The following is a 127,998-nucleotide window of genomic DNA, read 5'->3' as shown; positions in this document are numbered from 1 at the left end:
CTCCCTGCTTGATGCTGTAATGTAGAAAAACCTTCCTATTTTCGGGTTGTTGCACCACCTCTGCAGTGTGATGCACTAACCTCCAAACAAGTGTACTCACAGACAGCGGTGGAAGGATTCAGATCCTCTACTTTCCTAAAAAAATATATATGTAAAAGTAGTCATACAAGTGAATTATAAATAGTTATGAAGGAGATGTGACATAGTGAGGCACTATATTTTGCTTAAGTGAAGGAAGCAATACTGCAGTGTACAAATATAGTTGTTCTGAATTCAAAAATTCTACTTTATACACAGTTTGGTAGTTGAATCTAGAGTTTCCCGAAAGGTTGAGCCCCCACTTCAAGGGATCACAAAATAAAGCTTTTAGTTGAGATCACCAACCAAAAATGATGAATCACTAGCTTAATAGAAACTGATAAAACTAGTTTTAAAAATATTACATCTTAGATGTGAAAAGTAACAGGAATGGAATTGTAGCTGTCAAATAAATGTAGTGGAGTAAAAAGTACAATACTCCCCTTTGAAATACAGTAAGTATATGTAAGTGAGTATGGAAATACTCAAGTAAAACACAAGTACCTCAAAACTGTATTTCACTGCAGTACTTGCTACTCACTGCTGATGTAGCTTTAGTAGGATACATTTTAAAACATAATACTGTGTGGTTACATTCTCTTATTAGATTACTGATTTGCACAGTTTAAATTTTGTAGATGTAATATCATAGTATAACATCATATTTTTTAGATTATTGTGTTTAGTTTGTAAAATCTGCAGAGTAATATAGTTGTCATGTAAACATAACAGTGTAGAAAGTGCTTTTTTCCACCTTTGAAATATAGAAGAGAACAAGTATGAAGTATGGAAATGCTGAAATGTAGCACCAAAACCATACATTATAAACTTTAGTCCAGTGTCATTATTACCAGAAGGGGGGGCTGTTGTCTACTAATGTCCTCTCCATCATATCCATTGCCTCACACAGCCACTAATGCAACATGATTCTCCCCCCCCCATGCAAAAGACTGCAATGCCTTTCATGGTCACTAGAGGGCGCAAAGTTGAAGGCAGAGACGTGAGGGATTAGAATAATAACAATAATTTGGATAATAATGAAGCAAATATAAAATCCATGATGCAGCCCTAATTGAATTTAATGATAATAAAGTAATAAAATAATGGTAATAAAAATCAAGTTTTGTAAGCCAGTACGGACTTATTATGGAGACCACAATAACCTGGTCTTAATTTTCCCCACAACTCAACAAGACTACGTAAGAGATTAATATCTGCCATATAGATAATTATACGTGATTAAAAATTCAAAGAAGAAGTCATATTGTGATTTAGCAGTGTGACAGAAAACATTGAGGAAATTATATATGTTCAACGCTTTTATTACTATTACTAATAGACACTTCTCTAATAGCTGAAGCAGTGTGGGCTTCTAAAAAAAAAAGTGTATATATTAATAGCAAATTTATAACATACGAGTGTTCTGTGGGAATCTCTACCCGAGAGCAACTAACTCTCTCTCTCTCTCTCTTTCTCTCTCTCTCTCTCTCTCCCTCTCTCTCTCTGAGTGTTGGCGTGGTTCCCGGCCCATCTGCGGCCTGGCCCGTGGATTACTGTTTGTTAATGTTTCAATCAGCTGTGTGTTGAGGAATGTGAAGCTATTTAACCTGAACTTCCCCAGGTGTGCCGAGGCGCCGCTCAGTCTGGGCCCCGCCGCCCTCCCCTGCCCTTGGCACAAAGCTATCACACAAACACAATCACACACTGGCCACGCCGGGGCTGCAGCTGTGCGCATCGCACCGCAGGGAAATGGGAAAAACATTGCACCAGGGAGACAGAATAAATCTTATAACGAATCGCCTCGCCAAAGCAATTTTAACCCCTGCAGTGCCGGCGGAGACTGAACAAAAAAAAATAAATAAAAATGTTGATTTACACCATAACATATTGAAACACCACATTTAAATGGATGTTTTATGAAGTGAAACAAACTTCAAAAATCTTTTTTTTTCTTCATTTTTCATTCCTACTAAACCTCCTTACATCACTTTATCTTTATTGGCGTATATGTTAAATACAAATACAACCTGAAATCCTCTTTAAGAGTCATTTTAAAAAAAGAAAAAGAAAGAAAAAACTTTATTTCAAACTCTGCCTCTATTGACTTGACGATTTAAAGTGAGACTTCCTCTTGTAATGTGATACGTTAATGACCCACAGAGAGGTAAATTACCAATTTAACTGGCCCTGAGCCATTATGTTGACCACCAGGCTTTGGTTTTACGTTACTTGAATGACTTAACAGTTTCTTGTAGGTGTAGTGCCGTTTCTAGTGACAAGCACTTTACACTCCCTCAGTACTCAGCTACAAGATAAGCTATTCAGGTGAATGTGAGAAGGCCTGAGATTAATCACAATGTTAATAAGGCAATGACAGCCCATAATAACCACCCAAGTGTTACCTTACAAGACCATGTCCCAGCTGTGGTGTTTGTAAAGAAATCAATACTGAACACCCCTCCCCCCCCCAGGTACATGATGTGATACTCACTCACTTTATATCAGACTCTTTCACTCCCTCTCTCTTCTCTCTCTCTCTCTCTCATACACAAACACAGTGACACAGTAAAAAAAATTCTTGTTCAAAAATAATTGTCTTGTTTTAATAAAAACACCAATAAGGTACATTGTAAGAAAACAATATCTTCACGTAATGAGGCATTGTAATATACAATACAGTTTGTCGCTCAGGAATCTGAGAAAATTAACTTTTTTTTTCTTTTACAAAATGAATGAATTCTCTACATGGTTTACACAAGATACAAAGAGCGTAACAGAAACATTAGCTTTTCTTTAGAAACTCTACAAGCAACAAGCGATGCTGGCTGCGCTGAACTCTGTCTTGGTCCTCCCGGGCTAACCCAGTCTATTATCTGGACACTACCGGTCTTCTTCTTCTTCTTCTTCTTCTTCTTCTCTGTCTCAGGACCCTCTGATGAATCGAGAGCCGTGAGTGGCAGGGATTCTCGCCGCCGGAGGATGTCCACGCACGCACACACATAACGTTTATTTATTCTTTTTTTTTCCTAGCTTTGGGAGTTTGAAACGTCCCTACACAGTTCAAGGTTATTTTATCGATGTGGTCGAGAAGTCCACATCAGGTAGCCTTGTTCGTTCTTGGCGGTGCTCGCTGTGGGGTCACGGTGCGATGCTCCACGAGCTCTTAGCGACACATAATCCTGTCATCTGAGCAGCCATTCTGCGGGGAAAAGATAAGAGGAGGGTGATTAGTTCATCTGATTCAAAAGGAAATACAACGGTCACGAGTAAGCCTGTGCGCAAAAGGAACTTGTGCGCACGGACTTGTCAACTTTACGCACGCGTAGTGACATTAGAGGGGAAAAAAAAACACGTTTCAAGGGCTTATGTACCCATGTAGTATAAAGACACGTACTCTGAGACACATGCAGCAGCAGCAGCAGCAGCGTATATGAAAAGATATTTACCTCCACTGTGATGCTGGCGAGCTCTGCGTTCAGCGTGGTCAGCGGCGTGCGGGTGACGCTGCCGGCGGAGTGCTGGCGGCTCTTCTCCGGCTCGTCCAGCTCGACCTGCAGGTCCCAGATATAATCGATGACGTGCTGCAGGATCTCCACTTTGCTGGCTTTCTTGTTGGTGGGCAGGGTGGGCACGAGCTCCTTCAGCTTGCTGTAGCAGCTGTTCATGTCCTGCAGGAAGACGCTCATCTGCTCGTCCAGCAGCGGGATCTTGCACTTGGAGATGGTAAGGCTCTGATCGGACAGGCAGCGCACCACGTCCTCGCCACCGACTTTGCTCTTGAGGGCGCAGGTAGATCCGACAACCTTCATCTTGAGTAGCGTACGAGGTGTAGTTTCCAAGGTGGATGAGGAAGTAGAGGAAAAAAAAAATATATAGTTGAGCAACGAGGCTTCTCCTCCTCTTGGAGATGTGAGTAAGGTAATGTTGACAGTTTGCAACATCCACATGGGCGAACCTCCTCCGGTTTATAGCAGTGCAGGGTCCGGGGGCGGGCCCGAATCCTCCTGTTTGAAGGCGGTGAGCCAATGAGGCGGCTGCGTTTGTATTGATGGGTCGGTCCACAACAGCGCTCTCAGCCAATGCCCGCTCTCGCCTGGTTATCGGGATTTACAATCTGTTTGAGGGATGGCGTTACAAATGGAAACAAATGTGTGTCTTTTATGGGTAATATGTGGGAATCCAGCTGTCCATGGCTTGGGGACTCTGCAGGTGTAGATTGCCTGGGGACAGTCAAGGGGTGGTGAATGCCTGGGTATGCGCTGTGAGAATGTGTGTGGGATGGGACAGGATGAATGGGATGAATGGCTAATGATAATTAGGCTACCACAGTGCCCTAGATTCGCCTCTCACTCAATTGTTGATGGCGCTGCAGATGTGGATGACGATAGTACAGTGAAGTTGGACAAGTGATCGCACAGAGTGGCCAAACAATTCTGGGAAAAGATTCACTTTTTTTTTTTATTAACTTAGATTAGTTCAAGATGACGAAGTTTGTTAAGAATAAACTTTTTTGTGGACTGCGTGGAATGCAGCTACATAAGAGATTAGCAGTTTATTCAATTTATCAGATCATTAGTTTAATATCATTTCCATCTGAGAGCAGACTGTTGATTGTCTCAGAAAATATGCTGCGCAGTCATTCCCACACCGCTGCTCCCTGGACAAAATCTCTAGTTTAAAACTCAGAGCTTTCTTTATGCTCGCAAACCGAATTTCTCTCGGAGCACAGACTTTCTTTTTTTTTTTTCCTGCGTCTCTGTGCTGAAGGAAGCCCAGTGTGTGCAGCAGCAACAGCTTCACGGATTCCTTCACATGTTTCTGCAGTGTGTGCTCAGCCTTGTGTGTGTGTGTGTGTGTGTGAGTGAGTGAGTGTGTGCGCACTCAGATCGCATCGCTCTGTTCTGAATCTTCCCCCCAGATTGTCCAAACAAGCCCGAGCAGACTGGCAGGCGCCAGCGCGGTGACGTCACCCATTCATCCGAGCCTTGACGCCTGTCAGCCTGGCGCCGCTCGGGCGGTCTCCATGGAGACGTCAAACAAGAGAGCTCGCACTCCGCCGCTCCTCCATTCACCTGCGTGGCGCGCGGAGCCCTGAGAACAAACTGGCTCCGGAGCTTTGTCGTTCATTTATCACCTTAAAGCAGCGGGATGGGATTACCGCCCAGCGCACCTGCAGAGCAAACGCTGTCAGCCGGTTAACAGCGGAGAGACGGAGGAGGAGGAGGAGGAAGGCTCGGCATTATGTCCTGACTAAATAACTGCTGCATTCCTACACACAGCCTACATTCACAACTGTATAGCCCTGTTTTCACTATAAAAGGAATTCACTTAACCTTCTCGTTGTAATGACAGTTTATGTTAGTATTGGCTAATCATGAATCAAACTAAGTTAGGTTCTCGCCAACAGATACTATTTTAAGAAATAACAGAACAGATATTTTAAAAAGCATTTCCAAAAGATGTTTTAAAAATGTATTTGCTGACTACGATTTAATTTGCCCCCAAACAAAACAATTTTCCACTATAATATTGCAGCAACACTGCAGTAGTATAATACTTATAATATAAACTATCATAATATTGTGGAAGAAGTAAATACTAAAGTAAAAGTAGCAACACTGATATAATAAGTAGCCTACAACTCCTGCATTCAAAAGCCTGCTCAAGTAAAAGTACTAATATCCTAATGTATAAAAGTAAAAGTACTCATTATGCAAGACAATGGCTCCCCTGGGCTTTTTATGATCATGTATTACTGTTATTATTGTATTACTGATTTTTTAATTGTGAATTTATTTTTCCTATTCTGTATACCATTTCATTTATAACAATGCATCAACTTTTATAAACCAGTTATATACTTAAAATCAGAGTATGAGGTAAACAGTAAACAGTAGTATGTTAGCAAAAAGTACATTATTTTCCCTTTGAAGAGCAATGAAATAGAATGATAAAGTACCATAAGATAGAAATAAATAAGTAAAGCAAAAGTTGCTGGAAGTTGTATTTGAGTAAGTTTACTTTTTACCACAGTGTAATACCATATATTATGCTTATAATTGCTTTTACTGACAGGCATCTGCAGCATCTAATTGTTTATAGCTGTATTTTATAATGTTCTGGTATTTGCACAGATTGACACAAGTTTTTCATCTAATTTTAAGTTCTCTGCGTCATCTTGAAAGAATAAAAACAGCTTGTTCTCTTCAGTTTTTAATATAAATGCAGCTTAGAGTCACTGCTAATATGTGCACAGATGTTATACCAGACCAAAGATAACGTCAGTACTGCTGTCTTGTAACAAAGTTAACTACCACCGGGACTGTTTCTTCGAGCTGTTGCAGTAGCCTGTAAAAACTTTTTAAAAAACTTTCTTTTTTTCCCCCTTTTCTTTTTTTGCCCTCTGTCCTAGGTCGCAGCTGACAGGGCGGAGGGAGGGCCGGGTGGGCAGAACAATGGGAGTGCGGTGCAGGGATTGTGGGAGAGAATCTAGGCTGGAGCCACAGTGTCTGGAGCGCCCCTCCACTCCCCTCATCCAGCTTTTGTTCAGCTGCAAAAGCTATCAGCACTTCCTACTGACACCAACAATAACTCCACACAGCTGGGCCCTTTTTAGCCTGTTTACAGCACATCAAGGCGAGGGGAGAGAGAAGACAGAGGGATGAGGCAGAGGAGGGGAAAGAAAAGTGAAACATATTAGCTCCTGATTTTAACTGACAGAATGGCAGTGCCCTCTCCCAGCTCCCCTTCCCACCCTCATCGCTGACACAGAATTCATTTCCCAGCGGACTCTTTATGTGTGAGCCGATTATCATGTAGTATTTTATTTCTACGACGGGCTACTGTTTCTGTCAGTGCTGTCGCAACATCCTGCATCCATCAAACAGCAGAAAAGCAACACTTGTCTTTCTTTTTTCTTTTTTTTTTTTTTTCAGGACATTGTGTATCTTGGCTATATTTGTGCCAGCACACAAACCGTTTCCCAGTAGCATTTTTCAGGATAAATTGTTCCATTTGGTGGAGGGGAAACGTATTAGCTAATACGCCCTCTTTATCGCTACAGCAAATAGATCTACAAAAGCACACTACAGGAAGCCATGAGGGGAAAAGTTGGTGCAGGAATCCATTCAGAGGAAATAGGACATTCCAGCAATGCTTTCACACTTTTGCTGCTGTTATTATTGCTGCGGGGACAATAAGAAATGCTCATACTACTTCCTGAAACATGAAAGTGACCAAAGCACAATGACGGAGAGGAGAATAAATGGTTTCTTAGACAGAGGGTTTTACTTGAGTATGATTATTGAGATACAATGTTGAAATGAAATGGGGAGGAATTTGATAATGAGCGGAGAGCATCACATGCAAGTTTTCAACAATTTTTACTCTCTCTCTCTCTCACACACACACACACACACACATACACACACATGCATAGGCCATCTCCTCGCAGCTGTGGGATTAGTTTCCAGTTCCCAGTCAGGCTCTTCCTGTTTGTTTGATAATGATCACACCTGTGTGCAGGTGTGTCGAGAGGCTCATATGGGACTGGGAGGGGTGTGTGTGTGTGCGTGTGTGTGGTGTCAGATACAAAAACTTAAACCACACCACAATGTCACATCTGTCCTCAACCGTGAGTGATGATTGACTTGGGGCACTCAAGGCTCATCAGTCACAGATACAGAAGTGGAGGAAGCTTGTGCTGAATGCCAGAGTTTGTAATGATGTGTGTCACTGCTTCTGTGGGTGTGTGTTATGTATGATTCCGCCTGGATTCCTGGTGTGCCCCGGCGTGGCCTGGCACCTCCCTGGGCAGCCCAGCCTCTGTAATGACTGAGGACCCGTGGTTGGGAGTCACTTCCTGTGGGAGTCCTGGTTCAGAGATGTGTCATCAGCAGCGCAGACCGACTGGAGCCTTGCCGCCTGTTGGGTGTTTTTCCTGTGTGCAGGCAGCAGACTGGGTGGGTAGATGGATGCCCTTCTGTGAGAGCCAGGGGCAGGTTACAGGAACACTATCTCCATCTGATAGTTTGTGTGCGGCGAAGCCTCACAGAGATCCTTGAAACCCCACAGGTGTCCTCTGCTCTGTGTCCTTGGCCCCAGGAGGACTCGCAGGAACAGCTTGGTCTCGTATCTTTTTCTCTCACTTGTGTACATGCATATGTGTGTGTGTGTGCATTCACTGGACCCAAAGCTCACCCCTCCTTTTACGCCCCTGTGGCCATCTCCCTCCGCCTGGTTCCCACACACACTATCAAAGCCCTTTAATGGCTTCTAATTAGCTCCCCATCTGCTGGTGACAGCGCACTGGTGGCATGCTAAAGCACCCATTGAGAGCATAGGCATTGTGCTCTGGAATACTTTCCACTCCAGTGGCAATTGCCTGGTGAGAGAGCTTTAGTTGGGGGTGTGGGGGGGAGGGTGCTGGGGTGGGGCTGGGTGAGGAGGGGGTGAGAAGGAGGAGGAGGTGGAGGGGATGCTGGGTAGAGTTTTCTACGGTCAGGGGCTTGGGGGAGGGCAGGGGTGGAGGGATACACAATGGGAGACAGTGTTACGGCTTGTTGCAAATCTAATAACGCCTGAGTTCCTTTTCCGTCCGCTCATCAACCCCCCCAACACCACCAGCAACTATCTCACCCCTCCTTCTACTTCTTTCACTTTAGCAACAGTTTGAAGCTGACATCACACAGCGGACGCTCGGGTGAGCTAACACTGACTTTGCGCCGAGGCTACGGTGAAACCGGCAACACAACCTGATGAGGTGCTCCATTGTCCTGAGGAGCCCCATTGCTCTAGCCCCCCCCCCCCCCCCGACACACACACACACACACACACACTCTGAACAACTGACTGAACAATGGACGCACCTCTATAGAAACTGTAAATGTTGCCTAATGAGGCCTCTTCATTAGCAGAACCTGTCTGTGTGTGAGTGATGCCTGTTTGTCACATCCTATAAGGCCTTCTCCTTTCCAGGACTTCCAGCAGGGCCCAGGTCCACTGGTAGCAGAAGGGGAGACCAGCTGTTCCCAGCTGGTAGCCAGTGGATGCCTATGGGGGACAGGCCTGATTGCTGCTGGCCAGCTGCCCCCTGCTGCAGGAGGGAGATGGAGAACAAACAAATGCTTCTGGGAAACCATCAGATCAGCTCCTGTATTGTCCTCATTCTATGTCTATTTACCCCTCAAACAGTATTATTGGACTGGATGGGGCGGAACTGTGGAAAAATACATATATACTGAATGTATATTTTAATTTAGCTGAATCAATAAGAGAGGGAATCAAACTCTGAGTCATCATCAGGAAAAAAAATTGCTTTGAGAATATTCCTGTGATTTTGGAAGATCAACAAGAGCAATGAAATTAAGAGCTGTATAAGTGGGACATTTATTGTGTATTTCTAATGACATAGTAATACAATAGAACAATGCATTCCCATGATGAAGCTCCAACAAGAAACCAAGCTAATGTGTTAAACACAGGAGCTCATTCTGGTGTTTTTAAGATTCCATGGCAACTGAATGCACCACTTTGAAATGACAAGTAAGACCCTATGTAAAGCCACCTATTTGTGTGTGTTTCTGTGTGTGTGAGACGAATGGTCTGTCACCTGACCTCTCTCTCTGTCCCACACACACACACACACACACACACACACAAACCCCGCACATCCCCACAGCTGCACGGAGGCGTCCAGTCAGCACGGCCAGGGGACATGGGAGCCAAAGCCCAAAGATGGAGCATGGACAGTGGCAGCTGGGGAGCTGACAAAGCCCCATTCAGAGGGCCCAGGCCTGGGGACAATGGCTGGGCCAGGCTGAGCCCTCTCCTCCACTCTTCCACCCAAAGATTAATACTTCAGATGGGCTTCCCAGTGGCAGGCAGGGCTAAAAGGAGAGCCCTCCTGTTTGTCACTGGGCATTGTGCGAGTCGCCTGAGAACCAACCTCTTGGATGGGCTTGACAAATGAGAGCCGCCATTGACAGTGAACAGATTGGGCCTGCCACTTTTGTTTTGATTGTGGAGCGGGTATAATCAAGTTATTTGGACCTTGGGGAGTTTTTGTTCTTCCCTCCTGATGCTCTTGACACTAAAGTCCCACCTTAACAGTCTCCGCTGGCTCAGCTGTGATGTGAGCCTGCTCAAGTTTCTTGTTTGTTGTTTCTATTTATCAAAGCTGTATGGAGGGTGCAACAGCAAGAGGAAGTTAATTTACGTGGGTGTGGGAATCTGGCTGTCTATTCATGTGGGCCACAGAAGGCAGTGCAGGTGCAACAGGTGTAGGTGTGTGTGTATTCTTGTCACAGTCAATAGAGCTACAGTGTGGTGTTATTGTAATGTTTTCTATGCAGATGTCCCCGGTACACCTGACCTGAATAATGTGTTAAAAGAAACAGCTCAGCCAGGGGACTACAGTAACCAGAGACCTTGTTAGGTAAGGGTGAGGGGGGGGTTAAACGCAGGCAGCTCGGGTGTACCCCCCATCCCCCCATTCCACCCTCCCTTCCCTTTTCTCTGTAAGTGCAGTGCAGGTGTTTAGCCCCCAGCAAGGTAGCATTTCTGGTTAAACTGTAGGAACGCTGCCCCGCCCTCGCACCGGGAACTAGAAGTGGCCGCAGAGTACACAGCGTCACAGCTGCACACCTGTGCTCCCAGGGAGTGTGTTTTGCCACTGTGATCACATCACATGATTTCACAACAGGAAATATTCTACCACAGATTCTTGTCAGAGAAGAAGGTACACATTATGTCAACATTTTATTTTCAAATACCATTTTAAGCCCCGTAGCAAAATTAAACTGACCTAGACTTCACTTTGACTGTTTGACAAAGCAACAAGCAAAGATTGGACCTTTGTTTTCATGCGCTGTGGCTACAGTGAGGGAGGCCATGGGGCCATCTGCCCTGTCTGTCCTGGTGTTATTGCTATGCATCGACCAGCCATTCTCACGATAAAGGAATGTGCCCTTCTTGTAAACATACATCGACCCCCCGCAAGTGCCGCAAGCTTCATTCCCTTTCCCCTGCTCCCCTCTCATCCCTCCTCTCACGCCCGGGTGTCCCTTCATCCACCCCAAGCTTCATCACCCTCTCATCCACTCCCACTGCCAGTCTCCCAGTCTCCCTGCCCAGGGAAGATCCTCCTCCAGTTCCCACGTAGAACTGAGAGACTCACAGCGAGGAAGACAAGCGCCCTGCTTTTCTACCCAGGGCCCTCTTCCAGGAATATGCTTGTGTGAAACTTTCGTTGCAGCAGAAGGTGCCCTACTTTTAAACTTCATTCTTCTCCCTGGGATTGTTTCAGGGGGTTTAACAAAAGGGGAAAGAGACTGTGTGCGGGTCAGCAGGGGTGTGTGTGTGTGTGTGTGTGTGTATGTGCATCTAGGTTATACTCGTGTGCATGTGTTCGCGTGCACGCCCGTGTCTATGCAACAGTGTGTATGTGTGTGTGTGCACGTGAGGGGAGGGCTAGAGGATTATAAAGAGGAAGTGAATGGGAAGTACACACTCAGTGACAAAATAAGAGGGAGACATTCCTTTGCTGCCCCTCCCCTCCTCCTCCCCTGCTCCCTCTTTCTCTCCTCTCCCTCCGCTGTGGCAAGGCCCTGGGAAAATCAAACAGGTGGTTTGGGCCTGGCAGGAAAGCTGGCTGGGCCCGGGGTGGGCAGGCCTACAGGCTGCTGGGGGCTATCAAAAGCTCTTAGGCCCAGCTTTAGGCCAGCACTCTGAATGGCCCCGGGCTTCATTATCATGTGAATTCTGGGAACTGCCCCGGGCCCCCAGTAACACCAGTAAGCTGCCCATATGGCGTTCGCTTGGCAACTAGGGAGACCCAGCACCCCCACCGCACCCGCCTCCCTCCCTTCCAGTGCTACTCCACCATTCCAGCACTCCTGATATCAAAGGAGGACAGGGAGGAGAGAGGGAGGCAGAGGCCCAAAGCCCCCCCAGCCCCAGCCCTCTCCTGGGGGGGCTGGACCACACAGAGCAGCACTGGACAGTCCTTAGGGACCCAGGATAACACCGCTGCCCTATAGGATACTACAGATACCCTGGCTCTGGGTGGATTTAGCCTTTGAATTAGCATTAAAGACACATTCTAAAGCTGTCAATTTAGCATCAGAGCCAAAGCTCTGACAGATAAAGATGTCGACAGCCTCTCCACTTCTCGAGGGTGCTCCTAATCAGCTGCCCCCCTCCCCATCGTCACATTATTCACTGAGGAATTTAGAGGCTGATTTCCATCTGATTGATCAGTTCTGCGGCTCGATCACAACACAAAATGACATTTGGTGATGTGGTGACTACTCTCAGGGCTAGTTGGTGAGTCAGCACAAACTCTTCCAGCTTCTTCCTTTCCATTTTTGTTTTTCTGTACTGTGCTGATTACTCACCTCTGACACTTGTCCAAATGTTGCACATCATTTGATGCAATAAAGCAAGTTGAAGGGAGAGTTTTTAAATGCTGGTTTGAGCTGTAGCAGCCGAAATTTCCACAATAAAATTTCCTCTTATCACTGTCTATGATACATCTGCAGTAATATGGTGCGGTGTCCAAGCAGCCCCCCAGTAAGAATTCCAGTTACATTAGCAGTGACACATTTGAAGTAAATAACCTTGTGAGTCATCTGATTTTCCTGGATGAGGGTGAGGACACTTCTACAGAGGAGATGTCACTTAACAACAGATGCAGGAATGCTGCTCCGGCTGCTGCAGTCGGCCACCTGTGTTCTGGTGCAGCGGGGGTAGAAGGAGGAGGAAGTGTGTGTGAGCGATGTGTGTTATACGTGCCACATGATCTCATGCTGATGAGGAGACTTTGGATGGCTTCAGCATTGTTCATTGTGATTACTGATGTGTGTGTGTGTGTGTGTGTATGTGTGTGTGTGTGTGTATTTATATCTCTCCACATGTGTGCGTATGTGCTTGTGTGTGCGACTGGAGAGTGATCTTATATGGCATATGTGGATAATCTAGTCAGCTTACTTCACCGCTTGCACCTGTGATAAGAAGGTGCGGTATGGAAAACAGAGGAGAGCAAAACAAGGAGGGAGGGAGGGAGGAGTGTAAGAGAGGGAGAGAGAGAGGTAGAGTGACTGAGAGAGAGAGAGAGAGCTGAAAGTGTGATCTGACTTCTGAGGAACTCTACTGGTGATTCATTCTGTTACACATGGAGCGATTCACTCCCTCTGCAGCTGTGCGGGCCACATGCGCAATATGATTTCACAACATCTTCCCTGTCCTTGGAAATTCCTTTTTTTCATGCAGCCCTCTCACCCCCTTCCCTCCTGTCAATGTGCTGGCGGTGCTATTCTGACAGAGAGGCAGGTGCACGACTTAGTCATTCCTCTCTTCCCCGAATGGCTCTGTGCTTCACTGAGGTTTTAGTCAGCTATAAGGGCTTGACTAAAAAGCCCTTTCAGAGTCATGTGTTTATCATACAGTAGGCTTCACAGTGGTGCTGGTGATGGTGGTGTTGTTATCACTCAGCCCATCGCTGCTCCCCGTAGGTGTCAACAGCCAGCTGGGAGCAGAACAGTGATGTCTCAGTCACAGGAACTCAAATGACTCAGCATTTCTAGCTCTCGGTTTCTGCTTTTTGTCCCGCGGTGTGTTTGTTTATCTTTACAGTATCACTGTCTCTCTTTCTAGGATTCAACACACTTCAAGTCCAGTTGTGACCCAGGGGAGCGTCTGTGGGATCCCACCCAGGATGACGTGTCTGTGTTGGGGCTGTGAATCATCCCACAGCTGCCCCCCTCCTTACCGGCTCCAGCTCTGTTGGAGCAATGCAGCCGACGTTCAGTCTGCTCTGTTTACAACAAACCCGACCTCACGGCAGTGAGGAAACTAAACTCTCTTTTGCACTTAGAAGCCACAATGATACCATGTTCAATTATCTAGGTAACGTGATTGTTCCAAATGGATTAGGCTGCACTCACGTGAGACTTGGCATCTGCAAGGTTTGATTTTGTTGATACTTTGTTATCATTGTATGGCCATGACTTCAGTGCAGGAGCTAACTGTTATACACTGGAGACTGGAGAAACAATTCTGCTGCTGAGACATCACCTAAACAAGGTTCCATAACATTTTTAATTCAAGGCGCTGATAAATTGACATTATTTCTGCCTAACGCACCACACTGGTATCAACAGCAACACTGATCTTATTAAGTTGCTCTGGTATCATCCATGGCATGACCAAATACAATTCTTTTGTCAGTGTCATTAATACAATTCAGAGTTCCTGATAGCAGTTACACTCATTCAGACAAAATTGGCCATAAAGTCAGTTTGCAGTGTCACAGCAATCCCTGGACTCATGTAACCTCAAATGAAAATTATTCTATTGTCTTCCTTGCAGTGCAGTGTGTAGAAAAAAAAAAGATCAGTACTTAGAATGATCAGATATCCTGTGTTGAAGCATTAGAATCAGTATTAAGAGAAAGTGAGATCTGTGCATTCCTAGAATAAAATGCTGCTCTAGAGCTGTCTCATAAGTCTCGAACATTAGCTTCACACCAACACGAGAAGCTTTTCAGTTTCAGAGCGGCTCACAAAACATTCTGTTAAATAAGACTGGAACGTTTTAGTGTTTTTAAAAGAAGAGCATTGTTGCTTATGGTTTGAGAAATATTATAGTATATTTACCTGAGAATCAACCCTGACTCCTTTGACCACCTGACACACACTGAGAACTGACACAAGAATGCCACTGACCCACACATCATGTAAAGAAGAAGAAGAAGGTTAACAGGCATGGTGTGTGTGCACTCCGTAGCACCAAATTTGTGATAGCTATGATTCTTAACCTTATGTTGTTTTCCTTATACATTCTTTGTTTATTATTTTGGTATTGGTGTCAGATCTCAAATCAGTATCATATGGCTCAAATGCTGGTCAGCTATAGTCATAACATTACTTTTGATGTAAAATATAATTTACAGTAATGTTTGAGTAACATCTGCAGGTAAGCTCACATTCTCTTCTCTTGGTTATGTCAGTCAGGTGTGTGTGTGTTGGGGGGGGGGGGGGGGGGGGGGGGGGTGTTTAATGATGGATACCAGCCTTTAATGAATATAATGTGTTTGATATATTTATAGAGTATCAGTTAAGAGCTATACTCATTGTTTCATGAAGCATTTCAATTCCTAATCCCCCTCTTCCCACCCCCCACACACACACATACATCTCTTATCCCTCTTCGCGCCCAAAGAGCCAGCAGGAGAAACTGAAAGAAAAGAGAATGGGCCTTCGAATGGTGAGGAATGAGAGTTGAGTTGAGGAACAAGCGAGTGAGTTAGAGAATGAGAAAATGAGAGGGAGAGACAGCATGGATTCTTTTCTTTGGGGCCTTAAAGACATGTTTCCCTCAGATGTTGGCTCTTCTTCAGATGCTAATGGTTCACTCTTATTCCCAAGCTGGGCCTTAGCATAACAATGCAGTGGAAGTGAAAGAGCTAAACCTCTGCTTTCTTTAAGAAGCCAAAGCTGGGCTTTTCTTGTGGACTAATGCCCTTCTCTCTCTTTGTGCTCCCAGTGAAAGGCCTGTGGAACGCAAAGGCAAGGTGATCACAGAGTTTACTGAAAATGAGACTGAAACAACACATGGGCCCGGGCTAAAATTGCGTCGGTGAAGTCATTGTACGCCGGGAGAAATAACCAAATATAGAGCAGCGAGCACTCTGGCCCATAGCCAGAGTACTCACTCTCTTGAGTATGATGACAGCAGTCATTTTGAATATTATCAGCTTTTGCTTTTAAAGCTGTGCTGAATTATGTCTGTTGGAAGACTCCAACCCAAATGTTATGACTGTGTGTCCCGTGCTGACTCCAAGACGCCAGAGTCCCATCTGAAAAGCAGTTGTGAGCCTGAAGGGTTTTTGGATGAACTGCGGCCTGACCTTGACAGGGCCCTTGTAGATACTGCTGTGAGGCCCTGATAGCCTCTGATAGCGAAACTGAGAGCATATGGTTTTCAGCTTTATCATTTATCAGGGAAGAATGAACAGGATCGGAGGTAAAGGACATGCAGGGAGGACACAAAGTTACTGTACGGGTCACACTGGCTGTGCCGAGACATGATGACTTCAACTTATCCGTGTTTGTGCAAAAGTCAAACTGTTTCTTCTTATTACATGTCATTCAATTTTCTGCCTTTCTGCAAAAGTGGTTCCTTAAAATTTGGAGCGTTCTCAAAGGGCACATTTTGAGATGTGGTTTCAGGGCTGGCTGGCATTTTATGACTGCATGTTTATGACATAGACACACAGAAAAATATTGCATACTGAAAATATATGTTACAGTTTTACAGTTTTAAAGAAGCAGCCTGCAAATTTGAACACAATTAATGCTATAATAGAAACATATAATAAAAGGAGAGATTATTGATCCCATGCAGGGAGATGACAGTGTCAGAGTAAATAAGAGAAATGAACTAAAACGCAGAATATTATATACAATATGAAGCACCAAATAGAGAGTTACTACACACACCATGAGTGTATAGTGTTCTAAAAACAAAAGAAGTTGGGATGAAGAGGAAAAAGAGAAACAGTTGCACAAGAACTCATATAAGTTCAAAAGGCATCACTGCTGTAAGTGACATATGAACTCTAAGAAATCCAAATGAGGCTTCATCTGTTGTCCCTCAGGCCTGACGATGACAATAGGCGACTAAGTACCCCCCAATTACCAGGTTTAAACCCATTAACACCTCTTCCTCTCTGTGCTTGTAGCTCTCCTTCACTGCCCTCCCTCCCTCCCTCTCTCCTCATGCAGATGAGCAGTCAGTCCAGGTGCAACGCAGAGGAAGTTAGCACCTCCTCACCACAGCAACACATTCTATTTACATGCAAAACGCTGGGCTTAGTCAGAAAATGTGTGAACACAGGTGTGTGTGTGAGTGGGACGTGGTGGGGATGTTGTCACCGGAGCCGCTAATCTGTTTGTCCTGACGTACCCCTGTGTTTGCTCTGATACTGCTGAATCGCGGTATTGTGTAATTAGATGTTTTGTGGATACATGTTTCGGCTTTCTATTGTGAGAGATTGCAGGAGGAAAGCAGCTGAAAATATGCCTCTCACAAACACAAGCCTGCATTTACTTGTGCTGAATTGAGCTTTTTGTGCTCTTTCATTTGTGTGCATATATGTGTGTGTGTGTGTGTGTAGGTTGAGAGGAAGTCAGTGGTGGCACCCAATGTCATTTGAAGCGGAGCGCCTGGCGCCACAGCATCAGGAACATCACTCACTGGTGCCAGGCTCATTTTTATAAGAGCTCACTAAATGACACACAGCTGGCGGCATGGAGACAGCTGTCACTGCCGTCACTACGCCCTAATCTGTCTCTCCCTCCCTCCTCTATGTGTATTTCCCTCTTTTTTCCTCCTCTCTCACACTCTGGTGTTCAGCTGGGCTGCCTCCCTTCCTCCTCCCTCCTCCCTCCCATCAGGATCCAGACTTCGTGGAGCCGAAGCTGCAAAAACTCACTTCCTGGAGCTGGTGTTCACTTCCTTTCCTCTTTGTGGGACTTCCTGTGCTGCCTCTGTGATCAGACCGGTCAGAGCTGACTCTCTGGGAGAGACTTCCTGATGCACAGACAGCTGGGGAGATAATTCTCTCTTTCTGCCTTTGTCAGGAGTTTTTTTTTTTTTTTCAATCTCTCTTTCAGTGTCTCCAGAGGTCTTCTTTTTCCCCTGTACTGTTTTTCCATTTACTCTGCTAAGCTGCAGGTTTATTTTGATACGATGCAAAGCAAATCTGATCCCCCAGAGACAGATCATCTTCTGAGAGTGCAGACCTATGAAACACAACATCACAGGAAAATGAGCCTAACAGATATCATGCAGTCCAATGATATCAAACCAAGGCACAAAGCACAGTTCATATCTGCTGGTCTGGAGAGAATATCTTGCAATATTGCGCCAGGCTGTCCCATCCGTCAGTACTGATGTTCACCTCGCCCTCCCCTCTGGCTGCAAGTAGAGGAATGTAGTGGGTGTGGGTGTGTGGGCCCTGGTAGCGAGCAGAGACTGGCTCTAGTCGGTACGCCAAGCCCGTGAACAGGCCGCTGTGATGGGGCAGGCAGGACAGAGCACAGACAGCTTGCGAGAAGGAGGCCTCAGTGGGTGAGCAAACACAGCCCTACAGAGAGAAACAGAGAGCGATAGAGGGAGTGTAGGAGGTGTAGGAGAAAATATAGTTTGATTTCAGACGCCTCTCTGTCTGAGCTCTTGGTGTATCCCATCCTGCAACACTTCACCCGTCATCCATAAATGTTATTTTATCGCTGCGCATACTGTAACAGTTTTTCTTTTCTCTCTCATATCATGAGTGTCACTAAAAAAGTTCATGGCAAAAGCATCTGCCTCTTTTTCACCAGCATATGTTCACCTTATGCCACTTCCTCTCTTAATGTCCATCTGGCCACCTGGGCCACTGGTGTCAGCAGGGTGGCAGGTCCAGGGTCAGGCCAGAGGAGAGAGAGGACGGCAGGGAGCAGGACTACCCTGGGGGCAGAGGTATAGGGTCCTGGGTTGCTGGCCAGCATAGCCTGAGGAGAGGCTATGGGCTACTGAGAGCCAGTATGCCACCTCAACCCCCCCCACCCCCACCAACACAGAGGCCAAACTGTGAGAGGCTCTTTTGAACCGAAAGGATGTGGCTCACACATGGACTCCTTACAGACAGAACACGTTGTGTGTCAGCGGGCTCTATGCTTTGTACAACGGACAAATGGGTTTAGTGTGTTACTCCACTGTTTGCACGGCTGCTCTCACATGTTTGAGGTTCTCTGAGGGGAATGACCTGGCGGGGGCAATAAATAGTTGGACTGGATAACTAGTGTTGTTTCACCTGAAGACTCTCTCTCTCTCTCTTTCACCTATAGACTCAAGAGTCTATAGTCAAACAAGCCTAAGGTACACCTATTGAAGTGTACCAGTGCTTCAGGTTTATATTACCTCAGTTAACATCTACACAGATAATATCAAGGTGTTTAGAATCTGAACTATGCAAACAGAGGTGAAAACTGGTGGTACAACTGAAGGCGCCTTAGAGAGATAGCAGTGTTTCGTAGCAACCTCGGGCAGTTTCACTTTCCTTACACAACAAAAATAACAATGGCGATACAATCTCATTCTCAATCCATCATAATTAAGGTGTAGTGTAGTTTTTGGGACTCATCCTCAGAGATGGAGGTTTGAGAAGGAGGGAGGACAAGGCCTGTGCTCTGGGCATGTTCTGACGGAATCCCCCATCGCTGCCGTGCTCTGGCCCCGGTCCGCCTGGCTCGGCCTGGCTGGCTGTTCCCTGGAGTGCTGAGTGACAGGAGTACACTGTGGCCCTCTAGACACGTCCCCCACTTCCTGAGCTACTGCTGGGCTCGGCAGCCCTCGGGAGCTCCACATGGCTACAGGCTAAGTACACACACAGGAAGAGGTGACATCTGAAACAGCAAATGCTGCAACAGTTTGTTTGTCATCTCTTCAAACTGGTGAAAGTTTTGAGTGTGTCCATTGTATCCCAGGGCCATCTGGAGTGTCTGCCAAATAACAATATCCAACAGTCAAATTAAGCATAAATATTTTAATCTGATTAAATTCCAGTTTGTTTTTAATATCTTTGCATTACATGAAAGACAATGTCAAATTTTATTTTCCAGCTGGCCCAATTATCTAAAAAAAAAATAATAATTAAAAAAAAACATCAAAGACTTGCACATTTTCAGCTGGGAAAACAAATATGTCAACAAATGTGCTCTAATACCCTGGTACATTTATCACAACAGCACAAAAACAGTTGCAAAACTTTAATGTTTTTATTCAAATCATGCAAACATGTTTGATAAGTACATAAAAAAAAAATCTAATAATTAATTAAAACACTTCCAAGGTATTAACCAGCTTAGCCCAGAATGTTTTTTTCATATAAAAGGAGATGCTTTAGGAGAGCTCAGGGATGAATGTGTAATGAGCTCGAAATAACCCAAAGCCCTTTTTTCTCTCTTTTTCTCTTCTCTGTGTCCTCCCTCCCTCCTCCCCTCTCTGTCTTTTTTTTTCTCCTCTTTTGGGAAACATGCCTTTCCCAGCTGCACAGCCCCCACAGCGCGAGGCCAGGCCAGGAGCACAGCTGGCCAGACTTGGTGGAGCCAGTCGACAGGCGCATGGAGCGCAGCCCGCCCAGGGCCCGCTTCCTCCGCAAACATGCCCAGGTGTGGGGCCTCTGAGCTGGGCTTCTGATCTCCACCAAACAGCACTGTGTGTGTGTGTGTGTGTGTGAGTGTGTGTGTGTGTGTGTGTGTGTGTAGGGAGGGACGGTGGGATGAGGGATCAAGAAGGCAAGGGGGGGGGGGTGTCATGGTGTAGAAGGGAGGGGGGGGGGGTGTCCCTGCTGAAGCTGTGTCAACATTGTGTGTTAATGTGTGTGAGTATGTGTATCTGTATCTGCATGTGTTTGTGTTTCGGGAAGTGAGGGGTCACCCCTGGGGGAGACAGTGGGCAACAACAATTACTGCAGCATTGTAGCTAAATTGTGTCTGAATTGTTCGTCCCTGCCCACAGTCATTCTGTGCCAGCAGAGAAAAGCTTAGAGTGGGTACGTAATTACTGTGCAGTGGTTCATTTGAAAGATGCAACACTGCTTGTTAGCATATAATAGAAAATAAATGATCACCTGCAGGATGAGCACACACTCATGCAGGGCTTAGAGGGCTGTTTGAAGAATGTAATTCTATGGAGATTACTGATTACCTTCCACATATAACCATAGCTGACTACTTTCTAGATTTCGGCTGTTCTCCTTGAGCTCTGGTCTTAACACACTTAAACAAAAACACACTTGTGAATGTATCCAGCTCAGGCCACAGAGCTCGCCTGAGTAACTTTCCCATAAACCACTTCATAAATCACTGCACAAATGTACACTTAAATGATTTCAGATTGCTTCGTAACAGTGACATTACCTGTGGCTGATTTGATATGCACACCCCCAACCCCCATCCCCTATTTTTTTTATTGTGTTACAACTGATGGTGACCTCACACTGGCCTGGTTGATATCCAATCCAAGCATTAACATTATAACCAGATTCCAACGCATACATGAGCTTTCAAATGCACGCACACACACACACACACACACACAGGAACAACTTCCAAACGATGCACCAGATGAAACATAGTGTAACAGGAGGCGTATGAGCTGGGGTCAGATCAGATAAGGTGAGGCCAGACAGCCTCAGATAAGCTCTTTGAACAGCTCTATCTGCAGCGTCAGGGAGACGTTCTCCCCTCCAGCCGTTTCACATGATGACTGCTGGCCAGGCGGCTGGCACTGGCCTGTTTGTGGCCTGGCCCTGCTACTAATTAACTGGGAGAGCCCAGGGCCCTCTGACTGACTGCCTTGTCTCTCACAATCCCCCCCACTCAGGATTGCTCATGCATGCATACTAACAGACACTCATGTAAATGCACACATAGACACACAGATTCCTATCTGTTGTGGACCCCAGGAGGATCTTAGATGGTGCAGGTGGCCCTCTTGTGGTACAAAATGGAGGCTGTGGGGGATAGTAAGAGATACTCATGTGTTCTTCTTAATGTTGAGCCTTTCTCTCCCTCTCTCTCTATAAACCCTAAACTCGTCCTAAACCCCCAAAAGTAAATAGTTGAAGACCACATGTAGGATCAAACATGCGTAGTGCTACATATTGAAACTTCTACCTGGGTTTGAAACTAGCACCAAATACATTATCGAATAATCTATCAATTACGATTAAGCTATTCATCCTTTAGTCTGAGCCTCGGGTACTTGTACCCCAGGAGTTACTTCTGTTGTTTCCAGGGGTCTGTGGAAAGAATTGAAAGGATGATAAATGATTTCTTTTAAAATATATGCATTGCCATACCAGTCAGTGAGTGAGCTGATAAGTCTGAACAGTTCGCTAAAATATGGCATGATTCAAATGTATAGCTAAAATATAACAGTCAAAATAATTAGCTAAAAATAAAACAGTCCAGAAAGCTAGCTAAAAACAAAACAGCTGAAATAGTTAGCTGGAGGTATGGATAAATGAAAAAGCTAATGGTTTAGTTTGTTAAAAGTGAAGGATAGGTTGGTTGGTTCAAACATTTAGCTTCTGCCACTCTAAATGGTAGCAGAATAAACCCAAACCAAACACTGACAGTTGTATGAAAAAAATAAAGTAACCATAACCACTATTATGTCAATAGTGTTAAATAACTCCCAGCTTAACAATAAATGTAAAGACACACATTTTGATTTAAGGGTGAGATCAATGAAGCAGTACTTGACAGGACCACAGGGACACATCATGCAGACAAAAGAGACAGGGAACCCCAAGTTTAGCCCGTCACTATTTCCTAAAGCCTGAGGTGACGTCTTCAAATTGTTTTTTGTGCTCACTCAGCCCAATACCCAAAATATTCAGTTTGCAGCCATACAGAGAACAGCAAATTCTCATATTGGAGAGGCTACAATCACTGAATGTTGACATATTTTTCTCAATTTGACATAAGAATAATTTTTTTTCCATTAATCAGTTCATAATTTTTCATCGTCATCATGTCAAGACGTACTGTAAGTCCTAACTAAAGAACACTGACAATAATTTTCTGTGTTTGTGTTGTTGAGTCTTGTGCACTTCACTGTCTAATGTAAGCTTCTGATTACAGTCCAGTCAGAGGTCTGTGCTGTGTTTCAGCAGTGCTCCCCTCCCACGATGCAGAGGTTAAAGACCAGTTAACCTCATATGTCCAGGAGCATACCAGAGACTGTCAGCTGTTTTTTTTCCCTAAGAGTCCCATCGAGGGTATGGGCCTTGACTCTGGGAAACCCTCCATTTGTATCCCTGAGACAAGGAACAACACAATCAAGGTGTTTGAACAAAGTGCATGCACACACACACGCACACACACATACACACACACATACACATATGGAGAAGGAGGCTGTGTGAGGACTGCTGTTAGTGGAATCTCACCATGAATAAGCACAGGTATATTTAGGAGGCTCAGCAAGGATTTGTGTGTGTGAGAGTGTGTGTGAATAGGTGTATTTGTGTGTTTCAGTTACTGTGTTTGCGTCTACTGGTTGGACCAAAAATGGTGGCTTGCTCACCTGTTCACACAGTAGACAGAAGGGGAATCAGCCTGTTTTCACAGAGCCACAGTCACGGCTGACTGTACACACACACACACACACACACACACACACTGACCTCCACATTTTTTTCCCTGCGCTCACCTGTTTGTTCAGAGGATGTCTGCAGCCTGATCAACTTAAACACAGCTCCGATGTTTCCACGCTACCTGTTTGAACAGCTGAGTGAAGCGTTGACTTTAGCACTTTGCGCAATAGCACAGGATTGGTTTGGAAACACACACAGGCCTCCTCCTCCTGTGCTCCCTCTGCTCGCATGGACTTGGATGTGTTAAACGCTGCCCAGTGACCCACTGAAAGACTCCCCCCCCCCCTCCCCTCTTCAAAATAGCTCACTCTGGTCTTGATGGAGTACAATAAGAAATCTGGTTTTAAGTGCATGTTTGTGGTCTGCATTGCTTACTATATATGGGCCGTGCCTCCCAGTCCAACATCTAATTATGTGTTGAGCGCTGATGGGAAAGGATTACACACACACACACTCACATCCAGCAGGAATCTGTAATTGTGTGAATTCACTCTGTGGATGTTGGAGTGGATATGAAGTATGGGAAGCAGTGTGCTATTGAAGGAATGCCCTGGTGCCAGTGAGACTAGGGAGCAGAGCAGCAGACAAGCTGTGGTGGATCGAAAACAGGAGAGACGGCAGTGTTTATGGTCCCAAGCTGCATTCCTCTCTGATGTATAGACAGTTGTGCAGTGGTTGGCATCGTGTGCATTTAGAGCAACACCTACACGTGCATGCAAACAGGCACTTAAAAAACAAGAGGCAAAAAGGTATACATGGAAAAGGGTGGTAACTTTCAAAAGTTGGACATTTCTGTCTTGTACAGGCAGTGAGGGAGACTATTACAGGCGTAACGCGGCACAGCGGGCTCATCGGCGTCCGTCTGTCGCTGGCCAGCCCGTTTTGGGGGTCCGGGCGGAGGGGTTTTGTGGCTGCGGTGCTGCCTGAGGCCTTGGCTGGGCTGATTTACAGGCGGCGTGGGGACATGTGCTGGGGATACTCCCAGAGCAGCCTGGTGGGGGCCAAAACAGCCACACTGCTGCTGCCTGCACATCTGGAGTCTAGACTGAGTGGCTCTGCCGAGCGCCTCACTCCCTCCCTTCTTCCCTCTCCACATCCACATCCATCCATCCATCCCTCTGCCTCAGCTGCTCTGCCCCCCCCCCACACACCCGGTCCTCCCACCTTCGTCCACTGTTTGTGTAGCTGCCGGGGCTCAGTTGAAATTTAAGATCGGCTCTCACTTTTTCCTCTCTCCCACTCACTTTCCTTCACCCTTGTCTCTCTCTCTCTTCTCTCTCTTTCTTACCCAACACATCTGATGAAGGGCAAAATAAGTCAGGAAAAAAATTAGTGCGCGTCATGGAGCGCATGTGGAAGACATCATAGAGGGGATTGTTATTCCTCTCCCTCTGAAAGCCCGAGCCTAAGTGTTCACAGGGGGACCCTCCAGTGATCTTTCAAGGAACTGAAGATCAGGCTCCTGAGCCAAAAAGCGGTCATATAAACATATCGACATAATAAACAGCAGTGTGATAAACATGATACCTCGCGTACTCACACTCTCTCACACACACTGCCTTGTTTTAACAGTGGCTCCTGTTGGTTCCTGTCAGGACAAATGTTCCTTGCTCTGCTGAAGACCTTGTAAAGATGAAGACCGCTGTCTGATCTGACACTGCACTTTATCTTCCCTCCCTCTACCTCCTTACTTCCAACACAAACATATACACATATACACCCTCTCTTGCCATTCCTTCCTAAGATCCTTCTCATCTTCTCACCCACACAAAAAGATAAAGCTTCTTATGCTGATGTTTTCTCTCCATTTTGTCCCATATAGATCACCCATGGGAGCACTCATTAGCTTTGCCTGGGAGCCTTAATGTGTGAACAGAGACATATGTGTTATCACCAACATGATGGATGAAGCACTCAGCTTCATAAGATGAATATGTTTTGGTAGGTCAGACGGTCTTAGGAGGCAGTTAGGAACTTCTGTGTTCTAGCTGAGACATGAATTGTTATGCAAATTATCCACTGTGCCTGACAGTGGCTGTTTTAAATTTTATAACTGCTTCATGCATCAGGGTTTCCCCTTGGCACATGAGTACAATCACAATAGTGTCTCCCTTTTAAACAGCGGAAAGTTGTAGCAGAAACAACTTCTGTCAGTGGATCCAGAGAGGCAGGCGTCGGTGTAATTTACTGCAGACAAACAGCGACCTCTCTTTCTTTCCATGTAGCCTGATTTCCACTCCCAGTAATGAACATGAGATTTTTTTTTTTTTTTTTTTTTTTTTTTACTGCTGTGTTCACCCAATCGCATTCACACCGTGTCATACACTGCGGGATAAATGGCTGCGTTCAACTCTCTGGTGTTAAACAGGTCGTAAAAGCGGCTACGTGATACTCTCCAACAAGGCCTGAACCTGTGCGGCTGCTCGCCTGACTGTCGCCTGCCTGCCTCCCCCTCCCCTCAAATGGAACAAATTATCCAGCTACTTGGGTAAAACAAGGTAATATTCATTTTAGGACGAAGTAAAGAAAGAGAGAAAACATCTGGATAGCACTGGTTGATGTTTGCCTTCTCTGGAAGCCATTAGAACAAACAGTGTTCCTACTTTAAATGGTCTTCTCGCACTCTCACGTTTCACTCGAGTTGAACCTTGCACATCCTCTCGCCACCTGTGTCAGCTCTGGTTCCACCCTACTTTTTTTTGGTCACAGCATAGATATGGAGGGTGAGAGAAAGGAGAAAGACATCAGATACAACAGGAGGGAGTTAGGGTGAAAGACAAAGGGAACAAGTACTCCCAAGTGCTAGAGGTGACCTCAGCTCTTCGGATTACAGGTGCAAACCGTCAGCATGGCTCTCACCTGCGTCAAAGCTGCAGGGGCTTGAGTATCACACAAGACAAAGGTTGAGGAGACAGGTTTGCTGCTCTGTGAGAGCCACACAGCTAAAGAGTTCTTCATAACTGCTTCAAGTGCCAAGATGACCCTGGGTGATGTGAGAAACAAAAGGTGCTCTCCACTGACTGTGCTGAAACACCTTCTATTGGTCAGTGTTCAAAAGCTGAAACTAAAGCTTTATTCAGTGGAGAATCATAAAACCAGTTTTTTCCTTTCTAAACAATGCATTAGTAGTCAAAATGCTGCTGACATACCTATTCTTGCCCCACTGACAGCCACAAAGACCTTAATGCCAAGTGATTTGCTGTAAACCAGACTCAGAGGCAGCTGAATGGATTTTGTTATTTCTAGACTAAGTGCTGAATCATATTGTCCAAGTGAGACCCATATATTGCACAATAAATGTGTGTGCTCCCGAGAGAGAGAGAGAGAGAGTGTTTTGCACTCATGATTCTGCACAGCTAAAGTTTTTTTGGTCTCCTGTTGTTGCACAATAAGCCACCAGCTGGCTGGCTAGGCGTGTGCAACCGTTGGTGTGTGTTGAGACCCGCAGATTGGCACAACACTGAGTGTGAATCATCAGGCTTACTGGGGCAACACCACTGTCAACCTAGACCTGCCCAACGCCCCACTGGGAGAGGCTCAACAGCAGTGGTGGTGCAGCCAGACTTGTATTAGCTGTGTTTGTACTCAGAGAGTTAGGCAAACAAGGGCTTAACGTGTTATCCAGTAGCTTAGACAACATTCTGCCTGGTGATAAAGTCAGGTATGAAGAAAAGGAGTCAGGCTGCTGCAGTAGGTGAGAAGTGCTGTGTATATGATCTGACTGCTGATAAAGTGGTGATAAAGTCATAAATGTAGGTGTGAAAAGAAGCAGTTACACAGCAATAGTGGGTGAGAATTGCTCTTTGTATCATCTGCCTGGTTGGATAAAACAACAAAGACTGTTTAATGTTAATGCTTTCTTAGCTAACTTTCCTAATGTTTCCATCAGTGCCTCTAAACTTTTGGGCCAAAGGAAATCCCCACAAACTTTTGAAATGGGGTTATTCTGCTCTCTGGTCCCATTCCACTCTCTGTCAAGTCAAATTCTAAAATATTTAAAGCAACATTATGCAACTATTTACCTTACATCCTGAAAATCATTTTATGAATGATGTGTCTTTCATTTATTCTCTGCACCCCAAACGCCTGTTCTTAAACTATCCAACTTTTGGTGAGTGGGTACGATCTCCCATCAGAAGTGCGTCACACTTTAAAGCACTACGTCACAAACATCCAACTATGGGTCTTAAACTAGCCATGACAGGAGGCTAGCTTGGTAGTTTGTTCTTTCTATCTGTCAACCATTTCGATTAATTTTTTTGTTTGTTGCCTGACCAACTAATTTGCTTTGTTTTCTGTACACAAGCTGTGCAGGTATGCTGCTTCCAGTTCCCTGAACCACTTAATCAGACTTGAATTCCCCCAACAGAACTTGTGGGGTTAAAACTATTTGACACATTTACATTTTGGGATTTGTATGTGAGAGTTATATGACAATGAAAGAGTGATATCAGTGTTCATGCCTTGTCAGGTAGAACCAGACCAGAACAGTCTCAATGACAGGTGACAGAAGACTTGTTATTATAGTACTGACTCAGTTAGATCATATCAAAGCAAAGATCTTTGTTCTAAAAATCTCTGTGAGTATGTGAGCCTGTGTGTGCATGTGAGGTAGTATATGCCAAACCAGTCTGTCACAGTGACTGTGTAAAGTGCTTTACTACACATCAGCTCCAGCTGTAAAGTACTCCACTGTGTTAACCTGATTTGTAACAAACTGCCTTAAGAGCGTTTTTTACGGCTGTGTTATGGCGTCCTGACCGGGCCGCTGTCTGCAGGTGGCACTTAACCTTTCACTCAACTTCTTCTCTTTCTGACTGTATCTCCCTCCTTCTCTTTCACTCATGGTTAATCTCATCTTACTTTTGATTCAGAACCAAAATGATCCTTCTTTCTATATATGTATCATCTATCATCCACCTATTGTTGCCATCTGTGATCTCACTTTGCCTGTGACAGGGAACCAAATGTTTGCCAGGGGATACATGTCAAATTCACTGTAATGCCTGTAATAGCAGCTCTATTATTGGTAGTCACAACAGCAATTGTCAGAGACGTATTTAAAAAAGATTATGGGCTCCTCTCCCTGGGTGTAGGCTGTTGTTTTGTGTGCAAAGACGCCACCATCACCTCGAGAAAACGTGCAAACATAAAGGGTGAAGCTGTCATTTGGTCTTCATGGTTACAGTGGTTTTCAGGACTAAAAATAGGACTGTTAAGGTAGAACATGTAGTTTGGATGAGACACTGTTCACGTGTATGAGGCCTCTCTTCCAGGAGTTCAGTGCCTTTGGGAAATAATGAAAAATAAACACAGAGCCTCGATGTTGACTCAGGGATAAGTGAGCCACAGGTTATTACTGCACTCCTCTCTCTCCTGCTCTCCCATGGCTCATGGATGAGTTTATGTAATTGAAGCAGATACCCTAACACCCCCCACTCCCACCCTGCCCTCCTCCTTGCACAACCCCCCCCCCCCCCTCCAGGGCAAAAGATGTCCGATGCCACTGACATGTCTCATTATAGCTATAAGCATAGCTATGATGCTTATGACAGCAGCTGTAATGGATAGATAGAGGGTGTTTATAATACTAATCTTCATGAGCTGAGGTTACCAAAGGTTAGGGTCAATTCAATTAATCTGATCAATACAAATCATAAATAGAATCAGCAGTTTATTCTCCAATGATGCAGCATCCATTACTGGCTATTTGGACCTATAGCTATAAATGTGGTGTTTCTGTCATCTGCAAATATATGGTACATAGAGAGATGTGATTAAAAATCTATTTATGCTATTACTTGAAAAGCCCCTAAAGCTTTTACACCAATTTTGACTAATTCTCTTCAGTCTGCTCTTATGATTAAGGTGTTAAACCACTTACTTCAATATATATTTTTGTGCCCTGCCCCCCATAATACAAACACTTAGTTTGAAACATTAAATGCAGAAGTTTAACAGAGTTTACATTTAGTAGTGTGTGCAGATTGAGTAATTATACACGCATTTTTAAAATCTTTATCCCAAGTGTACATAAAACCACAGATAATTTCAAGGAAAGACCCTTTTCCAGTCAAAAAAGACACCCTTGAATAATATATGGATACCTTATGAAGTTTGTAATTAGGGCTTTCATAGACTTACAGAGAATGGAGGATGGGAAGGCGGATGACAAGGAAAATCCACTAAGAGTTCCTGACTGATGTAAAGGGATTAAGTTATTATGACAGATTAGCCTACACTCCTCAAATCCATAAATTCACCCACCCAGTCAACTACAGCCCAAACAAGCTTTCATGGTGTTGAGAAATACTTTTCTGGAAATGTAGATAAATTTACACATTTTCCTCTGTTCTGCCAGCTGAATCTAATCCAGAACCAGTCCTGTCTTCCTGCCTTGACTTGTGCACCTCTTGTGAAAATAATCCAAGCTGGTGGCGCCCTCTTGTGTGTGAAATTGGTCAATGAAAAAAATCATTTTTAAAAGGATGTTTTTGTTTTTTGAATGGTCGACTAAATACTGTGGTCTACATTATTTGAAATAGCAAAGCATAAATGATCTTTTTCGTAAATCATCAGGTAAAGCACGGGTATATTTTATAACTATTAACTTTTATACTATCATCCATTTATGGTTGACGTTCTGGTCTCGTAAATGTTGACTTGTACTGGTACACAATTACAATTTCTAATTTCAGTTTTGTTTTTGTTTTTTAAACTAAACAATTCAATTAATTTAATCATTTCTAAGGTTATCACCTGCTCAAAATGTCTGATGGAAACACCCAGTGCTGATTGACTGCTGTAAAATCACTTAATCAAAGTACACCTGTGACCGAATAACAGCTCAGATATCAATGCGCTGCCTTTAACCGTTAGCATTATTATTTATTTATTTTTTTTTGCTCGACTACCTCACCTTTGAAATGAGCTAAACAATAGACTTTTTTCTCGGAAAACAGTTGCTAAACTTGTGAAAAATCGTTATGAACATGTTAGTGCAGTTTTACTGACAAATGGAAGTAGACAAGGACGTCGTTAATGATCGGTAGAGGTCGCTGCGGAACAATGCTGGACAGAGAGGTTTGACACAAACGCACATCAGGTAGGAAACGGCAACGGTGTGTGAATTTATCTCTACTCTTTGTTAAAGATTTACAGAGGACCAGGTGTGAAAATGTTTTTGTTGAAAAAAAAAAACAGTCATAGCTTACAATAAAGTAGCCAGCTGTGTCTTGACTGATTTACTTGCTACTTGTGCAATTATAAAGGGTAAGGTCGGAAGAAAATTAAGATACACTGCGGCCAGGTGCACATTTATAACATTAGTCTAAACGTGGTGCAAGCGGTTTGTTTTAGTGACAATAAGACCAAGTGTCTGTGTCTGTCGATGTGCCATTCATGCAGAGGAACACTTTCATCAGACTGTGGGTCTGTGAAGTTGATATTAATAGACTGTGAGTGATGTTTGGTGATTCAATAGACTAAATGAATTATAGATGATATGTCCTGGAAAATATTACTCTAATCTCAGAACAAAACATCAGAGACCTTTGGAGCGTTTTTAGCCTTCTTCCAGTCTGTCTGCCTCAAGACATCCAGTTGAAGAGAGAGAGACAGATTGGTGTCTGTCATAAAATACTCCCACTGTTTCTCTTATCCTTTCTCTGTCTGTCTGTCTGTCTGTCTGTCTCACACACAGACATACAGAGGTCAGTTGTATGGCTTGGCCACTTATTTGGTATAATTAGGATGTTGTGTTACAATAAGGTCATTTGCTCACTGCATTATACAATGTGCTTTTTTTTTATATAGATATCCTGTAGAACACTGTAATATAAAAGCTCTGCCTGATGCAGGTCTCAACCAGAGAGCAAGTGAGCTGAGCTGTGAAGTCATGCATGCACAAGGTAGGAGAGATTACTGATTTTAAGTGCTTGAGGAAGCTTTGAGATCTTTTATTTAAGAAACAATTGCAACTCTACAATATAAAAAACTACTTTCAACATAATCAGCAATTTAACTTGAAAAATAAAATGTAAAAGTCTATATCAGCAAATTGAACCTCGAACAGTCAAATAAATTTTCCTAGAAACAAATAAAAGAGACTTTTAAAAATGCACAAGCAAAAAAACTCTCATTTGAGGTATTCCACTTATTCTGACCATGTGTGTAAAATCAGAATCTGCAATGTCACTCATGTGGAAGCTCTACTACATACAAATTCTATGCAGTATGTAATACATACTAGTCACAGTCTGTTACCATACTCTACCACTTAATACTAACAGGAAATAATACAACCAATGCAATATTTAAATGTTTTTTTCAGGATACTGTCACATTGGTACACGTAAATAGAGTAGAGCCATCCTTACCGAACAAATAACACCTGTGCTATTCCCAAGTGTTTGCTGTGAAAGGGGCCATTATCATTTATTATAATTGTTATTATTATTATTATTATTATTACAAGTTAAATTCTGATATTGTAGAAAGTGTAGACTTTTCTTTGCCTACAAATGTCAAATGCCTAAATGCCATATTGAAATATCTTTTATTAAATTCCAAAAAATATCTTTGATATGATAATTTCTTCACGGAAAAGTTGTTATAAGCGAACAGAGTGTTGTTGTAGGTAGTACAAATTATAACCAGATTACTATAATCCTAATTGTGCGTAACACATCGCTCCTCAGCCTCCTCACAAGGAGGATTATTATAAATTCACCTCATCTCAGCAGTAGATTTTTCTTGTGCACCCTGAGCTCACTGTGTGTTGAACACAGGGTTGCTTCTTCTCTGTTGGTGTGCCTTTGTCTCCCCTCCCCACGTCCCTCCTATCCATCCATCTGTGCTCCTCACTCTCTGACTTTGTCTCTCCTCTGAGTGTGTTCCAGCCATATTGTGGTTTGAAGTGTTTCTGCTTCTAATGAGCCAATTGTTCTTGTGTTTTGTTCCCCTCGGGGAGCGTTGTGTAGCTAACAACATTCTGCTCACAACCATTTTAAAACATATTCACTGCACCAGGGAGGGATTGAGGCCAACAAAACAATAATGCCTTGGAGCATGTACAAAATGAAAAATGTGTTAATGACAGTCGCTCTAGCGAAATGACAGCGCATTCTTTTCCTGTCAATTAGACCTTGGTTATTCAAAAGCAATTTGCAACTCCCTGCAGAGTAAAATGTGTGCCATCTCCCAGGCCTTACCCCGTGATTGTGTAAGTGATGTATTCATTCCGTTTCTCTGTGTGCGTCCTAGTTTGAGACATCGAAATAATATTAAGGTTAGACACAGTACTTCATCCACATAGTGTTGCTCCCATGAAAACAGAGAAAAGTATAGGTCTATTTTGAGATGTGTATGTGTGTGTAGGATTTTTTTTTCTGTGTGCACAAGTGCGCCCATGACCGTGTACAAGGGGTATTGATACAGCTGGCATTCAAAGCCCTGATTAATTGCCATGGCATTTGGCTGTTCTCGGTAAATGCCATATCCCATGCTGAGTGCTCGGTTAATGGATGTCTGCCCATTGCAGCCCCAGCACCGGCCCTTTCTCCTCGTATTTTTCCTCTCCTCTCCCCTCTTCCTTCTGCTCCTTCTCTGCTTCATGAAAGGTTAGCCTTGCTTTATCAGCAGGAATAGACACATGAGTGGAGTGATCCCATGCAGCTCAGATGTCCATGCTCTTGACAGTTTTGTCCAGAGTGGGCTTGCCATACAAAGGCTCAGCCTCCTCTCTATTTCTGTCAGCACCAGTTCAACGGTAGCTTAAGGTTACGTCCTCTTCCCTTCTTCTCTTTAATCTACAGTAAATGTGGTATGATAAGAGCTGGGAAAGAGCTCTACCTTCAAGTGTGTATACCCCTAAGACCCAATTTCAGTTTGTCTCTATATCTCTAAGAGGAGAAAAAAAGATATGAAGAATTAGCTTTCGTCCTCAAGTGAATTAGTTTGCTCTATCTTAATGAGGTTTGCCATGTCAGAGGGAACAGTTCAGAGCCTGCATGCTAAACAGACTGAAATTGGAATGGAGTATTAGCTCCTTAACTGCAAAAATACCTTCTCTCCCTAGCTCTAATTCCAACACTGCCACGCAATTACCCTTATATACAATTTTATCTTGTCACTTCCAAATGGGAATAGAAGACCAAGCAGAGGGGAAATCATCTTGTTTTTTTTTTTTTCTTTCTTTTTTCTTTTTGGAAAACTAATTCCAAAATCTAATTAACTGCAGAAAAACATGTCACCAGTTTGGCTGAAAACATCCAACGCAGTTATGCAAATGGGCCCAAGGATTGTAGTATGTGATTTGACAGAATCTCATTCTGGATGGTGTGAGGCCAGATAGAGAGATTACTCAGCCGTATCTGAGTGGAGGCAAACAGGAAGAGATGAGCTTGGTAATTTATTGTGTTGGTATTTCTCCTGTTTGACTTCAGACAGCTCATTAAGGGGCGAGGTGTCACCCAGCCGGACAGAAAGACAGACAGGAGCATTTCTCTAATGGGCCCTCCTCTGCTCTGTCTGCATCAGCTCTTTCCTGCCTTTTGCGTTGCTGGCTTAATCTCTGAATTTTTTAATATGAGGTGCCAAATAAGATTTTACACAATTCATCATTTTGCTCCTCACGGGGGAGAGGGAGATGCTATTTCATCCTCCCACTTGTCCTTAGTCTGCTTACAGGGCTGTTTCAGGGCAGCCATTGAGAGATGGCCAGAGGGCCGAGATAGGGAGCAGAGGTCTGTCTTACATTTTATTACGACACGTTGGAGAGACAGTGAATGCTGCTGTGTTGTGACAGTCTGCTGTACAAGTGTCATTCTGCTGTAACTGGCTGGTGATGCTGTTGGCAGGGAGTGGTCCATATGCTGTGAGAGTGCAGAAGCGTAATTAACATTTGTCTCTGCTGGAGGGTACATGCTCAGATGTACACACACAGCAAGGATGTTAGACTGACTGTTGTAACTATACCCCTCTAAACTCCATGACTAACCTAAATCTAATACTAACCTTAAACCATAAATCTAATGTCACAACCCAAACTAGCCTCTTGAAGAGGCAAGAGACAAGTAAAACATCTTTACTCTTTTTGTCAAAAGTATAAAAATAAACATCTTCACACATTATGAGAATGCCCCCAGTCAGCGATGACCTTTGGTTGCGATGTCAGTCCCTACACCAGGCTCTTCAGGAGCCCTCCTCACACCCTGACGGCTCCTGATTACATGCCAGTGAGCATTTGTTTGCAGACACAAAAAGCCATACAAAAAAAGAAGCGAGGTCCACTCAAGTACAAACAAGTAATTAATTATTGAGTACACCAAACACGACTGCTTGCTAATCTACGCAGCCGTTTAAAACCCCTTGATTTATAATTCAGGCCATTTTTCTCACTCTAGTGAGCGCCCGAGATTGGAAGGCTACACTGGAGGGCACTTGAAATTTCACTGGTGCAAGGTGTGTCTTTTCACTGAGGGTCCTGTGTGTCTCTGTACACGCATTGCTGTGTGATGCAATACGTGAGTGAGAACTGAAAAGCATGTGCTGATCAGTATTGCAATAAACAAAAAGTTGAGCGCCAGGCAAGTTCACACAAATGTTCATTTAATTATATTGTAAAATTCACCCCTGTTCCTGAATTCAGCTCCTCTGTGTTGCCTCCCTCACAATGTTTAAAAGTGATTACAAATGTATTTGTGCTAAAAACACTGGGGTGCCTTGTTAGACAAACCCACAAGCGCTTCTTATTTAATATGTGTGGCAGATATTACACTGAGTGCTGTACATTAGGAATGCAAATAACATGGCGTCAAAGGGGTTTTAGTTAATTAGCCTGAGATGTGATGCTGGCTCTGGCCCATAGCGGCTTGTGTTCCTCGGGACCGCAGACCTCAACGGGGGGCCATGCTTTGATCTGCGGATCCCACGGTCTGTTAACAGTTCCCCAACCTCTGTAATGCTGCCGCACATGGACAGATGGGAAGGATGTTTGCATGTGCATGTTTGTGCATGTAACTGATCCAATCCCTTTTTTTTTTTAAAACCATAACCTCCTTTGCCTTGAGTTTATGAACAGGCATTCTTGATTAATCTTTTCAAGTTTGACCATTGATAGCTCATGTTTCTGTAGCAGGTATTTCGATTTTTCTTCTCTTTCTCAACATAGAGAAAGATGTATGCCTGCTCTATACTGGGGAAAATCCAGCAGCGTTTCAAGTTGACTTCAGTTCTTTCACCAAATAATTTTGTACATCCAAAAGTATAACAGCCTTAATAATGTGAATCGTAGGTGACTGAGATTTTGTCAGCAATAACTAAATACACGCAAACATTCCAACGAAGCACAATTTCTAGTGATGACATTTATTTCCAAAGCTAAACTATGACTTCAGAAGACAACGTTTCATGAGGGAATAGAAACACTTCACAGTGGGCAGGCAGTTTTCAACATTACTATTTAAGTGAAAAGAATGAGATATTAATCAGCTTTTCAAATTAATGCAGTTGTCTCTTTGGCCTAAAAGTGATGTATCATTATTTTTTTACACTCCTGATGCACAGTAGATGATTTAATCCTACTAGACCAGAGTACACCTCCCCCTGCTGGCTGACGATCAAACAACACGGGCTCCCTCAGTGAGACTGGCGGGGTGTCCCAATTCTAATTACTATGTGCTAATACACCATGTACTAATGTTGACAGCACACTGTTTTGGCAGATAGAGTACACAAGAAATCAATGTAGTGTACTGTTTTTGTACTAACAAGGAATGATACAAGCCATCTGGGACATCAGTCAAGCTGCAGCTTGGGAACAGAAAAAATAAAAACTTGAACTTTCTGGGTGAAAGTTTTGTGTTTTCATTGATATTTTGGCTTGCTAAATACAGGTGTGGTAAATAATATTGCTAATGGCTGTGTTTCACTCAGGTATTTAAGTTTCATGGTTCTGATATTGGGCTCACTGCCCAGTATCAGATATATCAGTATAATGGGCTTTGAGTTTTTCAGACATTGTGGATAGAGCTGCTAACACAGATGACATCAGTTGAGTAGGTGTTCTTTCAGTGTGGCCAAGGACACATTTGTGTAAATTTCTGTTTTCCTAGTTCTTGTACAGAACTCTGTACAAGATTCTGAATGCGTCTCACTTATGTGCTAAGTGTAGCCAGACCACCTCTGAATGTGATCTGAGCAATCATATCTCAGTACGTCCTCAATGCACCTTGGGTGCATCCACACCTGCACTTAGGTTAGTTGTCCACTTGTGATCGGATCATCCAAGATGCATGGTTAATGTCAGGTGGGAATAAGGTCAAAGCTACAAGGACACCTCCATGAAACTGAGCCATGATTAATGTTACTGGTAAGACCTGAGCTTATCCTTCTCTGACAGCTGAAATGTATGCAGTGTGAAAGGTTTATATTTTCACTTTACTCCAGCTGTCATCAGGTCTTTCATTTCTGTTGCTCACTGCATTGTGGGACAACAGCAGCCAACATCATTGCACTTAAGATTTTATTATGCATGGTGGCATTTTTGTGTATACTCAAGTTTGGCATTTTTCCGCTGTGAATGCACTACATACTCAAAGCACGGTGTAAGATGTGGAATATCTAGATATATACAACTGGGACACCATATTGGCCCTTCTTATTTTTCCTTAGCTTTGTGTCTGCCTGCATACTTCTCTTTTGTTTTTATTTGTCCTTATCATTTTCAGAGTTGCTGTGTAAAAACTAGGAAAACTTCCACACTCTGCAAACTGTCTCAGGAAGGTGCTGGAGGAAAATCTTCAGTCTGTGGTACAATTAAAAAGAATAAAGACTTTCGCTTTCTTTTATGTTTGATTGCAAAGCTTTTTGTCTCAGACTTATTCAGACTTTGTTCAGTCTGAAAAATGTCTTCGCAATTAAATTTGAAATCTGCGATGGAGGAGACTGCTGAAGCCTCTATTCCTTTTAATTGTACCATTCAGAGTGGTGGGACACTAATGAATGAATTATAACATCACCTCAGGATATGAAACCAACTGCTGGAAAATGATGGTCGCTCATAACTGACTTATTAACTATTTATATTTTCAGTGGGAGTGTGTGATGTGACAGTGACAGGAGGGATGAGATAAATAAGAGGAGAATGCATTAGACTTGACAGGACAATGTGTGGCGTGCATGATGTTGGGGTATTCAGCATCCATGCCTGGCATTCTGATGACTCTCTGTACCATGGGAACTCGAGTGGATGAAACATAGTCCAGGAGCAATGAGCACAGCTGCAGAATGAAACTGATTCAACTATTTGCATTTGTAATTAGCCAAGAAAGCTCTCCTCTGGACATATGTTTAATCCTCTGGTGCTTGTGTGTGTTGTTTGTGTACAGGAATTGTATTGTAACACACACTGGAGGCATGTTTATAGAATGTTTTAACCTGTACAAGTGGAGCAGGAGGACAGGGTAGTTGTGATGTGGCTGTTTGCCTCTAAAGCGACTTGCTCAGAGGTTAGATGGCCCTTTTACTATTCTACCTGCAGTACCTGCTGTGCTATTTTGAGGAGAATTGTTTCACAACGCGCGGACTTCTCTCATCTTCAGTTCTGTCAATCCTGTGTCCTTGAGTCCCCTCATTGTTAGCTCCTGGGTTCTTCTCCTCTCTTCCTCCCTCAGTTCTTCTCTCTACCTCAGTTTTTCCTCATAATGTAGCCATGGTGATGTAGAGCCGACTGATGCAGAACTGTCTCAATGCACATTCGCCTGCACATGCACACGCACACACATACACACGCGCACGCACACACACACACACACACACACACACACACACACACACACACATTCAACCAGGGATTCACAGAATGGATAGAGGGCAGGGTGTGGGGGATGTGTGTGTGCATGTGCGGTGGTGCTACTGAAGGGAAGTCAGCCTTGAACCAACTAGCCCAAACCAAGGGAATAATAGGAAGAGTGCTCTCAGAGATAGAGCTGGCGAGGAGGAGAAGACAGTGAGGGGGTCTGCCTCATTTGCACTGAGTCCTCCCCTCTTCACGCAGCCAGCTGACAGGGGATATTTTTATCAGCACTGGCACACACAGTGCAGAATAGGAACAAATTCATTTGTAACAGCACACTCCCAGCCAAGGACAAGATCTCAGCAGGATAGAACATAGCTGTCTTTCTGTGCTATCAGAATAGAAATCATTCATTCTTATTTATGCACCTGCCTCAGCACAATTATGCAGAGGTGGTGGACAAGGCCTTGTCCATTTTGTAGCCAATGAAGCAGAAAACAGAAAAGCAGAATGTGTACCCCAAGGTCTGGACCCTCTCTGTCGTTTTAAAGTGCAGGATATTTCTCTTTGCTGACACACAGACATTATATTCTTCTTTGTTTTGTTTTTTTGTTTTTTTCTTAATTTGTCCTTCCATGTCTGTCCTGAGACTTTTCTTCCTGACCTTCTTTGGGAATTTCTCCAGAGGTATTTGAGGTTGGAAGATATCAAACTGTGGTTCACATAAGAAGAGTTTACCCTGTTCATACACACTGGTTTGTTGTAGGACACATCTGTTGATCTAAGCCCAATTAGATGTCAGTAGGATGACACAGCTTAAGTGTGCGTGAGAGAGAGGGAGAGAGAGAGAGAGAGAGAGTGGAAGCATGAATAAACCATGTGCTAAAGTGGTGTCGCTGGGCTGTTGTGTTGGCATGTCGGCACCGCTCAGGAAAAACATGTCCGTCTCTTGGGCATTGTCTGTAATCCAGCGTGTTAGAGCAGCTAGATGGCTCCTTTATGTAAGCAGTCCCAGAGTCTCAGACATCATCTGATATGCATACAGTGGAGAAATAAATAATTTTCCAGCAGTATATTTTGTTTTAAGATGATTATGAATAGTATTAGAACAGCTAATCCACTCTTACAAAGGACTCATGGTTCCAATTGGCTTGAATGACAATGCTTTTTTTAAAAAAAAACAGGATTAGTGTTGAATACACCTGAAGTTTAAGCAGAAAATATAATTTTTTTATCCTCAAATGCCATGCAAATCCCCTGCTCTGAATAGTTTGTTTTGCATCTGCAAGGGACAGTCATGGCCAAAAAAATACAGTTTGATTTTCTCAAAGCAGCATGGTTTCATCTCTTTGCAGTGACACAAATACCGTAGTGTGCCAGGCTGACAGACAGATGATCCATTGCAGGCGTTGTAATTGAAAACACTGAGAGGGGGTGGACAATTAATCTCTCTTTCTTTCTTTGCTTCAAATTTCCATGGAGAAATACCCTGAAATGCAGATAATAGATAAGAGTGTTATTGATTAGATGGGGTGGGAGGAGAGGCGAGTAGGTGCAGAGGTTCTCCATCACTAATCTCTCTGGCTGTGACTGCATCTAAATAACCTGCAGAGAGGGATAAACAGGCGCATCCATCATGGGACGGCTGCTGCAGACAGTGATGGATGCCTCCACCCTCTGCCACCCTCCGCCGCGCCTCTCCCTCCTGGTCAGGGACAGGAAGTGACACCTGCACTCAGGAGAAATACCTGGCTTAAACCAGGCAGGAAAATGCCTACTTTAACTCTGCTGTGATGGAAGGATTCAGGGCAGGCTTTGTGTGTGCGTTTGTGTGGGTTTGTAGAATTGTCCCCTGTCCCCTTGTCTCTTTGAGTTTGTAGGATTATTTGTCTTGATAGATCCTGTTTGTTTTGTCAAAGAGGAAATTGGTTTTGTGGATCTGTGTGAGAGTGTGTGGTGTGAACTTGCCCACATATATATATATGTGTGTGTGTGTGTGTGTGTTTGTGTGCTTCTGTGTGCATGTGTATAAATTGATTTGGGTGTACGTTTCTTTTCTATCTGCATGCCCATGGACTGTGAGCCAAATCCCCTGTGCTGCCTGGACCCAGTGAGCAGGCGTGCCCACGCCAGCTCGCCTCAGAGGTGCCAGCCTGATAGATATGGTGTGTGTGCCAGGCTTTGCCTTCCCTCCCCACCCCTGCAGCATTAAGATTGATCCTTCATTCCCTCCCATTCCTTTCTCTCTCACTCCTCTGTGTGCCTCTGCCTTTATGAGACTGTGAATAGGTGAAGCTCACAGGCTCCAACAGATGGCCAGAGCTGCCCTGTTTCACTGTCTCACACGCGTGCACACACACACACACACCACACCACTGCCCCATGAATGAGAGCCGAGAGAAAGCGAAAGGAAGAGGCAGAGGAAAATGAAGGAGAAAAAGAAGAAACAGGAAGCAACACAGGAGAAGAAAGGCTAAAACTCATGGAAACAGAGCGAGCCAGTGAGGAATAACACGCAGGGAGGAAGATGGAAAAGGAGAGGAGAGAATATGCTAAAAGAAGACAAAAAAAAGAGGAAGATAGAAACGCTGCCGAAAAAGGGAGTGAGAGCAAAATTGAATTGTAGATTGAGGGAGCCTCTCTCCTCCCTCGTTCCCTCCCTCTTTTATTTATCTCATGTGAAACCACGCCTCCCTCCTTTCACTTGTCAGTGCATCTATAACAGTGAGCTGTCTGCACCGGGCTGTGTGGGGGGTGAGACAAGCTCCTCGCTCTGCCAGCACAAGGGACCGGATCTGAACGGACCGGACAGGACTGGATGCTACTGGACTGATCAGAACAGGTGTGTGAATTTGTGTTTGTGCATGTGATAGATGACAACATGTATGCCCCTTGGTGTGTGATTGCTTGCTCCTCCACAAGACTTGCTTCCAGAGTAGTGTATCTAGAAGGTACAGTGCTGGAGCTTTGCCCTAGTTTACACTTGAATGCTCTGATCCGTTCTGTTCGCCTCTGAGATTTATGCATGGAGTCGCTAACGGCGCTGCTCATCAGGGTAAGAGAGATGAGACCTCTCGCTCATCAGATGCACTGGACTCCTTTCACAGAGTATCTGGCTTTGAGACAGAGCAGCATGGATACGAGCTGTTGTTTATCTGGTGGAAAAAGTTGGTAGTTTTTAGGCTGGACTTTGCTGCCTTGTGTTATGTTTTTATTAGGTTTTGAAGTGAGTGTCTTAAGAGATTTTCACTTTTCTATATATCTTATAGTATGCTGTTATAGGACAATAATTAGAATACAGCTGTGTTGAATCTGTAAGAATCCACTTTCTACAGTGAAACAAGTCACTACAGCTTTCATAGCTCTTGGCTCTGTGTTGAATCCAATTTGTGATTAGTTCTCTTTGTCCTCCTGTTTCACACTCTGTGTTTTTTTTTTTTTTTTTTGGAAATATGGAGCATTCATTGTCTCAGCATTGCTTTGTATTTACTCAGCCAGATATAATCCTGACTGTTGCTGAATGTGTGCGGGGATTTAAAAATAAGGCAAAAACAACAACTACAACGGTGAAAATATTACTTTTTCCAAAAGCAGGACTAGTTCAGTTTTGGATTGTTTATCTTGTGGGGACATTTTTTTTTAGAAACCAACTGCTCAGCATTCATTCAAGACTTGCCATTTCAACAGTTGCAGCCATTGCCACTCCTATAGAAGCCTGTATGGCCTTTAGTCTACAAGCTGGTCCTGGTGAATGTACTCACTATCAGTGTTTTGTCAATATCTTTATGGGTCAAAAGGCTGTGTCATCACCAAGTGGCGGCGGTTAAGAGCAGCGGAACAGTTGGGGGGGTTGGGGTGGGGGGTATGTGAGCACTGACCTAGAGGTTAAAATATTTATGATAGAGACAGCTGAACGCCCCGTGCTGTTTGTAGTAATACGGATGGAAGGAGGAACGAATGCAAGGATGGAGGGATGGATGGAAAGTAAAGAAGCTTCAGAGATCTGTTCTTTAAGCATTCATTATTTATCACAACACACTCTGCCATGGAAGCTCTAACCCCCACATCAACTGGCCTCTTTTCTCACTGAGATGCCAGTGGACGGAAGGAGGATGCTCCTGCTTAGTCTACCTGTCAGCTAGTCCCCAGGCACGTTAAAACTGCAGCCGCACGCCACACTATTTGCTCACACAGACACACACAAATTCGCATGCACACCCTCATACACGCACCCAGATGTACGTAACATTTTGTTCAGATTTATATTCACACACTAAGCAGCAATTGCATGGTTACACTCACTTATTCGCACTGCATTACCCCAAACACACATTCATTACATCTTTAACTGAATTTTTTTTCTCACGTATTTCTTCAGTTCCTTCAGTTGTTCACACACTCTTTCTGGGACACATGAACGCCACACACACACACACACACAAAGACACACACACACACAATCAGTGGGAGTGACGACCTTGAGACCTGTTGATGTTTTTTGCAGCGGCCGTGCAGTGAATACATAAAGGGCCATGTGGGACTCCCGGCGAAAATGGGGCGCTTGACATGCCGTTTGTAAAAATGGCTGGAAAATGTGCAGGAGGGCTGGCGATGCAGTTGAAGGGAGACACGGCATGAATATGTATTGTATGCTAATGCAGCACGCCGAAGCTGTTGACTCAAGCTGTTGATGAAAGCAGAGGACATGTTCCCCATCGCCACTCTCGGGAGGAAGTGCTATCGACAAACCCATTGTCAGCGCAGCCACATCCCTGGCCATGGGGGCAGCGTGGTGACAGGTGGCAGATATCAGTGTCTGCAGCCAAGGTGACACTGCTCGATGGTCTCTGCGGACCCGAAGGTGACCGGGGCAGCACTGGTGTCTGCTCATTTTACCACCGCCGTGACCTTATGTGGTTAGACACAGAGAGGTTAGATTAGAGGGTCCGAAAGCTTATGTCGCTCATTAGGTTTCATTCAGCCCTTTCAGAACTACAGCTTCCTCCAGCTGCTCCACTTGTAGTCTTTCTACATGTTAAGAGGAACATGTCTATAGCTACACCAGTTGGTACATTCGTTTTTTTGTGTTTGTTTGTTTTTTGTTTTTTTGCATGATTTGAATTTGCACATACTTAAAAATCCACATCAAAAATCAGCAGGAAAACACAACAACAGACAACAGAATTTGGAAATGATGCTATATTATTGCGAAAAAGTTTGAAGCTGGCCTGCGATGGAAAAGGTCATATTGTGGAGAGGAGAGGATGCAATAAAAGCTGATAGAAACACATTTTTTCAGTATAGGTTGATGTGACTGTACCTGCTTTATCATCCTCTGTAAATAAAACATTCATGTCAATCTGCCATGCGCTGTTAGATGGCCTCACTCCACCAGAAAGACCTAAAAAATAAACAAAAATTACATCTAAGCTGAGAAGCAGCAAATTAAAAGTCATGGTATATCGGAGTTACCAGTGCTTGATTAATTGTGTAATCTTGCTGCTTGGATAAACAAATATCTATATTGGTTATAGCGAATATATTAGCATACATTTAGTAAAAGGAGACCTACTTCACATTTCACCCAACAGAATTTTCAGCTTAAAATTTGGAAACATAACTAGTGTGTCATTAACCATTCACTCACACACAGCTCCTTTAGCAGACATTAAAAGTACCCTGACAGTAAGTAGCACTCACATGTTCCCTCTCTGGGTCCCTGTTCATCTGTATGTATGAGCTGCTGTTAACAGGTCCTGCAATGAGGCAGCATCAAGAGATCAGTGTGTAAATCTCTGTGCTGCCGCTCCTCTCAGCTATAATGATAGAGAGGCAGAGGGGCTCTTTGACGATGCCTCTCAAACGCTCCACTCTCAGCAGCGTGTAGAGAGTATTCCATGGCTGATAGGAGCAAGTAAGGAGAAGCACACTGGTGTGTGTTTGAAAGTGAATCTATGTGTGTTTTGATTCTCTCTGTTTGTGCCTGTGCCATATCAGCTCCACATGCACAGTGTGCATACGTGTGAATCCCAGTGTTCACTTGCGGACAGACATTCGACTGGTGTGCGCGAGTGCAATCAGATTTCAATCTCTTCCCTGTATATGGCTGAGCTGCTGCGGCGGAGGTGCCCCACGGGGAAATGTAATTACACCCTGCTGGCCACAGAATACAGGCTTCACTGCCCTATCTGTCTCAGGAGAGACAGCGGCTAGAGGCCCCTTCTCACTTGCAATATCAAACAGCAGAGATGTCACTAAAGGCCTGCTGTATCCCCGAATTTTGTGTTAAATCCTTGCTCCAATCTCCTCCTCTAATCGGCTTTTAGATCCTGGGGTTATCAGTGGCCTTTTGCTACAGTTACAGTTTTGTTACACTTGTGAATAATTTATGACAGAATTAACTGCGGTTGCTAAGAGCAGTGATTGGGAGATTTTGGAACACAGCCAAAATCTGGCTCAAGTTCAAAGCCATTTTTTCTCAACAGTTTTTCTGTCTGATAAGCAGAATCTCATCACCATGGTTGTAATTATTACCATAATTATTCTCATCTACGTTTCCACTACCTGGGTCCCTCACGTATGGATTTAAAGATTTTTTGTTGATCAACCTGCCGTTGTTTACCATTCTTTCTTTTATGCCCCCGTCTGCTTGCACTGCTTGCTATTGGCTCCACTCTCACTGAGGTGTGTACTGAGATGGTGTCCATTAGTAAGGCAAAACAAACAGGCAACTCCCCACTCCCCTGGTTTTAGGCAAACAATCAATGAGAGCACTCAAATAACGGCAGTCTAAGTGGCCCATTGATGTTACGATTAAATGAATACAGCATGCGGCGGTGATGGTAGGACACGCTAAGCCAAACCAACTGAAATACTTTTTATTTTGAAATTCAGTTCCATTCATATGCTGGTGTATAAAACATCATCCAGACCCTTCTGCCCTCTTCAGGCTTTTAAGGAAAAGAAGGGATTATGTGGTAAATAAAGGAAAAATAAAAGGAAACAAAAAGGGAAGAGCTGTGACAAATTTAAGACATTACAACATAATGTGAGACTTAGGTGAAACAAGGACAACGACTTCAGCAGCAGTGAGGACATCGACTGTAAACACTTAGTGGCAAGTTGAAAATTTTACCCTGTGAATCTTAGCGTGTCACCCGTTTCATCATGTTGTACCTAGTCATGGTAACTTACGAGAAGTGCGGCCGTGCCAGAGCACTTCTGTCTTTTTCATTTCCCTGATTTGCTACACTCCAGCTCTACCTTAATCTCCCTTTCTGTGTTCATCACCCTCTCTCTGTCCCTGTGTTTAGCCTGGTCACAACTTCAGCTCCAACCCTTCACACCCCCACCCCTCCCTCATGCCTCTCCCTTAGGGTGTAGCAGCCATTGTTGTGCCTAATAAGGTTTATGGAATTACAGATCTCTGAAATTGGATTTTCTCACTCCACCAAAGCAGTGGGATTATGGGTTTAGGGCTGGGGTGCATCGGGGCACGACTGACCTGTGACTGCACTGCATTTTCTGACGGCACCCTCAAGGTGGGCAGATCAAGAGATTGACACGCCAACAACTCTGGAGAAAGACAAAGAGGCAGGCAGATCCCTTGTATCTGTATGTACCTGACAATTAAGCTTATTCTGAGTCAGACAACTTTTTTTTTTTTTTTTTTTTTTTTTTTTTTGCTCCTACGTCTGGATTTCTTCTTCTCTCTTGTCGACCACTCTCACACACTCCTCCTCTCTCTGTCCTCTCAAGTTTTGACTGTGTTTGATCTAATTCTAATCTAATGAATCTTTTGATCTTCTTCGCCTGACACCCAGACACATCCCAGATTTCTACATCCAAAGTAGCTCAATTCGTTCTAATCCTTAAAATCTGGCCGCTGGTGAAGAACTTGATTCCCAGTGATGTTAAAGAGATTTGGACTGTCTACCCCACGCTTATGTTTAATGAACTGTGGGACTCCTTTGCTTACCTTGATCCCACCACCCGAAAGCTACCTCATCACAAATCCAGATCAATTCCACTCGTATTGTTCTGATGTGACTGAACATTAGCAACAGCTGAAGTGGAGGAGTAGCAGACAAAAGTGAGAAATGAAGTGAGAAAGGAGCAGAGACAGGCAGCGTAGTGAATGCAACATTGAGATGTTGGCAGTAAGGTGGTATTCATTAGGAGAGGTCCATAGTCGCAGCTTTAGTGAACTCTTAATTGGGGAAGAGACAGAGCTGGGGATGAGGGATCAATAGGGGCAGAGCCAGGGTTCCAGCTCACTGAAATCAATCAGCCTCCCGCTCGACGGGGAGAACGCAGCCAATCAAAGAAAAACACGGCCTCAGGCTCCCGCTCATTTACCCTCCTGGTCAAACTTCATCAGGATCAGCCTGAACTGACAGACCGCTCATTCCAGGACGGAGTTGCTCAATTGCTTGTATTTCTTAATGTGGGCATTTGATCTTGTTGCTTTAGAATGTCATTACATTTTGAGTGTATCTCTGCACAAGATTATTGTAACTAATAAAGCATGATTCATTGACACAGGAGCACTGTGTGGAGAGGAATATTAGATGAAACCCTGCCATATTTTTACTCCACTCCTAAAAATAGTTTCTTCCTCCTCCTCTTCCTCTTCCTCTTCGCCTGGGTAATAGCCATCTTTCTGCCCCGTCACTTTTTGATGTATCATCCTCTTATTCACATCAAGGACAAGGCCAGGTGTCGAATTTTCTCTCAGCTGCCACGCTTGTCACACCGCCTTGTCACCTGCAGCCTGTTCCAATCCCCTCCCTTCTTCCTCCCCCTCTCTGCTTATTTATATTAAATCTGTCACTCCTTTATTTTAGCAAGAGAAAAAGAAAGTAAATCACTTTTGCCATTTGCAGCCTGCAGTGTCTGCTGAATGCTGCAACTTTATGGGGATGTCATCTTTGGCCAAATACAATCCTGTCAAAATAAATGATGTCTCTGCTGTTTTGTATTGTTGTCGCACCAGTGAAATTCCTCCTCTTTGTTGTGTCCTTGCTTGGCTTCAAATGTCTCTGTCAGTTATGTGGTAAGCTATCTAGGAATATGCTTCACAGTGAGAAGCAAGCCTTGACAGAGGTCTTAGGCTGTTTTTTATTGCTCCAGACAGACAGACAGATAGACAGGCACAGGTGTCCAGTCTCACCTCTCTTTGATGCCCATGAGTGGATGGCAGAGCTGGCTCAGGCAGAGAGCAGCTGGGGTCAGAGACGTGCCTTGGCAGTGAGATACATGTGGGCTTATAAGGTTCTCCGGCGTATTCTTAGCCTTGGCGCACATACCAAAGGGGTGCACGTGTGTGCATCACCACATTGTTGTGTGCAAAGCATTTCATCAAAGACTGCGTGTGAAACATTAGATTCTCACAGTGCGCTTATGGAGGCGTCTGACTCAGTTCAGATGTTTACATGCCGGACACTGACACCTGTCCAATCAGAGCATGGATCAGAAAGCTACACTCCTGTCAACATGCCTGCACAGGCAGACACAGAACAAGGCATTGTGGCTTACGCGATCACAACTAGAGGCTGTTGGAGACGTGAAGACAGCGTTAGATGGCAGCTTGATGGAACGAGCTGGGTTAAAACAACTATTTTTCTGTACCTCAGCTGCTTCTGACACCTAGTTTGAAGCAGTGTAAGGATTTACTTGTCTGCCTGACAGAAAATAAGCAGTGTTTACATAGCATTACAAACAGATGCTGATTATTATCACAATCACTAAAAATGTCCTAGAGGGTGAGAGGTAATTATGTAAAAAATTAGACAATTTTTACTCTCTATTTCTGGCTGAGATCTAATTAACCCACCTCCTGAACTATTGCCTGCTTCCGCAGGCGTCGCAACATCAGTCAAATATGGATTTTATCTTGTGTGTATACTTGCAGATAGATGCGATTCCACACCATGTAGACTGCTATGACCATTTGTGGTTGTTTATCTCCATATCCTACTATTCGTTACAGTGTTCTGGTCTAAAACAGATGTGTCACCATCCTCTGGGAATGTGCGAGGGAGGCGTGGTGACTGGGAGTGGCATCTGGACTCAGAATGTCTTACTGTGTCTGTCAGGGTGGACAGAGACATTACAAGCCAGCATCAGGCATGGAGGAATCAGGATACATACAGTATTCATGACTGAAAGATGACTGAAAGAAAGAAGAAAAAAAACAAAAAACAAGCCATGCTGTAGATATGAGATGAGTCTGGCTCTGTTTGAGCTCCTAAGTGGAAGTTGCATATGTTCCAAGTATTCATCCATTCTGGACTTTGTGTTTGCTTACAGAATTTGGCAATCAGAGGCTGATTTCAGTAGGAGAGGAGAACATCAGAGACAGCTTGTTTAGAGAGGAAGGTAAGGCTGTTAACCTTTTACACAGTGTGAAAGGGAAATCTCCCTCTGCCCTTACACTTCTCCCTCTCACACATACACACACACACACACACACACACACACATATATATATATATATAGTGCATGCAGAGTCATGTCTGTGTGTTTCTTCACTGAAATGTAATCAAAGTAGGTTCACTCCTATTGAGTGCAGTCTACTCTTGACCTGTCATGCATCTATTTTTCATCTTTCCATCTATCTGGGTATCACTCCTACGTCTGAACTGAAAATAAGTCAGGTTCTGATCATTGTTCCTGTTACCATGGATTTCTACAGATCTCAGAGGGAACACACAATGCAGCAGGCTATAGTTAACGTCAACACTATATTTATTTTTGGGGGGGGGGGGTAGATTTGTCACCTCCAGAGGCGACACACTCATCTCACTGCTTCAGTCAGTCTCAAAATCACATCACCTCATTTGATCTGCCTGCCCGTGATTAGCATTTCATTCTGCACAAATAAGAGGATGGTTATTGTTGGCCCTACTGAGATGGAATCCATGATCAAAGGGAGCTGTGGGTTGCGTTGTGGCCACAGCAGATGCCCCCTCAGCGGCCATCAGTCCAAATGGTAATTATGAAGAGATGAGAAAAGAGAGTGAAATGAAAGATGCAGGGAGTGGGGGTGAGGTGAGGCTGAGGGAAACAGTCGTGAGAATTAATGAGCGAGGTACAAAGCTCAGAATTATTAAATCAATAGCTGAAAAATCACTCTCATTCCCTGTGGTTTTGGGTAGTAAACTAGCTTCATGTCTTTGCTAAACAAGCAATGATAACATAGGCCATTTTTAAGCCTTAAATCAGTATTTGGAGCACTGAGTTTTAAAAAATAAATGTTTCTGTGCAAATATGCTGTAAAGAGGCAATAAATCTGCCAGATCTGGACAAATCACCACTGCAGTGCTACCACTGTCTTCTTGGCTGTTTACCAGCAACATGCTTGTGCTGCTGCTGTGATCAGAGTCATTCTGTGTGAACAGTTGGATGGCAACAGAAGAAGCAGCTCTCAGCACATGTGGGCATAATATATGCACAGCTGTGCACAGCTGACTCATTATCACTTGCAAAAACATCAGTTTGTGAGACTCTAATCAGCTCTCCTTTTTGATTAACAAATGACTCGTTACAAACGGCTCCTAATATAGCCGTGATAGTGTTTTGTTTGTGAAAAAAATATGCCTGGCTACATAACTTTTCTTGACAGAGCATTTGAGGGAGCTGAACTTTGATTTTCCTTCTTGTCTCTGTGACACTAGCAAGAGCAGACAGGTGAATGATGTGCCTTTGGTAAGCTATTCTGTTTGAGGACTGATCTCCACTTCAAAACCCCAGCGTGAGGACAGCATTCACCTCTCTCTTTCTTCCTGCTCTTCTTGCTGGCAGAAGGGGCCTTCGGCGGTGCAGAATAAAAAAACCAAAAGTGTTCAAGAGAAACTCTTCAAAGGCGTTCATCTGCCGAGCGAAGACCCCATCAACTCGGTTTTCTTCTCTTTAACCACTGTCCCTTCCGCAGAGCTCTGGTTGTTTACTAACAGAGTTATGTGATATTCCTCATCCATTCCTTGCAGCTGGTTGCATAAGGTGCTTTTGATATCTTGTGAGTGATGACAGGATATTTCCCCTTAACACTCTGGGGATTAGCCTGTTGTTGGTGGCAACTTTTCCTCAGACTGATTCCTCACATCCTCCCTGGGGTGTTTGTGTGTGTGTGATGCACATTTTGGGGCTCTGGGAGAATTTCCCTGACCCTCATTTTCCACATCAGCAAGACGGAAACTGCCAGCTTGCTTCCATGCCCCAGCCTGCCTTCTGCCCGCTGATTAAAAGTCAAATATTAAAGTGCTCTGTTGTGAGCTCGGCCTAATTGATTCTTTCCGCCGGGTGCACACAGAATGGGCTGACAGCAGGCGATACCAGGCTTTGTCAACATCGGGCATGCTGCCTGACGCTCAGGATGGCACCCCAATAAAGCCCCCTGTGAGTGTGCCAACCTGAGGCGCCACACACAGAGAGGCCGCTCGGCACTCTGGCCAAGCTTTATAGTAACAACACAGAAGTAGCTCATTCTTTTGCTGTGTGTCAGCTCCCATCGGCTGGCTGGGAAGTTGGCTCTGTATTTGTAAGGATGTGAAAAAAATGTGCGTATGTGTGTGTGTGCGTGTGTGTGTGGACTCTTGAAAAAACTATCTCTTCTGCCCACTTGCATAACCACTCAGTTAACTTAAGCTATCTGGGGCGATGGTGCTGAAAGGAGGTTTCATCTTTCCACAAAAGGCCCTCTTTTTCTTGTCTGATCCCCAGCTCTCCTGCCGTTAAGATAATTGCTTTAATAGCTTTCAATCGCAGCCATGTTTAACAAGGAGCTTACCAAACACAGAATGACACCAAGTATGTCGTCACTGCCCACCCTGTGAAAAATGCAGGACAGCTGGTGGAGATTCTGGTTGAAGGCTCACATATTTTGCTTATAGTGTTTAACCCTCCCTAAACTAAGACGTAGGGATAATTAATTGAATCTTTCCAGCAGTAAAACAGCGTCCCTCTCTCTCCTCCATAGACCAAGGCTCTCTCGTCTGCTTACCCTCTGAATTTACAGGCCATTTTATGTGAGTCTTGAATTGGCTTTGCTCCCCATTTATTTTTAATGCTTTTCTACTTCACATATAGGAGAGTGCAACAGCGATCTTGATGCTATACAACGTTCATTAAATGCAGACATTCATCCACGACGCTTTTCTCATGAATCTGATTGACCTTTACGCTCAGTGTGATCCACAGTAAAAGGTTATAGGCGCCTATTAATCCCAGGGTGCTTGAAAAGCTGGATATATCTCTTGTCCTGTGTGATGCTTTATGTTCCATCTGAGCTGACAGGAAGGTGCAATTGGAAGGTTTGAAGGTGTGTGGGGGTTGAGGTCAGAGAGCTGGCTGACGGTGCGGTAATTACTCTATTAGTGAAGCGGGGCCACTCTGCGCTCTGACACAGCACTAATTACAACACAAGGGTTATGAACTTGATCAAGGTGCTCCTAATTCATGTTTAATAGAAGAGAGAGGGACAAAACCGAGAAAGTGACAGAGGGAGGTAGAGCAGGTTGCCATCAGGTGTGTAGAGAACATGTTGAACTAATAATCACAACATGCACTTTTTCCAAGTGTGTAAATTCACTGCATTCACTGCAATTTTTTCACATCACATTTAGTGTGACCCATTGCCAGCAAAGTCGTGGAATGGTCTCCCAGCTGCGTCAGTAGTAAAGGCCACAGAAAAGTAATCACAATGTCCCCTCCCCTGAGTACAGAGCAGGGGTTTCATTTCTACCTCCATCCTGTTACTTCCCTGCTGTAGATCCCAGAGGGGGTCCAGAGGCTGAGTGGGGGTCATGATCACAACCACAGGGGAGCTGACAGCTGGCTGCCTCTCTGACAGGCACCTAATGGAGGGCTAATAGGAGAGAGTGGAGTCCCAGAGACCACTGCTGTGACCTTGACATGAGCCTGTGGAGGCAGGCAGGTGGAGAGGAGGAGGAGGGACAGAAAGGTGAAGTGCCATTATAGGCGCTGACAGGAAGGTGGTTTAAAGATCCCTTTCTCTCTCTGTCTGTTCATTTGAACTTTGCTTGCCTCCGTTATCCAGTTAGTAACTTCACAAAGAATTTCATAAAAATATTTTATTTCTCCAGTGTGTGTGGGAGGGAGAGTCAGTCAGTTATGTGTGTGTGTGTGTGTGTGTGTGTGTGTGTGTGTGTGTGTTAATATTATTTTGATCTGTCTTTTAAGTTTTACTGTCCCAACTTAAATTTTTTTTATCACTGTTAATTCTTATTTCAGCAATTCTCTTTACTGAGGAAAATATTTTGTGTAAGTGCTGATAAATTATTCCATTTGGAGAAAGAATTATTGAAATTACATCAACTTGATCTTTTTATTACTACATGTAGACTAAAACTAAAAGATTTCTTTCTTTTTTTTAAAGCAGATTTCAAGTTTCAATTATTTTTAAGTAAAGTTTATTGCCAGTAGTATTTTTAACTTGATGACTTCAGTGACCGATTGAGTCCCTTAATAATTAGTTTCAGCTGTTGCAAACAGACTCCAACAGATTTTCCATTTACCAGGAAATATTTTAGTCTCAACTAAAGTTGACTAGTTAAGTAATTCTTTGTTTAAAAAAAAAAAAAAAACGTAATTACAGTTACAGTTTATCATTAAGTTTTCCAAAGTCCATTGCAGGGCCAACACATATAGACAAACAACCATTCACACTCACATTCACACCTAGGGGCAAAAGTCAACCATTAATCTAATGCATGTCTTTGGAGTGTGGGAAGAAGCTGGAGTGCCCAGAGAGAACCCATACAGGCACAGGGAGAACATGTAAACTCCACACAGAAAAGCCCCAGGCTAACCTGGAACTTTCTTGCTGTGAGGCGACAGTGCTAACCACTGCTCCACCATGCCTCCTCCCATCATATATTGACACACAAAGACAAAGACATATGGATCCCTTCATTCAGTCATTGTATTGAGTTCAATGGATTGCAAACCCGCCCAAAACAAATCAGGATTATTCCACGCACAAATGAAATGTGAACATTTAATACCAACATTCATTGTGACATCTTAAGCTTTCTTATAGTATACATGTGCTAGCATGTTTGTGTTCATATGTGTGTGTGTGTGTGTGTGTGTCTCCTTTCTCAGTCAGTGATACAGAGCAAAGAGGGGGTCAGCCCTTCAGGGACAGCCAATAAGCATCATCCACAGTAAAGGGAGCGCCACTACTGCCTGATCAATCTAAGCGCTCATTAAAAGGCTGCCAAGCCCTTTGCAACCCGATACAATATCAATACTCTAGCACCACAGAGAGACCTCGAGAGCTGTCAGGCAAGCTGCTGGCAGCTTAACTGTCATTACCGGGCGGGCAACATGCCAGAGACCCCCTTCATGGGCCACTTAGGCTCCCCCCATGGTCTCAAACACAGGTCAGGACAGACAGATGGGCTGTCTGGGCAGCTGTCCCGGGGACAAGGCAGAGAGAGATGGATACCGACCTGTAGAGGAGGAGACAGCCTGTGCTCTCTCACAATATGGAGGGATGATGTGGGCTGTGTTACAGTTACATACCGCTGCGGTTTCACCCGAGGCTTGTTTGTTTGTTGTCTGTATTTTCTGTGATGGTCATTTACCAAAGACGATTACAAGGACCATCACACATGTTTGTGTTTAAACTGAACAAAAGAAAAAGAGTTTGGATTTCAAAAAAAACACACACACTCACTGAACTCTTTAGGTGTTGTTACAGATTCAAAAATTGTGCCCTGGGTTTTGGCATACGGCCCAAGATTCCTGCTGGGAAAACCACAAGCTGTGAATAGCGCTCTGTGGCGATTTCTGAGTAGAGCAAATGGGGGGGACTATAAGTGGCCATACATAGAAAGCCTCTGTAATTCAGATCATTGTGCAGAGGTCTCCCCTCTGTGCTCTAATCTTAACCCTGTGTGGTTCCGATAGGGGAGGGAAGGATTGGTGTGTGCGCCTCTAAACCCCCCAGTAATCCACTGACAAAAGGGCCAGGAGAAAGCCAGCTAGTGATGGTGGGGGGTTAGGACAGAGAATGGGAGGAGTGACGAAGTAAAGAAGTGGTCGTCACCTCTCCAACCCCCAAGGGTGTGCTTAACACCAGATAAGATGGCCCCCACCACCACCACACGGTAAAACATCCTTCTGCTGTGTAGGACCTCTTTGAGTAGTCAAGAGTCATTGTTTATTGGGCGAGTAAAAGAATCCATAGTCTATAGAAAAGATCACTTCTGCAGCAGCTGAACTGTAACTTTCAGCCAGTGCATCGATTTATCTGGGCTTTCTGTAAATTATTCAGCAGGCGGGCGACAGTTGTTTACTGAAAGTTGAAATTGTTATTGTCTGTAATCATCATTACATCAGGGCCATTAGGAGCAGTCCCCACTGCAGGTGTTAATTTGATGATTGGAGAGAAATGGCATGTAATTAAAACACAACAAATGACAGCTTAAAACCTATGAGTCCTGTGGAACATGATCTAATTTCACGAGCACGTGTGCAGTTTATAAACTAGAGGCAGACTGCATTGTTTAAAGAGATAATTGCATTATCCCCAGCAGATAAATATCACTGTGTGCATCCCAGTAATGTTCCCCTCATCACGCTTTTTCAGTATTATGGAGTTCTTAGCAGATCGCATTTTGAGTGATGTGTGATTTCTCATCGGTGCAGCAGTTATGCAATGTCATGTAGAAGTCACTTGAAGTTGCTGCACTGAGGTCTCAGTGAGGTAGTTAGGTCAGTGGAACAATGGCCCCCGGCTGATTTGTCTGTAATCCATTTAGCTGAGATGTGACACACTGTAGGGGGGCTTTGCCTCTGGTCAATAAGTGCCAATAAGAAACAGCCATCACTCAGCGGGCTGCCCTGTCCACCAGCTTGCTCACTTGTTTCAGCTGTCAGCCCCTGTCTCAAAGGAGCTGGCGATTGTGCCGCTCTCTCGGACGAGCCACAAATGGCTTTCCCATACAAATCTCAATAGGACAGGAAAGGCAAGGACACTCACAGACTGCAAAGCAGGCGCATTTCCCTCTGACGTCTGAATAAACCCATCTGAAGTGAAAACAGCCACGTATTTACAAAACACCATTGACAGTTGCTCATTCTCTCAGTCTTAAACCCCTGGAGGTGGGGCTGTGTGAGGGGGGGGGTTTGAACCCAAGTCTGGGACAATCGAGGCTCTGTTTGTGTTTTCTCTAACACCTCCGTGTTCTTTTTGGGATCTCTTGGAGCATACCGCAGGGGTGCAGTGGAGGAGGGGTAAATGCCGTGACCCTGCCTTGGACCCTGACTGAAGCGCCCTAAAAACCTACAGACCACCACGCTAGCCCTACATGCCACACAGTTGCCACTAGAAACAGAGAGTGAGAGCGAGGTGGACATGTATGAATGAAAGTGGGAACCGGCATCTTTAGAGATGAAGACTGACTTCAGTCACCAACACATCCTCATCCTCCAGCAGGTTTTGACGTTGTTATTTTGTGGCATGGCTACGATCCAAGCTCATTATAAGGAATATCTTCACTGAGTTAGTTTGCTAAACCGGAGACAAAAAGGCAGACAGTAGCTGTGTGATGCCCCTCTAGTGCTGCTGGGGCCAAACAATTAGAGAACAATACAACAATACGATTCTGTTCATTTCCTCCAGATTCAGAGATAATTAGCCTAACTGTTGTTCTCTCCTTTTCTGTCCCCCTGTTGGAGAGAGAAATTTGAAGTCTGATATGTAGAGTGTGGGTGTGTTTGTGTGTCTGTCTGCTGCTCTGCCTGCATGTGTGTATGTGTGTGTGTGCGTATGGTGTACATTTATAGTCAACAGAGAAGACCTGGGGAGTCTGTCAGAGCTCTTTGTTCTCCAGCAAGAACACATCATGACTGGGCCTTTTGTCTGAACTGACATCATCATACAGTCTCTTTCTTTTCATACCTCTCTTTCTCTCTCTCTCTCTCTCTCTCTCTCCCTCTCCCTCACCCTCATATTTTTTTCCACCAAATTTTCCCAGCATCCCATCACTCTCGTGTTGAAACCATTTATAAGATAATGGGCCCTGTGGATTATGGAGTTGCAGAGATGGAGATAATTTTTTACCCCCTGCTCTAAGTCTGCGATCATGTCTTTGTGACTACCAGAAAATGACTCCTGAGGACAGTTTCTCTCTCTCTCTCTCTGCTCTGTGTGTGTGTTTGCATTCATAATTTATCAGTTTATTACCCTACTTCCATGTTACTTCTACTTACGTACTACTTCATGAATATTATTTACACCATATCACCAATCAGAGGGGAAGTCTAAATAGCCAAAAGTATGTAACATGCTGAGAAAACAGCCTCCACTATTCCAGGAAGGTTTTTCACAAGATGTTGAAACCTTGCTTCAAAGAATTGCTCCCATTCAGTCAGAAGTGCATAAGTGAGGTCAGACACTGATGTTGGGTGATAAGTCCTCCTTCACAGTCACTGCTCCATTTCATCCCCAAGGTGTTGGATAGAGATGAGGTCAGGGATCTATGCAGGCCAGTCAGGTTCTGTGCCAAAACAAACTGGGAAAACCATTTCTTTATCGACCTGGCTAAGATATCACTTAATTGGAACTTAGGTACCTTGCCCAAATCATTTAAAAGGCGTACCCAGGAAAATCTGCTGGAGAAAAATACACAAACAAATGAAGGTACATATAAGATAAGTTGCAGTGTGTGTGTGTGTGTTTGCATGAGTGTGTTCTTTCCAGTCAGAACACATCACAGCTTCACCCCTTTTCTCAGGGCACCAGACTCACTGCAGGATTAATGATGTGTTAAGTACTAAAATTACACTCATTCATATTTCACTGTCTAGGCAGCACATTCCACATGGTATTAAAGGTTAGGGATGAATATATTGTATAAACAAGAAGAGAAACACACACAAATGTAGAGGCAAATAGTTTAACGGTAAGTGCAGAAAGAAATATTTCGCACTTGAGTCTCCTCATCGCAGCAGAAATCTCATTTTCCTCTCTTTTAAAGTCTAACCATGCTCTTTTGTGTCTGTGTATTCAAAGAGAAAATTGCTGTGCAGGTTCTGACTGTCATCTCAGAATGTCTGCAGAGTGCCAAGCTTATCGGAACCTGAGGGAAATCTAAATTAAATCTTCCCGGTGAATGGGATCAGCCTCCGCATTATCTCTTGTCATTCTCAACTATTAAAGTTAGTTATTAGGAAGTAAAGGCACATTTGTCAAAAGAATGTGGAGGTGCTGTTTTAAACCAAAGAGCAGTTAAAGAGTTATTGAATATGATTTCAGGGTTATCAGCCAGGGACTGGAGAGTTTGGACAGACTGTGCTGACCTGTTAAAGGAGCCATTGTTTTAGATGTCATCAAGCCAACATTAATAACTGATAAGCTGTTAGTTAGAGGTCATTGGCAGAGCAGATCATACAGGACGCAGCTGTACTACCAAGATGTTTAAAGCACCTGTCATGGACTATCTTCTCTTGGGAAACGACAGCATTGGTCACTGGTTGGAGCAGCTTAAATCTACCTATGTTTACATTTAGTACTAAAGCAGGAACATTCTTACAGTGCAAAAGGTAAAGTTGTGGGTAGAAGCACACAAAGAACACCAGACAGCAGTGCTTGTTTTCTTGTGTACTATAAGACACCAACAGTTCACACTGGTACCCTAGAATACGCTGTGGAGGAACATATTTTGTCATTTAGTATGAGATTGACAAGCCTGATTGAAAATAATGATTTTGTTGCAGTGTTTTTCCAGATTCTGGTGGTGGAGCAGAGATTTGCAAGCAGAGAATGATAGATGAAGGATAGCAGCAAACCATGGCTTCTTATTATCATGAAAAAAGCATTCCATACTGTATTGAGAATTGCAAACCCCTCCTTCCACTGACACATAGTCACACACACACACAAGCATGCATGCGCGCACACACACACACACAAACACACATAAACTTCTCTGAGAGAAAGTTACTCTCACATAGATGCATACCATTGCAGAATTTGCATCTGAATGCCAACTTTTGTTGGTAAATTCAAGGGTCCTTGGAGATTTTGCACATTCTGTTCAGAGCGAGGCAGGCCAATGGGAACAAAGTCACACATTAGCAAAGCCCTGCCAGCCTCAATTATGACCAAAGGGATTGGCTTGATAGTGTTGCAGCAAGCCACATTCAGCACTGGATGTGTCTATTTAAACTTTCCTAGCCACTTCCTTTATGTCTTCCAGCACTAGAATACAGCGGATGGCAAATTTGTGTGTCAAGGAATGACGCAGAGGAGATTTGGAGGTTCTCTGCTACCTCATTCTGTTTTATTCTGTTCTGTTTTATATGAAAGCCTTGGTCTGTGAATCTAGTTTTCATGTTTGGGAAAAATCCATCTGCAATGGAAGTGCTCAAGCTTTGTTCTCTCCAGACTGTATGCCTAGAGGTTCTTTCCCTTTCTCACACTTCCTCCATTTTTTTCTTTCCATCTCTCTCTGTCTCAGAACGTTTGTGATAGAGAACCCAGGAGTTTGGCTTCGAGCTTGTGGGCTTTCGCCTCCATATTTCATATGCATTATGGGACACCGCTGATTAAATTGCAAGTGTACGCCATGACTCGTCCTCCTTCAATATGTAATAAATGTCTGTTTTTTTTTCCTGGGCTTTCTCATATTCTGTGTGTGTTTCATGCCTTCTCAGGGGGCTGCAGATTGGATGAATCAGACTTTATGCCTGTTTCAAAGCCCAAGGTGTTTTATTTATAGGGGAAAAAGTACATTAACGCCTCTGCGAAGTCTTTGGAAGATTTATCAAGCACTCTCTCAGCTTCCTCGCTGCCTCACTTGAACTGTGGTACTTGAAGTACAGATGTGTGTTGTTGGGCAGTGTAACGTATCTGTCTGTCGATCTGGTGTGTGTTTTCATCCCTCCACTCTTGCCACCATCTTACCATCATGCCCATGCTGTGACATGGCTAGCTCTGTTGTCACTGGCATTTATAATTCAGTCTTATCAATAAAAGATGGACAGCATTAAGTTTTTATTTGGTGATGCTGTGTTGCTGTCTCTTAAAGCCTCTTTACAAGCGAGTGACTGAAGAGCAAAACTTTCCTCCTCTGTTCTGACTTCCAGGTATCACTTGGCATTAGTATAATTTTAGATGATCCTTGGTCCTCAAACATGCTTTTAGAAGTTTATTCCCTATGATCTAATATTCTGCTAGCTTACTTCCCAGCCCTTCCTCTCCGAGCCCCCAGCCTTTAATGAGTTTTGCTGAGAGTGATATTTACTCATGTTGTCTCGTGCTTCTGTCTAAATGGCAAAAATTCCTCTTTCATTCCATCTTATCCGGCTGAATCAGCATTGTCGTTTCGCAGTTCACTTAGTGCAAAAAGCTGATGTGGGCAGAGCTCTGTCAGGAAAAACGAGCGCTAAATCATCCCAGTTTACAGAAACAACATGGCTCGCCTTGCATTATGAATGTGTCCAAACCATCACACTGGTCATGTTGTTGGAGACTGAGAACGGCTTGGCTAAGTACAGCTGTTTCCTAACGGTTGTCCATCTCTGTTTTTCCACACATCTTCAAGGTATAATGGCTTCTGTCTGTTTGGACGTTATGGTTTTCTCTGCTTTTTCCTTTGTGGTTTCGTGTAGCTTCTGCCACCCAGAGAGATAAAGAATACAGGCAGATAAAAGAGAGAGGGAGAGAGCAAACTGGAAAGAAAGGACTGTATGTGTCAGTTAGAGCTGATAAAAGCCTGAAAATCTAATTAGTCCTCAGTATCAGGGGGGAAGGAGGAAGGCCTCACGGGAGTAATGTCAGGAAATATCCACCACCATAGCATGTCAATAACACAGCATTTACATACTTGGCTATTGATAGTTCAGTGTGTAAAATCGAGCTGGATGTTTTCTTGTAAATCAGGACTATATTTGGTTCTCTTCCTTGATGGGTTTTGCCCACATCAGCTTTTTGAACAGATAAACAACTATCAAAGGGAAGCGCTGTACCTTCCACACCGCAAAGCACTCTAAAAGAAGGGCCAGTGGCGGAGGACTAGCTTAATCTGAGCACACTGGATCTATTCTTTATTCACTGTAGATGTCCTGGAATCCATTTTGGTGGTGAGGTAATAACTGTTGAATGCAGTCAGAGCTGGTTAAATGTGTTCACCCTTTTTTTTTTTTACTTGTGGATTTTCTTGTTGCTGTTAGTGTCTGTTCCCATGCTAGATATAACAGAAGGATGCAGGCAGGGAGAGCGCACAAAAAAAAGAAGCAAGGACAATTTCAAGACGCATTGCGCCCTGGGTCAGAGCTCATGTGGTCCTCCAGGGAAGAACCACATGCCCTGGGAGCAGGAAACCAGAGCAAACCCAGCTGCCGCTGTACATTTTGCTTTGTGTTTTGTGTTTGTGTGTGTGTGTGTATGCACATATTCACATGCTCGTGGTGTGTATTTGCGCGTGTAGGTTTGTGCTTTTAGTGCAAAGCAAAGCCATGGAGGAGGATGAAGGACATGTGTGGGTGTTTGTGTGATAGGGAAGACCTTAATGAGCACAATCTGGACAACAGTGTAGACTAGGGAGGAACAAGGAGCTTTATGTTAGAGAGGAGCTCTGCTACATTCAGCTCACAATTACCCCATCTGTTGTGACTCTGCGTGCGTAAAGTTCCCCTTGTAATAATCTCATCCCTTAAATGATTAATGCATTTTAGACTTTTTCTTTTGATGGCTTCATCCTGTCTTTGATAAGTGCATCAGTTGTGCACATGTGCATTCAGGCACTGTTGCATTTGTGTTTGCTTGTTTCTGCTTATTTTCCAGCCAGGTTGTTGTTATGCAGGAGCTCTAGTCCCAACAGAGAGAGCTTTCAGATGTGTTGTTGTTATTGTCTTCATCTTCAAACCAGGATTGCTCTGGCCACAAACTCCTTGTGGACTCACAAACACGCACACATGCCCAAATCCCCCACCTCTCGGTGACAGTGGAGCATCTCAGTGGTGGCGAGGTATTCACTGCTGCTTGTAAACCATGTTTATGATTATGGTCACTGGGGTGTGTGGCTGCTCTGATTATGTGTTTCAGTAACATTCAGTATTTGTCTTTAACAAAGTTATGTCATCTAACAGCTCAATGAAAGGAACATGGAATAAAGTTTTAGTTAATTAAGTTGGCTTTTATTTGAAAGCCCATTTATTAATACGTATATATGTTCTATGCAGTGTTTAATTACCTTTGTTTTAAAGTTACAGTCTTTGCAATGTAATATATTTATAAGACAGGTTCTTGCTCTATGTACTGATATTTATTCACATGTAGTGGAACAGAGCTGAACAGTAGCTATCTAAATTACAAACAGTTGTATCTATTGCTTTGTTTTGTTTTTGTTGGATTCTGCAGTCACTGTTGGAGTTACACTGTAATTGCAGGTTGTGCTTAAGATGAAAAAGTCAGGTAACTGCTGCTGTGTGTTTGCAGAGAGCATAACCAACAGTTGCCATGGTAAACTCAGGGGGGATATACTGTTAATGAGGACGAGTTATTATAGAGCTAATAGGATTGTAGTGTAATTTTGGTGAACTGCATGTAGAGATTAATTAAGAAAAAGCTCTATTTAACACATAGTTGACTCCAATTGTTAAACTTTAGAGGAGAGAAGAATTTGTAATTTTCTGCACATCTAGAGGCAGTTTGCCCCTGTTTACCTCAGAGATATTGCAGCAATATTTTTTTTCTGCTTTCATTTTTACAGGAACCTAAGTATTTTTCTGCTCCACACTGTGTGTTGACTTGGTGTCATGTGAAGTCAGTGCTATCTAAATCTTTAAAACTGGAATCCTTTTCTGTCTTCACATTGTTGTCCTGCTCATTGACCCCTGTCTTCATTTTCCTCCTCTCATCCTCTCTTCTTCTGTCTTTCTCCTTCACCTCTGCTCCCTACCCCGCCTCCCACCCCACCTCCCTTCATCCCTCATATCTATCCTAACCCTCTCAGGGGGAGGTGAGGCCTGAGCTGGCCCCAGGCCCAGGCCCATTAGCCCCAGCCTGGCAGCCATGTGCTCATCACCAGAGATCATTACACCCAGCCAATGACACCACTCTAATGCATCATTAATGATTGATTAACGAGCTGAGCTCAGCCCAAACGGGTGCATTTGTACGGAAGAGCACCCTGTAATGGCTGTGCAAGGCTTGCATCTGCTATTTTTTTTTACCAGTGTTTCGTGTGTGTCCATGAGCGTGTATTTTATTTTTATCAGTCTCCCTCTGTGTCTTGTCTCTCAGGTCGTGTGAGGGAGCAGCAGACTCCTGTGTGCGAAAACGAAGAACTGAAGAGGTGACGGCAGGGTAGCGCGATGGCAGGGCGGGTACTCTCCGCCCCTCTCCCTCTTCTCCTGCTCCTTCTCGCCCTGGTGGGAGTGCTTCCTGTGGCCCAGGGCTCTGGCTACCTGTCTGGACATCGCCTCAGGTCTCGCCTGCAGAGGGATCGCCACATCCGCAACATCCGGCCCAACATCATCCTGATCCTCACTGACGATCAGGACATAGAACTGGGTAAGACATTTTCCTCCATTAATCCTTTCCTCTGTGTGTTTTTTACTGTGTGTTTGTGCATCTGTCCCTCTCTCTGTTTGCTTTGTGTCCACGTCCCATGGGTATGGATATTCTCTCCATGTGTATCCAACAGCATCAACAAGGGAAAGTCAGCCTAATGCTGCCTCTTGGCACCATAACAACTGGCCCACTCAAAGTCATGTGCTCCCCTTGCCAACTCCTCCATTGCTGGCATGAAATGAGGGCGGCCTATGGCTTCCATTGTCCGGGTGCCAAACCCTGGCCATCTCCCTACCCGCTTAAGTCCTTTAGCGGCGTATTGGACTGGAGTGGCTGCATAATGGCCTCGGTGACATCCTTTGTCCTCCTGTGATCGCTAGTGAGAAGACTCCCATTGAAAAGCAGGAATTTATGGTCAAGCATCTGTTTCCCCAAACAATCACCATCAGCCTGAAAAGCTTTTAGTACACAGGAATCCAAATGGGTTACACTTTACCAAAAAGATTTATCCCCTCATTTAATTTCCCCCCTTCTTTTTCTCTCACCAGGTCCATAATGGTTTTTGCTCTTACCCCCTCATGCACTATGTTTATATTTTTCACTCTTTACCCTCTCTCTTTTCCTCAATCTCTCACTCTTTTTTTTCTCTCTCCAACTGCTTTATATCCCTCTGCGTCCCTTTCATTTCAATCCATGGCCTTTGAATCTCCTCTACCCTCCTATCCCTTCACACAACCCCCTCTCTCTCCCACTGTTCTCTCCCAGGTTCAATGCAGGCCATGAACAAAACGCGGCACATCATGGAGAAGGGTGGCACGCATTTCTCAAACGCTTTCTCCACCACGCCGATGTGCTGCCCATCCCGCTCCTCCATCCTGACAGGAAAGTACGTGCACAACCACCACACCTACACCAACAACGAAAACTGCTCCTCACCCTCGTGGCAGGCGCATCACGAGCCGCACACCTTCGCCGTGCACCTCAACAACTCTGGCTACAGGACAGGTGAACACTGCACGTCTGACACAAGAAGCTTCACACCCGTAGCTTAAGTTGAAAGTTTCACAGATTCATTGGGGCCTCGAAGACACCATTAACACACTGCTCGTCTGTTCCTCACTCAGCCTTTTTTGGAAAGTATTTGAATGAGTACAATGGCTCCTATGTGCCCCCTGGCTGGAAGGAATGGGTAGCACTGGTGAAGAATTCCCGCTTCTACAACTACACCCTCTGCAGGAACGGAGTGCGAGAGAAGCATAGCAGCGTCTACTCCAAGGTATTAATGCATTTCTCTCTCTCTGAGAAATAACGTACCTGCCTTTAAAATGATTCCCTGCATGAAAGTAAAGGTCAAACAAAATGTATTTCGATTACTTTTAAGCATTACTATTACAGTAACCATATGTTATATTTACTAAATAAATAAATTGGACTTAAAAAAAAAACATCATGTTTGTAATTTCTAATCCATCAGAAGTAAGACACTCTGTGTTTAAAGGCATAAACAGTCTGAACAAATCCAGTGTGGGTCATTATTTAGTTAGTAGATTTTGGGATTATTTTTTGACTCACGCCAAGTCAGTAATGGGCACTGACCCATAACAGTAAGACCTTGACATCTGCTCCTTTAGTCTCTTCTGTCACTCACCGAGTACCTGATAGACAATGTCTGCCCACTCCACAGGACTACCTGACAGACATCATTACCAACGACAGCGTCAACTATTTCCGTATGTCCAAGAGGATGTACCCTCACCGTCCTGTCATGATGGTCCTGAGCCACGTTGCTCCTCACGGTCCAGAGGACTCAGCCCCGCAGTACAGCTCTGCCTTCTCCAATGCATCACAGCACATGTAAGAAAAGTAGCGAGCCTCAAAATGCTAAAAACAAACATAACACTAATTTTATTAACTAAGCTGTGAGCCCTCAGAATGTTTTTGGAAGTTTATGATAATTAACTCATCTGCACAAATAACAGAGAAACTGTTTGACTAAGATTCCCTTTTTCTATTTGATGTAAAGCGATTTGGTTTATGTGGGACAAAGCCAACATGCAAAAGGGTGAATTTTTACATTTTCACATTCCGAGCTATTTGCTTGCATATGAGTCATCCTTACATTCACACTCCCTTTCATTTGACCCAGAATGACACAAATTCCATAATCTCAACTGGATCTTATCTTCCTCTGCCTGCAGTATGCTGTTGGCAGCAGAGCCCTCTCCCCCCTCTCTCTCTCCACAGCCAGTGTTTCTCTCCAGTTTAGTTGGCTCATGTATTGTTCACATTAGTGTTGCCGCCATAATGAGCTCTGCTAATTTGTACCATTTTGTCAGCCATGATCAAAGACAGGCATAAATGATGTATGTTTAATGCATAGGTAATTACTTAGGAGGAATGCACACACACACACACACACATATATAGCCATACACGTACAGCATTTAAGCCTTTGTCTTCCTGATTGTCCATGCCTCCGACTGGCTTGTCCAGTGCTGCTGGCTAATGGTAGACCTGTTGGCCTCGAGAGACAGCTCCAAGGCCAGTAATGAGACTGCAGTTTCTGCCCCCTTCCTCCAGCCCCCTCACTCCCTCCTCCTGCTTTACCTAATCCCTCCAGCATCATTAACCTGTGCCACACAGGCTTTACACACAGAATATTCTGAAAATTCAGCCCCAGTGTCTTTGTACAAACTTTTAATTGCTCTTTCTCCATAAATTTGCTCTCCCTCGGGTGATGTTTTCTGAGCGCGCCTGCGCTAGCTATTTTTCTCACTCCATCTCCCTCTGCCGTTATCAACCACATGGAGAGAGAGAGAGGCAGTAAAAGTCCAGCACTCCTTTGGTGATAAACCTTCTTCTCACCTTGGCACCTTGCAGACACATCTTCACATTAGAGCTGCCACTGTGGACCAGGCTGCACAAGACATTACCATTTCTTATAAGTCAAATTGATCCACTTTAAATGTTAAATATATTTTCTTCTAGGATCTCATTAGCTATTTGGCAGTATTTATTCTCAAATAATTAAAGTTCCATATGGCTCAGAGTTAAATATTGATCAAACTCCGCTCACTGTGAATAGGCCTATTGATTGCAGTGCTTTGCATTTTACGTGGTTTATGTAACCTCCAGTTTAGAATTGTATAAACCGTTTCCTGGCTACTTTGGAAAGAAAAGGATAAAAGCAAGGAGATAATACTGCTGTGAATGCACAATACTAACTGTACACACATGGGTAGATTTTCTGTAATCCAATTTATAGCAATAAATATGGAAACTATCCATGTAGAAATTTAAAAAAAAAAACCTAAATGCAAATATATGGATATACATATTCTGGAATGAGTCTTGTGCTTTGCTATTTTCTCCTTTTAGGATGTAAAAGAACCAACAAAAATTAAATATTAAGTACACCACATGGAATTTATTGTGGTTTAGTCTGATGTTTTTTGATCTTCTACCACTTTCAGAACCCCCAGCTACAACTATGCCCCCAACCCAGACAAGCACTGGATCCTACGCTACACAGGACCTATGAAACCTGTCCACATGCAGTTCACTAACATGCTGCAGCGCAGGAGGATGCAGACCCTGCTGTCTGTGGATGACAGTGTGGAGAAGGTAGGCGGACCAGCAGACAGATAGACATATGCTTAAGCACAGACAAAAACATACACCCTTAAACACACCAGACACACTCACATTTCATCTGACAGCCTCAGATCCTGAGAGATCTGTACTTGTTCTGACTGGGACTGTATAATGTATTCACTGACACACTTGGTAAATTGTTCATTCCATTTTTCCTTGAAACGGGCACAAGAGACTTGAGCTATCAACCATGAAGTATAACTTTTTACACCCTGTGAGTGTTTGATGAATTACATTCTCTGTAGGTGTACAACATGTTGGTGGAGACAGGCGAACTGGACAACACCTACCTCATTTACACCTCAGACCATGGCTACCATATCGGGCAGTTTGGTCTGGTCAAGGGCAAGTCCATGCCTTATGAGTTTGATATCCGTGTTCCCTTCTATGTAAGAGGACCTAATGTGGAGCATGGTGCAATGTGAGTGGCTTAGACTGTTGTTTTTCTGTTATTCATTCAATATTCTAATATCTAGATGTTATATTATATATACAGTATATGAGATTAATGACACTGTGATCTTTTATAGCAAGTTACATTTAAAAAAATCCACTTTTCTCTTGTTTCCCCGCAGTAATCCTCATATAGTGTTGAACATTGACTTGGCACCAACTCTGCTGGACATGGCCGGTGTTGATATTCCTGCAGAAATGGACGGCAAGTCTATCCTCAAGCTGCTGGATACAGACAGGCCAGTCAATAGGTGAACACACCCATCAGCTATTTTGCTCACTATCTTGGCATTCAATATACAGTTGAAGCATGGCATTTAAAATGTTGCACACTAGGCAGCTATGTGCCAAGAAGTAATTTACCTGGACTTTACAAAGTTCTGTTCTTGGTGTTTTCTTGGACATAATGAAATCTGCAATCCAAATATAAATGTGTAACACCACTTTCTTTTCAGTGCCGTACAAGGATGACATTTGAAAATGGACTGCCTGTTTGATCAGTGCAAATATCACAGAGTGGTTTGAAAGGATTTTTTATTTCTTTTTGCTCATTTCCAGGTTCCAGTTGAACAGGAAGGGCAAAACATGGAGAGATTCTTTCCTGGTGGAGAGAGGGTATGTCTTATTGATTGACCTTTTGCAGGACACGTTTTCATTCCAGACATTGTCTCCCGGTGACATCAGACTCTTTGTCTTTGGTTTCTAAACAAAAAAAAAACCAAAAAACAAAAAACAAACAAAAAAAAACTTTGTGTTTTCCTGTTCTTTCAGGAAGCCTCCGCACAAGAGAGCTGATGGGAAGGAAATGGCCCAGGAGGAGAACTTCCTGCCAAAATACCAGCGGGTGAAGGACCTCTGCCAGAAAGCAGAGTACCAGACCTCCTGCCAGCAGCCAGGACAGGTATCTGACCTGCTGCAGCTAAAAAACAAAGGTTTTTAAAGTTTGAGAAGAACAACCTGGAGTGTAGCTCATCTAGGGTGATAATATGCAGTCTGGTTGGCAATTTACTGAGTACAATCTGCTGCAGTCATTGTACTCAGGGTACCATTTGTCTCTGTACAGAGAACCCTCCTGATTTGTTAAGAAATATGAATAAAAAGATGTATGACATAAGAACATTGATCTGGAATATTTCATTTAGCATAGCCCCATGGAGAACATTTTTAATCAAAGGGTTTTTGTACAAAAAAAAACTAATGCTGTGCTATAGCCTGAAGACTCATCATCATCATCATATTTCCCTCTGCTTTGTTTTAGAAATGGCAGTGTGTGGAGGACCCGACTGGCAAGCTGAGGCTGTATAAGTGCAAGGGCATGGCTAGTCTCTATGCCCCACGTATGCAGGCTCTGATGGCCAGCGGTGCCTCCCAGCTGTCCCTCACATCTAACTCAGACAGCTGTGACTGTGGTGATGTGGGCTTCAAAACATCAATCCTCAAGAGGAAGAGACTGCTTACCAAGAAAAGTAAGTTCCTCTTGTCTTGTCACTCACATGTACCATTGTTCTGGTAGTTATTAATAGATGTGATTTTGTTCAGAAAGACACTTGTTCTTTACTTTGAAATGTCCTTGCAGTAGCCTACAAAGCCTTGCCAAACAAGGCCATTAATCTCAAGCTAAAATAGCCAGCTTTTGAAGTATTCATGAGATGAGAGGGATGTGTCTGTGCTGCCATCAAGTGGTGGACTAGAGTAGACAAGTGAGTCTTTAATCATGGGGTGTTGAAAGAAACAAATAAAAAATGTTGTAAATTATTCATGGAATACGATACTAGTTTCATGAAACACTGCTTCCTATCATCAGTAGTATTTTTTGTAGTATTTTTTTTTGTCATGTGCTGGTCTTCATTTGTCCACATCATCATAGATCCTGATCTGCAGTATCAAAAACACACCCCTCTTTTTCCATCTTATTCAGATTCCTCTGTCTCGTCTTATTCAGAGATGAAATCCAGTAAGACTGTCTCCAGGAAGCGCTGGGCTCGTTCTGTCTCATTTGAGCTGGATGGAGACCTGTACGCCGTGGACCTGGAGGAGGGCTACCGGCCCCTGGGATCCAGGAACAGCAGCTGGACCAGAGACAGGAGGAGCGGAGCAGGGAATGAGGAGGACAATGATGAGTTCAGCGGTATGGGAGTGACAGCCAAACCCACCACCAGCAACAGACTCACACCACCTGCTGCTCTTAAAGTCACTTACAGGTGTGTCTGTAATTCTGTCTGCACTGTATTTCTGTGAGCACCGAAGAGAAATAAACCGTTAGACTGAAATAATTTACACTGCACATTTGTTTTCTGCAGGTGCTCCATTCTTATGAATGACACAGTGAAGTGTGATGGAGGACTCTACAAGTCCCTTCAAGCATGGAAAGACCACAAACTACACATTGAGCATGAGGTACTGATAAATTTGCTTCCTTGTTATATCTTGCCCATAAAACACATTTCAAAGGTCATTAGTAGTCTGTGGTGTATAATGAGGATTGTGTGGCTGTGTGTTTGTTCCTGTTGTGTTTAGATCGAAACACTACAGACCAAAATCAAGAACCTGCGTGAGGTCAAAGGTCACCTGAAAAAGGTGCGGCCAGAGGAATGTCAGTGTAACACTCCCAGGTGAGAATTCATCAGGACCATATGTCACCAGCAGCATAGTGGTGTAATCATATATTTGACAGTTGTCCTTTGTCTTTTCAGTTATCTCCTGAAGAATAAAGAGGCTTTCAGGCTAAATGGACGCATGCACTCACTTAGGTAGAAATTTACATCATATGACAATGAATCAATTATTGAATTTTATTCCTCCTTGCAGTCTAACTGTTAAATGTTTTTTTTTTGTTTTTCATCAGAATGCCTTCCAAGCAGAAGAACCAGTGGCTGCAGAAGGAGCAGAAGCGCAGGAAGAAGCTACGTAAATTCCTCAAAAGGCTCCAGAACAATGACACGTGCAGCATGCCTGGCCTCACCTGCTTCACCCACGACAACCATCACTGGCAGACCGCCCCCTTCTGGACAAGTGAGGAATGGCATGTGGTTGTAGAAAGGGTGGCGTGGTGGTGCAGTGGTTAGCACTGTTGCCTCACAGTAAGAAGGTTCTGGGATTGAGCAGTTCAAGCTTTTCTGTGTGGAGTTTGCATGTTCTCCCTGTGCCTACGTGTGCCTCTGGCTTCCTCTCATAGTCCAAAGACATGCAGTTTAGGTTAACTGGTGACTCTAAATTGCCTCTAGGTGTGAATGTGAATGGCTGTTTGTCTGTATATGTTGGCCCTGTGATGGACTGGCGATCTGTACAGGCTGTACCCTGCCTCTCACCCATTGACAGCTGGGATAGGCTCCAGCCCCCCCGCCCCCGCGACTCTTAATGGATAAGTGGTATAGATAATGGATGGATGGATGTGTTGAAACTTTTTTTATATTCTCCAGAGCAGATATAATTAAAGCAATATTATTGGAACACTGTTGTAATATCCGTTGTTTTCCACTCTCAACCCTCCCTTCCTCATTGACTACCCCTCCCTCAGTGGGTCCATTCTGTGCATGCACCAGTGCCAACAACAACACCTACTGGTGCCTCCGGACCATCAATGACACGCACAACTTCCTGTTCTGTGAATTTGCCACTGGTTTCCTGGAGTATTTTGACCTCAACACTGACCCATACCAGGTATTTCTACATCATTTGTACAGACACACATATAATGGCAGCTACATAAATAACTTACAAATAATAGCCATAAAATGATTCCAAAACATGATTGATAGTGCATTCTTGTGAGCACAGGGGGCACAGATTTTCCAAAGTTTTCCAGAGTTTCCAAAAACCCTTGTTGACATTGTGTCCTTATTATTCCTGTAGCTGATAAATGCTGTCAGCACCCTCGACCGCAACGCTCTGAATTCAATGCATCAACAGCTCATGGACTTACGAGGCTGCAAGGGACATAAGCAATGCAACCCAGAGAAGGGTGAGTAAAAAACCTCTAAGGCAAACATGATTGATTACAGTGTCTCCAGAAATTTCAGACTGAGACTAATGTTACCTCCACTTCCTTTCAGGAGGAAAGGAGCGGAACTACTTCAGTGAATACAGGTATTTTTTTTTTCTTCCTCTTACAGCACAACTGATTACTTTTACAAACACTGCAGATGGAATTCATGTTCCAATATGAATTCAGAGAGGTTACAGCCTCCCTAGTGAGTCTTTAGTTATGTTTTTGCTCATTGCGAGTCACCTGGGGAGTAAAGGAAATGAAATACAGTGATGTTGTGCTGAAATTGAACCTCTTCAAACTGCCACGGTTCCTTACTATAGTGATCAAAACCTCTTCAGCATGCAGAAGCAGAAGCCAAAGAGGGCCGATATACAAGCCTGCTTTTTTGCTTCTGCTCTTCCCTTTTTGTAATGAAGCCTAATTGCTTGTCTCTGCTGTGCGTGTGGGGGTGTATGTGTGTGTGCCTGCTTGCGCGTGCGCATGCATGTATGTGTGTGCACCTGTGTGTGTGTGTGTGTGTGTGTGTGTTTTGTGTGTATATACCTGTGCGTCTGTCTCCATGCACATGCATTTGCCCTGCGCGTGTTAACGTGCTGTGCATGCCTCAGGCCAGTTCATCGTCGAAAGAGGCCAAAAGTGAAGAAGCCCTCCTCCAAATCGCTGTGAGTTTGTCATAACCCATCTGTTCCTTTGTAGTCAGCCAAGCTCTACTCCTATCTCTACCCAGATTTTTTTTTTTTTTTTTTTTTTTTTGTTAGCTTGGTCAGATGACCCAGCAGCATGCGCCCCTCTTTTCTATTTACTGTAGTTCTGTACTCCTCTACTTACAGTAACTCTCATTTACCTGCATTGCAAAGCTGCACCATCTTCTTTTCCATTCACCCACTCAAGTCAAATTCAGTAAAGCAATGCAGATGTGAAATTGTCTCATTAAGTTGTGTTCTCAGTCCTGTTATTGTCATTTCTTACTTTTCCTCGCAGTGTTGGTAGGAACAGACCACAACTGGAGCCATGGTTTCCAGTGAATGCCTCAAGTGGCACATTTAACTCACAGTATTTGTTTCTCCTGCACAGAGGGCAGATTTGGGAAGGGTGGGTTGGTTAACCACCTGCATCCCACAACTGACAGCATCGGCCCCCTCCAGTGAAGGAAGGAGAAGGGGGAGGGCAGGCAAACCCAAGGACCTTGACTACACTTCGATGGACCATAACCTGAGATACTACTCTTCTTTAACCTGGGTTTTAATTTTTGAGAGAGCTGCTCTTTGGAGCCCTCACCCAGACAGAGGATATACTGAGACTGAGAGAAACCTTAAAGACTCTCCAATTGTCAGTTCTACCTTTGCACACATTTCATACCCATTTACATCTTCTGTTACCCCCAGCTGTCCGGACTGTTAACGTCAACAAGATGCTGGGAATCGGGTGGGACAGTTTGGTATCGGCAAGCCATTCAGTTTAACAGTACTGCTTGTAGATAATATATATCAGCTTTAAACAGCTTTCTTTCATGTCATATGGGACTAGGTGGAAACATGAGTTGTCAACTCTGCTGCTACACAATGATGTCATGGCCTCATGATGTCTCTGTGGCACGTGCTGAATCATTAGTGCTTGGCGTCACAAAAAGACATATTTCCTTTCTCTGCACCGATGTGTCTGCACAAGGACGTGGTATGGAGTTTTAAACAACTGATGGTAACAAAATTTTTTGTATTATAGTTGATCTTAACGCCGATGAATGTCTTTTATGAAGCATCATCTTCCTCAAAGCTGTGAGGTGTGAGGTGACTACAGTTTGCCTGCCTTGATCCAAGCCCATATAGCGTCAGCCACACCTTGACCAGCCCTACACTAACCACTGTCTCACAATAATACAATCCAAACCTCCAGAATATTTGACCACTGGCAGAATGCCTCATTAGTGAATGCCATTTTAATCCTTTGTATTGTCAGTACCACACTATAGAAGTATCCAAACAGTTTGTTCAGCTTGCTATACATGGTGCTACAGGATAACAATACAGAAGTAAAATCTTGCTGTACAGTACAGTATGTATTTGAATGTATGTTGTGCAATTAATATAAATGTTTACAATATTTTTTATAATACTGAAGAGGCAGACCTCATTGTATGATATGAGTGGACAAAATGAACTTATAGGGAAAATGTAGCTTGAGAAATTTCATTGCCCGCAATTTGTATGTTTGTATGTTTCCTTATTTACATCAGAAAAGCACTTAAAGGGTTCACTGTGAAGAGATGCGCCATGTACATTTAATGCATATATAGTTTACTCTGTGCCAGAGGAAAAACACAACAGTGTGTGATACTTATTGATGTGAATTTTAGCTACCTGCCTTTGTTAGCTTCTTTGATTTTTTTTTTTTTTTTTAGAAAATATTTCCATAGACCTGAGTACTATAGTAATTGTGAATAAAGTGTTGTTTGACCATAAACATGATACGACTTTTATTGTGACATTAGATGTGGGTTTACTTGTGCATCCTGTCCAGCAGGTGTCTCTGTCTGCTTGTCCACAGGTTTACGGCAGGGCTACACTGCACTTTAGCTCACTACAATTGCAGTTGTGTAAAGATAGGTAGTTATCGTAAAAGAGGCAGTTAAGGTCTCTATCAGTCTGACTGACTGGGTCAAGAAAAAATACGTTGCAGAATGAGCATGTGTCTGATATTCAAATATGAATCCAGTTATCAAAAGTAGCCGGTATCTCAAACTGTTATGTCGCTAAGCAACTTATTCCCAGAATGTGGTTAAAATCTGGTCTTAGTTTGCTAACTAATTAGCACACCTTTTGTGAATAAAAAGACGTCATAAAACATATCTTCATTCACAGAGAGATGGACAACTCTGGCTGTCTCGAAGTTATTCATTTTGCTTGCCGAAAAGTTGGCTGACACCCGAGGCCTGTGATGTTCCGCACACCGCCTGATGTGATAGTTCTGGTCGCATGAGTTTCACATTTTATCACCCTGCTCCGTTCAGCCAACTGAGCAACTAAATGTTTTGATTGAGGTTTGGCTCCTACTCTTTCCAGCCAGGCTAGTCATGGGGGATAGAGGGTGGGGGTGGGGGTGCAGACTGGGTGACCCCCATACCAACCTATGACTCACGTGCAGAGGCGGAGACTCCATATCGGATTCACCACCGGAGGACCGTCCCGTACTCACTACTCGGACCGCTCTGTGCTCAGACAACTATCCCTAACCCCAACACCAGCTGAACATCGTTTTCTCTGTGTGTTACGCGTTGTTTACAATGTGAAGAACATGGCCGGGACAAGGTAAGTTAACTCTCACTTTAATTTCAAAGCGATACAAAAAGTTTAGCGGGAGAAAGTTTGGAAGCTAAAGCTCGGTTGCCTCGCTTTCACCCCGCCGCCGACAGCTTTCTGAGGGTAGCCAGCAGACAGTGAACAAGACCACACCACTCAATGAACGGTTATGTTGTTGAAGTACCTTACAGCGTTTTTAGGTAGTTAAGTTTAAATGTTAGCTTAAGTTTGTGAAAATTAAATATATAATAGAGTACATTCAGCACAATCAATAAAGTAGTGGAAAGGGTTTTTTAAAAACTGAAATTCAAATTGTGTTTTGCTGTTGGTGTAGCTATTTTATTTGCGGCACGTAAACGTTAGTCAATTACAAGTTCCATTAACTATTTTGTGGTTTGCTAGCACGCAACTGAAATATACTAAAGAAGTTTGGTACATAAAGTTGAATGTTTTGCCTTAATTTACTGTTTGTAGTAGAGTTAAAGCTGTTGTGGAGACTAAACCTACTTTCCCCGTTTTTCCAGCCTCATCTTTTGATTTTTTTTTTTTTTTTTTCCTAAATTGGTCCACACATTGGCTGAGCTAATTTAAGTCTTTGCTGTGGTTAAAAGACCAATAACCTAAACGGAAGGCAAATGTTCCAGAGCCAATTTGTTTCTCCCATTTTTACTGGTGGAAGGTAACTGGAGCTCGTGGCTTCAGCTACTGGTTTGATCTGCACATGCTGGATTTTTTTTCAGCATCTGCTGTGACTGCAGATGTGCATTAAAACTTTGTTTAGCTTTCATTGGCTGCTGGAAACAGATGGTTTTCTTTAGTCCACAAAGTCTATTTAAAGCTACTGAGATGTATAGAATAAGCTACATTGCTTCCTTTGAAAATTTCCCTACAACTGTGTTGATATACATATTTCAGATTGTGGCTTTTTAGTGCTGTGACTTATAGTTGAGACTTGATGGCTTAATGACTGAAACTGAAGTTATGAGAGTCTTTGATGTTTCAGTATTTCCCCTCCTGTGTGTGCACCTCCTGTTGAATACTGTGCCATGTACAATTGTCTTGCAAACAAGCTGCCCAGTCAGATGTCATTTATATAGCCTGAAGCTGTCAGTTTGGCACCCTGCGCTAACCTGACTTCCTGGGTGCGGCAGTTTCACTGTCTACTTGCCCAGCCAGAGCTCATCTGATGAGTGTCTGTAGCATTTGTGTGGGGTTGGTTTCTTGGTTCCAGCAAACGTGTTAACTTTTCTATTTGTCCAGCACTACATCTTTGTCTATCACAACGTCTGTATCCGTGTACTACATCACAGCCAGAGAAGGCAGGATGGTGGGACAAGACAGTGGTCTATTAGGTATTTCTGCCTCATAAAACTTGTATTTTATTCATTTGGGCTTGTCAGTGTGTGGAGATGAATCTACAATAGGATGTTGTCTCACTGTCACACCGATCGCTCACAACAGCATGCAGACATAAGAGAACAAACAATACATCCCTCCAACAAGATGAATCAAAATTGGTTCTTTTGACAAAGACAAGGCAGGATGTCCATCCTACAGAGGAACTGACAATGACCTGTTTGTTTGCCTGTTGAGAGGAAGCGATTTCGAAGCCCCCGTGATAATGTCTTGTTATGGGTTGTGATATGTTTATATTACATTAACCCTGATTTGATGTTTTGTGTTTGGGTGAGTTCTTGTCAGACTCTTTATTTCGAATCATATTTTCCAGTTTTCATCCTCTTCTTTCCTGTTTTCTGTACTGTATTCCTGGTCACATCCCTGTGGATCAGTGCTCTCAAATGCTTCACTCTCACTTCATCTGACTGCCACAATGACACTGTAATGAGGTTAAGGTGATTTGGCCAAACACATTTATCTGTACCTGCACAACTGACTGAAACTTTGAACCTTCCCGCTGTGGGGATTTATGGCAGCTTTAACTTCCTGGCCCACACCTCGTTGAATCTGACGCTTAGAGTGCTGATCATCACATATGAGCATTACAGAGGATAATAACATGTAGGATGGTACAAGGAAGGATAGGCTGTAAGGATGAATGAGTCATCTGCTTAGAGAGAGTTGGACAAGTCTGTATAATTGTAGTGAGCTGTCACAGTTCAAAACCTGGCCATTACACACTCACACATTACACACAGAAATGGAACATGGAAACAATGGGGATGAAATGCAGGGAAAGGCAACCAAGAAATTAAATGCTTTAGCCTGTGAAATTCACCATCATATTTGTCTCCTTTCCAGCATGTCCCAAAACTCTGTTGTTATTAGTAAAATATTAATCTGTCCCTACACTGCCCTGCGATGGCCTCTTAGATTAGAATCCACCCCCACTACCCCCCCATAGCCTGCACAGACCCACGTTAACATCTTCATCAGGCTGTTCTGCATTTCTAATCCTGGGGCGCCTGCTGTCTGCACCTTCGCTTCCTCTAGAGGACAATCCGGACATGTCTCTCCCGTGTGGCTCACACACACCCCACCCACCCCCTACCCCCATCCCTGTAACTGTGCTTTGGGATTACACTGTGGCCTCATTTGTCATGTCAGCAGGGAAGGATTCGGGGGTTACATGCTACTGGTGGTAGGCTAGCAGGTCAGATACTGCTGGAAAAGTTTGTTTTTGGCAGCACATGAATGGCAGAGATTGAATGCTTGAGTTTATTTTGAAAAGGCAATGCAGAACATGTCATCTTAACACGTATGACTCTCAATTATATTACAAAATAAAGTTTGGGCAAAGAACGTCTAGGGTTATTAAGCACAATTACACCCTAATAGGTTCATTCATTTCTCTTGTTTGGACAAGTGACCCCATTGTTCCCGCTCGACAGCTGGTGTACTGGACAGAAAGGCCGGCCTGTATGTGGTAAACACCCTGATCCTGTCGTCGGCCTCTCTTGCACATGTTCACTCTCGTCCTGAGTCTTTTCTGACCTGAAAAGTCCCCACATGCTCTTCAACTAAGGGCAAGGGGTGGATTTTAGGAAGGACAGGGACTTCTGTTTGGTCAGGCCTACTCCTATAAAAGGGAATTTATTGACCCTGTTGCTGAGTAGTGTCTCAGACAGGCGGTGACTGTTCAGCAGTAAGAGGGCCGGAAGTTCCCAGCAAGCTGCAGGATTCGTGGGAGAAGGCAGGATGGTGGGACAAGACAATACTCTCCTTACAGAAATCACAGAGCGCTGCTTCTCTGCGGTTAGTTTGTAGGCGGATTACAGCGAGGGTGTCTGAAGTAACATTCAAGATTGCCAACACAAAAATGTTCTCCTGGAACCAGTGGCGAGGTAGGCACTATTATCTAGCATCTCATGAAGAATCAGTTTGTTGCAGTGGGGGTGAACGTTTTGGCAGCTACATGGAGTGAATTCACTTAGGCCATGTAAAATTGCTAGTTGGAAAGCAGTATGGGAAAGACTGGCCTCGCTGAAGGTGGCTGAGTGAGCGACCTTGTGAGATCCGGTCTAATCTAGTGCCCACGGAGAAGAGAAACTGTCTCTAGTTCTGGATTAAGGCAGCTGTTGAAGGAGGTCACCCCAGACCTTGTATACATGTCCCAGGCTCCTCCCTGGCCTGTCTCTGATTGGCTGAGCTCCACCATGTGGAGGCAACACAGAGTTCTCCCTGAATGAAAGCTGCCTGTTGATCTAACAATAGTCTGCATTGTTCTGTACCATCATAAGCTTCAGAAAAGGGTGCATTTCACAGGCTTTGTAATGCATATGGCCGTGAGTCATCACAGGACATTCTTGTCAACTAGGTAACCATGTGTTTTTTTTTACGATTCCCACAGAGTCCACAGACTTATGTAGAATAAGAAACTGTGGACAACTGGAACAGAAAGGAATATTTTTTATCATATTGCTGTGTTCACGTGCTTATCTCACAATACAAGATGTTAACACAGTGTTTTGAATTATTTTGTGCTCAAGACTGTACAAGTTTTCTTTGTGCAGAAAGCATTAAAATGCGAAAAGTTCACTGTGCATTTTTTTTTTTCACAATAGACCCCATGTACCTTGCATATAGAACACAGGCCCAACTGGACCATCTGGTTCATGCGGTTTAAGGTGTGTGCGGACATTGTAGTGACTCAGAGCTGCCAATCATGCTGTTCTCAGATGATACTAGACAAGATGAGAGAGTTCACTAGAAATACATTTACTTATCTTCATTGAATGATAACAATATTTCCTTGTTGTAGATCTCCTGAAGGGGAATTATTGTGCATGAGTTTATGTAAATTAGCAGAAAGACAGTTCTGGCTTCAAAGCTGGTAAATCTGTTGCTGGATTTTCTTCATCCTTACGACTGCAGCAAGACAGAAACTGCAATACTTTCACATATGTGCACAGTCATGGGACTGAGCAGTCTGTTTACTGTTTTTTCAGTTCACCGCTGTCTTAACCAAACCGTCACACCCATTATCAACAGCTTGTTAGCGTCTTATCCTTGCAGGCCTTTTGGAGGTGAATCAGGTGACAGGGTGAGCTCCGGAGCTTTGCCCCCTCTGTTCATCTTTATCCGTCCATCCCAGCCTTGTTCTCTCTGCCAGGCATGTGGCTGCCCGGCTGTTTGGTCTTAAAGTGCTTTACCTCTCTTCCCCTCCTTGGCAACCTGCCGTTCTGGTGCCTGGGTCAGCTCACATGAGTCCAGCCCTATCGTGCCTGATGTGTCTCGCTGTGAAAGACGACCCCTGGATTCGTTTGCCAATGTCAGCATGCGACGAGTGAGGAATGGACACTGACAACTGCTGCTCAGAGGTGGAGGGGGAGGAGGGGTGTAGTAGAGGGGAAAGGTATAAACCTGTTGCCATGTCTTCATTAATGTGGTTCAGTTTGAAAACTTGAATGATGTGTCCAAAGTTAGTCTTTTCTACCCACATTAAAAAATGCAAAAATCTAATTTCTGCCAGTTCCACCTCTCTCCATGATAACAAATTTTGCTTCAACATATCCAATCGCACAAGCTCAGTGTTGTCATTGATTCTGTTGTCAGAAGATATTTTTTTAGTACACCATAAATGCTGCCGGCTAAAAGGCTAAATTTGATTCCTGTGTTGAGACTTTTGGAGACTGATGTCTTAACAACACAAATAAAATATGTCCGCGAGAACAGTGTTGTGTGATTGGATGTAAGGAAACACAAAAAAAGCCATCACAGTGTCAGTGAGGAGAGATGGTGAACTTCTAAGAGTATTTCAATGATTTAAGTAAACTGTTGACAATCGCGTGTTTGTGTTTTCAAAAGCGTCCATTTTTCCTGACCACAATACAGCTGGAGCCTGCTGTTTAATTTCAAGATTGTTCAACAACAATTTTAAAGCTCAGTTGTTTGTGGTGGGAAATGGTTTAGTGTTTGATGAACAGCCAAAACGGAGAGGAAAAAAAAAACATGTGTTTTCAAATATATTTGGTGAGTAAGTAGGCTGTTGAAAGTTCCATCCGTAGGACAGATGTGTGAATGGTCATCCATTCCAGGTCTCATCAATCATCCCGAATTCTTGTCCTTAGATTCACACCCCTTTTTTTTGGTGCTATGGAGGTAATAGAAAGATAAACAGACCTGCAGAAATCCTAACAAGGAGCAAAAGAGTAAACAGCCTGAGCTGTGTGCTGCCCTGTGGGCTTGGTTTACAAAGCTCATCACTGTTAAAGTCAGAGAACAAGATAAGTATACAGCATCCTAACCCCTAGCATTAACTTTATGAGGGTTTCTTTGGGGACGAATGCCAGGTCGCCTCTCAGAACTCCATTACTCTATAACAGACTGAGCAGTCTTTATGCTGGTTTGTTTGTTGTTAAATTAAATGCAACACAGACACATGCACGCACGCACTCACAGCCCAATTGTGCCGAGAGTTTGACTGACCTCTAACCCTGGTAACACAGCAGAAACGGGAGGTGTTCAACAAAAGGGCTAAAGAATGTGTGTATGACAGGTGCAGGGTTTTTTTTCCTGTCATCTGAAACATGTGCACTATCCCCTCTCCCTCTGATTGTTCTGGATGCCTGGGTGGAGTGTAGGAGCCTGCACACACATCCTGAAACAGAAACCGCTCGTATACACCTCGTCCCAGCTCTGCCTCCAGTAGAGACATTTTGGTTCGATGGACACATGTAATTTTTTAAAGGCTGATTTATGGACAAGAGCCTTCCTCAAACTTGATTCATGTCTTCGCTATCAACAACTGCTGGTAATGGAAAAATGTAGACCAAGCTGACCCATCAGTTTTTGTTATGTTCCACAGACCCAATATGTTATGTAGATTTTCTGGCGGTGTATGTCAGCTATGTCAGGACCATAATGTCACTGCAAAGCACCTGCACACACACCCTTAATTTAACCATTTTTAATAAAAACCAGCCTGAAAATATGTTTGCAGAAAACTATCATTTTGAAGTAAGAAAATCCTAATATTGGTTTTTTTTTTATGTGGGCCCCTCACTCAGACCAGTCTTGTCTTTGCAGTGCTGCTGATGGCATTACACACGCTAGAGCTGCTGCCCTCTTCACTCAAGTGAAGGGGACCGTGGCCACAGCGCTTAGTGTGCCAGGTTTACGGTTACTGTCTTCGTTAGTCACAGCTACCGGAGCTGCTGCCAAGCACTCAGTAGTCGCTGCGGGTCCCTGCTCTTGTTTTACAATATTTAGATAAGCAGGTTGCCTAGCAGCCATGCTGAATAGACTTTGTACATGGTTTATACATAATCAAACAGAAGTCTGCTTTGGCAGATCACTCCTTGTATTATATTGAAGTTCAGGCCCTTACTTGTCTCTGTGAGAGCATATTACCAGTTATTTCTCTTTGTTGCTACGTTTTTAATAGTTTTGTACCTGTCCAGATAGGTGAGTTAACATTCCTTCATCTTCTGTGAGTGATGACTTATTTTAAGGTTAGTATCTGAGGAGAAAGATTGTTTTATTCTAATAGGAAATAGCAGTTGTGTAAATATATTAGCCTGGGTGGACTTTGGCACTTGTTGCTGTGCCTGGTGAACAGAGAGCTAAGGTTTCCTAGATGAATGGCAGGCCCTGTGTGAGAACTCAGCCCGCCGTAGTCCACAAGGGACGGTCACAAGCAACAGCTCAGAATAGTCTGTTGTTGGAAAAGGTTAGAGGTTACCTTACAAGAGTACTAAGTGGTAAATGGGAGTTTAACTGGCTCGCTGGTTTTGTCTATTTATCTCAAATTTATGGACAACTGAATGCAGTAATACCCCCCATTTGGCTCAGTTTCTGAAGGTGTCTTATCTGTCTATCAGAAATGCCACAATGGTACTGAAGCATAAAGCTGTATTTCAGCCTTTACTACATTATCTGATGAAACACTGCTGCTATAGTTGAGTCAAACTCTATGCTACACAGAGAAAACAATATATATACTCTGTGTATAGTTTATCTTTTTGACAAAATCAACAACCCCACTGGTTTTTGAGTTTGTGTGAAATCCAAAGCTGGACAATGACACATGGCTGCATGTTGGCCTATTTCTAGTGAATGTATTGTCCAGTCCTCTGTGTTTACCGTTGCTGGGAAAAGTGCCATTTACACTTTGGCGTTGGCTCCGAACAATGGGGCAGATTCCATGAGCTATATTCTGTTGTTTCCCTCACTCTGGGAAACCGCTCTCAGTTCTAGTTATTTTTGGAGCGGACTGTTAATTGTGGATGGTAGATGAAGTATTTCTCCTTCAGAAGGAGACCTCTGGCACCTTGGGACTGGGAGTAACAAGATAGTTAAGGTGTGCTTGTGTGCACGTCTTTGTGTTGATGTATGTGCATGTGTCTGGCCTCTACATCTCAGTTGTGGCTTCTGTTTGCGCTGATTTTTTTCTTACAATTTGAAAAGCTTTATTTTTAGTCACTGTGGAATAACCATAGTATTCTGAAGTGTCCCCTTGACCCAAATGGGAGACAAAGACCCTGTGTGTCATGGCAGAGTAGCAAGTGTGTTATTATTATACACAAGAGTAAAGAGGACATTGGATTTCATACTTATGTTTCCAAATATTTCACAGCTGTTTGACACAGTACTGTCTGATATCGCCAGGTGAATGTTGTGGGGAGAGTTCAATTAAACAATGTAGGTTAGATGAAACACTAAAGGAAATTCTCAGTGAGGAACTCTGCTGGAAAAATAGGTTCCACAAAAGGAAAAAAAGTATCAGTTATATTCATGAAAGTGTCACCTTAAAGTTACAACTCATGAAAATATTTCTGGTGGAATTTGTAAAATCCAACTAATCTCCAGTCCAATTCCTCCATGTTCATGTGTTTATTGAAGGCAGTGATGGACCACACAACTGCCTAACATGGGTCTCTGGATCTAATTAGATTGAGTTTCCCTGGAGGTAAATCAGGTGCTGTGTCCTTCAGTCATAAGACCTTGTGTGTAATAAGTTAATTTTAGATCAATATTAAACATTTCTGTCGGAGTTAAACATCGCGGAGCTGGTGCTGACTGCATTCCAAACCATTTATGAGCATTTGCAGCATGAGGCAGACTGCCTCGGTTGTTTGGAGTGCTGCACTATACTTTTGTGTCTGCTTGTTGAGTCAGGGAATGGCCTAAAGCTGAGTAGGCTGAAGTTCATTTGCAGACAGTAAATTTTCATCAGAAATGTATAACAACTAGGATCCTGCTCAGTAAAAAAAATCTCATGATACCATTTCAGGCAATGGAATCACTTTTATCTAATTTTGATGGTCAAGTCAATGTAATTATTGTGGGGAATAAATAGATAAAATCTCATTATATGTAGAGAAAAGGTGTTTTAGCCTCAGTCCTGCAGAAGACAAGTTCCATTGTCTTAGACAAACCCATGTAATGGACATCTCTCACATGTTGTTTGAGTACTCCTCAAAAGTGATGTTCCAGGAATTTCAGAACCTGACCACCGGTCTGTCTTCCTGCTTATCTGGTAGTGTCAACAGAACACAGCAGGTTTGCTCTCAGCTCTAACTGCTGTATATTTACCCAGAGGGAACAGTCCTTATGCAACCACTACACCCCGTGCTGCTAAACTCGTCAGCTACGGCCTCCACAGTTGACCCTCAAACCCTGGTTTCCTGTCGGGGGACACCATGCAGCATGTTTAAGTCTGAGCTGGTTTTCTCAGTGTCATTGCTGCTGTGGAATTATGATACTTAAAATAAAGCCCAGAGACCGCTTTCTTACACTCCATGTTCGCAAGGGATTGGTTTATTTGGATTCAGATACTAACACTGCATTTATGGAGAATGATGACAAACACAGAACTGAATTACAAGGAAGGCAGCCTGAAGAGATCAGTTTCTCAGTGTGGGAAGGCCTCTTTTGGATGCCGGGAGCAGTAAAAGGATTAAGGCTGTGGTATGTGTGGGGTGGTATTGACTGTTTGGCCTGTGCTTTGAATGCCCCATTATTTGCTACACTTCCCACCCATTAAGTGTTGCAGGATCTAATCAGTCTAAAAGTCATCTTCTGATAGTTGGGCCTCATTGAGGGACCTCTCTCTTTGTCAGTTGTCAGACTGTAAACTGCTACACTGAATCCAAGCCCTTCAACACAAACATTCACGCTAATATTTTCTGACATTTTTTTCCCCCCAAAATTTCCCCTCTCATCTTTCTGTCATCTCAGGTGGGTTAAAAACACAGTATAAAAAACACCATACATGTTGAGTCCACTAAGGTCAGGACTGCTTGCCTGGTGTGAGGGACTGGACCAGATGGCTTCCCAGCATAGAGCAGTAAGACACATGGGTAGACAGTATGTGGAAAGTTCCTATATCCTCTCCATGCTTTTTCTATGGCTGTTAAATCAACCTATGGGAACCCCGGGGCTGGCGCTGGCACCACATAAAAGAGGTACTGATTAATACTAAATGCATGATGAACAGGTATGCCAAAATTACTCAAGGCTTTGCAGTTAAAACGGAGAACAGCTGTTCTTCCCAGTGAGTTGTAGCCAACAGTGACATTGTAACCCTGCCAGACCTGACTGGCACCACACTCCTCTGTGTCTATTTCTGAGGCCGGGGGGTGCACACAGGGTTGGTTTGGAAGGCACATGAGAGAACGAATATGGGTATTTGCTGGACACTGTAGGCACTCTTATCCATGCTAAGCTTCATGTCCCTTCAGATCATCACAGGTAGCCTGGATTGCAGGCTCAGAGTACAAACAACCATGACAGGGAGAAGAAAAAGCTTTTTCTGTCTTGAGAAAGCTGGGAAAAGATCCAAACCAATGGCAGATTCTTGTGACACTAATTCCTTCCCACTGGCACTTTTCTCTCGTTGATGCTAGGCTAGAGTTGGGTGGGATACTGAGGAAGAGAAAGGACCAGGCCTTGCCAGGACCCTCAAGTGGTCGTTACGAGAGAATAAAAGGGTGCGTTGTGATTTACTGGATATTTCGAGTCCTTCCTTTGGCTCTGATCTAGATGTCTACTGTGATGCTCAGCCTGGGGAAAGGACTCTAGCTGGCTGTTTGCAGCGTTCCCACATGGATTTGCTGTCACAGTTTAGGCCTGCATTAGGGAACTAGATCAAAGGAGACATAATGGAGCCCACTAAAGTGTAGCGTGACCTAAATAAACCAGCAAACTGCAGTCCTTGCTTATTTGTCAGATGTATTTATTGACTCTGATTTTACGTAGGTAGCTACAGCATATACTGTAATATGGGATTATATAATTCAATTACAATATGCCACACACTTCGTTTAACACAGATAGACTGCCCTATAATTTCTCTTAAATTCAGTTCATGGTCTAATTGTGTGTAATTGGTTGTCCCTCTTTTCTGTGCCATTTTGCCTGCGTACTTTCCTGCTGGGTTGTCAACTGGGCTGTCTTTTTCTGTTTCTCTCTCTTTTTTTGTACCTCCCCTCTCCACTGTCTCTTTTTTTATTGTCTATGAGTGTTGTGCTGAGCTGGCTGCTGTAACCCTGTGATTGTAGCTAAGCTTTGTGGTTTTTGCGTTAGTAGCACTCAGAGCGTATGGTTCTCTTTGGGCCCTGCTGACTCCATGCCTGGTGTCTCACTGAGTGTGTCCACCTGTCTCCTTATTCAAGGAGCACACATACACGCCATCACTCCTGCCGCTCCATTGCCTACCAAAGAGATGACATCACTTCTAACACACACACACACACACACACACATACAGATGGATACATGTAGGGGACACAAACATTGGCACTCTCTCCATATGGGCAAGTGGGTATTTTTGAGCTTTTCCGTCCATCAAACAGTGTGAGTTGTTTACTGCTTGTCGAGTTGATTAGTAGTCAGGCGTGACCGTGGCCTCTAGCGCATCATTGTATCCCGATGGTGAAGAATCTGTTGCCATTTTCAGCTTCAAACAGCACTTTACCCTTTGTCTTGTTTCTTCTCATTCAGCTCTGATTGGGTGGAGATCCTGGAGCCACGCTCCCGTGAGCGTATGTATGTGAACTTGACCACTGGTGAGTGCGGCTGGGATCCCCCTTCAGGCGTTCCTGTCCGCCAAGCAGACGGCAACCAGTGGTGGGAGCTGTTTGACCCCCACAGTGGCCGCTTCTACTACTACAACTCTACCGGCCGTCGCACAGTCTGGCATCGACCCCAGGGAGCCGATATAGTTCCCCTCTCCCAGCTCCAGGCCATGAAGCGATGCAGTGAGGCCAAACGAACTGGAGGAGGCGTGGAAAGGCACCACCATGGGACCACGGGGAGTATCAGCAGTGTAGGAAGCCAGGGGCGTTGTACCCCCCTGCCTGAGCAGGACGGAGACAACCCTATACCCAGAGCCTTGGAGACCAATGAGGAGACTGCCAACCCCGGAGATGGACCCCGCAGTGGACAGCAGATCGCAGGGAGATGGAAGCAGCAATGAACACAGCACAGATGGCAGCAAAGACCCACAGAGGTAAGCCTGACCAAACCCTCAGTAGCCTCTACAGTAAGTCTGGAAAGAGAATTGTGTTTAATCATTAGCGGCTCATATTACCAGGCGAAAAAGTGGGGAAATGTGATAGTCATCGCAGCATGTGGTATAGTGAGTTGTAATGACTTTCAAATACTTCTGCTATGAGAACTCGCAGGACTATTTTGACTTTTGACCACTGAGCTGAACTCAAACTGCTTTTTTATTTTCATTCTCACTTATCTGAACATTCCATATGTCCTGTGTTTCCATACTATTGCCTGTGAACCGTGCTCAGCCATTTCACTAAATCGCTACCAAATGGGGAGAGTGGTCAGTTATATTACAGAGCACGACATTCCCCCCCCCCCCGCACGCTAGGGTTACTGGTGCAGAACGGCCCCTAACAGTAACTCATTCAGAGACCCCATCATGTGCTCGGCGTTGTGGCCTTGTCCAAACCACCGTTTCTTCCCTCCGAGCCAGATTCCAGACATGCCACTTCTGTTTCCCCTGGCACAGTGCCACTGAGGCCGTCTTAGTGTCCTTCTGTGTGCTCACCACCAACCTGCTCCGCTTTGCTCCAATGCTCATTTCATTTTCCTAAAACAAATCTAGGCCCCAGGCCATCAAACACTGTAACACCTCTTATGGGTGAGAGCTTAAGTGTGCATGCATGAGAGGCATGTGAGAGTGTTGTCTGTGGTTAATAACAAGCAGATCCTTTACATTCCAGCTGCCTATAAATAAGGCAAACCCTGCTGGTTTTTCGGAGACTCTGCCATAGTGACTCTGGCTCTCCGGTTCCTCCTGCCTCTTCTTGTACCTCACCTTGGCCATTAGGAGGTCTCTCCTCTGACCCCTCGATCCTTTGGGATTACGTAAAGGTGGAGGGGGAACTAATTGCTCAGCCACGGTTGTTGACTGCCACTAGTGGAGCCCTGTTGCATTCCCTGTGGTGTGTGTGGGGGGAGTGTTAAAACTCCCCACATCCAGGGTCCCACTCTGCCCCAGTGACTCAACCTTTCCCAGAACCTTTTCTGTCTTCCCTTAAAACAATGGCCAGCTGTGTTCCTCAAAGGAAGGCTGAGGAGTCTTAAGCCTTCTGAGGCTCGATACCCTCCCTAACCATGTAGTCCTTAACATGCTTACTAGCTTTCATCTCTTTGCAGGTAATTGGGAATTGCCACAGCGCCCAGAGAAGGTTGAATGTGTCAGCTCAAAATGCTTAAAAACAGAGAAATGCTCACCTTCGTTTTGTAGCCCACCTTACTGATAATGACAAGGATCAAGGGAGAAAGTTTGAATTAAGAGTTGGGAGTGTTTATAGTGGTTTGAGGTTACCCAGAACAGAGTGTTACAGGCTTTCATGACAATATAGTTTGTCTTCCTGTTTTTTTTTTTTTTTGCCCACACAACTTCTGGTCATAACTTTTTTAGTTCCACTGAGTAATGGGGCATTTCATTATTTTAAGTTCCTCAATGTTTGGTTTGAATGTCACAGTTATTTTCGACATGTCTTCACATGTTCTTTTTTTTCTTCTCAGTGAAATTTCAGCAGAGATGAAACATTATTAATTTATGACCTTTGAAAAACAATGCTGTTCTTTGTGGAGATGGGACAATCCCAGTTCTTCCAACGCCAGTTTCCTTTTGTTTTGGGCTATTAATATATCTGTTCATAACAGACAGAAGAGTTTCCAATTTCTTCACACAGCGCGCCCTTTGTGTCATTCTAAGCACTGGTTGGTTGTTGCAGCTTCCTTTCTCTCTCTGTCTCTCCCTCTCTTTATAAAGCTTATGTCTGCATTTGTCTGTGTACATGATTTTAGGGAGTGTAGGCATGTGAACGCGCTTGTGTGTCGACCTCTGTGCCAAATCTGTTACTCATTGGCCAAGTCTTATCACATGTCCTGGGAATTTCTGGGTACTTTGAGCCTGTGGAGCTCATCAGGGAAGTACCGTGGTCTCCAGGGGTAAACATGTCAGTCACATGTGGTTACGACTCAAGCACAGGAAACTGAAACTGCTCTCTTTCCATGATGCAGGAACTAAAGGTGTCACAGATCAACTAGCTCACAACATCTGTATTGAATTTCATTCATTTACACAGTGTGTCTGTGTGTTGTTGTCATCAGCCAGGTAACATCTGTATGGGATTTCACCGTAGATAGTATGTGATTTGTGCATCTTCACTGTGTGTGGGCTCCTTTCCACTGAGCTTTTAAGTCACAGGAAACCTGCTGAGGAGGAGTGGATGTTAACAGTCTGCTGAGGACGCTTGACAGCATGGAGTAAGACAACCCAGAAATGACCCAAGGTGGTTCACATCAGGGTCACATTACTCTTTTGTCTTATGGGCTGGTTTGGGGTGCATAATGGAGCACTAAAAGGAACAAAGGCCCTCACTTAAAGCTGGTTGTCCCTCAGGGTCAACTGAGAGCTTTCTCTAGGCAGGCTAGGTATGCTGAATGGAGAAGAACACCAAATGACTTGAATGTGCCCTCTCATTTAGTCCTGTAATGATATAGTGGTGCACCAGCATTCAATCTAAGACAGTCACGCTGACATTAGACACTCAAAACTTGCCTTTCCTGATTGTTGGCTTTTGATTCCTTTAAAAAGAGTCAGAAAGCTTACACAGATTTTAGCATATCAGTATGTGAACTCAGCTCTGTCTGGGTTTTTACATTGTTTATTTGTGTGCGCTTATACTGAGGCTTCTTCACATTAAAGAGGAAACAAGATAGCTGACTTTATATGAGAATGCAGAAAGTTTAGTTAAAGGCATGTTGGATTTCATTTTAGTCTGATACATTTTAAAGAAAGTAAATGGGCAAATGTAGCAACCTCTCCACAAAAATGAAAAGCGTCTGACAACGCAACTAACTCAAAAATAGAACTGCAAAGATTGCATTTTAGTTTCTATTTCAGTTTATATCTTGGGGATTTTTTAAATACACCATGTGCATGAAAGCAAAAGTATAAAAAAGCCAAAACAAAACCGTACTTTCCCCTTATATACTTGTGACTGTCTTACATACTGTGAGTCATGTCAGAGAAATCATCAGTGGGTTTATTTAGGAAACGAGGGGGCGTCTAATGGGGTAGATAAAGTTTTTAAGTTTTTAATGAGTCACACATTGTCTGCATGTTTACTGCGAGAGCACAAGCCTCTCATGCTTTTCATCTCCCGCCACTCTGAGGTCGTAGCCACAACATTTTTACACACACTGGAAAGACTTGTTTTATCTCCACACTCATGGTATGGTAAGCTCATTTTTCAGCTCTTTCCAGATGCTGTTCTAAGTCAGCCTAGATTCTTTTTTCCTTTACAAAAAAGTTGCACTTTGAACTTGTGATCCTGTTATGTGCCTAAGTGCTTTGGTCTGGTTAGCAGTGACAATGTCCTTATTGCGTTTTTATCTCTGTGCTGCTCCTCTACATGTTCCACATTTCTCTCTGTCTTTCTCATAAATGCAAAGTTTATGGCGCTCTCAAGAACTAGATTACAGAGCTACCGTTTTATGTGTCTCTCTGAAGCAGCATATCCAAAACCTCTTTTGCTTTATTTTAGATATCATTGAAACACTGCTTTTACAGTTAACGTCTCCATGGTGTTGTGGTGTGGTGGAATATCTCCAGTGTTTTCATGAAGAACCAATGGCACCACATGTGAACTGGCTTCAGGCATGCAGCCATGACTGGTTCAGCTTCTCTGTGTGTGTGTGTGTGTGTGTGTGTGTGTGTGTGTGTGTGTGTGTGTGACAGAGAGAGAGAAAGAGAGAGAGAGAGAGAGAGAAAGGATCCAGTTTTAATCATGTCATTCAAGTAGTGTGCCATAGTGGGATCTATCCTTAGCAAAAAGAGTTGCAGATCCACTTTCAAATTCCAGAGGCGGGTCTCTCTGGAATCTCGTTGGGTTTGGCCTCATCTTGTCCCTTCAAAATGATCCTAGTGGCTGTCCTCTGGCCCATCCCAGCACTTCTCACTGGGTCGGGCTGTGGGAGCCACAGACATGCACAACTGGTAGACATATTGGCTCAGAGGAGGGAGGTGCGTCACTTCAGCTGTTGCAGGACAGCTGGCTCTCCGGAGGTGTCTTACAGGAACTAAGGGGCTACTAGCTTTGCGCTAAGCCCAAAATGTTATTTCATGCTTCTGCTTCATATTTTTATGACTGATTGTTTAAAAGTGAGAGGAAAGGTCAATGTTGAACGTTGGCGACATTGTCCTCGGTGAATCCTCTTTGTCTTTTTCAGTTTCCTTCCTCTACGTAAATCGCAGTGATCCCATTGGTCCATGCTTGGAGGTGTTTGTGTAGCAGAAGCTTGGCCTATGTGACCTCATTTCCTCTTCCTGTCCAGCCAATGTTAATAATAACCTCTGTTTTTCAGACCCCACTATTCCCAGGAGGTAAATTTAAGAACTTCCAAATCCATATCCCTATCCGCCAAAGTGACTCAGCTGATGGCTTTTCCAACAACAGTTATTCCAGGCAGGAAAGAAAGAAGAAACAGAACATCTGCTGACAGCAGAGTCCCCATAGTATATTTAGTTGGTTATTGAGACAGCCTGACCACAGGAATATTAAGAACAGTGACAGAGGTATCTGGGACTGTGTTTGTGGGTGTGAGACACCAGTGCTGCTGAGAGTAATTGAAATTTGCTGACCGTTAAGTTGATTTGTTGCACCAGAAGCCAATCAAATTATCCCATTGGTGTTCAGAGGGCCTCTTAACTTCATTTTATCTTACATTTTTCTGTCTTCCTAGATGTCTCACATGCTTGCTCCAGGTTCTGAATGAAAGGGGTTTGTAGGTGCCAGTGTGGGCATGCGCTGCATGAGTCTAATCATGTTTTCTTGAGAAATTGCTGAAACGGAGATGATCTTTTTGCAAACAGTGAGAGATTTAGAAAAAAACTGAGAGAGTTTTTACTCTCTCTGTGATAATCGTCATGTCTCTCCTAACCTCTGTGATGAATTGCTGTGCTTAATCCCCTCCTTCAGCTAGCATTCAGCAAACACCTGACAGGCAGCCTACTGGCAGGAAAACACACCCTTTCAAAACAACTTTCATTATGGTTAGAAAAAAGTCCAGGCCTGTCGAGTGTTACGCAAGAGCCTATCTGTTTGCCTGACTTTATCTGGAGGTTGAAGATGACTCTTTCAGGTTCAGTTTCCCCCCCACCCCCCACCCCTCCCTTCCATTTCTGTCATTGAGGGAAGCGTCTCCGTGACGATGGCACAGCCACGCATTGTGTAAGGCTCCCCACACTGCTGCAGAGGCCCCTGAATGGGCCCTTAGGAATGCCAGCCTTCCCGCTCATTCCCTTGCTGCACTCTCCCATGACTAATCCCCACCCCTTCTCATTTACACATGCTCACACCCTCCTCTTATGTCTCTCTAGCTCTGTGTTCTCCTTCACCCCCTCCACCCCCATCCCCCACCAAATGTCTCCCCACTCCAGGCCTGTTGTATTTTCTCACCATTGTAATGTCCTTGTCTCTCTTTTGGTCTAAGGTTTGTAATCATACTTTATTTGGTTGACCTGGGGTTTACTGATATGCGAGTTGTTCTAGCTGTGTAATGGGATTAGAGGCTTTGGATGGAGATCCAAGACACTGTACAGCCTTACTACTGTTGAAGTTGGCTACAGGCCCCCATGTGATGGTGATGCGCATCGCACCAAGCTCCCTGCTGACATCTAACATAATGTGCCAGTGCTGGAGGGGGTGAACATGCTAGACCTTTGCTGAGCCTGACTGGGACAATGGCAGGCAAACAACAGAGACAAAGCCTGACAAAATCCCTGTGTCCCAGCAATGTGAGCTGAACTTAGCAGGGAGCTCCTCGCAGGTCTGTGAATGTATTCAGTTTCAGTCCCTGAAGAATAGTCTGTTTAATGTTGCTACTGAAATCATCGTAAAATATAATTTAGGGTTTGTATGGACAGGAAGGAATAATATAGAACAGTGTTGTGTTTTTTGGACGTGACAGCGTATTTCAGGCGCTACTTTTGTCCAAGGATATAGAATTACCCATTTATTAAGTCAAACATTTTGTAAAGCTACATATAAGCCCCCTATAATCACGATTTAGCCCATACTTCCGCCCAGTCGCAGTGTGTGAACATTACATTAGGCATTTCCTGTTTGTGCTACATATGGGGAAGCCCTCTCTCCAACCCTCTGCAGGACCTCCTCGAACAGGAAGCAGTGGTCACCACCAGTTCAGGGTCAGTCCTCATAAAGTACAATCACCCAGCCACCAAAAACATAGGAGACAGATACAGTTTTTTCACAGCTGGTTATTACATGAACCTAAGAGAGTGAGTTTTTTTTGTGTGATTTGATTTGTTTGTGGATAATAGAAGAAGAAGAATTTGATTATTGTGATTTTGTGTATGGGGGCCGTTGTTTACCTTGGTCATCCAATTATAAGAAAAGCCTTGATGTTTCATGTGTGAGCTGTTCCTCCTGTAGCAAAACGGTGTGTAATGGTCAGCTGTGTGTCAGCTGCTGAGGTGGGAATGATTTTGTGGCATTTGTATCACCTCCTCAAGCTTGACAAGACCGGAGTGAGAAAACATACACTGTTTCAAAGAGTACAAACAATGGCTTCTCACGTTTACAGCTGTCACCCCGCACCCACCCCTCCCCTCCACCCTGTATAACCTTACACGCTCACGCTTACTTGTAACAACTAAACAGTGGTGGTTTGGAGTGAATCCCATCCATCAGAGCTTCTTGTCTTCACACGTGTCTGTCTGTCTGTGTGTGTTATGCGTTATTTAGGCAGTAAACTGTCTTGATTGGTCGCGGTGAGGCGGGGGACTTGGAGCATTCCCAACAACAGTGGTTGCGGCAGGCTGTCCTGGTGCTGTGCCAGGTGGCTGAGGCCCAGCTGTTTATAGGCCCTGCTTGGATGGTGAATCTGTGGGACCGTTTGAAGATGAGAGCCTGTTTACATTCAAACCGCTGAGGTGGTGTGACTCACTCTATAGACCGGGGTGGCACAGGGTCCTGAGAGAAAGAGAGAGAGAGAGAGGACTAAAGGAAGTTTGCCGTTGGCTTGAGGACCTCAGGGGAATTGTTTCAGCATTGTTCCAGAGAGATGTGGGGAGGAGAGGGGGGTCACTCCGCCTCTTTCTCTCCTCCCTCTGCGTCCTCTTCCTGCCGTTACAGCCCAACTCTCAACTGAGTTGTATTGCGTCTTGGAAAAGGGAAGCCTTTGAACACTAGAACGGGCTCTACACTGATCTGTGTTTGTGTTTGGATTTACTGGGACAGAAGGTGATCAGCTTTGATCTAATTCATTACCCCACTTAATGTTAAGTAGAGGTCGGAGGGAGGGAAGGTAAGTCTCCTATGCCTGTCTTCACACTTATTGACCTATTTGACCTTTGATTAACTGAGAAAGTATAATGAACGTTTATATTCGGTACTGCGTCACATGTCTTACTCAGACTAATCGCCAGCTGTGTCCATGTGTGTATGTGCAGCAATTCCCGCTTTAGACAACACTCATTGGTTTAAGAGGGCAAGTTTTTGATCAGTTGAGGAATGAAAACGGCTGATTGCAGGGGAAGATTATGAGGTGACAGCAGAGTGGAAGGCAACAGACCAGAGCAGTGTGACCAGAGACGGCAAATTGTTTTACGTTGCTGGGATTAGCAGCGGGCCACTGGGCTTGAAGTTAGCCCAGCCGCCCAACCAAAAGGAGAAGAATTAACCTTAGGACCCGAGCAAAGATCTTCTCAGCTGTGAACTACTGCAATTCTGACTTCTCTCAGATCAACCTATTTTTATGTGGCCTGCTGGTTTACTGTTCAAATGTTCATTCACTGATTCAAATGACAGACTTTTATGCCACATGTCCCCAGCAGTAGCTTATTCACATACATACAACTGTCAAATGTTATATATAACATTACCCTATGTATATCATCCAGAGTTTTAGTCACACATGTTAGGAACTGTGGATGGGATTCAGTGTGTTCAATCACTCAGTATTTTTAGGCCCTTGGTTTGTACAACACACTGGACTTATTGTCTCATGGGTTTGACAAGGCTATTATGACTGCCGGACTAAAAATGGAGTAAAGTCTTCAGAGGTCAGCAAAATGTTTGGAGAAGAATTTGTGGATCGCTGCAGATTTTCCCAGCCCTGGCAACCTTGGATTTTCTAAAATAGATAAAATATAATGAATAGCTTCATGCCTTTGTAAGATTGAATATGATAATAGTGCTTTTATGGCACTGTCTGTTGACTCTTGAATGTTTATTCACACTTTACAGATTTACTTTGTTGCTCCAACTGGCGCCAAAATAATTCTTCTATTTTTTTTCTCTTTATCAGAGATGCTTCTCAAAGATGGCAGCCTGCACCTGGTTCGAAGGCAGCCATGTTGGTGAAGGTGAACAGCATGAGCCGTAGTCAGCCCAGCCCAGCCTTGCAGCAGCAGCAGCAGCAGCAGCACCTCCAGCACAGTGCACACAGGCAAAGTCAACGCCTTCACCCTGCACCCCTCCAAGCAACAAGGCCCAAGGAGGACACTTAAGCTCCACCCAGGGATATAAAACTGCCCCTTCTGGTAAAATGGCAGCTGACACACGTCAAGCCCATCACCTAAGAAAGGCCAGCAATGGCAGCTTCTGTTTGGTGACATCAGACGGTAGCCACCCCAGTCCGCTCCTTCACAGGTCACAGACCAGCACACCACGACCTGTCTCTCCCCAGTATGGTTGCACTGCCCCAATATATGATGAGCCAGTTTCAGACTGTCCCATATATGATGAACCCCCTATAGACATGGAGGTAGAGGGGGCACACCTGTACAACGGACAACCTCTGTCTCGCCTGACACCTACACATAGCCTCCAGAAGCCCAGACACCTCCAGCACCCTGGTTCATCTCATCCAGGGTCCAGACACAGGAGGAATCCTTCTGCCTCTGACTACAGCCCAGCTGGTCTGGAGTGCATCAAGCACATGGTCAATGTAGACCCCAAACAGGGGCTCCTATCTGGCTCTCCTGTACCTACACGTACCCCTTCCCCTACCTCCAGGCAGGATCCTGTTTTGACCCAACCTCAGCCTCAGCCACATCCTCAGGCCCAGGCCCACTCTTTGCCCCAGACTCGAGGCCAGCTGAGGGACAGAGAGCCAGGGACACCGGGCCCAAATACACTGGACAAGAAACAAAACTGGCGGGTCCTGGAGGCCACTGTGCAGCGCGCCATGGAGGCACGACACAGCAGGCAGAGTAGCCAGGCCTCGCAGGACTTCCCCTCCTCGACGCCGCAGGCCACAGCAAACTATCAAGACTCTGGTTACTCCACTGGTCCCTCCCCAAGTCTGAGAAGAAAGAGCAGGAGGAGGGTAGGAGCCGGTGGTGGCGCAGGAGGCAGGCCGGGGTCGGTCGGCAGCAGCGGGGAGCTGTGCGCCCTCAACGAGAGGCTGATGGCTGAGATGAGGGAAGTGGTGAGTCGCTCCAACACCATGAGGGAAGTGAGAGCGGGGCTGGACCCGGAGATGGGGGAGAGGGTTGTCATACCGCGAACGCGCTCCCCTGCGGACTCACTCAGGTGGTACGGAGGAGGGGGAGGGGGGTCAGCAGGCAGGTGCGCATCACGAGAGGACCTTACTGGGGCTCCCCGGTCACTTAATAGGGCTGGTAACCATGGCAACCCTGCCCTGACCCCTCTGGAGATACCAGGGAGGCAAAAAAGGACATATGAAAAGGTGGACACTCTGGAGATGAGTGTGAATAGCCAGGCCAGCCTTTCCTCACCAGAGACCCCAGGACCGCCCTCCCAGGTAACCCCACCCCCTTTTATGTTTACGTGTGTATGTGAAAGAGAGAGGCAAACAGCGATAAGTTCAGTTGTTTTTAATAAGAAAACAGAGATTCTAAGAGAATATGTCATAGCTAATCTAATATTATGATACTTTCCTATCTGATTAAGAGCTCAGCTGTGTCTGCGTTGTTGTGTGGTCTGTTAAGCTCAGCAGGTTTGCTTGGATCCAGCTTTGTTTGGTCTGGAAGTGCTCTGATTACTGATGTCTCTCCAGATTCACTATCAGATTAGAGAGGAACTCAGTCTCATTGTGTCAAATGAGGCCGAGTCTTGCCTGATTTAAGCATCTGTGTATGATGGGAATTTTTAGCTGCCGTGTTTGTATGGTTGAGTGTGTCTAGTCCTTAGAGAGCTGTGAGTGGAAGAATGGACAGATTGTTTGGCTGAGGAGAAATATGCCTCCTGACTATTGGGGCCAATCAGATTTTTAAAAAAGTGAAACTAGGACGAAAGATTTGGCTATATTTTGATTTTGCAAAGCACTGAAATACAAAGATGCACATGTGGATGGACCACGGCGATGGCTTATCTTAACATCAAGGGTCCTTACAAAAAGTGCACATGATCGAAGATGAAAGAGCTGTTTGAGCACAGTCAACACAGTTATATAAGTAGGATGTGAGGATATAAGTAGCATGTGGAGCCAATTCCAAGTTCTACAACTTCTAATCTCCAAATCCCCTCTTGCAACAGAATCACACCCCATGCCTCCATACATTTTAGTGTTGTTTTCAGAAGCAGCCCCGCCACACTTCTACAGCTATAATAATAAATGTTTGATTCAAGAGGGAGCTCTCGGATGAAAAGAGTGAGGCTAATCTGTCTCTTTTAAAAGAACACAGAGCGTTTTGTGAGTAATGCTTCTTACATTCCAATCTTGAGTGCCTAAATGTCCCCAGGATATTAGGCAGTGGGCAGGCTGGGCACCACTGACTGTAATGGCCACAGTTCCAGCATTACCTGTCGTCCTCTTACCACCGTCCATCTGCCCCACACTGCAGGTACTGTATACTCGTACGCCAGCTCTGTGCTTGGGCATCTGGGGCCTATGCCAGGCCTGAGAGATTCAGGACATGGCTTCCCTTGGTCAGGAAGGAGGGCCGCTGTGGTCCATATGGCCCAGGCTTGGCATTGAGATAAGGAGGAAGAGGAGGCAGGCTGGTACCAAGGCTTATTGGTACCACTGTTGCTCTTGCATGTTAGACAACAGCCAAGGAGCACTGAGCGGGCCCCCTAAGTCTGTCCTGGAATGTTCTTCTGACCTGCTGTTATATCACTCCCACACTCACAGATTATAGCTTGCTATGTATGAGCAGCTCTACATTTTCCATATTTGAACATTCTGTTCTTGTTCTTGAAAGACTTTTGAACTGACTTGTTCAAAGGATGCTCTGACACTCTGACCATTTCCACAAAGACCATGAATAATTCATGACTTTATAAGCTGAGAGCATTTTCCTCTGCTTCACTGTTTTATCCCAATCCATAGTATTACTAAATTACCACCCTGTGCCAGTGCATCTGTAATCTATCTGTGTAATTTACTAAAAGTAGATATTGTACAGTATATGTCCCATTCCTTATTTAGACATGTTCTTTGTTGCATTTGATCTTCTGGCACTGACCTCTGTCACCCACCCAAACTTCAGCTCAGTACAACTGTACAGACTCCCTGCTAAAGCCAACTCTCAGACCTGCTCCATTTGATTGAGAGACCACAATCTAAAGTCCAGCTTGTCTGGCACTCATCAGCTACATATTACATCAGGGTCTCATAGAAAAGATGTATTTTGATGTCAATGCGTTTTATGTTCCATTAGTAAATTTGAGCTTTGATTCTGGCTTGGGTTTCATGTTGTTCCTGGCTGTTTGCAGATCTGGATTACTGGCTTTCTCTATTAAGGGAGCTGAGGTGCTCCTCATGGTCATAACTCCACTGCAGGGATCACAAGGAGGTCTTATGTAGAGAGTAACTTTGGTTTTGAAGGGAACGGTGAGCCATGTGTAGGGAGGGACAGGGGCAAGGATTGTTATGCCATGATCTGCTCACCTGCTGCTGAAACCAGGGTTGATGAGGATTTGGGGAGATTTTTCCCAGTAAATTTTTTTCTGGCGTTAGGAAATTAATGTGCCGATCCTGTAACAATTTCCCCTCAAGCCCCAGCACTGCAGAGCGGAGCACAGTAGGCGGAAGGCAGCTTAGCTCAACGACGACTCTGCAGCTGCACACACACACACACACACACACACAGTTTGTGCCTCTGCTGCACTCGTTCCTCACCCCCTCTGTCTCCTCTTCTTCTAGCCTCCCTCCTCCTCTTCCTCTGTACAACTCTTCTTCTGTCTCATGTCCACCTCTTATTCCCCTGCAGGCGGGCACCCTAGAGCTGCAGGCTCAGTTGGAGAGCCGAAAGAAAGGCATGGTGGATGGGCGGACCGCTTCCCTGGGCCCCCACCGCCCTTCCAACCATGACAACAGAGAGGGAGGTGACGGGACAGGAGGGAGAGCAGGTGGATCCTCATACCAGCTCTCCTACGCCACCCTGCGGCAGCCCCCACCTCCCGACATGGGCATGGAGGACTGGGCCAGCAAGCACCTCAACATGCACACGCAAGGCCTGTTCCGTCGCCGTGTGTCCATCGCCAACATGCTGTCGTGGAACCGCGGGTCCATCAAAAAACCCATGCTCGTCACCAGCAACCGAGCCGTGAGGAAGGAGGCCTGCGAGATGTTCAAGCTGGTGCAGGCCTACATGGGGGACAGGCCCTCGCGCCTGGACCGCCGGCACTGCGCCCTTCTCATCGTCACCAAGTGCTGGGACATGCCGGGGCTGCGAGACGAGCTGTATGTGCAGCTGGTGAGGCAGACCACGGGCAATGCCAGCCCCAGAAGCTTGGCGGCGGGCTGGGAGCTGATGGCTGTCAGCTTGGCCTTCTTTGCCCCCTCGCCCAAGTTCCGCTGCTATCTGGAGGGCTACATCCAGAGACACACGGAGCCCACCAGCGACAAGAAATGTGAGTCTCAGACTGAGCAGCAGGGTGGGTCACCTTTCTTTCTTCTGTACCTCCCTGTGTTGTCTGATCGTCAGCATTGTTTATGTAGGCCAGTGAGATGTCTCTTTTTTAAATTAAACTTTTCTCCTTTCCTTTTCTATTATCCTGTGGAATTGTAATTTAATTTAGTCGCACGATTATGATCAGAAAAAGTATTGTTTTTAATAAGCTCAGTAATGTGATTGTCGGTCTTGTGTTTATCTAACTGACCATCAGAAATTTGACCTTTGCTATTTTCTCTGTTTCGTAGTGACTCAGTTCATATTGGAACAGCAGGAGCTAAAGCTGAAGAAGAATTCAAAGTCCAGAAAGAAGCGAAAACAGAACACAGAGGAGGAAGAGGGTAAATCTTTGCTTCATTTTTGTGCTCTTCAGTCCAGAATATCACTTCAAGCGCATCAGATCCTATTTGTTTCCCATTTGTACAAACGTATCTGTCGGAGCATGTGGTAGGTAGGGGAGGGGATCTCAGAGATGTTTTCTTTCTTTCTTCAAAAGCTGTCTAGAGCCTGTAAGCATTGCAAGCCATTACAAATCAAACATATCACTCCCTGTAGAGTGACCGCTCTTGAGTGGGATGGAAAATTCACCACTGTGCAGTTTGTCAGATGAGTACATGCTGATGTACTTGCAGACACAATGAATGGGTTTCACAGAAGGTTCAGCTGAAAAAAAAAATGTAGGATGAGAATTTCAGAAGGTTCTGTACGCGTACAATGGGCAGCACTGTGAATCATATTAACGGCCTCTCAAGCCACTCGCATGTCAGACAGCCATTTAGGAGGATACCTACTCACTGGCACGTGCCCTCATTAGAGCAGACCACACTGCCAGCTCTGAAGATGATGTCACCAGAGAGGAACCCAATGGTCTCACAGTAGACACCACAGCAGCGGCCTCACACATTGTACTTGTAGTGACTCAGACTTGGTGCTTTGTGCTGGAAAAACTCCAACTGACTAAGAGGTCACAGAGAAAGCCTTCTGAACATTTCTGACTAACTGCGAAGGTCTTTAGAGGGAGGAATCTTGATGAAAGCCAACAACAAGAAAAAAAAAGTCTCATGTGCAAAAACAGCATAATAAACGCTGCTGTTTGCTTGATGGATGGAGGAGCTGGAACGCGTACATTGTGTCTGACCAGAGCAACAAGCAGCTGCAAGCAGCAGGAGTGGGAGTCACATGTGGGAACTGAACTAGAGGCTTCTTTTCAGGCCAAACCTGGCCCGGGCTCATAAGCTGATGTCCCGGGCCCTCAGAATGGGTGGGTTTCAGCCAGCAACTTGGATGAGTACTTCATAAACAAGATGTGACTGAAGTTGTCTCCTCAACGTCCTTTAATGGCTTTTTGTTTTTGTTGTTAATTTTAGCTGCAGCCCATGTGCAGACAGGTGTCATGCCACTCTCTGTCTGGTACAGTACACTCAAGCTCCTAATGAGCTCATATTTCTCCAGGGCTTTGGTTGCCTGGTTGTTGTTGTTGTTGTTGATTTTATGCCATCAAACTTGATATAAATATAGACCAACAGTAGTGTTCAAACCCTTTTCACACTGCAGCAAGGGGCTCTGCACGCTTGCTTTTCTCATAGAAAGTTATAGCCTCTGTGTTGGGAGCCATGGGAAAAATGCTTGTCTTTGCCAAGATCAAGGGCAAATTATTGGTATGATCTCTCTAATTAGACATAATTATAGTCAAACTCGGTCAGTTTAGCAGCAGTTGCAAGTGTGCATGGGAGTCACCTGTTTGCTATAAATCTGGGGGCTTTGGCTGCAGGGAAACATGCTGGAAAGTGTTTGTTACTTTTTGAAATCCCATCAGCATGTTTGTCCATCTGGCCCTGGTTCAGGTGCCTGATTCAGTGGGGATTCTAGGAGCAGGAATAGACCCCATGAGAGCTTAGTGTTTGGTGTGAACCAAAAATGAAAGATGGGGAAGCTTCCTTTTTATGAGTGCACACGATGATCTAACTGTGGAGGTTTTCTGTTTGCTTTTAGTTTGAGAAGTGCACAGCATTTCAAGGGACTCTTTCCGGGACAGATCAGGTTTTTCTGCTGCTTGAGTTTCTCAAAGTACAACCCGCCTCCTCTGCTGCAGTTCACTTCTGAAATAGATTTGGGCCCCACAGTAGCTACTGAGGGCAGGTAGCAGACAGGGAGCCTCTGTGTTTCTCATTTTCTCTGGGGGCCTTTACGTCTGTGTATGCTGATGAATCACCTGAGCGTTGGAAGTATAGGCCGGATCCTGTCTCTAAAGCTTTTGTTCAACAGCAGTAAATCCTCCCTCAGCCTGACAGTTTAGCTGGGCCTGCTCTAATCCCCCATATGCCAGAATCACACCGTCAACATGTCTCTCCAATTACTACTGGCTGCCTCTCATGCTCTTATTTGACATCTGTGGGAAAAAAACACTGCTTGTCTTGTTTGTGGGAAAGAATTTGAATAATTTATTATTTTGTGTGTTCAGTAATGCCTGATACTTAAGGGTTTTTCTTAGTGTCTTTGAGGATATAACAGGAGTGTGCATATTGCCTCTTGTGTTTCTCATCTTGTGTTTCCCTCCTCTGTCACCCCACAGGCCTGCCTATCAGCACATATGCCAAGTTCTGCCATCGAAAACTGCAGAAGGTGGCTATCACTGGTGGCAAAAAGGTGAGGTAAAAGAATATAAAAGGTGCTATGCTTTCAGTTGCATTTACACTCACATAGCTTCCCTTCCAAATCATAAAAATAGGACATGTGTGTGAAAGTTGAGATTTACATCTGAGTCATCCTAGATACTGTCAGAGAGAGAGACATAATTACAGGTCCTCTGACACAGGGAGACATAAACACAGACCCAGTCATAGTAGCACAGCTGCATACACAGCCATGATAAGTATCATAGTCTCTGACATACCCAGTTAGTAAATCTGCCCCTTTCCTTACCTCTCACCCCTCCAGGGTCTACGTAAGCCCACCTTAGAGGAGATCGACCACAGTAGGCGGGCCATCGTCACCCCCTCTCTGTTCGGGAGCTCTCTGGAGGAGGTGATGGAGAGGCAGAGCGAGCTTTTCCCAGACAGGAAACTACCCTGGGTGCAGGTTCAGCTCTCCCAGTATGTCCTGGCTCTGGGCGGGGCTCAGACAGAGGGCATCTTCAGGTAAGAACAGACCCAACTCAACCTGTTACATGCCTAGGCTTGAGCAGTATGTGTGACGGGGAGTCGTCGGGAAAATTAGAAGGGGATCTTATGTACTGCATGTGTGTGTGTATTGTATGTATAATGTATATAAACAAATGTGTGTGGTCTCCTGCATCCCCTTATTTCAAAGTAGGCTCTCCTTGTGTACAGTACACCGAACAGACAGCAGAACAAACACAACCCTGCTTTGCTCCTGAGACCAACACTGTTTAATTTGATACTTCATAATAATTGTTTACATTACTCCTTAAACTTACAAGCATGAGGGAGCTTCACAACTGTGTGTTTGTGTAGGGTTTTCTCCAGTAATTTGAATTTGAATCCATAACCTTCTTGACTTGTTTAGAAAACTGTTCCTTTTCGTTAAACGTACTATACTCGGATCTCCCTGTGAAACCCAGCTTCTACTCAGGGGCTTTCCTAGGCAGTGTGTTATTTGGTTATATTATGTTTCTTCTGGTTTTGTTTTGTTCTAAAGAAGTACTGCAAACAAAGAACAGAGCACTTTCAGCCACCAAGCCACATTTGAAGCCAATTGGGTGTACATGTGTAATGGATTTGCCACAGGGCATGGAGACTGTGTAATGATAGAAGTGGAGGTCCCTCTTGTGGCCACTGAGTGTAACTGACTGTGTTGTGTTTTATCCTCAGGGTGCCCGGAGACATTGATGAAGTGAATGCATTGAAGCTCCAAGTTGACCAGTGGAGGATCCCAGAGAATCTCTCTGACCCCAATGTCCCTGGTGAGGGAAGAGGACATGTTTTATGTGACTTAGATGTTTTGTCTGTCTGCATTTGTATACGCATGGGTTTGAATATGCATATTAATTTGTGCGCTCATGTCGTTCAGCCTCTCTGATGAAGCTTTGGTATCGGGAGCTGGAGGAACCACTCATCCCCATGAACTTCTACAAGCAGTGCGTCAGTAACTGTGACGACCCGGTGGCGGCCATCGCTGTGGTGCAGTCTCTGCCTGAGCTCAACAGGCTGGTGCTCTGCTACTTCATCCACTTCCTGCAGGTAACCACCATGTTGCTATAGATTTATAGTCTTATCAAACACAGCTCTTACACTACTTTACCCTAACCAGGTCCTTTTTCTTACCTTTTCCCTCCATTTCCTTCTTATCTTTGTTTTTAATGATGAAGCACCATGCAACCTTTGTCACAGACACATACCCATTATTTATATTGTATACAGCCCTGAGAATAAGGTCATTATTGCCAACTAAAACTAAGACAAAAATACCTTAGTCAATAAAGAACAAAGGTTTAGAACATTAAATCAGAAATTAACTCAAAGTTAACTGTGTATTATATAATGCCTGCAAGTCAGAAATAAAACAGTTTTTATATGATTAGATTCTGGCAGTTTTTTCTTACTGTTAATGAAATATGAATGAAAAACATTTTAAAGGGTGAAGTAAAAATGGATTTTTTTGTTTTTTGAATTTTATGTAACTGAATGTGACTCATGCATTACTCACTGCAGTTCAAAGGTCTGTCTGTACACTCAGCCTTACTCATTGGTTCCTCTCTCTTTACAACCTGAATATTTCCCAGGTTTTTGCTCAGCCATCCAACGTGGCTATAACCAAGATGGATGTGAACAACCTGGCCATGGTGATGGCCCCCAACTGCCTCCGATGTCAGTCCGATGATCCGCGGATCATCTTCGAGAACACACGCAAGGAGATGTCCTTCCTGAGGATGCTCATTGTTCACCTGGACACCAGCTTCATCGAAGGGGTGGTTTAGACACTGTAACCTGCTGCGTGTGCTGAATCAGCCCTTCAGCATCTCCAGTTACACATTTACAATCATGCATAAACACTGTCTCTGTTCAGACCACACTGGAAACTCTCGGGGTGAGACATTACATCTCTTATAACACAAGGAGTGTGAAAACAGCTTGGACTTTGCGCCATTGTGCTCTCCAGCTTTGTTTCTGAAAGACAATACACATCACCTTAGGTTTCACTGTGTTTTTTGATACTGAAACCCACAGTGACGGCGTTAAAGTGGTTCACTTTAATGACTGTGTTTTCTAACCGATGCATGTGAAAACAGATTAACTCTTTCATTTCTTACTGAATGGGTAGTATTATAGTCACATTGGACAACTGGGCTGTGTAAAGTGAGAGTCTTACAGTATTTACTTGAGAGGTATTCACTTGCACAAAAATACTTAAAGGGGCTATATGTAAGAACTGGTCAACTGTTAAATTCATACAGAGCAAACAGGGGAAAGCATATTACTGGAAAGTTGAGGTGTCCATCCAAGGAACAAGGAATTGCACTCTTTGATTCTTTGGTCCATCCTCTCCCCTCTCCCTCTGCTGTGCCATAGTCGGACTTGCCATTGGGCATACTGGGACAAATCCTAGTGCGCTGCCGGAACGTGGAAAAATCTATAAAGTTTTTACCAGCCCTCTCTGTGTGCCTGTCATACGGGGCGCAAGTGCATGCTGCATCTGTGCTCCGGGACCGGGCACACTCGTGCCAATTTAAGGATTACCAGGTGAAGGAGAAGGAGAGGGCTCCTTCTTTGTTTAGGCACGAACACGGGAGGAACGTGTATGGGCGGCAGGATATATAAGAAATATCTTATAGCTTGAAGTAAGAATGGAGGACTATCGCAGAGAGATGATGGCTGTGACACAGGTCTATAACCTACTCACAGATGCTACTTTTTCATCCTCTAATGTTGACCTGAGGGTAGACTGGACACTGCAGTGACTCACTATCACCTCTTCTATCAAGTGATATTAGGGAACGGGACAGGGATAGCAGGTTAGCATGCTATCGTCTTTACGCAACGTCTAAACTGTTATTTCTTCACATTGTGTTGATCATATTAGTTCATTTTTGAAAATACTTACATATAGTCCCTTTAAGGCAGCAGTGTTGATGCTGTGCTTCTTTTTTTGTGGGGGGGGGGGCTTCTGGTTTCATTCAAGTGTGTTTGTGTGAGTGTGTGTGTGTGCGTGTGTAATTGTCAGAGTGTGAACAAAAGACACAGCCTTCTTTTATTATGTACAGAAAATGGAAAATATGAAAAGTAAAAGAACTCTTGTAAATGGTGTCTTATTAATAAGCTTGCCTGTGCTATTTTGAGTAGTTGTACTGATAGCTGGTCTCCTCGTATTTCATTATACGAGACAGAAGAAGCGGCTTTGCCACGGCTATTTTGACAAGAGCACAGAGTCTTCAAAGCACGAACTGGAAGGATGTGTGGAGAGCTCTTTGTAACGGATGGTGGTGATTTTCTAAGTAAATAAACTTGGAAGTGCTTTGATTTTACGACTCCGAACACTCCAGTGAAGCCAGACAAGAGTGTTGTCATTAGTCTTAATGTCATAGCGATGTGGGAGGCTGGTTATTCAACTGATAATACTCTTTCTCTATTATCTATAAAAAGTCTTTCAATTGGAGTTGTGTTCTCTTTTGTTTGTGATCTGTATGTTTTTCAGCTCAGGTCTTATGATAAAACGGGTGTTGGATGTGACAACTGTACATGGCCTCGCTCACATACTGAAAATTTGATTTATCTACCACAAACCCCTGTGCTGAGAATGGAGTATCGTTTTAACTGTCAAGCACTATGAGAATGTAGATTAAGCTCTTTGTGTCCCCTCTCAGGCTTTGCCGATGTAAATAAATTCAGTGTGTAAATAGTATTAACTCTCCTTATGTGTATTCTAATGAACCAGGTTAAGGGTGAAGTTAAATGTTGCTGTAAAGAGCAATGAAAAAAATTGTTTTTGTAATTAACTGTTCCTTTCTCTGCTGTAACCGCCTGCCTTTTGAACACAGGACTGATTCAAACCACTTTCATGTATGTATATGTGTGTTTGCATACCTTCTTGTTAAAATATGGAATGAATGTCCATAAATAAAGGTTTGTTAAACTGTAGATGAGATGCCTTGTGTTTATTTTTTGGGCATTCTTCCCTTTATTTTGATTGTGGATAGCAGAGCCAAGACGGGAAATGAGAGGAAGGACGACATGTAACAAAGACCTTTGGCAGGAAACTGCAACCACGTGGTCAGTCTTAAAACTGCTTGCTGGAGAGCATTTATTTTGCCTTCTGATATTTCTGGCATATTCTCCTAACCATTGAAATCAGTGGGATTTTGGTCTAAAATGTTGTCAGGTGAAATTTTAAGCTTTTAAAATTCAGTAAATTTACAACTCAATTGGAAAATTAGGGTCCTCTTAATTTAGAAAACCATCCTTTTGATGTATAAATTAATAGATGTCCATAAAAATAATGCTAAATAAATAAATTACAATAATGTATTATTATTATCATCATTCTGATTTTAAAAATTCAAGGATTTTTAAGGAAGCTCTGCCTGGTGGGTTTTTTTTTTTTTGTTTTGTTTTTTGTTTTTTTGTTTTTTAGTATTCCCTGAAAGCAGAATCAATTACTCTTCTTTTCTCAATCTGCAATACATATAAATGTGTGCCATGAACTGAAATTCTGATACCTTCAAAATATGATCTTATTATGTAACTGAGTGTGACTCATGCATTACTCAGTGCAGGTTAAAGGTCTGTCTGTACATTCAGTCTAACTTATTAGTTCCTCCCTCTTCCAACCTGATTATCTCTAGGTTTTTGCTCAGCCATCAGGGTTTAACCAAGATGGATGTGAACAGCCTGGCCATGGTAATGGCCCCAACTGTCTCCAATCTCAGTCCGATATTTCTTAGAAAGGCCTTTAAAAATGATGTGCAATTTATTCTACAATCAGAAACAGAAAATAAGGATCAATGTGTCTCATCTGTTTTTATGGCCAAAGAGGGCATGTATGTCAGCTTTAGACACACAACATCCAGAGGGCTTTTAAGTCAATTTGCTCAGGGTTACAAAGTCTTATTCCTTTGTATTTGCCTCTGCACAAGGTGAAAAGATAAGCAAACAGATACAAGCTGTTCCCCATCCTGTCACACGGCATCTCTCTCACTCATCCAATCTGTTTGTTCTTTATATGCACATCACTGCACAAAACTGCCACCTGCTTCATCTGTCACTCTGCAATAATCATGTACCTGTTTGCCATTGGTGAAAAGTTGCTCAGGCACCATGACAGCAGGGTGAGAGGAACTCTGGCTTCAGCCTTTAGGACTGGCACAAGTTAAAGAACACAGACCCAGGACGGGAAAGACAAAGCAAACAATATGACAGCCTGTTTTAAAAGGAACATTCAGTGACAGGCGACATGAAATTGCAGTATTTATTTTCAAGCTAAATCATCAGCCATTTATTCAGAGAGAAGCTAAAGGTTGTTACAGTGTGTCTTCATGCAATAGTAAGTTTGTCAAAGCCTTGTTGTACTTTGTTGGGTTTATATGATACTATGGTTTATATATATATATATATATATATATAGAGAGAGAGAGAGAGAGAGATAGATAGATAGAAAACCATTACATTGAGTATGGCTGGGTTACACTACCACATCATGTAAACAAATAGTTGCTTTGGATGGACGGTGGGTGGTGCTATATATTCATATAAAGGTGTGTGCGATGACTTGTAACTTGCTGGACCTGTTAATTCAGGTCCATTGATAACCGATTTAAAGCTGTTTTGTCTCACAAATTTGAGTTGTTTTAATACTTCATAAAAAACATTCAGTGATGACATTTAAAAATAACACACTTTGGCATTTTCGATGAGAAAAAGGTCTAATCGAAATACATGAGGACTCGAGGCTGTTTTGCACGCATGCGCATTGTAGCGCTACTCTGCCCGCGCCGGTGGTGAACGCAACGGGGAGAAATTCAACTGCGTGATCTGAAGCAGACAGGCGGAGGCGGTGGTAGCTGTACTTTAAAGGGATTACATTGCATATTTTACACCCAACTGGACAAAGAGTGACTGGAGAACAGGTAGGAAACCCAATTCGCACCCCTTCCGTAGCATTTAAGAGTTTATAACCCCCAATAACATCGTGAATGAGGCCCGTTTATTGGATGCATCAACAGCGTAGATTGTGCGATGCCGCATGTCGGCTTTTTGAGTTCAAAACAAACGTGACGAAGTAGAAAATAAAATGGTATGTTTGTACATTTCGCTGTTCTGTTCGTGTTATTACTGCTGTGTTTCTTTGTCGCTGTTTGCTTTTTCATCGGGGGCCGTTAAATTGCTCCAAGGTTTGTTAGTTGGGGAAGTTTAATGCTTTGCATTTCCATGCCGCGCGTCAACAGCAGGAAAGTATGAAAAAGTAGGCCTAGCGCGAGGCCCCGAAGACCTCTGTGAGTGACAACTGCATGACCAGTCAGATACGAGACCCCGCCCATAGCAGAACCTTTCGACCAGTTATATTTGCCCAAGTCGCTGGCGTAGGCGGTCGTTTCTCTTCGCGCTACGCCCACTGGTTATAAAACACCGGACAATAAAGTGTCAATAGCGGTTGAAGTGGTCAACAATAGATTACAACGAAGAACACAAAGCAACATGTTGTTGCTGTATTTTCTGTTATTAAATAATTTATATCCAGTAGCTGCTGTGTGTTTGAAAAAATAAATTGATGTGGGATGCCGTTTGCTCCGTTTTTACAGTAAAATATCAACATACGATAAAATTAATCGTTACTAAATGTGTCTAGTAACCTGACCTGTAAACATGTATTTGCTATGCGTTTCCTGACTGATGATTGTGCCATCATCAGTAACTCTTGGTGTGCGCCGTGCCTGTGCCGCTGTCGCCTGTCTGGCTCTCTGTGCAGGCCATAAAAACAGCCAGTTTCATTTTAAATCCAGCATTCTACAGAACAGGATATTGTTCGGCCGTAGATTTCGCGCTCGGTATCTGCCTGCAAAAGACGGATCATCGGTGGAGCGTCTTCACCATTGTCTCCTATTGTGTCTATTCGTAAAATCGACTGACCAGAAAACACGTGGGCCGAGTAGTGTGAAGATATCCGGTTTGTAGGCTGCACTGAAAGCTAGTAACTCCACGATGGTGAACCGAGTCACCCCGGAAAGAAGTAAGGCGTTGTGATATATAATACAAGTCGTTTAGCTTTTAATAAGAGGGTAGATATAGTCAATCTGTCCGCTGTGTCTTGTATACCTAACAAAAGAGGCGCTGCTAGCGGGAGGGTATTGCTATTTTCTGTGTAAGACAAAAAGATTATCCTCCTCCATCAAACCCTTTTATAGTAGCTGAAGGGCTGAACATCAGCAGTAGACTACGGGCCTGTATTTAATGCATTGTCTCTTGTGAATTTTGGAAGAATATGCTGTTAAATCTGCTTGGTGCTTGGTGCATAATTCCTTCCCTATTGTACTGGTGGGTAGTGGGTGTTTATAGTGGGAAGTGAAAGCTATGCTAAGTTATCTTAGTCATTCTCGTCCTTCTCTCATTGTGTGCTCTTGATAGGGAATATAAGAATACTGAAAGAAGATATTTCTCATTTTTAATAGGAACCTATGTGAGGCCCTTCCTAGATCACTGAACATCTGGTATTAGTTGCACATTTCACTACCATTTGAGGGGCATGGCTCACCTTAATATCTCAGATTTCCCTTGCTGTACACTGTGTTGCACCATGTCACAACATGTGTAATCTGTAGATTGTGTATGTTTACACTTGTAGTGTCTAATGGGCTGCATTATTGTTCTGATGGCTCACAGTGGGAGTGGCTTTTAAAACCAAAATTGCTACTTGGGTTCAAAGCTGTGATTTGCCACTGTCCTCTAGTAAAATGATTGTTAGCAATGACCTGGGAGAGACACAGCTGACTGCAAGATTGCCTGTAAAGCCCTTGAAAGTCATGTGTGTTGTGTTCTTTGCTAGACACACTGTGTTTCTTAGTAGTCTATCCAAGGTCATATGGGTGTAGTTTCGAATGGTGTTTATTGGTTAATGTGTGTGTGTGTGTGTGTGTGTGTGTGTACGTGTGTACGTGTGTACAGGAAGGGAGCCTTGATGTGGGCAGTATGAGTAAGACGCCCCCTAACAGAAGAGGGATAACATTTGAGGTGGGAGCTCAGCTTGAGGCCAGAGACAGCCTCAAAAACTGGTGAGTCATGGCCTCCCTCATTCCTCGCCATCCATGTTACTGTTCACTTCCTTCACTCTCTCAGTTAAATTGTCGTGCTTTCCTCTCCTGGGCCCTGGGTTTGCTCTGTATGTGATCAAACATTAAAAGATTGAGAAAAGAGTGCAGGAAGTCACACAGATCTTTAATTGCATCACTGCTCTTCTGGCAATAAACAACAGCTGGTGATGGGTGTGGGTTCTCAAGTAGCCAGCAAACCAGCCTCTGGATTAATAATGAGGGACTGAAAAATCTGTGACTCTTGTGAATCATATAGTGAATTATTTTATGGTTTCAGTATACTAAAATACAAATGAAAATGATCATTGCGACACAAGCAAAGACGTTCATTTTTAAAATTAGAACCACATGTGACATTGGCCTCAAGCACAACAATGTGAGTGGGCTTTTTGGGTGGACTTTTTTCATATTAACTATATCCTGCTTTTTATTCATTAAAAAGTAATAACATTCTTTTAGGAATTACTCTACAATATCAGTTATCAATTACATCACTCATTATATCACTTCACTCCCTTTTATGGGCATAAATAGAAATACAGTTGATGTTCATCCTTTTATACAGCTCTTTGCAAAAGGGCAACCAAGGTTAACACCCAAGATGTCAGAATGTCAGTGTTACTGTGACTTCACTGTGTTTCTTGATGTTTACATGTTCAAAATCTATTCATTTCTACTGACTTATCACCCTTGTTATATGGTTGAGATGAAGCATAAGCAACTTAAACCTGTGGAAACTTCCTTCCCTCTTTGTCAAAGTCAGTGGCAACTGCACATTATTGAATTTCTTTTGTCCTGTAGGTATGCTGCCAATATAGAGAAGATTGACTACGAGGATGAAAAAGTACTAATCCATTACCGTCAGTGGAGCCACCGTTACGACGAGTGGTTTGATTGGACAAGTCCCTACCTGAGACCCGTGGAGAGGATCCAGCTGAGGCGGCAGGGCCTGCAGGACGACGCTCCTGTGCCTGTAAGTTAAGAATGCTTTTTGTGCTTTCTTTAACCTGTGTTGCATAGAGGAAATTTGGACATTTTGCCACACCTCTGGGTTATCTTGTCCACTCCTAACCATTGTTCCACAGCATATTCACACATATAGTAGAGGGATTCTTTATCTTGAAAAAGAAAAAGGTTGTAACATGTTACTGAAGTTTTATTTGCATAAGCTGAATGGGTGTCTGATACTTTGACTTGCACAAAATTTGGGCACTGTGCCATTTAAATAAAGATATAACAACAATGATGGTTTTGTCAGCATTGAACAGCTCCACCAACCCATGATATTTTGTCAACATGCCTACCTGCCTTCGATTGAATATCTCTGTTCCTACTTTAGGGCTTTCATGTGAATGACAAGGTCCTGGCCAGCTGGTCTGACTGCCGTTTTTACCCCGCTAAGGTCATTTCTGTCAATAAAGATGGTAGGTATTAATAACTTAAGGTGTTATACCTTTGTATCAAGTTTTCAGTAAAGCTAGCTTAAAATGTTTAATGTATGGCTCCACAATATTTGAAGTTAAAGATTACAAGGTTGAACAGACATCTTTTTTTTTAAAGATGTGAAAAGCATTCTCCTGATTATTCAAGTTATGTGTTTTAGATTTTGCATTATGGAGCGTAGTCTAAAATCTCAGACTGTCACTTTCGAAAGAGAAACTGTGGTATTGGATGGAATTCAATAATAGCAAAAAGGTTTTCTTTTTCACTGTCTAAATGGCAAAAATTTTAATAGAAGAATATGTCTCACTAAGAACAAAAAGATCAATTTAAGTGCTCGGAGGTCGCTGCCTAACTATTAGCTGGGGCATATGTAAAACATGGTTTGCATCACTTTGTTGTTCTGTATCCCTTTCAGCATCCTACACTGTGAAATTCTACTGATGGCGTCATCCAGACAGTGAAGGGGATACACGTGAAGCCGTTTATTAAAGAGGTAAATGTAATTGGTAATCATAGATATTCGAAATCAATCCTGTATACACATGTGACTCACTCTCTATATGTACTTTGTTTTCTGTGAATCATGTCTTGAGCATAAATTTTAATTCTTTTTTCCTAAACGTCTTCTGTGTCCTTCTGACAAATAGAGAGGTGGAGGGAAGCCTCGGTCTTCTGACAGGAACATGGTTAGGAGGGTCCCGAATCGCAGAGACAGGAGGCCTCAAGAGAATGGAGGTCCCAAAAATAAGCGCGCCAGGCGAAGCACTTCTGACCAGGAAGAGGACAGCAACAGTGAGGATGAGGAGAGGGAAGAGGAGATGGTAAATGAGAAGAACAAGAAAACAAATGGTGAGATAGATGCTCCACCCACTATCAAAAAGGAAGAGGAAATATCAGAGCAAGGAGACCAGAACAAGTCCAGAGATGCAGAAAAGGGGACAGCACTCACAAATGGAGTAAAGATGGAGGAAGATGACAAACAGAACAATGACAGGTGTCACGTAAATGGAGAGGTGAAAGAAGAACAGATGGAAACAGAACAGATTGAAACAAAGCCATATACAGAGTCTCCCAAGCCATACACAGAGTTACCCACTGAGCCGTCAGCACAGACAGAGCAGGTGTCGGTCACTATGACAACCACAGAATCCAATGGAGACGTGGAGCAGAAGCCAAACGTCCAATCAGAAAGCTCTCAGCCTGCAGTCGATGTTACACCTCCCCAACCTGTGAAACGTAAGTGTTAATGAAGTAAATTAGCAGAAATGTTTTCACTGGATTTGACCGACTGTGAAAATCAGTAAACTGGGTGCAGTAAATATCACATTGCATCTGGGTTTATTTTCAACAGAATAATTGAATGTGTTTTTTTTTTTTTTCTTTGATAGCGGTAAGGAAGCAAGGTTTCCACAACCCCAACAGGTTCAGCAGAGAACCATGTAAGTACATCCCAACACTTAATACACAAATACAGTCATTACTTTCTTTGTTCTTTTTTGGTTTCTTTCTTTCTTTGTACCTCTTTTACACACCACTTTTGTTGTTCTCTGTTTTAGTGTACCGAGTTATCAAAAACCAACCTCCTCCCGTCCTGTCCATCAACCTCGACCACAACCCATTCAAGTGCAGTGCTCCCGGCTGCACTAAGTCATTCCGTAAGGCTAAGCTGCTGCACTACCATATGAAATATTACCATGGTGAAGAGCAGCCTCCAGAGGAGGAGCGGAGCCCCACCAGGAGCGTCCAGACCAGGGCCAGTGAGAAACAGGCTACTGCCACGGGCTTGGACGGCCCAAAGAGAAGGCGCACCATCTCTGCCTCTATGCGTGAGTTCTTCTCCAGTTACATTTTGGTCCCGATCAAGGTGACAGAGGAAGATTTTTATAATAAACTGGATTATCTGCCGTCTGCATTGTTCAAACCACAATGTTGCCCATTATGCAACAATAAAATTAGAAATGCTGAATCATGACATGATTTAATTACTAGTTATACACTTTTAAAGCATGGCTAAATTGTAATTAAACTGCACCTTCAGCCTTACCTAAATATTAGGGCTTTGGGCTTATATTTGCCCTTTGCATTGATTCTCCTCAGACTCTGTTGGAGGTGCTGCGGCTCCCCGCGGTGATGTGAAGACAGCAGGCAGGCGCATATCAGCCCCGCCTGCAGTCAACACACAGGGCCATCAGCAGAGGGCACTACTGAGGGAGAAGAGCAAGGAGAACCAGCTGGACAGGAATGGATGCCAGCAGCAGGACAAGGACCCAGACAAGAGTGTCTTTGACATTGGTTAGTATGACGCCGTCATTTATTAAGTGAGAAAATAACTGCATTGTGTGTTACATAGAGTTCTACCTGTTTGCTGTTAGTTTCCCTACTTATAGTACAGTTTTGCTTGTAGAACAGTAACCTGTAGTGTTAACTGTGCTCACACGGAGCTTAACTTATGCTGCTTAACGGTCCCCAGGGTCAGTAAAAGACAAACTCAAAGAGAAACCGAAACAGAAGGACTTCCTCCGCATTAAACTAAAGAAGAAGAAGAAGAAAAAGAAGGCCAAGTCTGGTAAGAAGGGGTCCCTTGCCTTGGGTCTCCTCCCATCTCTGCTGCCCTGCATGTGCACTCACTGTGGCATTGTGAAAATGGCTATCCTGCAAAGCATGAAGTACTCCATTCACTCCTCTTGGTGTAGTGGCTGAGCCTCTGTGTGTGGGAGAAGTGTTACATCTGTTGCTGGCCTCTATCACTCCATTGTGCCAAACAAAACTCATTTCTTTTACCTTTTGTTAGTCAAAGTTTTTACTCTTTGGTATGACTACTGGTGATGAAAGATTTTATTGTGGCACTGATAGTGACTTCAAATTCAACACTTTCTTTTATTCCTAAATGACATTCACATCAGTGTGTTTGGCATGGACACATAAATGTATAGGCTACCTTACAGTGATATTTCACACAGTTAAAAGGCCTGACACGTGGGCCACATGTTTTTTTTTTTGTTTGTTTTTTTAAAATCAAATTGAGTGTCCCTGACTGTTCTTGAGTCTATCATTTGTCCATAATGTTTGTTGTGCCACATTTTGTCACCTCCTGATGGGCATTTGTTTAGCATTTTCAAAGTTGACATTTTTGTTCTACGTCTGCTTCCCCCCCCCTTCCCTGTATTAACAGACTACACAGGTAGTGAGGAGAATATTGACATCTCAGTATTGGGTCTTCAGTCCAAATTGAATTTGCCACTCAAACCCCCCCCCTCACACAATCACAAGCCTGAGGCCTACCCCAGCAGGCCCGGATACAGCTACTCAGAACAGATACATGTGGATGGTGGGTATCTCTATGACGGTGTGTGTGATTGTGTGTGACTGTGTGTATGTGTGTGGTGTGTGGACACCAGTGTGTTAATTTGTGTCAGTGACTGTACATGGCCTCTTCTCCCCGCCATTCTTCTTTCCTTTGGATTCAATCCATCATGCAGTTTTAGTTTGATCTGCATCACGCTTAAATCTTGGTCCAAATATTGTACATTGTCATGACCTGCTGAATAAAACTGGCTGCTGTCACAGATAGGACCACATTTTTTAACGCTTGGTTGATTGAATCCTGGGCTGTTCTTTGCTGCTACGCCTTGCTTCATCATATAATCCAGAAATATTCACGAAAACTCACATAGGGCAACAAATTTTATAGAGTTAAAGAATATTAATTAAACTAAAATCGAATTGAAACTTAAGTGAATTATTTCACCATTCCCATGAAATACCAATAGTTCTGTTTGTCCCTGTTACCGTAGATGAAGATAGCGTCAGTGACTGGTCCACTGACAGCTGTGGGTGGAGTGACGATGACTATGGGGTTGATTTGGATGTCACCACACCTCCCTTGAGTGTGGACTCTGGCGCTGTGGACACCAGTGACCAGGAGATAGTGCGATGTATCTGTGAGGTGGAAGAAGAGAATGACTTTATGATCCAGGTGAGCCTCTTTGTTTGTTTCTTGTCAGCACTTATGGTTTGTCTATTTGCATTTTTTTTAACCTTAGGGTTGTACAAATGTAAAACATTATATATTATCCTTCCCTCAGTGTGAAGATTGTTTGTGTTGGCAGCATGGCACCTGCATGGGGTTGCTGGAAGAAAATGTTCCGGACAGATACACCTGCTACATCTGCAGAGACCCACCAGGTGAGGGAAAAACAACCCTAACCCTAACACTTGAATCCGACATCTTTTGCTAGTCATGCTTGGCTAATTTGGTAGGGGACTGTATGTTTCCTGTTACATTTAGCAAAGAATTATCAGTCATCTATTGGGCAGTAAGACAAACTACACTGTGTATTATTAACAGTTCACTGACTGATTAGGCAATGCCTTAAATAATTATGCTGTTTTATATTTTGATTCTATTACTCTTTTAAAAATAGTTTTACAATTTAAAAAAAAAACAACAACAATATTTTGTAAAAGAAATTATTTTTGCTGTGATGCATGTTCCCATGCATCAAAATGTTGTCATGTTTCCTGCTAAGAGAACAGTGCTTACCTCAGGTTACAGTAAAATGGATCTGAGTGTAGCAAGCACAGCCCAGAATATGCTTCTAGTTACAGAAGTTGATGAGAGAAAACAGGAAAAGAGCCACTGATTATGCTTCAAATAAACCCTGAAGCATAATAATTTGAGTTCCTCAACATCGTAAAACCGTTAAGCTGCAGAGTGTTTGTGCTGCAGATTGCCTCTTGTCTTATTGATCTTTTTTTTTAATGGAAATTAGAAATGGTGAGCAGTAATTATTGTCTCCTGGCCTGAGCATCAATGGGATCATAGTGCTAAATAATACAGGCTTTTAGGGGCCTTTCAAGTGTGTCCACAGTAAATGTGGTAATAAAGAGCTGCATGACTGTACAGTAGCTTTTTTAGATAAAGGAAAAAATTACATTGATGTTTTAAGTGACAGAGTGTGCTAATATTCTGCCAAGGTGGGGGAGTTAGCTGCTATGTAAGATCAGAGTGAAACCTAAGAATTGTACCACAAAGTATTTGGTGTTGGCTCACTAAGCCAAAGCATACTTGTGTCTTCTACTGTGCAGCCTGGTCTATGAGCTCACTGTATTTGCATATGGACTCTATGTCTCAAGGAATGTGGTCTGTAATTCCCTTAAGCCAACAAACTAAGTATAACAGCAAGCAGAATCAGCCCTAGTTTTTAAAGAGACTTTAAAGAGATTTTACTTCTTGTAACGACTAAAAACCAATTCTTAAGAATTTCTTTTACATGTCATAACATTTCATTACAATTTTATTTATCACTTTCAGGTCAGAGGCAGAGTCTGCGCTACTGGTATGATCGTGAGTGGTTGAGCAATGGTCACATGTATGGTCTCTCCTTCTTGGAAGAGAACTACTCCCACCAAAATGCCAAGAAGATCACCACCACCCACCAGCTGCTGGGAGACGTGCACCATGTGGTAGAGATCCTTAACGGACTGCAGCTCAAGATGAACGTCTTACAGTGAGTATAGAGGAAATGCGTGAGGAGACTTCAAGGTATTCTCTTGTTAACTACTGAAGCTGAATTAAAAGCAGATCATAGCAGAATTCTTTGTTGTCCAAGGTGATATCAATTAAGCCAACTCAGCTTTGTTTTAATGTGTGATGTGTTTTTATGTGATGTTACTCTGTGGTCTAATCTTTCCTTTGGCTCCTTAGGAGCAGCAGTCACCCCGACCTGCAGCTGTGGAGGCAGCCATGGAAGCATTTGGAGAGGTCACGGACTTGCTCTGACTCATGTCGGAGCAGTGACGCAGCCCCATCTCCTGTGACTCCCGATGAGGACATGAGCCGAGGAGAGATTTTAATGTCCAACGCTTTGGAGAAACTGAGTCGGGCTGCTACAGCTGCCACCTCATCTTCCTCCTGCTCCTCTTCCCCCTTCCCATCCTTCCAAGACTCATACATTACCAGTGAACACTGCTACCAGAAACCACGGGCGTATTACCCAGCGGTGGAGCAGAGACTGGTGGTGGAGACCCGACAGGGTTCCGAGCTGGAGGACAGTATGAGAAGCACTGAGGAGCTCCTGGAGCGGGAGCAGCGCTACGGAAGCCTGTTGGAGACAGACAAGCCCAAATCAACTGGCACAAATAACAAGGTTGGACTTTGTTGGCAGACAACCTAGTTGTCCCTGTAGAGCAGTGAAATGACCATAACCACTCACTCTCTTGTAAAATCAAATTTAATTACTCAAAATATGTTCCTCAGAACGAACACAGGAATGTTTTTGTGATAATAAATAGACAACCAAATATGAATTTTCACAAAGTCTGCTAAATGAAATGGCTCTAAAATACAGTATCCATGGGCTTTGTCGTGGTTGCTATGGAGAGGATGTTAGCTAGAGGCAGGAATCTAGGATTTTCACAATGCCTTCTTATTTCAGTCGATAATAAAACTGCACCAGTCTCAGAAGTGATCTTGAATTAATCAAGATTGTGTATGTGACGTAAGCTGCTGGATGTAGTTAACAAGTTATACAAAGGTCAGCCTCATATTTTCATCCTGCTGTTAGCACCACAGGCAGCAAATTTTTAGACTCCCCCCCCAGCCATTATTCCTCTGGACTTGACAGTGACTTCCTTTACGTGCACAGTCTTGATTATAGATAAGACAACAGAACATTTTAAAAGACATGGGTAAGTTGTTAAGTCAACATTACATCTGAGTCACTCAAGTGATTCAAGGTTTTGGCTCTACCTTTGTTTGAGCACAAATCATTATGTAATTCTGTGTTTTGGTTGTTTATCTTTTGTGTGCATGAATAATGTGCATTGATTTGGCTTTCATCGATTGAGAGATAAACATATTTGTAATGAAAAACATGTCTGGTGATTTCACCTGAATGTTTCTAGGCTTCCTTGGGTGGCTTGTGGTGCCAGGCTGAGATGAGGGACGAAGGTGGGAGAGATCCCGGAGAGGCTGCAGATAAGTGCGGACAGCATCAACAGTGGCAGATCAACCTGCTGGATCACATAGATGCAGTCCAGGATGAGGTATCACACAGGATGGATTTCATTGAGAGGGAGCTGGACGGTAAGAGCTGTGGTGGACTTAGTTACTAATTTTGTCTATTTAAGCAGGGTGGGAAACACTGTTATGTTCCTCTTATCATTGAATTTTGCTTTAAAAGGTGAAGATGACACCTGTTTGTATCAATGGCCCATCAGTCCATAAGTTATGTCAGCAACTGTTTCATTATATTAAGTTCTATCTATAATAGATATGTCTAATAATTAGACTGTGAGGACTAAAGATATGAAGCCTCTCAGCCTATTACCAGTAAAGCATCTTAATACTTTTTAAAAAAATATTCCCACCTGTTTCTTTGCTTACTCTTACTTTTAATGTGGTTCCTGCCTTAGTTATGGTGGCAGTATAACATTGCTGCAAAGTGAACTTATTCCTACACTAGACCTGTAAACTGTTATGTTTTAAAGAACTGAGGTTTTTCATTGTGGATTAGTATACAGGCTGTAGGCTGGGTCAAGCACAGGGCCTCTTTTTGTTAAGTGCCACTCAACACTGTTGAACTGAACATAAACACATTTGCTTTTGATGATGCATAAAATTATGCAACAGCCCAGAGGTCATTGTTGTTGGCTTTTGGAGCACATCATACCTGGTTTGGCCTGCGGAACTGTTTTGTCTTTGTGAGTTATAAGAAACACATCATTTGTAACCATGTGCTCATCCCTGGTTCTTCTGCCTCCTCAGTGCTGGAGAGCTGGTTGGACTATACCGGAGAGCTGGAGCCTCCAGAACCTCTGGCCCGTCTGCCTCAGCTCAAACACCGCATGAAACGGCTGCTGACACAGCTGGGCAAGGTGCAGCAGATCGCCCTGTTCAGCTCCACATGAGGGCGCCAGAGAACAGCAGCAACCTCAGTCACCACACAGCATGCAGAAACAATGCAGAGGAGGAAGCTCACAAGTCTCTCTGTGGTTGCGAAGCTGACTATATTAATGCAAGGCTCGGATTGTTGAACACGTTTTCTCTGACCTGATTTCTGCTGCTGTTCTTCCCTTTTTAAAAGGTCCTATGTGGTGGGATCTGATGCTACAGCCAGCCAGCGTCTCATATGAGTATTTATATGAACACATGTGGAAAGTTAGCATCATAAATCAGGAGTAAACACAAAAAGTAACCTCGTAAATGCAGGAGAAAATCCTTAGGACCACATTACACTTCTATGGTTCCCATGCAACTTTAAACCTTCTGAATGCCTTTTGTCCAAGCTACTGCTTAAAGTTGCCCTGTCTCTCTCAGTACACAGCGCTTTACATGCAGAAGCTTTCTATTAGTCAATCGAGTTCCTGAACCGACACGGCCTCTTTGCAATAGTTTTTTTGAACATGTTTTGAAATGGTCACTGTTTTTGCATTAACCAAGTCCCAAAGTTCAGTTCTGATCACCTGTCATGCCATACTTTGTCAAAAACTCTTCCTCTAAGTGTGGACAGGTAGTAACTTGAAGACATCCAGTATGTAATGATGTTGTACAAGCAGTCTCTACAAATAATTTGTTCTGTTTTTGACTTTCTCAAGGGTTTGTTTTATACTACACTGTGAAGTTATTTTTGTCTGAAATCAAAGGCATCTTATTTTCAGCTTTAGAGACGGTAACAAGTGTGATTTCTGTTTTGTCTTAAACTATAATGCTTCTCTCCTAACAGTCCTCTCATCAGTGTATCAGTTTTATCATCTAATCTTTGTGTTTGTCAGTTACCGTATACCTTACTTCAGTTTACTCTTTGCATTGTTGTTGCTGTAGCACTTGACCTATGATTCACTGAAAACTGTAATGTGGGCTTGTCTCTTCTTAACCTAGCATCTTGTGCGTTGTCAATGACAAATACTACTTAGAATACCTGTAAAATGATTTTTTTTTTTCTGTTCTGTTTTATCTGTTTATTTACCGTATTTTGGCTGTTTGTAAATATGTTATTCAAACGTGCTCTTTATTGAAAACATTCTCCAAATACAGATATTGTATGCTACTGTACTGTAAGTGTCTGGCTTAGAAGCAGGGAAAATGTCCAAAACAATGCAAACAGATTTGCTGGTACATAAATAAACTATCATTGTTATTAATCACTATGGACACATTCTTGGCTGTTTTCTCACCGGTGTGTCTCTTATGCGTTTGGTAATTGAAGAAGAGCGCTCTCTCTCATCCTGTTTATCCAGCTGCTAGTAATACTGCCAGTGGAGTCAAAGGTTGCATCACTCGGGGTTTGATGTAAGAGGTTTTCCCCGCTGCCGATTACACAATCAGATTGAAATCAGGGGCAGCAGTAGTCTAGGGGTTAAAGGTGTGAGCTTGTGACTTTGCAGAACTAAAGGAAATCTGTGCCCTCCTTCTTAGGTGCCAGTGAGCAAGGCATTCAACCTCCAACTTACTGTGGAGCTTCTCAGGAGTCAGAAACATTTCACTGGTTGCACCGCAGAGCTGTGCAAATAAGAGGGACGTTTCTGGTGGGTAACACGTCAAAAATTGTATGCATACTTTGGTGTAATATGTTTTTTTTTTTTTATCGCATAGACGATTTGTGCAGTTACATAATCAGATTAGAGACAGAAACTTCATGGGAATTAATCTCCTAAATTTGAGCCAGCATCGTGGTGAGGGAGCAATGATATGATCATATTTCCCATAGAGAACTTGGACAGAGTCAAACCAACATGTTCATCTCGAGTTTAAGGCGCTGAGCTGGGCTGTTACCAAAGATGGTCTCAGTTAAAAACATATAAATACCCTTGGCATAAATAAATAAATAAATGCAATTATTTCAATTCCCTTTCATCAAAGGTGGGCGTTTACTTTTAGACATGCGCTGTCCACCTTTTATTTTACCCCTGGACTGACGCAGCTCTGTCTTATCGGTGAAATTAAGTTGGAAATGTTAATATCATAAAACGTAATATTTGGTTTTGAGGGCAGTTTAAATACCTCAGTCAGTGTAAACATTTTGCCTTTTGTTTGTCCGTACCTTGGGAGTAGAATCTCGTCTTCATTTTTTCCGAGCAGAGTGAGCCCTCCTGCCTCCTCCTCTTGTCTGTGGTGTGTAGCGCCTCCTCCCATTGGCTCCTCCGCGGTGTCTGCGACGCAGCGTGTAGTTCCGCCCAGAGAGAGTCACATCGAAATACTAGTTGAGACAGAGGAAGCGACAGGCAGGAGCAGCGTGTACTGTGTACTGAAATATACATTTAACCGTTCGTATTCAACAATATACCCATCAAGAAATTGAGCGGAATCCACCGGATACTTATTTTACCAACGAGGTGAGTCTCATATCCGTGTTCTTCGCGTAACATTTGCCCATTCCTCACTTACAGATGTGGACGATGCCACAGGAGATTATCTAAGCTCTCTGGATTTCACAACCTGTTCGTGTTGCTGTCTGTTTATCGTATCATTTGTCAGAGGAACGGTGGCAGCCGTTAGAACACCAATGAACTGTTAATGTACTAATTAAGAACACATGTTAAAACACCGGGAGAGCCGGTGAGCGCGAGCGAAAAAACTGCAGTTGGATTGAATTGAGTTCATTGCTGCTCCTCTCAACAGTGATGCGACACAACCGCTGTTTCCACACAGTATTTTCATTTTATCAGTGCAGCACACATTTGTATCCATTTGTTTGCTTTTTTTTTATTATCAACCTGCTGAATAATAACTTAGGTGCTGGCTCTATTTATATTTAAATGAGGCCAGTCACGATGCCTTTCATCGTAAATTTCCGTGCTAAAACAACTGAATAAATGTTAGCCGAATAGCTTATAGCAAAGATGAATTTAATACATTGACACAACACAATTTCAAAATTTCAATTTCACACCTAAAATCAATGTTGTCTTTATATATTGAACCAGTACTCTGTAAAGGAAGAGCTGAGATTATAAACTCATTGTTTAGGACAATAAAGCACTAGTTGTACCGTAGGTTTTATTAGAGGAATGTTAATATGTTGGGATTCACTTTTCTCTGGAGTTCGGGCAGGAGTAGACCTTCAGCTAAAAAGGCCTAAGTGTGTGTGTTGGGACGTGTGGCTTTCCATCTCTCCTGGCGTCACTATAGATACTCCTCTTTATTATGCACATTTTCCCAAACACTGCCATAGTCTAGACTGGGCAGATCCATGATTATTAAACCAGATCAATCACTATGATGTAGCTGCGGGCGTTACACCATTGAGACACCACGTGAATGATGACAATGTCACTGGTGGCCATGCGAAGGTCACTCAGGTGGGAAGTGTAAGAGAGTAGGCATCAGGTGTTTCCCCTTACTAAAAATAACCCCTTGACATCTTGTGATATATTTTAAAAGGACACTGTGTTCTACTGTATCCCAGTAACACTATCAGGCTTAATGGGGATATTAAAGTAATTCTAGCCATAGGAGATTAAATAATATTATTGCGTACCAGAAGGTCATTATAACCTTTGTATAAAATACCACAGGCATACTGTCTGTTTATTAAAGCTTTAATTCTGATATCTAATAGTTTCAATTTTGCTATGTTAAAGGTTCATGGTGGTAGTGTTAAATTCAGCTGTCCTATCTCCCACAATGCCCTCAGAGGTGTCACATGATCAGTAAGGCCCTGAATGGAACTTACACAACAAAGCAACAACCAGTCATTTGTTGTCACTCACAACATTGTTGCTAAAAGAATGTTGTTCAGACCAGAAAAGCCAATAGATAACAACCTATCAACAGATAGCTGCTTTCTTTAAGCTTATCTCTAAATCAGTCTTTTGTTTTGGAAGCACGAGAAATAGTAGGTGGGGGTAGTTTGAGGTTTATTGCCATATCGTTAGAAGCATCCCGCTCCTGGTTGATTATTACAGTGAAAACTTACTGCTTAACTAATGGGAGTGTCAAAAGTTGTTTATTAAGCCATACGTCGTACTTGAGAGTTTGAAACATGTAGGAAATGTGTTCATCAATGCGGTCGTCTCCTTAGACTCTGACTATTAGAGCCCACTGAAATTTTGAATCATTTAAAATGGGTTTATGTGCTTTATTTTAAAGATGTCAGATTTTCTCTCTTTCTTTTAAACTGTGTATAAACATCTCCTTCCACGAATGCTCAGAGAAATGAAAACAAGCTCAGCACGGCTTTCAGTGCACAAACAAAGGTAGTATAATGCAACGCTTCTCTACTTTATATTAAATTATACTGTAAGTGAATGTTATAAAGTAATTACAGTATGTCAGCATCAAGAAATGGCACTACTAAGGTGCCTTTCAGCCTGGATTACAGTTTACACATGATGTATTACAGGGATTACAGAGTACATAAAAGTGAGAAATGCTCTTGTGTAGAAGAGGATTTCTTGCAGGGATGAATGTCAGGGAATAACGCTCACTAGAGAGATGGAGACAGTAATTAAGCCACTGTGCTGACAGTCAGTCTGCCTTGTGTTCACACTCACCTCAGCATTACTGTGTCTACTGGTTTGCCAGCCCTGCAGGGCAAAACATAACCTGTGCCAGACAAGGACATTTACTATAACTTCTCATAATGGAAATATCGTAATATAACATCGTTGTCTCGTTTTACTGTTCCTTTTCAGTCATTCTGGTACAAGGACAGATACAACTAACAGTTGTTTTTTGGTGTGCTTTTGAAAAATTCATAACCATGAGAATAATGTTCACACCGTATTGTGTATCTGTTTCTCAGCCTGACCCTTTCTTGTGGAGCTCTGGAGGTGCTGCTGTGTTTCTGTAACTGAACTGCATCTGTAACTTAAGTTGTACTGGGCCTAGAATTACAGCGCAGCAGCTTCAAGCTTTGAAAGCAAAAACAGCTGATGCATATGCACCTCTGTTCCAGGTTGACTTCTTCAGTTTCCTTTGACCCCAGCAGAGCAGCATATGCAGACAGCCATCCCGTCTATCCCTGCACCATCAGTCTTTACTGTAGAGATGTAATGGAGGATAAATATACTTACAGTAAACGAATGAATGACCGCACCAGAGACAGTCGGCAGCAGGCTTGTGTGAGGCAGTGACAGTGTCCACACATTTTCCAGATACTTTTATCTGCTGGATCACACCCCTGCTGGAAGCCGGGCTCTTTCTGTCTCCATTTTCTTTATCAGTGTCCACAATAATATCAGCAGGTGGCAATGAGGAGAGGCAGAGCACAGGTGGTAAGCTTGTTGATCTAAAATGTTGGACACGAGCCAAGCTGGACCTCTGGATGTCCTGAACTGTCCTTCAGGTGCTGCTGTTCATTTAGGATCATATATTTCTCTGATAGTGGTGATCTGATTTTCTCCGTCTAAACGAGAGCTCTCCCTTATTCCTTAAAGTAACACAAACTGTGTTGTCTCTGAAATGAAAATGTGCGTGACTACCAAGAGATGGGAAGCAAAGAAATAAGATGTTCCAGCTCATCTTTGTGACAAATCCTGTCTGTCATAGATACAAATTAGCTGACTCACACACTCTGCACACTAGGCTCTCTAAACTTAAACATGCATAAAGCATACAGCTTTATTTACAATGTCTCACAATAGGCTGTGCACAGCATGAATCATTTCATCTTTAATGATTTAGGGAACACCCAGGAAAGTCAAACGCTTTAGTGGTTGTTATTGTGTCAGAGCAAATGGCAGATACAGTGCCCTGGTGGTTTGAAAATCCTCCCCCTCAGGCTGGGTTCCTGCATGAAGCTGTTAAATTCAGACAGATGATTCGCAAAGACCCAATCATCAAACTCAGGGAAACCGAGTGTGTGTATGTAGCTCAGTGTGAATAGTGACTTGTACATGTTACACATTTTAAAATGTATAAATGCTGAGCATATGAGGGAGGGAAATAATTGTCTGTGCCTTTGGGAAAGTTAATGAAAACCGCTTGAGCATCCTGAAAACCAAGTGGAGGCTAAGTTGACAGGTAAAGCGTCCTGTGTTGTGGTGGTTGTCGTGATGAGACAAGAATGACTATGTAAATGATGGTGAAAAGGTCATTCGATTTCTGCGGCGCCACCAGCTGAGCTGAGGATGGCTCAGGCCACCCCACCACCACCCCCTTCATGGTTGCCAAGGACACGGGCGACCTCCACAGCGAGCATTCGCAAGGGAAGGCGCCAGAGGAGCCACCTCTGTGTTTCTCGGGGAGATTGAGTTGTCAGTAATCATTCATTGTGACAGCCGAGCTGACCACATGGATAACTCTATTAGCAGGGGCTGTGTTCCTGTGAGGCAACAGGCCTCTTAGCGCTGATTCATACACTGAAACACACAAAGACGTGTTCTGATTCAAAGCCTCGCCGTATACACAGGCAGGGGACTTTACTATCTCTGGGCACAAGGGCTCTCATGTCTCTGTGCTCTGTTAATGTTTTATGGAAGCGGTTTCCAATGTTTCCACCCAGCTTGTTGAACCGATGCTGTGGGTGTGTGTGAGAATGTGTGTGTGTGTGTGTGTGTGTGAGCTGCTGGCAGGGCTACACAGATGGTCTTACTGCTGCCTCCACAGCTGCCCTTCGGCCAGTCAGACCGCAGTCTACAGATCCTGCCGAGCCTCCAGCAGGGGTCCGCTGTTTTGGAAACTCTGCCTCCTCGTATCCACCAGCTGGGAACCAGGACACACATACACTAGCATCCCTCTTTTCACTTTGTCTTTCTCTGTGCTGTCTGCACATGTGAGCAGGATAGAGGAAATCCCCACAGACTGAGTGGCAGCTAGTATAGCGAAGCAGAGAAGGGGCAGGTACTCTATTAGCAGCACTGAGTGCAGGGCCGACAGATTTGGCCATTCACTCTTATTTATAGCCAGATACCAGGAGGAGCTCAGCCAGGAGAGACTCATTCAGCCAGGCTCACACCTCTCTCTGACCTATCACAGCAGATTTATCGAGACTCATCTGTCTCTTGGCATCCCCCTTAGTAGTGATGATATGTTTTTTTTTTTTTCCCTTTACCTCAACCCCCCTCATGCCCTCCTTTGTGTGAGACCTGTCTATGCTAGTGTGTATTGATTTATTGATCATATGTGTCACGTAGCTACAGCTATGAAACTTGCTGTCTGTATTGCTATTCTCTTATTGGACTATGTATCATTGTTTGAATGGATCAGCTGTGGCACAGAGCCTTGCAGGTTATTGTGTGGAGTCAAAGGAAAAATGAAAAACATCATTCATGAGTGTGTGTGTGTGTGTGTGTGTGTGTGTGTGTGTGTGTGTGTGTGTGTGTGTGTGTGGCAAACATGGAATATATATTCCTATTGTTCACACTTGGAGCCTATAATGTAGAACACACTCATGACTTTTCTAGGTTTAGATGACATGACCTAAAATTTGTATCATGATAAATGGTTATATTTACCTCAAAAGTCATAAAAGTGAAAGTGAAGAAGGGGGGGGGGGACAAGAGGACACAAGCACTTCTAAGAATCAAAACACACTGACCCATAAGATTCACTTAAAATTGATATGCAGCCTGCTGCGGGAACCACTTCTTTACTTATACATGAAAACCAAAATAGATGCTTGGGTGACTCTCTGAAACTATATAATACAATGCACTGAGCAGGGAGAAATATGGGAGGGCTGACTCACATCCCTGTTGCCCTCATACACACCTCTCTCTCTCTCTCTCTCCTCTCTCTCTCTCAGACACACACACACACACACCAATGGCCTTACATATCACACACATACAAAATTCATAACTGCTACATACACTTTCTTGTTTGACTCAGCCATAATCTATAAATTGAGCTCACAGTTCGGTGGTCTGAATCATCACTTCACCAGTGGAAAATATTGCTGTTGGTCTCTGGGCTTGTTATTAGTGCAGTAAATTAAGCCTGACACTGGAAGTTATGACAAATAATTTTACGAACCATAGCACTGTATTTAGGAAGCCAGTCGGCTGTCCTCTTGAGACACTCTCTGGCCTTGCGTGTCTTCATGTACGAGGTGAAGCATGCTGATGATGCCAATAGATATGTGGTTATAAATCAGTACAGCCAGATGCTACTCTTTACTCTCATAAGGCCATTAGCAGATAAAGTGCCCCCTCAAGGAATAATGTAATTCTTTAAAAGCCTCAAGAGAGTAATGAGAGGGGTCTTGCACTCTGTGGCCCTGCAGGATTATAGATGTGTATGAGTGTATATACAGTAGGCTCTACTGTGGGTGTGTGCATACTGTGCTTTTAGTTGCCAGAGACTGGTGTGTATCTGTGTATGGACATTCGTGTGCCTGTTTACTCGTATTTGTGAGTGCAACAGAGGCTGTCCCCAATCCTGCATAGAGTACAGAGGTTAGGGTTTGGGCATGTGTGTAGAGGGGGGCCCTCGTTTTGGCAGGCGGATCAGTGCAGTGGCTGCTACGTGCCAGTGAGTATCTTTGCAGATGAACCA

General features: G+C 43.7%; 5 protein-coding genes across 10 annotated transcripts in view; 4 read left to right on the top strand and 1 right to left on the bottom strand.

The window, feature by feature from the left end:
• Window positions 1-2,653: 2,653 nt before the first annotated feature.
• On the bottom strand, window positions 2,654-4,028 carry id1 (inhibitor of DNA binding 1, HLH protein). Its single transcript, XM_018680023.2, has 2 exons — window positions 3,525-4,028; window positions 2,654-3,277 (listed from the first exon to the last, which is right to left on the bottom strand). Exons 1-2 carry the CDS (start codon window positions 4,023-4,025, stop codon window positions 3,242-3,244), a joined length of 537 nt encoding a protein of 178 aa, XP_018535539.1. The 5' UTR covers window positions 4,026-4,028; the 3' UTR covers window positions 2,654-3,241.
• A 36,220-nt stretch (window positions 4,029-40,248) lies between these two features.
• sulf2a (sulfatase 2a) lies at window positions 40,249-73,126 on the top strand. 5 transcript variants are annotated; one of them, XM_018680017.2, is made up of 22 exons: window positions 40,249-40,929; window positions 48,399-48,467; window positions 62,368-62,637; window positions 63,403-63,642; window positions 63,762-63,913; window positions 64,322-64,491; window positions 66,111-66,261; window positions 66,537-66,712; window positions 66,867-66,995; window positions 67,303-67,359; window positions 67,516-67,645; window positions 68,003-68,210; window positions 68,663-68,945; window positions 69,045-69,141; window positions 69,262-69,356; window positions 69,438-69,494; window positions 69,590-69,756; window positions 70,262-70,404; window positions 70,597-70,705; window positions 70,797-70,830; window positions 71,341-71,394; window positions 71,807-73,126. In XM_018680017.2, exons 3-22 carry the CDS (start codon window positions 62,439-62,441, stop codon window positions 71,835-71,837), a joined length of 2,682 nt encoding a protein of 893 aa, XP_018535533.1. In that variant the 5' UTR covers window positions 40,249-40,929; window positions 48,399-48,467; window positions 62,368-62,438; the 3' UTR covers window positions 71,838-73,126. The 5 variants fall into 5 exon arrangements, with proteins under 5 accessions (XP_018535533.1, XP_050930269.1, XP_018535534.1 ...); XM_051074312.1 differs by lacking the exon at window positions 48,399-48,467 and having other exon boundaries at window positions 68,687-68,945; XM_018680018.2 differs by lacking the exon at window positions 48,399-48,467.
• A 547-nt stretch (window positions 73,127-73,673) lies between these two features.
• arhgap46a (Rho GTPase activating protein 46a) lies at window positions 73,674-105,951 on the top strand. The gene is given in 12 exon segments (XM_018680016.2): window positions 73,674-74,037; window positions 85,432-85,849; window positions 85,851-85,939; window positions 94,300-94,438; window positions 94,441-95,760; window positions 98,174-98,840; window positions 99,106-99,198; window positions 101,430-101,503; window positions 101,795-101,994; window positions 102,688-102,779; window positions 102,887-103,056; window positions 103,599-105,951. Coding segments are annotated over 12 exon segments (3,636 nt in total). The 5' UTR covers window positions 73,674-73,858; the 3' UTR covers window positions 103,794-105,951.
• A 1,827-nt stretch (window positions 105,952-107,778) lies between these two features.
• On the top strand, window positions 107,779-120,705 carry phf20a (PHD finger protein 20, a). Its single transcript, XM_018680005.2, is given in 18 exon segments — window positions 107,779-107,936; window positions 109,969-110,075; window positions 110,916-111,087; window positions 111,454-111,538; window positions 111,973-111,995; window positions 111,997-112,050; window positions 112,205-112,793; window positions 112,946-112,996; window positions 113,114-113,383; window positions 113,655-113,849; window positions 114,028-114,123; window positions 114,730-114,885; window positions 115,352-115,533; window positions 115,667-115,742; window positions 116,872-117,067; window positions 117,265-117,706; window positions 118,464-118,644; window positions 119,326-120,705. Coding segments are annotated over 17 exon segments (2,994 nt in total). The 5' UTR covers window positions 107,779-107,936; window positions 109,969-109,992; the 3' UTR covers window positions 119,469-120,705.
• Window positions 120,706-121,723: 1,018 nt separating this feature from the next.
• Window positions 121,724-127,998, top strand: part of ndrg3a (ndrg family member 3a) — a 31,716-nt gene continuing 25,441 nt past the window's right edge. For both annotated transcript variants that reach the window (XM_018680009.2, XM_018680007.2), the window contains exon 1: window positions 121,724-121,892. The gene's annotated coding sequence lies outside the window, so the exon portion shown is untranslated. The remainder of the gene's footprint in view (window positions 121,893-127,998) is intronic.

Source organism: Lates calcarifer, linkage group LG12 (genome assembly GCF_001640805.2).
Source record: "Lates calcarifer isolate ASB-BC8 linkage group LG12, TLL_Latcal_v3, whole genome shotgun sequence".
Lineage (NCBI taxonomy): Eukaryota > Metazoa > Chordata > Actinopteri > Centropomidae > Lates > Lates calcarifer.
This window is presented reverse-complemented; position numbering and strand designations above follow the sequence as displayed.

Coding starts and splice junctions, on each gene's coding strand:
- id1 (XM_018680023.2), bottom strand. CDS start 4,025: ATGTGGATGTTGCAAACTGTCAACATTACCTTACTCACATCTCCAAGA. Junction 3,278..3,524: donor TCGCCAGCATCACAGTGGAG/GTAAATATCTTT, acceptor TTTTCCCCGCAG/AATGGCTGCTCAGATGACAG.
- sulf2a (XM_018680018.2), top strand. CDS start 62,439: ATGGCAGGGCGGGTACTCTCCGCCCCTCTCCCTCTTCTCCTGCTCCTT. Junction 63,643..63,761: donor CAACTCTGGCTACAGGACAG/GTGAACACTGCA, acceptor TTCCTCACTCAG/CCTTTTTTGGAAAGTATTTG. Junction 66,713..66,866: donor AATGTGGAGCATGGTGCAAT/GTGAGTGGCTTA, acceptor GTTTCCCCGCAG/TAATCCTCATATAGTGTTGA.